The 144,179-nt window shown below is 35.6% G+C and overlaps 1 protein-coding gene across 1 annotated transcript; it reads left to right on the forward strand.

Moving 5' to 3' along the window:
• Positions 1–29,301: 29,301 nt before the first annotated feature.
• Positions 29,302–53,012, forward strand: LOC149779701 (metalloprotease mig-17-like). The gene is made up of 4 exons (XM_089938667.1): positions 29,302–29,384; positions 51,128–51,238; positions 51,562–51,603; positions 52,921–53,012. The coding sequence occupies exons 1-3, from the start codon at positions 29,307–29,309 to the stop codon at positions 51,598–51,600; spliced, it is 228 nt and encodes a 75-aa protein (XP_089794793.1). The 5' UTR covers positions 29,302–29,306; the 3' UTR covers positions 51,601–51,603; positions 52,921–53,012.
• The last annotated feature ends 91,167 nt before the right edge of the window (positions 53,013–144,179 follow it).

Genomic DNA, 144,179 nt, shown 5'->3' on the forward strand with positions numbered 1-144,179 from the left:
AGGTTAGTGTTAAGGAAATATGACTGGGTGGGTCATCATGATACGTATCTTCGGCATGATGCCCCAGTGCTAGACATCACAATAAACTGTCAAACTGCAAACATTGTAGCGATATGACTGAAAAATTGTTATAGCTACGTTGAAAATCTAAATCACAGACACCTATATATTCCTACTCACCTGCATATGTACCTCTACCTATACATCTATTTATCTATTACAGACAGAGCTGCAATATAAATTATGTTGAAATAATTACGCAGCTAGGAGCTAAAACCGAAAACATGGCAATAGCACTATGATTGCTTGACACCAATATCGTTACACACGACGACTCAGATATGAAATATTATTAACGGCCTAGTCAGCAAGGAGGACACCATGTTCAAGTGTGTATCAATGTGACGGCCTAATCAGTAATAAGGATATCATATTCAAGTAGGTGTCTACATGACGGCTTTGTCAGTAATTAGGACACCGTGTTCAAGTAGGTGTCGACTTGACGGCTTTGTCAGTAATTAGGACACGATGTTCAAGTAGGTGTCGACATGATGGCTTTGTCAGTAATGAGGACACCATGTTCAAGTAGGTGTCTACACGACGGCTTTGTCAGTACTGAAGATACCATATTCAAGTAGGTGTCTACCTGACGGCTTTGTCAATAATGAGGACACTAAGTTCAAGTAGGTGTCTACATGACGGCTTTGTCAGTAATGAGGACACCATGTTCAGGTAGGTGTCGACATGACGGCTTTGTCAGTAATGAGGACACCATGTTCAGGTAGGTGTCTACATGAGGGCTTTGTCAAGAATGAGGACACCAAGTAGGTGTCTACATGACGGCATAGTCAGCGAGGATGATATGACCATATACAGTGATATTTCTAACATCGAAATTTTGGTTCTGGAACTTCAAATTTTATTTCCTATTTTGCAAATTAGTAGATTGACTGGAATATGTAAATAATAATAAATCCAATGTGAAATTTAAAGCGCTCTACTTTCCTTAAAATTCACATCCGCATAAAACACTTTGCTTTGCTCACACAAAGAAAAAACCACACACACACACACACACACAACAGAAACACACACACAACAGAAACACACACACACACACACACACACACACACACACACACACACATATATATATATATATATATATATATATATATATATATATAGAGAGAGAGAGAGAGAGAGAGAGAGAGAGAGTGCTATCCCTGGATTGTACAGAATGACGAATGATAAATATGAAGAGAGTTTATTATTATGGACAAAACATTATCGCGCAGACTAGAGGCTTTTTCACTCCACTGATAGTCAAACACGGGTGCTTACTTCACGGCAATCATCGCATCGCATAACCGCGCCAAACCCCATGGCTCTTTGGCCAAGAACTCATACCCCCAAGATGATAAAGAGGCTAAACATTCTGGAACCTTTCCATCCGATCTTCCCAATGTATTTATATAGAAAAGGTACAGAAATAATTACAGAGGATTACAAATATACATCAAATCGGACCGAAAGAGTTATCCCTGGATTTTATAGAATGATTGATATTAATAACATAATTTTTATAAATACTATTTAAAAAAACATAAATACGAATAAATATTATTATCATACAGGTTAAAGAATGTATAATTATGTTAATAAGATTATAAAATATAACGTGGACAGAGTCAGGTACACCAGGTTAATTAAACAAATAAAAACATCGAACAAACAAACAATGGACTTTTTCTATCTATCTATCTATCTATCTATCTATCTATCTATCTATCTATCAGTATATCTATCTATCTATCTATCTATACATACATACATACATATATACATAGTGCTTAGTCGTGAGGGAATATGGGCTCATGTATACAGGCAAGGCGATGGCTGCCGTTTACCCGCGGACCTGGGTTCGAATCTGCGTAGAGTACGAATTAAAATTCTCTAACCTCTATGACAGTATTATTTGTTACACATTTTTATTTGGGTCTGGGTCTAGGTTATGGGAATTCCCCTACAAATTGCCTGGTGTACCTGAGATAGTCGAGTATTATTGTTGTTGTTGTAGGGTTTAACGCCATTTTTCAGCACACGATAGGCTATGCATGGCGGCCAGTATTAATGGTGGAGGATGAACCCAGGGGAAAACTCCGGAAAGAACCACCGACCCACGAGAAGCTACTGGCAAGCTTTCTCACATACCCACATTAGCCGAATTCGAGAATCGAACCCACGCAGACAGAAGTGAGATGGCAGTCATCCGTAACGGAGAGCGCTTTAGAACACTAGGCCACTCGGGGCCCCGATAGTCTAGTATACTTTCAAACTAACATTTTAACTGGTAAACATTGAATACTTTATAGAAGGTTATTTCCGTTAGGCAATGTGTTGTTGTTTTCTAAATGTCAATTGTGACTTAAGGCTAACTGGAAGACTGTTTAATCTTGGCAAGATTATTCATTCGTACTTTAAGATCTAGCTGATTTAATTTTGTATTTGTTTGTGTGTCCAGAAGTTCATTTGGAATATAGTTTATTTCTTCCAACTATTTAATTACCGCTCCGGTTGTCTAGTGGTTAGAACATCCACCTCAGATGCGGGAGGTCGTGGGTTCGATCCCCGCAAGAGACATATCAAAGGCTTATAAAAGTGGTACTAACAGCTACCTCGCTCGGCGCGCAGCTTTAAGAGGTTAGTGTTAGGACTGGTCGGTCTGTTGTCAGGATAATGTGACTGGGTGAGACATCATACTACATGGCTTCATGCCACAGTGCTAGACATCACTATAAACTGCCACACTGCAGACGTCATAGTGATATGACTCAAAAATTGTTAAAGCTACATTAATAATCCAAATCACACACACACACAGACACACACACACAAATTTAATTCATCGGTTAGTTTCTCTGGAATATTATATTTTATGATTTCCTTTCTTTTAAATAGTTGAAGATCGAGATTTGTGTGTGTGTGTGTGTGTATATATATATATATATATATATATATATATATATATATATATATATAATATTTTTTTCTCTGTTTTCTTGCAGATTTTCATCGAAGACTCAAACACAAACATATTTAAGCCCATCCGAGGAGGAAAAAATGAAAATCAAACTACGAGAATTTTTCTCACACATTATTAACGGAGTAAGTGATGAATCGTTACTATGAAATACATTTTCGTTCCGTTTATTTACATACTGCATCTTTTGAGGAAAGCAGTAAGAATGATTTGGAACATTTCGTAATCCAGCATTTTTTTTTTCATCACCTAAACAAGAAATACTTTTCGTGTTATTTCCATCTGATTAAACATCTTAGAAATAAGAATCTGCTATTTGGCGTTGCTGTAACGTTTCTACATGCAATTACAGTGAAAATTGGCCAAATGCGTCACTGTGCAACCTGGTCTACTCTGTCAACAGGACTATTTTTTAGCCCGGGCTCTGGTAAGACAGATTCACTGTAATCCAGACTCATCTGTAAAACATGTCCATTTTGGAACACAGCATAAGCTTAAAGCAGATTCCTGTGAAACTCTTGAACAAAATAGCAGTACCCTTACCTTAATCCCCAAAAGCCTTATCTAATACTCTGCAGACCTGCATATACTGGCCACCTCGTTAAGCGACAAATTTGATGATATAGATAGTGTCCGCTTTAGAGAATGTTTAGTTTTTGTCTTTGAACGGTCACTTGATGGCATACGTATGTAATTATGTATCCTATCCCTTTTGTATGTACATGTCTTCTTAAGTTATCCACCAATCATGTCATGGTTGTACATGTCTTATGTTATCAATAAATCATGTCATGGTTGTACATGTCTTCTTAAGTTATTCACCAATCATGTCATGGTTGTACATGTCTTCTTATGTTATCTATAAGTCATGTCATGGTTGTAAATCTCTTCTTACGATATCCACCAATAATGTCATGGTTGTACATGTCTTCTTACCTAATCACCAATAATGTCATGGTTGTACATGTCTTCTCACGTTATCCACCAATCATGTCATGGTTGTACATGTCTTCTTACGTTATCCATAAATCATGTCATGGTTGTACGTGTATTCTTATGTGATCCATAAATCATGTCATGGTTGTACATGTCTTCTTATGTTATCCATAAATCATGTCATGGCGGTACATGTCTTCTAACGATATCCACCAAGAATGTCATGGTTGTACATGTCTTCTTACGTAATCACCAATAATGTCATGGTTGTACATGTCTTCTTACGTTATCCACCAATCATGTCATGGTTGTACATGTCTTCTTACGTTATCCATAAATCATGTCATGGTTGTACATGTCTTCTTACCTAATCACCAATAATGTCATGGTTGTACATGTCTTCTCACGTTATCCACCAATCATGTCATGGTTGTGCATGTCTTCTTACGTTATCCATAAATCATGTCATTGTTGTGCATGTCTTCTTATGTTATCCATAAATGATGTCATGGTTGTACATGTCTTCTTATGTTATCCATAAATCATGTCATGGTTGTACATGTCTTCTTATGTTATCCACCAATAATGTTATGGTTGTACATGTCTTCTTACGTTATCCACCAATCATGTCATGGTTGTACATGTCTTCTTACGTTATCCATAAATCATGTTATGGTTGTACATGTCTTCTTACCTAATCATCAATAATGTCATGGTTGTACATGTCTTCTTACGTTATTCACCAATTATATCATGATTGTACATGTCTTCTTACGTTATCCATAAATCCTGTCATGGTTGTACATGTCTTCTTACGTTATCCACCAATCTTGTCATGGTTGTACATGTCTTCTTACATTATCCATTAATCATGTCATGGTTGTACATGTCTTCTTACGTTATCCATAAATCATGTCATGATTGTACATGTCTTCTTACGTTATCCACCAATCATGTCATGGTTGTACATGTCTTCTTACGTTATCGATAAATAATGTCATGGTTGTACATATCGGTTTATGCGAGCCATAAATCATGTCATAATTGGAAATTTTATGAGAATAATCTGAAGACAAGAAATTGAAGCAAACATTGGTACATGTTGCTCTCAAAATCGTAAATTATAATAACTTTTAGAGATTTTGTTTATTTCATCCCAGGCAGACCTGCTCTACAGTGACATACAAGATAGTAGTATAGAGATCAAAGTAATCCTTCGTGCATTTTACATTTTCAAGGTAAGAAATTTTGTTCTACATCCCTGAAAACGTATGGTATAATGTACATTGTGTTTGTGAATACACTATTTAATGTAAATTCGCCATCACAGCAACTTTAAGAAATGATGCACAGTCTAAGTATGGGGTGGTTGTGGGTCGGATAATGATGGTAAAAACTGATTTTCAGTCTAAATCTTTGGTGATGGTTGCAGTGGTTGGGGTGTCTGATAACTGTTATAAAAGTTGATTTAAAGAAAAGAAGTAAGTCGGGAGTCGATGTAAAGAATGATGATTATTGAAAAGCTGACTTAGAGCCTATGTTTAGGGCATGGCGTGCGGTAGTGTGGTTGGCAACAATCTGATGAATTGTCTATGTTTGGGGTATGGCGTGGGCTAGTGCGGTTGGCAACAGTCTGATGTACTGTCTATGCTTGGGAGTAGTATATGGGGGCGATTCAGCGACAAGGGGACTTTAATGTTAACATAGTGTCCTGGCCCTTTGGCGACAATGGGAATTTAACATGGGGAAATTTTTTATGGTTTTTGGCGACAAGAGGAATTTAACATGGGGAATACAAGACCGGCACTATAACGACAAGGGGAATTTAACATGGGGAGCACATGATATGCGTTATAGCGACAAGGGGACTTTAACGTTAAAATAGGGTCCCGACACTTTGGCATCAAGGGGAATTTAACATGGGAAATTGGACATGGGAAACACAGGACCGGTTCTTTAGCGTCAGTGGGACTTTAACGTTAAAATATGGGGTTTGCACTTTGGCGTCAATGGGAATTGAACATGGGAATGTCACCTGGGAATCAATGGGAATTAAACATTGGTGACGTCATGAGTTTATAGGGTCAAAACCTTTTATAGGGTGAAATGTATTTCTAGGGACAAGGGATTGATAGGGACAAACATAGACATACAGAAACAAACAAATACACATCCAAACACACAGAAAGAGGACAGAAATATTCTAAAGAAAGACTCACAGATAGAATAGAGACTCGAAAAAGAAAAGTCTGTTGTATGGGTTCAAAACATTTATTCAAGTATATACACGGGCACTCTGGCCTGTGCTTTGATCTAAGCACTATCCATTTAATACATAAGCATTTGGACATAAAACAAACCTATTTACGAGTTGTTTAGTTATTGACTCTAGTAAACTAATGTTTAAAATTAACGTTCACTCCTTTCTAAATACACTTCATATGCAACTAATTTACATTAAATGTTCGTTTATAAGATAAAGCTAAAACAAAACAAGTAACAAATAATCAAATAAGAGAAAGTTCATGTTTGTCTCTCTACCCGTCACACACGTTGTTTAAAATCTGGTCAGCTACCACTTGTGTCCCAGCATAGATGTTTCCCATCAAGTACTCCCTTTCAGTCGTAAATCTGATGTTACGTCCATCGTGCTAGGTACACTTATCGGTAAGCAGATCAAGATCAGTCATCGTCTTCTTCCCATGGAGGTACAACATATGCCATATGAATAGTCACTTTTCCATCGGTGATGTCAAATTTTTCTCTCATCGACTGCACGTCTTCAATAGCCCTCAAAAGTTTGGAAGAAGTTATTTCTGCAGGTGTGCTAAATCCGAGACATACAGGCGAGTTCAAACTGTCGTGATATATAGATAGGCTCAAACGACCTCGATCTTTGACTTGGAATGATATTTGAGTTCGTCTAACAGTGAGTCAAGTAGATCCGTAATGAAACCTGATACTTCCTCGGCTGGAACGTCAGACGCGAAGTCTTTAAATTTCACCGTGTAGGTGTAAGTTGTCGTTCTAAATTTTCTCGAGGTCGCTGTCTGAGTCATTTGGATGCTAAAATACTCCTTTAGGTCTATTGAATTCTTTCCCTTCTTGAACTCACTTTGCTGTGACGGTATGGTGGTGAAAGAGGTCAATGATGTTTGTTCCTTCTCTTTTTTCATCTGCGTACTTTCTTGTTGCTTGTCCTCGCAATGAAGTGTCGTTCTTGGAAGTCGTCCCTTTTTATACTGGGTGATATCAGCATGTCCATAAGGTAAAGTTTTGTGGTCTGGAAGTTTCACTGGTTGCACGTAGTTTGTCACGACATTAGTACATAAACAACTAAGATGTGGTACTGCATTGGTGATGTGATCGTGAGGCATAGAATCACACCCGAGTTTCTCGTTGGACTTGAGTCTTACGCTCTATACTTGCTGTTTGAAAGGATTCATTTTTCTCGATTGGTCTTGGTAGTGACAATGAACTATTGGTCTTGGACGTTGTCCCTTTTTATATGCTGACCAATATCGACGTGACCGTACGGCAACGTAAAAGTGATTGGGAAGTCTCACACGCTTCTGGTACACGATTTGACAGACTTTTTCCAAGGGTCGACTGATGATTTGGTGAGTGGGTAAACGTACAATCTTATGCGGTTCACGGGTGGTCACTTTAAAGTTTTCATCCTCTCCAGAGTGCAAGGCTTCTTGCAATACCCCAAAGTTGACCACACGACTGGTGCGATAATTCAGAGTCAATCCTTCACTTTACACCCAGTGTGCACTTCTCCTTGTGGGTTCCGGTATTCGTAGCCGTAATGTTTAGGACCGCCACTCGCGAAACTTAGAATCTTGTCGTCGGGGTGCTCGCCTGTCCAGGCACCTAAACGGTCTCCTTCGATGTTAGGGTGCTGTTGACCCGGGCGATCGATGTAGATACAACTGTCTGTGTCAAAGTACAGGACGCGATCCCCTAACAGTTCTAAAGCTTCGTACAATTTTAAGTGAGCATGGGCTGTCACGTAAGCCGCAATGATGACATTTCCAAATGTGTCGGCTTGTACAAAATCCAGATCTTCTTCGTAATTGACTTAGATAAAATCCTCACGAACGACGTCTACGTGTTTCATGTATTTGGTTTTGTCGTGAATCATCTGGAAGTAGCGGGAAGGTTCTGTCAAATATTCTGTCTTGGGTAAACACGGTCGTTGTGCCATTTTTCCCCACAAACAATTTAACATCACTTTGGCAAATGTTTGGGGGCATGGCGTGGGCTAGTGCGGTTGGCAACAATCTGATGTATTGTCTATGTTTGGGGCATGGCGTGGGCTAGTGCGGTTGGCAACAATCTGGTGCATTGTCTATGTTTAGGGCATGGCGTGCGGTAGTGTGCTGGCAACAATCTGATATACTGTCTATACTTGGGGCATGGCGTGCGCTAGTGTGGTTGGCAACAATCTGGTTTGCCGCTTGTGTGTAGGTGTGTGTGATGAATGTCACACATTAATTTAGTCTTTGTTGATGTGTGGGTGTTATGCTTATCTATATTGTGACATTACTTCTAGTACCTAAATATTCCAGTCTCTTTCATTTCAGATACGTGTGTTGGTACTAATATAAATTATTACATAGAATATTACCTGCAAGTTCTTACTTGGCTAAATTAGGTATATTGAATAATATAAAGTCCCTCTTTTTTCAAATCAGTCTTCGAAGACTCTCTCTATATATTTGTATATGACCAAGGAATAAATGTGTTGGCAAGGGATTCAAATATGTGTACGTATTACTTGATTAAATTTAACCGAGAGAAAATTGTTAGTCTTATTGACCCAGAAAAAATGCCGAATCTGTATTAGATACCATGTTATTAACACAAAACTGAGATTATTAAAGAGATGTAAGACAAATACACCTTGTTTAGAATCATATAAAGTATCTTATATTGCCATAAAGGGTTGGAAAAAGCGTTGCATAAAAACGTAACAAGTTCGAATATATTCTCGATTTAATTCAATTATACGAAAACTCTTCATGAAAAGTATACTTAGACCATATTGTACATGCACTGGCTAATTAATACTATGCAATGTAACATTTAGGTTTTTTTCCGATCTGCAACCACCAGTTTATTGGGAAAATGGAAAAAAGATATACCGTTTTTCCTTCCTATCCTTCCCATTCTCGTCCGCATTTTATTACTAAATTCATATCTGTTCCGAAATAATTTCTACATTGTTTCTCAATTGTTTCTACTCATGCTTACATGGGAAACTAACTTTCACAGCTACGAGATTGATTCTAATTAGTTTCATATTTTCCTTAAAGACTGTAGATGAATTCCCACATATCAATTCTAAAGTACGCTTATATCGAGGAAAGAAGTACGTGGATGCCATCAAGTATGCAGATGATATGCAAATCTGGGACAAGTCTGTCGGCTCAAAATCTGGAATAGACTACGACCACGCAATGCTCTTCACAAGGCCAGTGTGTATACACATGATATAATCGTACACGAGGAGAATACTATGACTACACGAGGAATATATCTAAATAATAAACCAAGGGTATTTACTATTTCTTTAAGTACATATAATAATGTAATACACTAAATGCACTTGCTATTTGTATTATTACATACAGTAATTTAATATACTAAGGGTATTTGCTATTTGTTTTATTACATACAATACTGTAATAAACAAGGGTATTTGCTATTTGCATTATTACATACAATAATGTAATAAACTAATGGTATTTGCTATTTGTATTATTACACACACTAATGTAATAAACCAAGGGTGTTTGCTGTTTGAATTTACGATAGCTTGGAGTAGTTTCGTAGAAGGGCCTCTCCTTAATTTAACATAGGGAATATTCTGGATATTTTTAGGTATACGATTTTAGTAAGATGATATAGGAATAATTGTTTTATATTGAGTGTTTGGATCGTGTTTTTTATTGCATAGCGCGAGTTACTAACATTCGATCGGAAAGACTTGCTAATAAGTCAAACCAATGTTAAAGAAGAAAAACCATGCAAGTGTGAAATTAGAATTTCGTGCTGTTTGGTCGTTTGGTGATTAAAAAAAAAATAAAAAAATAAAAAAACCTATTTGCAGTGTGTCTGCGTTGAAAAACCAGTCATAGTGGTCCAAGCGGGCCGAATGTGGATTGCGATGCATTTTATTTGGTTTGTTTAGATGTTACGCACTCATACAAAAAGTCATTTATATAATTATATTAGTATTACTATAATATATCATATATGATAAATGCATTGGTCTACGTGGCCCACGGTGTTGAAGATGTTGGAACACCCTGAAATAGCATATTATCCGAAGAGTTTTTAATGGTTAATAACACGGTTGCAATGTTCCTTGGACTACATGTTTTCCATACAAGTTTAAAGCCTAAACGAAAAATTTGACAAAAATGTATCGTAGGCATATATACACGCAATTTGATCGTATTCCGCGTGTTGGCAATGTATCTGCAACCTTCGGTTACCCATAGTGATGTAACTATCAACATAGCTCGCTCATCACTCCAGTGGTGTACTAGGGCAAATTTCGCCCGATGCCAGTGACGTAAATGGCGCCCAGAGCGATAATGCAAGCCCAAAGAACAGAACACAGGACTCAATGGACGAAGCAGGGGATGATTTTTGAGAAGGGGCTAGTGTAATGTTTATGCAATTTAATGACATTTGGAAGCTTTTTTTTTTTACTTTTTATCAGCCGCTTTGGCTCAGCAAGAGAACAGGCCCCCGGGGCAGCCGCCCTGCCCGTCCCAACCCACCACCGCGTTAGTACGGTATTGTACCACTATTAAAAGTCTCTAGATTGTACCGGTGAGCATAGGGATTGATTTTATGCCTTCCGTTTCTTTTTAGAAAGCTTGACTGAAAACTAGCATTTCGTAGACATGGGACCGAAAAGTCTTTAGCCCACTTGGACTTAGTAAACAATTAATTTTCCCAATATATTCTCTAAGAAAAGATCAGATAAGATTTATTTAAGGTCGTCATGATTTAAAACAACAATTCACCCTTAGTTGAAATGAGATTTTACTGACATCACATGAAACATTCGAGTTAGAACATGCATGACTTGCAAGATGTACAAACACACCATGATACATACAACTGAATAAAACCATAAAGCATAACTTGAAACACGAGCAAGGAAAATATTTTAGAATACACTGAATTTAGTATTTGGAAAATCTAGAACAACAATTTATGATAATTTACAAAAGCAACAAACAAATCATTATTGGAAAATAATTAAAATATAAAATAAACAGTATGGCACTTGGCAATACATAAGACGAGGACAGATGAAACAAAAATTTCATTACAGACACATTAACTATAGTCATCGTGGCAGAAGGTAGGGGGGGTATTTGCAGATATTGTTTTTACGATCTCTACCATTCCAAGAGAAAATGAATGATCTAAATGAATACATATTTGATTGTATTCAAAAGTGATTTAAAAGCTGATTCCATAGAAAGGCAAATGCATTTTTAATGATATTTTGGCAGATATCGAGGTTTTGAATACTTTTTATGTTCCAAGAAGGAAAACCACATATTAAGAAGCACACTCACACACACACACACACACACACACACACACACACACACATATATATATATATATATATATATATATATATATATATATATATATATATATATATGTATATACCTGTGTCCTTTTGTTCTCTGCTGGTTTTTGCCAAAATGTCTAATAACAGTACTGTTATGATACTATGAGGTGAATTAGATCACGTCTCATTTTGCAAACTATTGTTTTAAAAATTTAGCACCACTTTATATATTATTAAGCTAGTAGATCAGTCTAACAGTAATCCTGTCTAGGATTAATATCAGTCTAATATTTATATCAATTTAAGATTAGTATCAGTCTAAGATTAATATCAGTCTAATATTTATATCAGTCTAACATTTATATCAATTTAAGATTTCCATCAGCCCAAGATCTCTAGCAGTCTAAGATTTCTATCAGTTTAAGATTTCTATCAGCAAAAGATTAATATCAGTCGGAGATTTATATCAGTTTAAGATTTATATCAATTTAAGATTAATATCAGTCGAAGATTGATGTTAGTCTTAAGATTAATATCAGGATAATATTAATGTTAGTCTTAAGATTAAGATCAGTCTAAGATTAATATCAGTCTAAGATTAATATCAGTCTAAGGTTAATGTCAGTCAAAGATTTATATCAGTCTAAGATTTCTATCAGTTTAAGGTTAATATCAGTCAAAGATTTCTATCAGTCAAAGATTTCTATCAGTCTAAGATTTCTATCAGTCTAAGATTTCTATCAGTCAAAGATTTCTATCAGTTTAAGGTTAATATCAGCTTAAGATTAATATCAGTCAAAGATTAATGTCGTTCTAAGATTAATATCAATCTAAGATTAATGTTTGTTTCGGCCTAATATCAGTCAGAGATTAATGTCATGAAAAACAGATTTAAAGGTCTAGAGCAATACGACAATATATTAGAAGGAAAGTTAATTTATCTGAAACACTAAAAAAACCCACTATAGAATAAATACCATTAGATAACATTATCTCTGTCTCTGTCTGTCTATGTGTCTCTCTGTATATCTATCTGTATATCTATCTATCTATCTATCTATCTGTACTTCTCTCCTCAAGTATTGAAATATACTATTTTAGCAAATGACGTAAACAAAAGAGGATAACAATGTTTTGAACATTTCAAAATAATAATGGCTGCCAACCTTTTATGCAGACGCCATACCATGGTCTGCTCCTTCCTTTCGTAAAGAAAGGTTTATAGTTTATTTTCGGTGTGCCAGATTCATGAAAATCATATTACAGTGTACGCGCTTTTGTGAAGTTTTCATAATTAATTCCAACACCAGTGACATACGATCTTTCTCTTTTCTCGATCAAACAATGTCGAGCAATTCTTAAAATGCACGACAATTTTTGGTAAAAAATTAGAAGAGGTTCCTATATAACACAGGCTTATCAATGAGTTTATATTATGAATGCATGGATTTAGTCTGAAATGAAGATGAAACATTTTTCACACTACGTAAAACAGAATATTGTAGAAGTACACAGAATGGCTTTTTTTTCTTTTCTTCAGACATGAACTGTATCAAGTTATTTTTAGAAATGACACTATTGAGGGTATGTACACACACACACACACACACACACACACACACACACACACATCTTTCTCTCTCTTCCACTCTCCTTTAGCGTGATTAGAAATAATGTATCAAGAATCAATTTGTTTTTCAATATTATAATATATGAGAAAAACATTCCAGGGATAGATTTTTTGTTTTGAGTCCTTCTGAAGTTCACTACCAGATGATTTGGTCGTTATGCAGACCCCCATGAACTACATAGTTCAAATATTCACTATTGCTGTTAAGCAATGATGGTGGTTAAAACCCATGGCGTCATCTTTCTGGGAAAATCTCTCCGTCTCTGTCTGTTTGTTTGTTTGCCTATCTGTGTGTGTTTCTTTCTCGTCAATATATATATATATATATATATATATATATATATATATATATATATATATATATATATATCGCCTATCTATCATGAATAGGTGCATAAGTCAGACCTAATCATTGCGGCTTTAGGTTTTAATTCTTACCCCGAAAGGAGTTAGAGCCAGGTTGAAGGAAAGTGCTCAAGGCCCATGAAAGAACCTTTTATTATCCACACAATATAATTTGCTGTTACTTCGGGAACCTGATAGGTCAAATAGGCTATTATTAAAAAGTATGTCAGCATAAACGTCGTCACTTTGAATCCAATAACCTTGAGTATCTTTGTCAGAAACGAGCAGTTCAGCAATTGATATAATTGTACTTGATGAGATTACAGTGAAAGTCGTACTTCAACGCCTTTGACACATTCATCACAGGAGCCCAAACGTTGATTGACTTGTCAAGCTTCAAATGTGTTTTTCTAGCCTGAAAATAAAATATTCTACAGTGTCATGACCAGTTTTGTCGGTCTCCGACAAAAACTAATCGGTCGAAATCCACTAATATCCACTAAGCGGCATTGGCTGTCACATATCCCACCATAGAGATTGTTGATGACGTAGTAAACAATGTACGATGACTATACCGATGAGTCGTAGTCCGGGTTGTATCTGTTGATTTGCCATCGCATGTTTTTTTCTACTGATAATAAAGCTTCCACCGCAGATACCCTTTTCGTTCAAATAAAGTGCATCCGGGTCCGTGTGCAGATCTAGCTCAACCCCACTGAATTGTGGGGGCTCGTCCCACGACGAACCCGAGCTGGAGAAGTACTACGCCGGATTAAGCTTATAATTACTTTTGGCATACTGACCTGGACTTCTTAAATACGTCTGCGAATAGTAACACGTCGGTTTCAGGTACAGGTCATGGTAGTCACCGAGCGTTTTTCAGCCAAACTTGCTCCATATTTACATCATGCACTCGTATTCAGCATCAGAAGCTGGTCAAGTACCTCAACAATCTCGTTGTTGATCTCCACACCGGTATTACTAGCTTCCTTTGTGGAGATCAGCAGCAACAGGAGGTCACTCGTCTTCTTCGTTGACATAAAGAGCTATAAACCCAAGCCTGAGGTTTCGTGGTCTGTGTCGGTGTCTTAGCGTAATGTATCATTACGAAACATCAGTCCGAGACGATACCCGTTTGCAGATTTCTCTCTTATATTGATATTAAAAAACTGGAAAATAATGTTGTATTGCCGTCCTTCTGTTTCCTCCCTGTACTTTTGTGCAACCTTTAACACCGCAGAGACAATTAGACTATCACGAACTGATGCACAAAAAGTCAAACTAGAAATCATGTGTCACCGTCCTTCTACCTCAGCTCTTACACCGTTTTTGATTATCCTCATGAGATCATTCTGAAATACTTCAAATCGTTCATCAGTCCATTGTGTTATTTTTTTAATTCATTGTCGGCGATAATTATTTGGCAATAAACTCACCAACCTAAGCCGTCCAATGATGCCTTTAAACAGTTTTTAAATTATGCTCAATGCTATCTTTTCCTGTTAGTGCAATATCACCGGATTCCCCTTGTGGTTTTGCATGCTTGTCAAGTTTTGCAATTAGCTCATCTTATTTAATACTTTTTTTCTGCAATATTGGCCATCACCTCATCCTACTACTGGTCGATAATCACTTTTAAACCTTTTTGTTCTTAGCTCATCTTGTGTAAGCGGTTTTGAGTCCCGTTGTTTACTTAAAACAGCTTTGGTTAACGGTCTAACCAATTTTTCAGTTGCCGCCTCAATACGCAGAATGCCAAGTCAGCCAAAGTAAACAACGTTTGTCTTAGATCGTCCCGCAAGAGGCAAAAAAAAAAAAAAAAGGATAAATCATCCAGCATCACAGAGAATTAATCTATCGATACTGTAAAAGTCCCGTGCAAGAAATACGCATTTATTCTGTTTATATTAGCATCCTCTACCGGAATTTCATATAAGACGATAATTTTAACATCGTCAGTCCCGGTAATCACAAATGTGTCTCCGAGCGAACGCAAGCGTTTGCCGACGGTTCTGCCGTTTCCTGTGCTGTCCATTGATAGATTATAAATCTCCTCGACAAGATCGCTGGGGATCTCCACATGCAAAATAGTAAGATATCCGGGCTTCCAAGTAATTAAACGGCGCCATTTGACTAATCGTAGGCGTGTAACATCGGAATGATGCAGGGTATGCTTGCATTTAAAGTTGAAAACAACTGGCCACACGATGACAGGCGACCTTAATATGAGCGGCCATAAGATAATAAACTTGGACACAATAGGCTGTGATCCATCTCAAGCAGTAATATTTTCAGCAGCTAACAGCATCAGTAGCACAAACGTGAGCAAAATTGGAGGCATAATTGCTTGGGATCGCAACATGAGCGATAATAAAATCATTAACTTAGACACAACATTTCCATTACTGGCTGCTAATCCATTGCAAGCATAAGCTTTCAGCATCTAAATCCGGTCCAGAATACAAAAGTAAGCAAATCCTTAGACAGAGTCAGCGAGATTCTCCTCGTCGCGGAGTAACAATGCAGGGAAGCATTAGCATGGGTAATAATACTGCGTCAGTCTCGCTAAGCGACGACAGCTTCACGGCTCTAGTAAAGTATGTGCGAGATAACTTTGTTAATAAAGGTGGTTACATCATCGACAACACCATCAGGTGTAAACGATCTCAGCAATAAAGCTTATGTTGATGCTGTGTATATTTCTACGTCAACGGCGGTAGCCTCAACTGCGTAGGCTAATACTGCTATTTTAGGCAAGCGAGTTAAAAACAATGTTCGGTTTATTTCACATCTGGTTGCTGCTGTAAAAAATCGTCTTGGTTTGTGGCTACAGCATCTTCATAGTATCCAGGCAACACACCAAATCATACTTTCATATACGACATCTTTGGAACGTTTGGAGGGCTCGAGTGGACGACCAACGGTGTTAACACTAATTTTTGGATTAAGATTCAACTGCCGCTGAAAATCTCCATTTGGAAATTTTAGCTGTATGAAAGACTGGCAGGCGTTGAGCGATTATACAATTGAGGATTAAAGGATTTTATGGACAACACAACATTTATGACCATATACAAGGTGGTCGGTTTCTATATTTCGTCCACACTGCGCGAGTTTACCATCGACGTCAACGAAACGTACACCAAGTACAAATGGCACACGATTTTCTACACGAATGCTGGGAGATTTAATACGTTTCAAAGTTTCTCACTCGACGATCTAATTTAGAGCGTAGACGATCCGCGTAGCGGATCTCAAAGGCGATTTACTCTAAATACATTGGATAATGCCAAACATTACGCAGGTCGCCAAAGACTTCTACAGCAACTTTTTTGACAGGTCTACTAAAATTTATACAATTATTCTTCTGGCCAACACTACGCAGGCCGACTGGTTTAAAAAGATGCTGCGGACATCATAATAAGACACAAGACAGCACAACAGAGAAAACCGACTGAGAAAACAACATTGTTTCTGTATTTGGAATGCGTGCAGATATTAGTAAACTATGATACTCTTGTAAAATATTACACGAGAAAAGCACAGCAAGAAATGAAACAGGGAACTGAGTGCCTGCTGCATGACACAATAATGGAGCATAAAAGGAAAAGGTAATGATGTTGGAGAGAGCAGTGATCTGATCAAGGTTCTTGATTGTGGTAATATCAAGGAGGACCGTGAAGCTCCCAAAATGCATCATACTGCGCTGACGCAATGGCAAGGGAAAAAGATGTTTTCTCGATGGGCATGCTCGGCTTCGTGAGCAGTTTGCAAAATGAAGACTGTTTAGGGAAGTCGACGTTGACAACATTGATTTTGAAACAATACTCTGAGTAGATAGAGGAGAACCGAATGCGCAGGTGCTACCAATTGCCAACTGCGTCCTCTTTAGGAGCTTACTTCACAATGGCCCAAAATATTTCTTTCTGGAAATCCATGCTGATATTGGCACAGTTGAAAAAAAAATAGAACGCGAAGCAGCTGGGATTGATAGAAATCAGCTGTACAAGGAAATTGAAGAACCAAAAGAAGTTGAAAAGACAATAGATACCAGAGTGTATGAACATTTTCCAGTAGGCGAGAACAAAATAAGATCTAAATAATACAGACCTATGGTAGTGCAAATACTAGCAAAAAAAACAAATATGAAAACATAAGGATCATTATCGCAGGCAACTACGGCCTGTATGTTAATCACTAGAGCGCAAATGCCGCCAAAACCATAAAATGCTTTTTGGTTGGGCGAAGAAGGCTCAAGAAAAATGATTATGAGAAAATGCGTGCCGGCCTATTATATCTTGTACCAATACCGTGATAAAGAAGAAATGTGTCGTATCTAAGGTAGTGAGGAATCCGGGATAGCAAGCGTCTTCGCAAAATTTATAGAAAAAAACAGTGCAGAGCTAGCAGACCTGGCTAATGATTATGACGAAAACGAAGACAGTCACATGAGCAAGAAGTTAATACAAAATGTTTAAGAAGTAAAATATATAAGGTGGAACATATATAACAAGAATTCAAAAGGTACGAATGTATTAATGGTTTTGTTTCATTGATATATTCATTGATATATGTATTATGTCACCAATTATTTTCAGTGAATATATTATATAAGTAAATATATAAATAAACTCTCAAATGAATCAACGAAAGAAACAATGCAGCAAATAATTAAATTAATTTATTAGTACACTCGCGCATATACAATTTTAAAACGAACTTAACACTTACAACCTATAAACTATTTTTCAATAAAAAGATTTAGGTTAGACAAATGTTAATGCAGCATGAAATAAATCAAGACTAAATACATGCATTAAACGATTTTCATCCTGACTGACTTGTAGAATTTTTAAACATAATCAGTTCAGAAGCTGCCGTTTGTTTAATAACGAAGTGTGTATTCCTCCAACATGAAAGAGCGTGCAATAAAAAAAAATAGCTGACGATCAAACAAATTGTGAGACAAACGTCTAAATGGTCTTTGCTTTATGGTAAATCGAATTCATGTAACACGTTTGTAATCATATTCTTATTATTCACGTAATACGATAGAATTTATTTCTTTTCCAAATTACTTATTGTCACCAGTTACAATCTTTATTCCTAATCATGTTTATCTTTTCGGAACTTCTTAGATCATTTCTCTCTACAATCGCATCAACCATATGTCACCAAATCCTTTTTATAAAGTCACACATACACCAGCCTAGCAATATTGCTATCACCAACGACTGTGCTCATAATATTTATTGTTGTATTGATTTAATGTGATCCAAACATATAGGAAAAGTCAACTCATGCAATTTCAAATAATGTATAATTGTACACATTTCCTGCCAGTGGACTTTGTTCGCGCGTGATGAACTAATGCCCTCAAAAATGACACCGGTTATGAACCCAGGCCCTAAAAAATGACACTGGATGATGAACTAAGGGCTTCAAAGATGACATCAAGTGATGAGCTTTTGTTGTTGTTGTTCTATGGTTTAACGTCAGTTTTCAGCACAAGATAGGCTATACATGGCGGCCAGTATAACATGCGGAGGAAGAACCCTGTAAAACCCAGGAAAGAACCACCGACCCACGAGAAGCTATTGGCAGGCTTTCCCACGTATCCACGCTAACAGAGTCTTGGACTCGAACCCACGCAGACAGAGGTGAGATGACAGTGATCCGGAACGGTAAGCGCTTTAGACCACTCGGCCACTAGGTGATGAACTAAGGCCCTTAAAGATGACATTGCGTTAACGGGTAACAACTCATACAAATATGCCATGAGGTCAATCATTTCTTTTCCAGTATCTTGATATTTCGGGTCGGGCAAGAGTCACTAAATCCACTTGCAAAGACACATATTCGGTGAACAAATATCGATATGGCCATTGAGTGCAGTCGTTTTATTTATATTATATTTTTTGCTTTGATACTGGATTTGAAGTGTATATTATTAGTTCAGCTCCTTCTACGATGATTGTATTCAGTGATCACAATCAGCTTAATTTCATTAGCAAGATGTAAAAACCCGGAGAGAATAAGGTCCAGTTTTGATGTTGCAGGAATACAAGAATGCCATCATGTACATCAGGGGAAAAGGTAATCTAATAATCAGATGTATAGAAGTATTGTTTTCCTGCATGTCTATTTTGTTTCATTCATACTACTTCATCTTATTCACTTTTTAATGACGTCTTTCTTTTTTCTTTGTGATGGGAGGTGTTATGTATATTTGAATTTTTTCTTTGTTAGTCTTCCTTAATGATGATATGTTATGTATTTCTGTATGATTGTATTTGAGGTTGTCAAAAATTAAGTCATTGGTGTACCTGATCATGAACATTTATTTTGTTAACAAAGTAATTCGCAGGTAATATTTCGCTTTAATCATGAACTAATTATTCAGATCACTGTCAGTAGTAATCATGTTTACATCAATTTGAGTTAAATATACAACTTTGGTTCTGATCTTAGAAACTTCCAGCATGGAAATTTTCTATTAGTTGACAGTGAATACAGAAAATGGTAATTGCGTCCCAGCTTAAGTAGAGGGGTACGTAATCCTGTCTACCTAAGAATTATTCTTCATAGCTTTAACATCTGAAGCATAATCAGTCATATTGTCTTGTTGAGTTTTTAATTTGGCTGGATTTATTTATTCAAATTATTATTCCCTGGATTACAAAGTGTTCAATAGTATTCTTTGTTAAACAATAATTTCGATATATTAGAAAATGTAGACAAGAACATTTTGGATTATACTGTTGTCATGTATCAAAAGACTGTTAACACGGTAACACAGCCCAGGCCATTGGCACATTTACACATTGGAGACTACTGGCACATCAACGCATTCCATATCGACATTTATTTCTAATACTACAGGAATTCAATTGGAACTTCATACATTTGGTCTTGTGAATAAACACTAAGACTGTCTGTGACTTATTTCACACTACTCTAAATTCTTTTTGTATTTTGTATTTAAGGGAAATACATTATTTGTTGAATGTTACAATACCTCTTGGTTTTCGCTCTTTTCTGTTACCTAAGTTTAGAACATGGACTCGTAACTATATATGTTTAGCATGGAAGCATGTTTTCAATCAGAATATTTTATTCATCCATCTCTAGCTATTAAAGTTAACCTTGAATAATATGTTTATGATGTCTTATCTCCTTACATCGTTTCATTTTAGGTATTTCCTACATAGGGTATGTATGTGACAAGGCAAAAAGAGTTTCGGTCGTTCAGACGAGGGATTATTACAAAACGACTTCCACAGCAGCACATGAACTTGGACACAAGTAAGTTGACTTTTGGGGCGTTATTATCCCCAGTATTTGCATTTACTTGCTTAACACCTCTGGTGCCCCGTTGTTGGCTTCCTGTTATTAGTGTTAGTGACCGCCTACGTATTATTTATACCTTAATAACCAGTTCATGTTGTCATCTTGGCCCTCGAGAATAAATACTTTGTGACAGTCGTAAGATATAGAAAGTTAAATAATCAACTGACCTCATGGATTTGCGAAAAATCTTCAAACCTCTTGTTAGCGATGATATTTTCATAAAACCGGTTGTTTGTTATATTGTTGTTTTTATTCTTGGTGGTTTTTATTCTGTTTTGAAAAATGTAATTTTTATTAGCAAAGAACAATGGTTTAAGCTGCCAGATGTTAAGTTATAAAGACTGTAAATTGCATGTGTTATTTAGGATAAGTATCTGTGACCTACTGAGGCTCACAACAAATCTCCTGCTCTAAATATTATGACTATATTATAAACCCCGTAAATGACCTACTGGCGCTTCTTACATTGTGTAACCCACAGAAGTGAACTAAGGAGACATATGACAAACTTTTACACAACCCTATTGTATAGTACAAGACGCATAATTGATCTACATAGACTACTGAAAGACCATTGGAGCAGCCCTGCTTTATATTATTAGCTGCAGAAATGACCAACTGCGGTCTTTGTCAGACCGCTTGCCTGACACTAATCAAGGAAGTAGGCGAACATTTCCACCTAACGGAATTACTAGATTGTCAGCTGTCCTTTCAACCCATGAGCCTCGTTTTGAAACATGATGAAGATTGATGGTAATATGATACCTACTTTAATAGGAGTATATGGCATACGACATTGAAGTATTGTTATCACAGTATTATATGGATTCGTGGCAAAAGGATAATTTATATAACAAGCCTAAATCGCATATGACAATAACCTAATTTTTGAACAGGAATATATGGCATAGGACAATAGCATAATTACTGTACAGGACAATATGGCATATGCCACTAGCATAGTTTTTGTACAGGACTATATGGCATAGGACACTAGCATAATTTATGTACAGGACAATATGGCATATGACAATAGCATAATTAATATACATCCCTTTATGAATGTGACAATAGCATAATTACAGTACATGAAAATATGGTAAATAACAATAACATACTTTCTGTACAGGAGTATATGGCATATGAAAATAGCATAATTACTGTACAGGACTATATGGCATATGACCATTGCATAATTACTGTAAATGACTATATGGCAAATGACAAAAGCATAATTTCTGTATATGTCTATATGGCATATGACAATAGCTAAATTAATGTACAGGACTATATGGCAAACGATAATAGCATACTGTCTGTACATGACTATATGCCATATAACAATGGTATACTTACTGAACAGGACTATATGGCATATGGCAATATCATAGTTACTGTACAAGATTATATGGCAAATGACAATAGTATACTTTTTGTTTTGCGCTATATGTTTTAATAAAATGAAAAGAGCATATTTTCAGTGCAAGACAGTATGGCCTAGTCATTGCTTACTGTACAGGACTATAAAACATATGACAATAACATAATTACTGTAAAGGACTATATGGCATAAGACAATAGCATAATTTCAGTACATGACTATATGGAATATGACAATAGCATAATTGCAGTTCATAATTATCTGGCAAATGACAAAAGTATACATTCTGTACAGCACTATATGGTTTATGACAATAGCATAATTTCTGTGTAGGACTATATGGCCTAGTCAGATGAAAGTAGCATAATTACTGCACAGGAATATTTGGCAAACGACAATAGTATAATTGCTGTACAGGACTATAAAGCAAATGACAATAGCATAATTTCAGCACGGGACTATATGGCATAGTCGGATGGCAGTAACATAATTATTGTACTGAACTAAATATCCTAGTCGGATGGCAGTAACATAACTATTGTACATGACTAAATGGTCTAGTCTGATGGCAGTAACACAATTATTGTACAGGACGAAATGGCCTAGTCGGATGGCAGTAACGTAATTATTGTACAGGACTAAATGGCCTAGTCGGATGGCAGTAACATAATAATTGCACATGACTAAATGGCCTAGTCGGATGGCAGTGACATAACTATTGCACATGACTAAATGGCCTAGTCTGATGGCAGTAACACAATTATTGTACAGGACGAAATGGCCTAGTCGGATGGCAGTAACATAATTGTTGTACAGGACGAAATGGCCTAGTCGGATGACAGTAACATATTTATTGGACATGACTATATGGCCTAGTCGGATGGCAGTAACATAATTATTGTACAGGGCTAAATGGCCTAGTCAGATGGCAGTAATACAGTTACTGTACAGGACTATACGGGATATGGTACACATATTTTAAATCTGAGACAGTATCTCCTTGAGTTTAGAACTAAAAAATAACGAACGTTTTGATACTACTTAAAAGTTTCATGCTAGTGTTTGCTAATAACAATACATACCATTAGGTGTTCTAAGAGCAAAGTATCTACTGAAACTTGTGAACACTTGAATATTCCTTGATAGGAAAGGTTTTACGTCCTTTGTATAATAATATTATTGGAAAATATTGCCATTTCCTTGTTGGCTGTCTGTATATTACTTGTTTCTATATGTAATTTACTTGTAATTTTAACAGGTTATTGGCTATAGCACATACATGAAAGCTAAGTGCCTTTGCCAAGGACACAGAGATAGCCAACATCTATAGTTACTCCTACACTTTACGACTTAAGCTACTGTGCCTCCTTCCATATCTAGGCAATATTGTAGCTGCATGAATGTATGTATATCGTAAACCTTTGGACCCTACATGCATCCAACTCTAACAAGTCTCTCTAAGAAGTTGTAACATGAGCACCGGCCACATCCCGGTAAACCGATTTGATTGGAGGGCTAAACAAGGTGAGGGTAGCTGAAGGGTCTTAAAACCTGGATATGCTAGGGCTTGAATACCCAAACATGAAAAGACTAGATTAAGCGGAATGCGCAATTGAAACCTGTAGATAATTCAACGGGCAGGGATGCGATTCCCACCAATGCGTTGTGGAGCACATAGAGAACTACGAGGCACGTTGATATCCATGGTCATCAATTAGATCCTATTCCATCTCCATTCGTCTTGATTTTGTCTTGCCACTGGAACCAGATTTTCCTAGACGAAAAAGCGAGGTCGTCGACGCGCAACTTTTTCTAATTTTAAAACAAGTCTTTGCGAAGTCACTTGGCCATCCTTTTCTCAAAAGCTCTGTCACGATGGACAAGCGAAGAAGCGGCAGGTGTGGTTACACTGGCAGTAGTAAAGGCAAACTTACACGCACGCGGTCCAGGCCATATGGTGGTTCTACACTGACACCGAGCAGCAGTAGCGTTTGTCAGTCCCCGGGGCTCTGCGCATTCATGTTTAGGTTTTGCACTACTCACCTCCATGGCTTTAGGAAGGGGCCAGAGCATGTGACCTAAACATTTGCCGTTCCATCTTTTCATAGCCAGCTAACCGCGGCTTTCGTGGACCCTATATCAGCAGTCGAAACACACACACACACAAAAATGATAATCATTCCTCTCATTGTCGACGCATGGAACATAATCACACTTTTGGACAGAAGCGATGTTGATAGACCTCAGATGATAATTACTATGATTGGTAGAGAAATAACCAAACACAATATCGACATTGCAGCCTTGAATGAAACCCGGCTTGCAGGAGAGGGCTAACGTTGTGAAAGGCTATACCTTATTTTGGAGCGGAAGAGGAAGTGAGGATCACAGTGAGATCGGAGTTCGCTTTGTAGTGAAGTCTGTGACCACGAAACTCCCCTTGCCGAACGGATGAAATCATTTCACAGTCGTCAGTACCTACTCTCCAACCATGACCAAACCTGAAGAAGTAAAGTACTAATTATTCTATGAAGAAATTTACACTATCATAACATCTGTTCCCAAATCTAACAAGCTGATTATCCTTCGTGACCTAGGTGCAGGAGTAGGTTCTGACCTCTCCTGGGAAGGGGTCATTGAAAAGATAGGCGTCGGCTATTGCAACATCAATGGTCTTCTATTGTTTCTGGCCTTCGCAGAGAATCACCTGCTCATCACCAACACTGTTCCCCCTCTCTCCCCACAAGAGGAAGTCATGGATGCATCCCCAATCTAAGCACTGGCATCTCAGCGAATACGTGATAGTCAGGATGTGGGGCAGACAGGATGTACGGGTGACCAAGTCAATGTGTGAGGCAGAATGTTAGACTGACTACTGTCCTAGTCTCCAAACTAAACATCCGTATCCAGCCAGAGATATGGCCGCAAGACAAGTAGAATTCCAAACGGCTAACCGTCGCCAAGTTGAAGAACTCCAGCTCCAAACAGTGCTTTGTCAGCACTCTGGAAAACCGTCTTCAATCCACCCCGCTGGACACCAAGACTATGTAGTAAGACTGGGCGACAGCAACGGTTTCCTTCTCCAGAAAACACAGGGACTCGCTTTACGAGAATTGCGACCACATCAGTCAGTGGTTGGCTGAAAAACATTACCCTACAAAGGAAACCTATATTGTCCAATGTCCACCTAACAAAATATACATTCAATAACATTCGTAAGATTGTTCGAAACAAACTAAGGCAAATGCAGGATTTTTGGCTGAGTAACAAAGCTGATGAGATCCAAAGCGACACTGAAAAGTGTGATATGAAGACGTTTCACGACGCTCTCAATGAAGTCTATAGCCTCTCATCATCAGGAGCATCTCTTCTCCTCAGTGCAAACAAAATCATGCTTATCACTATGAGAAGATTAACGAATGGTGAGCAGGGCACTTCAGTATCCATCAGTGATAAAGCCATTGGTCATTTGTACTACGTGCTAGTCTGTGAATCACTGCCTGACCCACCAACGCTGTTTAAGACATAGAAAGCGTTAATCTGCCGTCTATCAGCAAGGACGTTGGTTCAGTTCATGTGGCAGAAAGAGACCGTAACACAGGAATTCAAGGATGCTTCTATCATACACACGAATAAGCACAGAGGGAAACCTCAGGCATGTTACAATATATTTACTCTCCATAACAGACAAGATATTCGCCAGGGTACCCCTGAATCGGGTCACATCACACCTTGACCAAAGATTCCTGATAGAGAGCCATTGTGAATTCCTGAAGGATAGCTGAGTCATCGAGATTGTGTTTGCTGATAGGCAGTTGCAAAACATGTACCAGGAGAAGAACGTTGATCTATAGTCTACATATGGCGACCTGACAAAGGCCTTCTAAACTGTTAGTAGAGTGGGCCATTGGAACAGCAAGGCCAAATACTAATGCCCAGAAAAAGGTATCCGCATGGTGCAGCAATTCCACAATGGCATGGAAATTAGAGTCAGGGACAATGGTTATGCGTCTGAACCCTTTCTGGTCTCGAGCGGGGTGAAACAAGGCTGTCTAATAGCGCTAACACATTGTAGTCTCATTTTCTATGTCACGCTTACTGTTGGCAGCAGAGATGGTGACGTGGGAATCACCATCAGATACCGAACCGATGGCAAACGGTTCATCTTTAGAATTCTTCAAGTAAAATCTAAGGTCACGACATACATCGATCGAGACTTGCTATTTGCTAAAGAATTTACCCTCAATGATGACATGCAACACAGAGTCGACAATTCCCTGATGATTGCACAAGTTTGTTCTAACGGTGTGCGCAAAAATTTATGTAATGTATCAGCCAGCAGATGGGAAACCGTATGTTCAGCCAAAAAATCACAATCAATGGTAACAAACTGAGTGCAGTGAGCAGGATCATCTATCGTGGCAGCACTCTGTCCCAGAACGTCTTTATCCATAGCGAGTTTAATGCCAGGATTACAAAGGCCAGGACAGTCTTGGCAGACTACACGCCAATGTCTTGAACAGAAGAGGCATTTGTCTACAGACAAAAATAAAGGTATACAGAACAGTACTAGTCCCTACGCTACTATACGTCTGCGCAACCTCGACAATGTACCAGTGCCACGTAAAGAAGCTGAACAAATTCCACACAACTTTCCTCAGAAGACTCATCAACATCATGTAGCAAGACAAAATCCCGGATAATGAGGTCCGTGCCTAAGCATGCACATAATTCACACCATCCAGTCACAGTTGCGATGGGCACGCCATGCAGCCCGCATGTCACACCACTGGCTTTTGAAAAGACTATTTTACGCCAGGCATGAGCAAGGAAAACGCTCTAAACGAAGCCAGAGGAAACGATACAAGGACATCTTAACGACGTGATTGAATTATTTTGGCATAAGGACTGTCACGTGAGAGCAGACCGCTCAGAACAGGTGCGTGTGGCGATCCTTCACTAGTAAAGGAGATGCAGATTGTGAGGCCAGAAGAACAACTTAGGCAAGTCAGGAAAGCCCGACTCGGTGACCACATATCCGCGTTGCTACCATCTTCTGTTCATACTGCCATGGAACATTTATGGTGTACATCGGCCTCTACAACCTGCGTACCCACATATTTATCGATTCTCCTCAAGTAATGGATAACTAAAGTGTTCCTCATCGTCTTGAAAGACAGACTCATGAAGTATGTATGTATGTATGTATGTATGTATGTACGCGTATATATATATATATATATATATATATATATATATATATATATATATATATATATATATATATATATATATATATATATATATCCTAGTCAGGGCGACGCCAACGCTAATGACTAATAAAGACTAACCTAGTCAATCTGGCCCCTGTGGTGATAAAAGGTGCAAAACCTGTCAACATATGATAGAGACCAGGATATTCCTAGCACAGTGACTAGAGAAAGGCTAAACATACATGTTCCCAAAAAAAAACAAAAACGTGCAAAACAGGGAATGTAATATATCTCATCACATGTAAGATATGTAGCCTTCAGTGTGTCGTAGAAAGTGAAAAATTACAAAGAAGGATCAACCTTCATAGATCAATAACAATGAAATATCCGGGGAAAAAATTGCGCTTGCATAAATGTTCATAAAACAACGTATGTCGTTATGGCTCATCGATTTATACGTCAGTAAGAGTGTTCTCCGCAACGGGTTGAAATACACTAGTTGAATCATAGTGGATTTAAAGGTTTAATTCCTGTAGAAACAGCCATGTAAAGTTTTGTACTTGCTTTTGAAAAACACTCATTAAGACTCGAAAGCACTCAGGCTAGTTAGATATTAGTTTTACACTGTTCGATGTCAATTTATTGCATATATATATATATATATATATATATATATATATATATATATATATATATATATATATATATAATTTTGAAGCTCTGGAATTGACTGGTTCTATTTGCTTCCTGTTAGATACCACCTGACGTAATCTGATGAATAACCTCCAGTTTTAAATATGTGACGTGCTTGTTAACATGTCTTTTTTCCTGCTTTCTGTTGGGGAAACACTATTAGGCGATAGTGGATTGACACTCAACGCGTTTGGTATAGTCATGAGCATTTCTTGCTTGCTATTTTTAGTCTTGGAGCAGTCCACGACGGTGAATGGAATGCTACAGCTTGTAAGGCCGAGGACTCCTTCATTATGGCTCCCAATTATGTAGATTTCGACCCAGCCCAGCCATACTCCAGAAATCCATGGATATTCTCTAATTGCTCAGTGGAACTATTCAAGGAGACATTGAAACACAAGTATGTTCAATTAATGTGTATGTTTGTGATTTGGATTTTTAACGTAGCTTAACAAAAATCAGTATTATCGCTGCTATGTCTTCAGTGTGACATTTTGTAGTGATGTCTAGCACTGGGACATTATGCCGCAGACATGTAGCATGATGTCCCACCCAGTCACATTATCCTGACACCAGGCCGACCAGTCCTGATACCAACCTCTTAATGCTGGGCGCCAAGCGAGGCAGCTGTTAGTATTGTCCAATAAATATCGACGCTGATAGGATTATACATTTTGAATTCGTTTCATAAATCCATCGATACGAATGACTGAACTGATCAATAGCCGCTTATGAGGAACCTAATTTTACGTACCGACTTGGGGAGAACCGGTCGGATTGGAAACTCAGCGAATTTAATGTAATGTTGGAATAATGAATACAATTGATATCGTTGTCTCGTGAAAAGGGAATAACTCCTGACATATCTGTCTGAGTGTACAAGCATCCATTTTGGTTCATTTGTATTTTAGTGAAACTGTGCAGTTGTAGGTAGATATGAAGGTGTGTGAGTAGGTAGATAGGATTGGTATATACAATGGTGTGTGCGTAGGTCCCCTTCATATCTATCTACTATCATTGTTATCAGTACTTTTTCCTATTTCAGAACGTGTCTGAATAATATAGGTGATGTTTTCAACTCCACGGAATGGAGAAAATATACCATGAGACTGCCAGGAGAGGTATATACCCTGGATGAGCAGTGTGAGTTCATTAATGGCCACGGTTCTGCTTTCTGTGGGGTACGTAAACTTTGTGTTTGTATATGTGTGCGAGTGAGAGCATAGCCCCATTTTCCTGCATGATTACAACTGCCCAACTGACTTAAATTCGCTTTCTTTCTCAAATATAGCCTAAGTGAAAATTACTTGAGATGATTGCATTTTTGTTTAAACTACGTCAGTATAATTATGGCTATATAGTACAGAATCCAAATTTTCTACAGTGAAAACTTGCTGCTGAAAGTTTAATTAAAGATAAAAGGTATACAAAGGTATACAATGTACAAAAAATGTACAGTATTGCCGTTAGTGTTCACTTTGTATATATATATATATATATATATATATATATATATATATATATATATATATATATATATAATTCTAAAAATAAACTGAAAACTGTTCGTCGTCACTACTATATATATATATATATATATATATATATATATATATATATATGTATATATATATGGCATGGAACCGTTTTCAGTAACGGTCTATGTTGTTTCTTCTTCATCGGGCTGAAAGAATGACACTGAATATGTTGTGGAACCAGTGTGTTTCAAACTGTTTAGCATTTGTAACAGTAATGTTTCGATGATAACAGTTTTTCAACGCCAAAGAACGGATAACACAGGATCAACAAGCTCAACCCATAGTGAGGAAATTACTATTCGCGACATTCTGAGCTCAACTCATTAGATAGACCCTATTACTTGGAATCTAAAGCTTGTATAATGACGGCATGTTAATTGATGTGTTAGGCATTAAGAAGTACCTAATAACTGAACAAAACACCAGATGACCGTCATATTTCACGATCCTTGGTGACACTAAACTGACGTAAGTGACTCTATGAGTAACTGCCGATAGACGTTTGTTATGCAGATTTATGCCCTGAGATAACGTTTCCGTGCTGATGTCAATATTCGTGTAACCTCAGGGTCATACAACCACCACTAATATACTCTGATCACCATCCGTTATTGCATTCTAGTGTAGTCACATTACAATTATTCATAAATTTGTCTTAATATTTTCATACATGTGGTTAAACAGAAAAGAACGTTTCTTGCTTTCAATAGAAATCGTCAGTAGTAAGGTGGGATACATTACCGTCAATGGGAATTAGCATTACAGAGACCCCTGGGTCAGATTAGCGTCAAGGGAAATTTAACATGGAGAAAAATCGTGGGTCAGATTAGCGTCAAGGGAAATTAACATGGAGAAAAATCGTGGGACTGTTGAACTACAAGGGAAATGAACATGGAGAAAAATCGTGGGACTGTTGAGCGACAAGGGAAATGAACATAGAGAAAAATCGTGGGACTGTTGAGCGTCAAGGGGAATTGAACATGGGAATAGAGTGTGGGTCTGTCTAGGGACTAGGGGAATTTAACATATGGAAATTGAACATGGTGGGTCTGTATAGCGTCAAGGGGAATTGAACATGGTGGGATTGTCTAGGGACAATGATGGTAGAGGGTCGAACACAACAGAGACAGAAACATACATACACTAGTACAAGCGTGAGATTTATATATAAAGCATTACCAAGACCTGAAATCTTGCTGGGGTGTTCAAAAATTTGCATAATTGTAATGATGCTATAAATAGCTATAATCAAGGAAATGCTCAACGACAAAATGGATGTGACTAAAAGTAACGTTAAAATGACGAAATTGTCCCAGAATTTAAAGGAAAATAAACATATCCCCGAAAATTAAGTTACAATGGTTTAGACTAAAATGGATAAAATTAGTAACTACTTACTATATCAACTTCTGTGACGATCATGGATAAATACCTATGTATCTATAATCAGCTGAAATTCCTATGAAATTCCACTATCTATTTATAGCTCCAACTTGTGGGTTTTTCCTTTGGAAAATCCCACTATCTTTTTATAGCCTCAGCTTGAGTGACGTTCCTGTTTATGAATTCTAGTATATATGTATAGCTACAAAATGTGGAAATCCCCAAGTCGATATTTATAGTCTCAAAATTTCCAGCGTCAGTGACGTCACTGCACTGAACACTAGGGGATAAATGGCAACAGTGTTGCAAGTGGCTGACCTGAATACGCGCTACTGTAGGTAGGTAGGTAGAGTGTATCTGATAGGGATAAAGTGAGTTTTATAGGGACAAACAGAGACCAATACACACACACACACACACACACACACACACAACATACGCGCGCAGACTCACACACACACACACACACACACACACACAGAGGGAAGAGGAAAAAACAAACCCCAAAATATACTATCCACACTCGGGAGGAAGAAAAAAAACAACCAAATATACGATCTACACAACGTAAGCGAACAAACACACACACACACACACAAAACATACGCGCGCAGACTCACACACACACACACACACACACACAGGGAAGAGGAAAAAACAAACCCCAAATATACTATCCACACTCGGGAGGAAGAAAAAAAACAACCAAATATACGATCTACACAACGTACGCGAACACACACACATACACACACACACACACACACACACACACACACACACACACACACACAGAGGGAAGAGGAAAAAACAAACCCCAAAGATACTATCAACACAGAAGGGAGATAATACAAACCCCAAATAAACTATCCACACAAACGTACGCGAACGCATACAAACCCCAAATACACTATCAACACAGAAGGGAGATAATGCAAACCCCAAATAAACTATCCACACAAACGTACGCGAACGCATACAAACCCCAAATACACTATCAACACAGAAGGGAAATAATACAAACCCCAAATAAACTATCCACACAAACGTACGCGAACGCATACAAACCCCAAATATACTATCCACACAACGTCGCTAACGCATACAAACCGCGAATATACTATCCACACTCGGGAGGAAGAAGAAGAAAAACAACCAAATATGCGAACTACACAACGTACGCGAACACACACACACACACACGCACACCACAGAGGGAAGAAGAAGAAAACCATTATACACTATCCAGACGCAGTGAAGAAATAACCCTTTATATATATGCTATCAACAGAGAGTGAAGAAAATAACCCATTATATTCCATCAACACAGAGTGAAGAAGAAAAAATTTTTTGAAAGCACCTAAGCCCTCACCTGCAATGACCAACTCTGCCGAACACCTACACCCCACCCACCCCCACTCCCAACACTAAAAACCCATTTAACCCGTTATTTTATGGCATCAGTGTGTGATTTAGGAAACATCAAGACACAAGATGATGGACGAATAGACTGACTATTGTTTACGGACTTGCATGCCTAAAGAGCGTGCGTGAAGGAAAACATCCTTCCATTTCAATTCTAACTAAAACATGATCCAGACGGATAGAGAGAGGTGAAAGAGCACAATTTCATAAAGTGTGAGTAAAAACAAAACACGCCATCCTTATTATACAATGTCAAGACCAAGAGACACTTACGTTTTCTTTCTGGTCTATTCTCTTTTAGAAGGTAGTATGAAATTTCACATCAGGGCCAACGCATCGGCTCACATTGTCAATTTTTCCATTTCCATGTCTTTACTGGCACAAGTTCTTCATCATCTTCAATTTCTTCTTCTTCTGAATCCCTCTTCTCTGTTTCGTCTTGTTTTTGTTTCTTCTCTTTTCTCGTAGGGCACTCTGAATTCCAGTGTCCTTTCTCCTGACAACGATATTAGGTATCTTGACTTTTGTCTCTCTTTCTTAGACGAAGCAGGTATTCTGGAGACAAATACCCATTTACCTTTGCAGATATAGCAAACTTCATTAGCACTTACACACTTTCGTATGACTCTCATCAAATCAACGACCAAAAGAGTAAGTTTTCTTGGCACTTTCGCATGTGAATTATGCTTTCGTATGACTTTTAGCAAATATTTGACCAGCAGGTCGATATGTGCTGACTCTTCCATCTTCTTGATCGTTTGAGAGCGGAATGAATACTCTGACGCTAAGACACTCTCCTTATATACATGGACCTGCTGCGTATGAAACCTAGTCAAATGTAATTTTGCAATAAGATGAAACGATTTCATTGAGGAAGTAAAAAGCAATGATGTACCGTATCGCCTCACACAAAACCTGAAGTTTTAGTTCAAATCCGTGTCAGCGATTTCGAAGACGACATAACTGAGCTTTAATCAATGCTCTCCAATTATGCCACAAAACCACGAGTCCTGATTCACGCCAAAAGAAATTTCGTTCGGTCCATAAAAAATAGTATCACATCTGAGAAACGCAAAAATGAACTTCCAGAAAACTGAGAACGACGGCTTACACCTACAACGTAAATGTGTGAGTTCAAGTAGTGCGTAAAACTTAGTCAAATTAGATTTTTATAGTCAAGACGAAACGATCTCTTTTCGAACAAGAAAGCAGACACCAAGCGACAATGGCGATCCGTGTCACACAACACTTTTCAAAATGTATATTATCAGAGGTTTGTTCTAGCGATCTGCACGGTTAAATTAAATGTTGATGTATTTTGCAATAAGACGGACACAATTTCCATGGGATCGCCCATGGTACGATTGTTCGTGCATTAGTTTAATTTTTAAAAATATTTTTTTATATAAATCGCCTATAGGATAGACCCAGTAAAGCATGGCCATTCTCGTCACTGTCTGAATAGCTACTCAAGTCAATTCGAAGCGAACGCGGTAAGAAAATAAGTATAGCCAATGAAATGGCTTACAACGGGTGATGCATTGTTTTGTTCTAGGGCTGTGTGGCATAATAATCCCTATGTTCTTGCGTTGTTACCATTACAGTGCAGACAGACTGAAATGTAAACTTACAAGCCCTCTTTGTGTGTGTTGTACCATTTCCTCTTACCACATCAAAATACTGAGCGTCACAGTATTGGTTCGCGTTTTCAAGCTGACCATTTTTTTATATCTCACTTAAACATTTCGACATAAACACTCACATCGGTAGAGTCAGAACAGACGTGTTACAGTATTGAGGGGCATGTTATCTTTTCTTTTTCAAACTAATAAATTTGGGGTTTGTATGAAGTAAAGAACCGAAAGTACAGTGAAACTCAAGGATGATGACCCAATCTGTCTGTCTATTGATGCGTGTATTTACTTAAGAAGAAATATGACCTCTAAAACACAAAAAGATACGGCAAGCATGATTAGATTAAACACAACGATGTTTTCCTTCACGCCCGTGTAATTTAGAGTTTCAATCGTCTTTGAAGACAAACTTGGTCTCCTTTTGTAGGGCTTGAAATAATAAAAAAACTGAAAAATCTTAAGCACTTTGCTATAGATAATTTCATCAACAGACCAAACAACATAAATACCGTTACAACAATAGAAAGCTTTAAATCTTCTATCAAAAAGAAATGCATGAAAAAAATTAAAGATTAACGATAACTAACCAATGAAACCGAATTTAACAAAGGCAATGACATGTGAAGAAATGCCTCTCACTTTGGAAAGGTAGGCGAATGTACTCTGTCATGCACCGTCAACTTGAAAAAAATTATAAACAGAGAGAAACCTGAATTCAAAATTCAGTTGTTTCTTTTTCTTCAAAATTATTTCGTTTCTTTTTTCTTTTTTTTTTTGGAACAAATCTAAGCACTAATGTAGAGTGGAAAAGGGAAAATGCACATACAAGCTTTGATATTTCTGAAAAAAGGAGGGGATATTCCTAACGTTCATAACCACCTATATATGCTTGGACTTGTCTGTGACTTATCCACAAAACAAGATATACATATTTCTGGTCAAGCTGCAAGTGTGTGCGTGTTTTTGAAAATGGTAAAAATTGGATATACAATTTTCTCGTGACACTTATAAAGTGAAGAGTCTGTGCAAGTGTCAAAAGCCAAAGTCATATAAGTTTTGTATTTTGTACGGCTTGTAAAGATTTCTACCTTAGAAAATGTGAAGTATCATAAGTTATTATCACAAACAGAAGTGGAACATAGGGGCTTGCAAGAAAGAAAATAACCCAGACAGTTGGTGTCATCAAGAGTGCTAGAGACGGTACCCGAACTTGCTTGCCTGCTTACTTGAATTAAAGTGATTTTCGCTCTAATGGAGCATGTATCACTGGTTTAATAACGCACCGCGTGATTTTTAATTACTCCTGGGGAAGGAAAGAGAGCCTCATCCCCCAGGCTTTTATGTACTCACAGACTATTTTTAAATTTAGCCACTCAGGTGTAGGACTAACTAGTCCTTAACAACCTGACTGAAAGACTTTAAACATGAGTGGGAATTGTCTCACCACACACTCATTTTTCTGTCCGAGCGTGGTAAAGGAGGAAAAAGGTGCTCAGCAAGACAGCCATGGATGTTAAGTACTCACCAAAACGCTAGCCCTTACTTATTTCAAATCAAGTCCCGTTTTTGCTAATGGACAATAAAAGGTACCAATAATGTGTTAACCACCTGTGCAATTAGTTCAAATCTAACGAGTCTGTTAAATTTCCTACTTCCTAACATATCTGTCTAATATTAGTACTTAGTGCACATAAAAATAGCCATACTGATCTTATTTTAAATTATTATGTCTAAGCGACATATACCAGTTTGGTCACTGTTAGGTTTAAAAAGTTAAGTTTGTTGTGGTGTTCCAATGGGTCAAGTTCGTTTCGAGAATAGTTTAGTCAAGGAGGGATACCAAGCCAAATATGGTTCCCTATTTAATAAAAAGCAATCTTTTGGAGCCCTAAAAAAAGTCTGTTTTTTTCTGTTAGAAGGTAACACGTCTCTCTTTTGCTTTCACGTTCTTTCCCGCACTCCTAGTCTCATGATTCTTGATATCAGGAAATGCGTAGCCATGATGGGCGGTAATGTAAGCAGCGATTTCTACCAGTTGACTGAGGGGGTATCCAGTGTAGCTTGTCTGTAGAATTGGGGAAGAACTCTGACCCCTAATCCCCATTGAGAAGGTCTTGGTTTAAAGGTGTCTAGAGATTTTTGAATTAAAAAATGTTGTGTTGTGTTGTGTCTCCAGTCTGTTCGTCCATTGTCGACTCATCTTCCTCCGAAGATGTGCTCAAGATAAGCCAAGTTGAACGAAGCCTATGTGAATTTGCATAGGGTCATGACAAGTCTGATACCGAGACCTGAAGAGATAGACAATATCATAATGTTGAAAGTCACTGAAGACCTGAAAGAAGAGCTCTTCAAGGAGGAATTCAAGAAGGAGAAAGAAGAATGGACGGAGAAGTACAGACTTCATAAACAGCAGAGAGAGAGAGCAGCAACAGCAGCAGCAGCATGGACCTGGCAGAGGCTTTGTTAACAGTTTTATCGACACCAAAGCGTTCTTCTTCTCTTTCCGAAGAAGCAGACCTTATCCTGTGAGAAAGCCTGTCGTCAGAGGAGGCCGTCATCTTATAACCTAAGCGATCGCCATAGCTTCAACTTCCCAAAAAAAAATTTCAGGGCTACCCCATACTCTCGAAAAGAATCACATTCCATTGCCTATGATACGTTAGTCAGTTAGAAGAAAAATACAGAAGTGAGTCTATCAGCACATGATTTCTTTATCTTGGTTAGAAAGTGTGACTCTAAGTTGTTCGTTTCCGTCGCTTATCAAAATTTTAAAAATAGTAATGTTCTGTAAAAAGTGAATGAGTGTTTCTTTTAGGTCTGTGCGTTTTGTTTTCTTTTGTTGGTGATAATATGGATTAGCAAAAACTATTACATTAGCAAAAACGGGACTTGATTTGAAATAAGTACGGGCTAGCGTTTTGGTGAGTACTTAACATCCATGGCTGTCTTGCTGAGCACCTTTTTCCTCCTTTACCACGCTCGGACAGAAAAATGAGTGTGTGGCGAGACAATTCCCACTCATGTTTAAAGTCTTTCAGTCAGGTTGTTAAGGACTAGTTAGTCCTACACCTGAGTGGCTAAATTTAAAAATAGTCTGTGAGTACATAAAAGCCTGGGGGATGAGGCTCTCTTTCCTTCCCCAGGAGTAATTAAAAATCACGCGGTGCGTTATTAAACCAGTGATACATGCTCCATTAGAGCGAAAATCACTTTAATTCAAGTAAGCAGGCAAGCAAGTTCGGGTACCGTCTCTAGCACTCTTGATGACACCAACTGTCTGGGTTATTTTCTTTCTTGCAAGCCCCTATGTTCCACTTCTGTTTATGATAATAACTTGTGATACTTCACATTTTCTAAGGTAGAAATCTTTACAAGCCGTACAAAATACAAAACTTATATGACTTTGGCTTTTGACACTTGCACAGACTCTTCACTTTATAAGTGTCACGAGAAAATTGTATATCCAATTTTTACCATTTTCAAAAACACGCACACACTTGCAGCTTGACCAGAAATATGTATATCTTGTTTTGTGGATAAGTCACAGACAAGTCCAAGCATATATAGGTGGTTATGAACGTTAGGAATATCCCCTCCTTTTTTCAGAAATATCAAAGCTTGTATGTGCATTTTCCCTTTTCCACTCTACATTAGTGCTTAGATTTGTTCCAAAAAAAAAAAAAGAAAAAAGAAACGAAATAATTTTGAAGAAAAAGAAACAACTGAATTTTGAATTCAGGTTTCTCTCTGTTTATAATTTTTTTCAAGTTGACGGTGCATGACAGAGTACATTCGCCTACCTTTCCAAAGTGAGAGGCATTTCTTCACATGTCATTGCCTTTGTTAAATTCGGTTTCATTGGTTAGTTATCGTTAATCTTTAATTTTTTTCATGCATTTCTTTTTGATAGAAGATTTAAAGCTTTCTATTGTTGTAACGGTATTTATGTTGTTTGGTCTGTTGATGAAATTATCTATAGCAAAGTGCTTAAGATTTTTCAGTTTTTTTATTATTTCAAGCCCTACAAAAGGAGACCAAGTTTGTCTTCAAAGACGATTGAAACTCTAAATTACACGGGCGTGAAGGAAAACATCATTGTGTTTAATCTAATCATGCTTGCCGTATCTTTTTGTGTTTTAGAGGTCATATTTCTTCTTAAGTAAATACACGCGTCAATAGACAGACAGATTGGGTCATCATCCTTGAGTTTCACTGTACTTTCGGTTCTTTACTTCATACAAACCCTAAATTTATTAGTTTGAAAAAGAAAAGATAACATGCCCCTCAATACTGTAACACGTCTGTTCTGACTCTACCGATGTGAGTGTTTATGTCGAAATGTTTAAGTGAGATATAAAAAAATGGTCAGCTTGAAAACGCGAACCAATACTGTGACGCTCAGTATTTTGATGTGGTAAGAGGAAATGGTACAACACACACAAAGAGGGCTTGTAAGTTCACATTTCAGTCTGTCTGCACTGTAATGGTAACAACGCAAGAACATAGGGATTATTATGCCACACAGCCCTAGAACAAAACAATGCATCACCCGTTGTAAGCCATTTCATTGGCTATACTTATTTTCTTACCGCGTTCGCTTCGAATTGACTTGAGTAGCTATTCAGACAGTGACGAGAATGGCCATGCTTTACTGGGTCTATCCTATAGGCGATTTATATAAAAAAATATTTTTAAAAATTAAACTAATGCACGAACAATCGTACCATGGGCGATCCCATGAAAATTGTGTCCGTCTTATTGCAAAATACATCAACATTTAATTTAACCGTGCAGATCGCTAGAACAAACCTCTGATAATATACATTTTGAAAAGTGTTGTGTGACACGGATCGCCATTGTCGCTTGGTGTCTGCTTTCTTGTTCGAAAAGAGATCGTTTCGTCTTGACTATAAAAATCTAATTTGACTAAGTTTTACGCACTACTTGAACTCACACATTTACGTTGTAGGTGTAAGCCGTCGTTCTCAGTTTTCTGGAAGTTCGTTTTTGCGTTTCTCAGATGTGATACTATTTTTTATGGACCGAACGAAATTTCTTTTGGCGTGAATCAGGACTCGTGGTTTTGTGGCATAATTGGAGAGCATTGATTAAAGCTCAGTTATGTCGTCTTCGAAATCGCTGACACGGATTTGAACTAAAACTTCAGGTTTTGTGTGAGGCGATACGGTACATCATTGCTTTTTACTTCCTCAATGAAATCGTTTCATCTTATTGCAAAATTACATTTGACTAGGTTTCATACGCAGCAGGTCCATGTATATAAGGAGAGTGTCTTAGCGTCAGAGTATTCATTCCGCTCTCAAACGATCAAGAAGATGGAAGAGTCAGCACAGATCGACCTGCTGGTCAAATATTTGCTAAAAGTCATACGAAAGCATAATTCACAGGCGAAAGTGCCAAGAAAACTTACTCTTTTGGTCGTTGATTTGATGAGAGTCATACGAAAGTGTGTAAGTGCTAATGAAGTTTGCTATATCTGCAAAGGTAAATGGGTATTTGTCTCCAGAATACCTGCTTCGTCTAAGAAAGAGAGACAAAAGTCAAGATACCTAATATCGTTGTCAGGAGAAAGGACACTGGAATTCAGAGTGCCCTACGAGAAAAGAGAAGAAACAAAAACAAGACGAAACAGAGAAGAGGGATTCAGAAGAAGAAGAAATTGAAGATGATGAAGAACTTGTGCCAGTAAAGACATGGAAATGGAAAAATTGACAATGTGAGCCGATGCGTTGGCCCTGATGTGAAATTTCATACTACCTTCTAAAAGAGAATAGACCAGAAAGAAAACGTAAGTGTCTCTTGGTCTTGACATTGTATAATAAGGATGGCGTGTTTTGTTTTTACTCACACTTTATGAAATTGTGCTCTTTCACCTCTCTCTATCCCTCTGGATCATGTTTTAGTTAGAATTGAAATGAAAGGATGTTTTCCTTCACGCACGCTCTTTAGGCATGCAAGTCCGTAAACAATAGTCAGTCTATTCGTCCATCATCTTGTGTCTTGATGTTTCCTAAATCACACACTGATGCCATAAAATAACGGGTTAAATGGGTTTTGTAGTGTTGGGAGTGGGGGTGGGTGGGGTGTAGGTGTTTGGCAGAGTTGGTCATTGCAGGTGAGGGCTTAGGTGCTTTCAAAAAACTTTTTCTTCTTCACTCTGTGTTGATGGAATATAATGGGTTATTTTCTTCACTCTCTGTTGATAGCATATATATAAAGGGTTATTTCTTCACTGCGTCTGGATAGTGTATAATGGTTTCCTTCTTCTTCCCTCTGTGGTGTGCGTGTGTGTGTGTGTGTTCGCGTACGTTGTGTAGTTCGCATATTTGGTTGTTTTTCTTCTTCTTCCTCCCGAGTATGGATAGTATATTTGCGGTTTGTATGCGTTAGCGACGTTGTGTGGATAGTATATTTGGGGTTTGTATGCGTTCGCGTACGTTTGTGTGGATAGTTTATTTGGGGTTTGTATTATCTCCCTTCTGTGTTGATAGTGTATTTGGGGTTTGTATGCGTTCGCGTACGTTTGTGTGGATAGTTTATTTGGGGTTTGTATTATCTCCCTTCTGTTTTGATAGTGTATTTGGGGTTTGTATGCGTTCGCGTACGTTTGTGTGGATAGTTTATTTGGGGTTTGTATTATCTCCCTTCTGTGTTGATAGTATATTTGGGGTTTGTTTTTTCCTTTTCCCTCTGTGTGTGTGTGTGTGTGTGTATGTGTGTGTGTTCGCGTACGTTGTGTAGATGGTATATTTGGTTGTTTTTTTTCTTCCTCCCGAGTGTGGATTGTATATTTGGGGTTTGTTTTTTCCTCTTCCCTGTGTGTGTGTGTGTGTGTTTGTGTGTGTGTGTGAGTCTGCGCGCGTATGTTGTGTGTGTGTGTGTGTGTTTGTTCGCGTACGTTGTGTAGATCGTATATTTGGTTGTTTTTTTTCTTCCTCCCGAGTGTGGATAGTATATTTGGGGTTTGTTTTTTCCTCTTCCCTCTGTGTGTGTGTGTGTGTGTGTGTGAGTCTGCGCGCGTATGTTGTGTGTGTGTGTGTGTGTGTGTTTGTTCGCGTACGTTGTGTAGATCGTATATTTGGTTGTTTCTTTTTCTTCCTCCCGAGTGTGGATATTATATTTTGGGGTTTGTTTTTTCCTCTTCCCTCTGTGTGTGTGTGTGTGAGTCTGCGCGCGTATGTTGTGTGTGTGTGTGTGTGTGTGTGTATTGGTCTCTGTTTGTCCCTATAAAACTCACTTTATCCCTATCAGATATACTCTACCTACCTACCTACAGTAGCGCGTATTCAGGTCAGCCACTTGCAACACTGTTGCCATTTATCCCCTAGTGTTCAGTACAGTGACGTCACTGACGCTGGAAATTTTGAGACTATAAATATCGACTTGGGGATTTCCACATTTTGTAGCTATACATATGTACTAGAATTCATAAACAGGAATGTCAATCAAGCTGAGGCTATAAAAAGGTAGTGGGATTTTCCAAAGGAAAAACCCACAAGTTGGGGCTATAAATAGATAGTGGAATTTCATAGGAATTTCAGCTGATTATAGATACATAGGTATTTATCCATGATCGTCACAGAAGTTGATATTGTAAGTAGTTACTAATTTTATCCATTTTAGTCTAAACCATTGTAACTTAATTTTCGGGGATATGTTTATTTTCCTTTAAATTCTGGGACAATTTCGTCAATTTAACATTACTTTTAGTCACATCCATTTTGTCGTTGAGCATTTCCTTGATTATAGCTATTTATAGCATCATTACAATTATGCAAATTTTTGAACACCCCAGCAAGATTTCAGGTCTTGGTAATGCTTTATGTATAAATCTCAGGCTTGTACTAGTGTATGTATGTTTCTGTCTCTGTTGTGTTTGACCCTCTACCATCATTGTCCCTAGACAATCCCACCATGTTCAATTCCCCTTGACGCTATACAGACCCACCATGTTCAATTTCCATATGTTAAATTCCCCTAGTCCCTAGATAGACCCACACTCTATTCCCATGTTCAATTCCCCTTGACGCTCAACAGTCCCACGATTTTTCTCTATGTTCATTTCCCTTGTCGCTCAACAGTCCCACGATTTTTCTCCATGTTCATTTCCCTTGTAGTTCAACAGTCCCACGATTTTTCTCCATGTTAATTTCCCTTGACGCTAATCTGACCCACGATTTTTCTACATGTTAAATTTCCCTTGACGCTAATCTGACCCAGGGGTCTCTGTAATGCTAATTCCCATTGACGCTAATGTATCCCACCTTACTACTATCGTCATTAAAGCCTTGTTGAAAAAAATATTGTGTGTCGAATATAAATAACATAAGCTGTACAGATTTGTTGTGCTTAAGTTAGGGTCTAATGTAAGTAACGACACATGTGCTGATATGATGTGTTCAAGTTTGTGGGTAACATAACTAACATAATCCGTGTTGATTTGTCACATTCAATATAGTATCTAACATAACTTGCACAACATGTGCTAATATGTTGTGTTCTAGGTAGTCTCTAACATAACTTACTTAACCTGTGCTAATATGCTGTGTTCAATGTAGTCTCTAACGGAACTAACTTAACCTGTGCTAATATGCTGTGTTCAAGGTAGTCTCTAACATAACTAACTTAACCTGTGCTAATATGCTGTGTTCAAGGTAGTCTCTAACATAACTAACTTAAACTGTGCTAATATGCTGTGTTTAAGGTAGTGTGTAACGTAAGTAAAATAAACAATACTTTTTTTCTATATACAGTAGGATTATTTATTCGTACAGACTCTTTGTAATTAATACGCATTTGTATTGGTGAAGTTTCTATGAGCACAGTTTTCTGAGCCATTCAAAAGTATCTTGAGGTATATAGAAGAGACAACCTTTGTTTTTTATTTGATAAGCTGTGTGTTATTTATTACATTTTGAGCGGCCCCTCAATTCCTTAGATATAGTATTAATACATGGAATCTAAACCAGATATAATCATTCCATGGCATGTTATTTAATGTTTAAGACATTTAGAAGTACCTAATAACCATATATCAGCATGGCATGACGTGTTAGTTGATGCCTTAGACTTTAAGATTTGGCTGGCGTTATCAAGGGAATGACCTCCATCAATTTTAAAGTCCGGTGGGAGTGGCTAGATAGATTATCAACAGAGAGCTGACCAAGACTATTGGGAATAAATAATGCAATACCAGCCCCCTTACAAAAGAAAAATAACAATATGTAATCAATAGCAATTACTAGCGGCAACTCCAATTCAACCTAAGTTATGTCGACAGAATTTAAAGCAGTGTCTAATTTGGATTTATGTCATCATAATAACGATTGTTGAAAAGAGCACAATGACCACGACTGATTGCATAATCTTCCTCTCTTGACCCGTGTATCACGTCTTCCTATTCTCTAGTCTCCATATTCTGAACGCTTAATCTCTGATGGACTTCTTGGTCTTTTATTATGATTACATCATCTTCCGGACTTCTGAATTCCATCTTTGGACTGTCATGTCTTTCCCAGAAAGCTGTTTCCTTAAAAGACGAAATTACCCCTAAATCTCTATACGTATCACTTTCGATGCGTACATAAAATGTCCTCACTTAGGTTACTCAGAGCATAACTAACTATCCAAAAACTGCATAAATCGTGACCTAATTCGATAGATTATCACTCTCTTCACAGCGACTGGCCATTAATTAACATATGAGCGGTGTATCTAACATTACTGTGTCTCGTAACCTACACTACCACATGATTGACTACTATTGCATTAAATTCCACAAAATTGTAGCTCACAGCAATCCCTAACCTACAAGATTGTTTAAATATTACAAAGTTAGTTATAACATGGGATTATCGTTAACTCACGATAAGCAGTATAGTCCTAACAGGCAAAGGAAATTATTTCATACAATCCCATGAAATCCTACACGTATGAAAATTTGGATGCCATGCAATCCATCAAGTCTATCAATGAACTAGTAACTGTAAAATTAAAGAGATAAATTGCATAACAGCTCTAGCATCAACAGATTTCCATGAAATTGAATAAACAATACATAATAGTCACATCAACACATTTGCATAAAACAAACGATCAAAAATAAAAAAACTTTGTAAGTAAAACTTAAAATTGCGTGCCTTAACTCTGTTCTCGTTCAGAAATTGTGCGTTCTAGTTCTAAAACCTGTCTTCTCCTACAAGACAGCCACCGTGTCCCCTTTTCTTGTTTAACATTAACATTAATTCAAAATTGCATACCTTAATGCTGGGGGCCCCGAGTGTCCGAGTGGTCTAAAGCGCTTACCGTAACGGATCACTGATATCTCACCTCTGTCTGCGTGGGTTCGAGTCTCGAGTTCGGCCAATGTGGATATGTGAGAAAGCTTGCCGTAGCTTCTCGTGGGTCGGTGGTTCTTTCTGGGGATTTCCCGGTTTCTTCCTCCACCATTATTACTGGCTACCGTGTATAGTCTACCTTGTGCTGAAAATGGCGTTAAACTCTACTATAACAACTACAACAACCACAACCTTAATGCTGTTCTCTTTCAGAAATTGTGTGTCATAACACTACAAGCTGTCATTTCTTATAAGACAGCCACCTTGTCCCCTTTTCTTGTTTAACGAGGAAAGCACTATTCATTTTAGTGTTCCTCGGCCCCAACGTTATCCTCTCTCAGTATTTTCAAACTAAAGAATTTCGACCCAGGTCGTCATTTTATAATCACGTTACTTCCAAAGTGTATGCCTTAATTTATTCTTACCAATCGTACGCAACGGTTCCTACATTTTCCACAACATAATCATTTATTGCGTGAGATTTTGGAAAGCCTAGAATCTCTGAGCTACGTTGCATATCAATTTCCCTTTTAGAAATGATTTTTGCCCTATTAAGCGGTTATGGTTGGTGTCCCAAATGTTGACTTTCTCAGGACAACGTTGCAATGCCCTGGTCAAATTTCAATGAGTAGTAGATGTTGGCCTTTCAAGTTTAACACTGACATGTGTGGGGGGGGGGAAGCAGAAAGGTCGAAGTGACTCATCACAAAGACTTTTCTGGCTTAAATATGATAACAGTTTAATGCTCAATGCATTCAACCTTTAGGTTCAAATCTATGGAAAATTCGACACTTTACATATGCATTACGAAGTAGCTGCATAGTAACCGAATTAAACACCAGAGTACCACCATTTTGCACGAAGCACAGTGACACTAAACTGGAGTAAGTGGCGCTATGAGTAACTGCCAATAGACGTTTGTTATGTAGATTTGTGCCCTGAGATAACATTTGGTAGGAAGCCAATACTCGCTTAACCCGCGTGGTCCTTAGTAATTGATAAATTCCATATTACCCTGAATAAACCTATAACATGTTATTGCATACTGAACATATTTACTTGATGTTCTTAATTTTCTCATACATGCGAGTATACAGCTAAGAACATTGTTTGAATTCAGTAGAAACCATCAAGAAAAGCTAAACACTTGCCGCGATACTGCAGGTTTCTAAGACAAATCCAATAGTTGGTATTCCGCAGGTGTCTGATAGGTTACATTCCTATAGCATTTAAACATGTTCATTATGATGCAGCTATTAACTATAGAAAGTGTTGTGTTTCCAACATAAATAGCATAACCAGTGCTGGTATGCTGTTTTCAAGGTAGTTTCTAACATAACTAACATAACCTGTGCTGATATACTGTGTTTAAGGTATTGTGGAACAAAAGTAATATAACCAATGCTGATAAACTATTTTCAAGTTAGTGTCTAACATACTGATCATACGTGCTGATATTATATGATCCAGTTAGTGTCTAACTAACATAGCCTGTGTTGATATGCGTATTCAAGGTAGTGTCGAACACAATTAATATAACCCCTTGAGCTGATTTTTGTTTGCAAGGTAGTGTCCAACATAAAAGCAAACCTATTCTGATATAGTGTGTTCAAGTTACCGTCTAACGTAACTAACGGTCTCGACTGATTTGTTTGTTCAATGTAGTGTCAAACATAATTAACATAACCTTTGCTGATATGCTGTGTTTAATTTTATGTCTAATACAACTAACATCCTGTGCTAATGTGCTGTATTCAAGTTAGTCTGAAGGATAACCAACATAACCTATACTATTTTGTTGTGTTGAAGTTAGCGTTTAACATGACTACAATAACCAGTTCTGATATGATGTGTTCAAGGTAGTGTCTGATAAAACTAACATACGCATATCTATATTTTTTTAACTCCAGGATCATGATTTTATTTAGCTTTTGTAATTTGTCTTCATGGTTGTAAATTGTCAATTGTACGGAATATGATTAGTTATGTTTCGCCTTCATTGCATAGGGTCTGTTAAGATCTTACAATTATGTAGGATCTATAAATAGATGATTACGTACGTGTTGACAATTACTGCTCCTTTCTAGTACTTAATTTGTGAACGTAGCCTTTCAGAATCGTAACATAAATTTGGGTTTATGATTTGGTTCCTGAGTCATATCGATAGAGGATGTGGAACGAAACTGCAGAAAAGCAAAAGACCGAACCAGTATATAAAAAGCACGAAAATTTGAGAAATTGTGCATATCTATAAAGATTAATAAAACTAATAAAAAATAGAAAAAAAACTGAGGCAACTCATATTAGTCGAAGAGTTCAAGAACTGCGACCAATGTGACGTCAAACTTTACCATGATGAACAAAGGAGAGATACTTCACAAAATGTTGCTCGTACAGTTGATAAATGCGCTTTGGCTCAAAAATTTTAAGTTTCAATAAACTTTCCTCTCAGCAGATGGTTAGTAAGAAATCAAATCAGTCTGAAGCGAGTACCTGCAAATTTCAATCTGGTACAACAAAAAGAAATCAAAGTTTAATATGACTGATTAGAAATCCTTATGTCTTCCTACATGCACTTCATGCAATAAAATAGGGAATGTTAGTTCTGATTGCTTTAAGCTAAAATAATAACCAGCATGAAATGACGGATCAGTTCCAATTGTTCTAGTTCCTCATATTTTAAAGGCATGGTCGTGTATTGGAAAATACATTTGTATGGTTAAACAGACCTGAGTCTGATTCTGTTATGGAGAAGTATGAACCCTTAATGTCGAAATCTTGTATATCACTTATTGGTGATTCGCCCAATCCTATCCTAATTAAAATATTAAGGGACAAGTAAGCTTCTCAGTGGCCTTTATTTTAAAGTAATTTGCCTTTGTCTGAGAAGTCCTCTTCACCTCAAAGTGTTGTTTAATTCAAACTCCTTTTAAGCATGTTAATTTAACATAAAACTTAGTTTCATGTCCATTGAATATCGTTACTGTAAATCCTTGGTGCATTGAGGGTGGTCATTAATTGCTAGACAATGACCGAGACGAAAATAAGTTTTTTTCTATAGTTGTGTTGATCAAAAGAATACTCCTATTGAAAATACAGTCCATGTTTTATATCCGGCTCGTGCAGTCAACAGTATGCGAAAAAGAGCTTTTGATAATGAACTTGATCAGGAAATTATTATTTTGGTTGACACATGTATTGGTAAGTCTTTTGATGAAGTCACTTTTGGTCCTGTTACTGAAACATCAAAAGGTATTGCTTATTGTGATCGTCTTTTAACAACCCATTCACGTATTTCTTATCAGGGTGATAAACGACAATCACTTGTCGTCGAGGACGAAAAATATCCCGAGATTTATTTTGTTTCAGAGGGCTATTATAGAAGCTGACGCAGAGGTGCCAAGTTGCTAATCGTTTTGATAAATTGGGTCCTTATGATAAAATGAAGACCACCTGATGTATCCGTTGGTGATGCGTTTTCAGCGAGCTTTCAAATTGTGGTTCCTAAATCATATTGATAGGAAATTCATATCATATCTAACGAAACTCCCTTGGCTGGTCATAATAGTCACTAAAATAAGTCATATTGGTAGGAAATTGAAAGTGATGTTTCCAAGTATTGTACATCTCGTTTTATTTGTCAATTAGCAAATTTTAGTTCGTTTGAGTTATTTTTGGGAGCATTGTGTCCACGGACCTGTGGATTCCCTTCAAGAAAAACTTCTTTCATTAGAGGATTTGAACATTAACCTTTCAGATCATATCTTTGATTGTGAATTAGTAAGACATTATCTTTTGTCCAATCACGCTAAATCACAATTGAGACAGTTCAAAGCTACAATTGTATGAACTTTTCAACCTGATGATAAAGTTCTGTTATCTCTTGTCATTACTTCAAAATCTTCTTTGTGTTAAATAGTATGGTCATTATACAGTTACAAAAGCGATTTAGATTATATCAACACTCCTAGGATACTGAAACAGAAATAACTCAGTCCCGAGTTATGTAAATATGTTTAGGGAATATATTGATTGAGATAGCTCTCTAAATCATTCAATAAATTTAGACACTCCTGTCACTCAGCGAAACTTTAAATGTTGACATACAGCTGGAAGGTACTGATTTTATTTCGCAGTGTGTGTGTGATATGGATTATTAACGGAACTTTAAAATATTTCAGTCATATTGCTACGATATATGCCGTGTGGCAGTTTATAATGATGTCTGGTGTTGGGTCATCATGCTGCAGACATGTAGCATGATGTTCCACCCAGTCACACTATTCTGACACTACGTCGACCAGCCCTAACACTAACTCTAAATGCCGAGCGCATAGCCAGGCAGCTGTCAATTTTTGTAAGGCTTTGGTATGATTCGGCCGGGATTCGAATCCGCGACATATCGCATCCAAGCCTGACGTTCTAACCACCAGGACACCGTAGCGGTCTTTAGTTATTTCTGCTACTTAGATTGTTGCCATATAATTGTATCACATAACCAGTATATATATATATATATATATATATATATATATATATATATATATATATATATATATATATATATGCTGTAATTATGGTTATGCTTACATAACTAACATAACCAGTACTGATATGTTGTGTTCAAGTTAATGTCTATGATGACGTATACCTAATGTGTTAGATATGATGTGCGTGAGAGGGTGAGGATGGACAGTCAGTGAGTCTGCAGCTCCCTCAGGAAATATGCAAGATCTGGTACCATTTAGCACGTTAGAAATATTGTCCTCTATCCGAGTTTGTGGATTTTACAATGTATTAATTTAAAGGTGCTTTAGTCGAAAATAATAATGAGCAACCTTTTGTGACTGGATTAAAAGCTCACTCAACCTTATCTTTACTTTACATTTTTAAAACAAAAGCTTAGCTCGTACAATTCTGAAATATGGGCATGTAGCATACACGGTACATGATCTTCACTCTGCCCTGTAATCAGTAGAATCGATATTAAAACGGCAAAACCATTTAATTCTTGTGGGTATCTCTGATCATTCTTTCTCCCATGATATATCCGACCTTAATCGCATTGTTTGCCCTCGATATTAGTAGATTTTAGTCTTTTGCAAGGCAAGTGAATTATTATTGCGAAGGCAGTTAAATTATAATTACAAGTTCAAGTAATGTTTTAGTACAGAGGCAAGTAAAGTATCATAAAGAAATATGTCAACGTACCTAGTTCAGAATTAATAATGTATGTAAATCGATGCACAAAATGAACACATACTAAATGTGTTGGAAATCATATTCGATTTTAAAGCCATTCATTACTAACGGGGATGACGGTGAACATCGGTGAAATTAACTAAGGAAAACTATTGTTCTGTACCGCACTATAACCGTATCACTCTCCCCGCACCTCAGGCTTGAGTAATTGTTACAAATAAATCACTCAATGAACGAGAATGACCTTTAATGAGAAAATAGTCTAGTCTGACCAAAGCATCAATTTATTATAGTACTTACGAGTTTAACTTCGCTTTTGTAAGTCGTCGCTCCCTAAACTTTAATCTCTCTTAAGTTGTACTCATGCCGTTCTATGCAATGCAAAGTGAATATTTTAAGGGATCCTAAAACTGTGGTGGCAAATACAAAAGAATCAGGTGTTTCGGATGAATTGCAGTGGTGCTCCAAATACATTTCAATCTTAAATCTGCTGATGTGCAAACAGTTTGAAATGTGCTATCGTCCCAACAGTTTCGATGTATCACATTAAATTGGGTTAACTAAGGCATCACAGAAGGATACGGTTTTGGGTGAACTGTGTTGACTGGTAAAAGGCATGAAAGAAGGATGGTATTGGGTTAACTAAGGCATCACAGAAGGATACGGTGTAGGATGAACTGTGTTGACTAGTAAAAGGCATGAAAGAAGGATGGTATTGGGTTAACTAAGGCATCACAGAAGGATACGGTGTAGGGTGAACTGTGTTGACTAGTACAAGGCATGAAAGAAGGATGGTATTGGGTTGATTAAGACAGCACAGAACGATACGGTGTTGGGTGAACTTTGTTGACTAGTAAAAGGCATGAAAGAAGGATGATATCGGGTTAACTAAGGCATCACAGAAGTATACCGTGTAGGGTGAACTGTGTTGACTAGTAAAGGGCATGAAAGAAGGATGGTATTGGGTTAACTAAGGCATCACAGAAAGATACTGTGTGGGGTGAACTGTGTTGACTAAATTGAATTAACCATGGAGTATCTAATAACTATTTGATTTCTACCTGAAACGAGTTTTCTCTTATAATAATGCAAACATTTACAATGCATTTGAAGTTATGCTGCTTTTATATCATTTATCTCAAAAAATGGAATGTCCTTCAAATACAATTATGTGGAAATAATGCAGCATATTGTGAGTGTTTTACATGGTTTTTATTTCAAGTAAAATTCGTATAACTGACATGATGGAGTTTGGGGCGTTTTATTAATGCGCTATCGTTAGTTGAAAGATGCACACGTACCCACACGAAGAGAATATTTGGACTAGCTTGTAGGGTTAGTGAATCCTGAAGCATTCCAAGCTGTTCGTCTTTTTTCTTTTAAGGTTGTAAACGCCAATATATGTCTCTTCATGAAATGTACAGACCCAGCAAAGAAGGAATGTATGACGACATATTTCAGTGCACATAGAGGAACAACGTGTGGAACACATAAGGTAATCTCTTACTCCGTCTCTTTCTCTCCCATACTGCCTTTCAAGGTTGTAACAAGCTCATTACACAGGTCGTTGTGTCTGAAAAAGTATTTGCCATAATCAATAGTATTAATTACTGTGTACTATGAATACTATTAAGTTTTGCTAATAACACTGTCCAGTGTTCTTTACCACGATTTATATTTAAACATGGTTATTTAGTCAGCTTAATGTGCTTCCTTGTAAATCAGTCAAATTAAGAACAGGTATGTTGCTATTGGTGCAAAAAATATTCATTAATGCTTTCTTTTCTTCAAATATAGATAAACATTTTTTTATTGCAGTGGTGCAAGGAAGGACAGTGTGTTTCGAAACCTTCGTAATAGGTGAGTACATACTCAGTAATAGGTGAGCACATACTCAGTAATAGGTGAGTACATCCTCAGTGTCAGAGCCACTGTGCCATAAAAACATTCCTACAAGACTCGGTATCATATGAATGCAAGTTTGAACCCTGATTATCCAAAGTCAGGCAACCATGGTGGTTCACACTGCAAAGCACTTCCGTTATTCCTTCTGCTTGTGCATGTTATAACCCGTCATGTATTGTTTCTCTAAACACCATATAAATAAAATACACCTTTATGAATTATTTAGGAATGAAACTATAACTATAATTATGTTTTGAATCTATGGTCTTAAACTATATAACAGAAAAGATGAAAAATCAACAAGTTTGTTACCTTTCAACAAAAAAATTATTTCCGTTGAATACGAAGAGAAAATTAAAAGAGAAGAACTTACAGTATGGTGAATTATATACCAAATAGTAATAAAGTTGTAAAACAATTCAAAAAGTATATTGTATTTTGAATGAATTCCCGTGGTGTTCTGAGCGAATTCTAATCTTGATTGTGCTTATGTACCAATAGCTTGGAGTATTGCTCATTTACTATCAGTCTTGATGCATTATAATGTTATAGTTTAAAATGTTTTGAAATAAATTCACAATAATCCCAAAATAGTGACTTAGTCCTAACATGTTAATGAGATCTTTGTAATTCCAATGAATAAGTTAATTAATTACAACTAATCTTAAATTAAAACCAAAATATCACTTAAAGACTGACATCACTTCAGATTTTAGGATAGGAATAAATAAATCTAATGTCAACAGCCTTAATATAAATTTTTAGACAGAATAAAATGTCTAAGATAAGGATCAAAAGTTCATTTACATCAACAAGATCAGGTCTGTTATTAAAGATTCATTAACAAATATGACAAACATCAGGTAGACTATGAATTCACGAGGGGACAGCAATGACATAAATTCAGATATCAGGTTAACATGTTTAACTACAGGTAATAATTATCTTAAAATATATAGAATAATATACAAAAAATAGCTTTGAAACATGTTGTTAAGTCATGTAGATCTAAACTACTGTCCTCGATTATGTGCAAAGGCCAATCACACAAGACAAATTAAATATACATAACATTAGTCAAACATTAGAATTCTATGTCTTTTGATTGTAGTTATGAGCATTGATGTGATGACGGTGAAAATGACGACGATGATCATGACGTGATGATTATTTTTCATTGTATGCTCTTAGTTCATTACAAGATTTGGAATGAGTCTTTCCCCAAAAGGCAAATTGGGTAATTGTTATTAAAACAAACCTTGTATTTTACAGGTTCATACTGCAATGTGTCACAAAAGTCAAGTAGAGAATCAGCAACATTACTACACTCCCGAGCTCAATGAGATACTCTGAAAACTGCCTATGTATTATATATATATATATATATATATATATATATATATATATATATATATATATATATATATATATATATATATATATATATATATATATATATATATATATATATTATGTTTTGAAACGGTTTTACTAGTAATGATTTGCAATCAACAATGTATAATGCATTCTTAAAAAGTCTCGAAAAAGTATGCATTCTTATGTACTCACCAGATTAAATGTTTACAAAGCATACCTTGCTTGTTACCCTTGCTTTTTGTCTGTTTGACTTGACATTCTTTGTCAGTCTCTCCCATACTGGTTTAACTTTGTATTAATTTACAACAGTTTTTGAAACAGTCCAATTAACAAATGCGATTTGTCATGTCTAATGAATAAATGTCTGAGATTTCTTTGCAATCTCACCCAATATAGATGGCTTATTTTAGGTCCTACTGGACAAGTTCAAACCTAAATTGGCTTTTTGCCTTGAAGGTCAAGGTGGACTTTAAATGATATTTGTCCTTGAAGGACAAGGTCGAACTGAGTTGGAGGTATTCTTTAAGGACAGTGTAAACGTGCATTGGTCCTGAAGAGGCTAGTATGTTTGATACCGAACATTTACTTTGAAGAATACCAAATATGCTAGGATAGCTCCATCAATTGCTTCCGGATTTCGAAAAATGACAAGATATTGAGAAGACATCTTTAATCTTACATAAAACAATCAGTTTGTTACATTTGGTCTTTTACGTCAGATTCCTTGAATATAATGTCATATTCTATACAAAAGGCAAGTGACAAGTCCATTACTCCGAAGAAATATAAAAGTCTGTTAGTTTAAAGATAAACTAAGGATGCCTTTGGCTGTATTCCATATGTAAAAATACTTAAAAATAATTAAACTTCCATTTTCAAAGAAAAGTGCTTTTTGATGATTTATAATTTCTTCACACTGTAGTGTATGTTCAGATAGCTCAGTGTCAAAAGCAAGTGCAAATGTTAGTCAGAGATATCGAGTTCTGTTCCCATTGTAGTGTCTTGTCGATTGACGTGTGTTACAGCTATAAAAAAAAGCGTATAATTAAATGGTTAATGACTAGTTAAAGAAGGATGGACCCAACGCAGTCACAAATAACCTGAGCGACGTGACCACTGGCCCAATATATTAAAATACTCAGTTAATAAATTAAATTTATAAAGTGGCAATTCAAATAACAGTACACATCTTCTGAACACATGATTTTGCCTTTCCCGTGGTACATATATTAATGTTCGTGGGAGTCCTTCTGATACGCAGAATCCGCCAGAGATGCAACAACAGCCGTATATACCGTCCATGTGACCACCGTTACATATCGGCACATGAGTCAGTTCTGGGCCCCACACGAACAGCTTTGTGTGTAAGGTCAATGTTGTGATGACGTAACTAGATATCATCCATGACATAGGACAGAGAAGGAGAACGAGAAAACTGTAAAACTTGAGAAAAGATAAAACTCTTCTGTATTGATACGAAGGTAAACAACACTTCGGTCATTGTACTGGCAAATAAATACATACTTCGTTAGGATCTCGTTTCATTTAAGCACAAAACGTTTAAAATCCTGGAGCTAATCACATTCAGAAGAACTCGTCATCTCTATTGTAAACTTGCTTTTCTAGTTGTTAACTTTATCGCAGCTTGCTGACAGAATCAGAAACTGGGTGGTTAAATTCATGCTAAAATTTTCGCTTTTTGTATTTAGAGCATATGTATTGGGTGCGTTGTCTGATTAGGTGGAATTTTAGTTTGTGTAACGATGTTTAATAGAAGTGTTTTCCTGTAGCTACAATATAACGAAATACAAACAGCTAAATAAATGTGTAGCACACTTATGGGTTAAGAAACCTCAGCCGAATACGTGGTATTTCATTCAGTGGCATTGTCTAATTACAAGACTTCACGATAAAACATTGACCACTGTCATTCAGTGTTAGCAAAAAAGATAAACAGTGAATGAAGAAGGTAGGTCCTAATTTTATAGTACTGCAGGAAAGCGAATTTACAGATAATATTTTTTTCTTATGCTCGTTCATGCGGAAACACAAAAATCAGTATTTAAATATCCAATCAGGAGACATAGCTGAAAGTGTAATGGGTTGGATACATATATATACCTGAAATTAAACAAATTTCATCCAAATGTTTGGTATAGATTAAAATCATCTGTTTAAAGGAATACGAAACATTAATTCTAACTTTCTGTGCTACTTTTGCTGTAAAATGAATCAATAAAACGAATGAGTTTCCTTTACAAAATAACAATTCGTACACAAGCAAATTATTTAAAAATCAACTAATCCCATTGACAAGATATGCATATACACTTATAAAACGATATGAAAATGAACTAAGCCCATTGACATCATTTTACAAGTCCATAGACTTTGTTGAAACATATAAAGGTAGGGAAAGTCATTTTGCTCATGCGTAAACATTTTGCATAGCCGAAACACAAAACATGTTCCTATCTAAGAGTTTGTTCCTAAGTAAATTTTAGATAGCCTTAAAAGAAAAAACAGGATGGTTATATACGGCCGACATGAGAAAATATATCACCTATTATACATATGAGCACCACTCTCTGGTAGAAATATATGTATGTCTTGTCCAAAACAATTTCAATTTGTCGATATGAAGTTGCGGAAAAAGGCAACCTTTCAACAGCCAACATAAAATTAGGTGTTTAATGACTTCATACTATTCTTTAATAATTCTTTTATATAGTATTGAACGATTCTTTGTTAATCCGTTTGTATAGTATTGTGGAATCGTTTAGTAATCTGTTGATATAGTATTGTGGAATCCATTAGTAATACGTTTTTATAGTATTGTGGAATCGTTATTTAATCCGTTGATATTGTATTATGTAATCCTTTAGAAATCCGTTTAGGAGTCACGGTACTAATTCAACTCCCATAGTAAACATATGGAAACACCATCATATTCAAAATTCAATAACTTAAAATTTCTGGTTGCTGATGATCAGACTAATATTTCTCCATGCAAAACTATCCTTGGATGCAAGCTTCTGTGTGGAGAACACCACATGACCCGCGGCATGTTTTTAATCTACATGTGCGTGAAACACATTCTGCACCAAATGAATCAAGTGCTACTTTCATTATTGAGTAGTCGAAGTCAAGCCTGTAAAAATACTAAAATTGCATCAATATAATCTTGTCTATATTTTAAAAAATTACAGATAGGATACGCTCTCAAAAGATATTTTTACTAAAATTTCAATTTTCATTATTAACCAATTATGGACCACCAACCCCGTATATACTCTATTATTTGTTCACCCATTTCTAGAAAGGTTCGTAGTTCTTCCGTATAATGAGTACCGTGTGTCCTTTAAATAGTGTTATGGAATCATAACGTACACCACTTATATAGTGTTGTCGAATCCTTTAGTAATCCGTTTATATAGTATTGTGGAATCATAATGTAATCCGTTTATATAGTGTAGTGGAATCCTTATGTAATATGTTTATATAGTATTGCAAGATCCTTTAGTAATTCGTTTTGTATACAAATGTGAAAAAAGCCGTATTAACAAGGTTATATAACTGATTATATATTTATTTGGATATTGTGCACTTAAAATTTTGGAGCTCTTTTAAGACTTGGGGGTAACAATATACAGATTCGTAATCCTTGTCCAAAGTTTTCTGCGTCCTCCACTTTCGACATAGATACACCAAAACGCTAATTATATAGCTAGAAGTCTTTTAATAGGATTTTAATTGTTTGGGTTTTTTGTATATTGGTGTTGTTCACACAACTGGAAGACCTCGTGTAGTAAATCAAATCAATATGGGCTTATTAGAACAATTTGTGATGCAAAGAAATAGATATAACTATTAAAAATATTCTCCTAGGTCCCAAACTGACTCAGTTAAAGAGACTAATAATTGACCTAGGGAAACTGGTTTCTTGGCAACATGGAATTACGGATCAGGCGTTTGTAATTTGAGAAAATGAAAAATAGCAATATACTGGTTAATGTCATCTTGCAGGAAGTTTCAATAACAATGCTGTTTATGCTCCCGATTACACACAACAAAGGAAAATCTATAGAAAGATCAGATGTTGTTTATGCTTACGATTACCCACACCCACAACAAAGGAAAATCTTTAGAAAGATCAGCTGTTGTTTATGCTTACGATTACCCACACCCACAACAAAGGAAAATCTACAGAAAGATCAGATGTTGTTCATGCTTACGATTCCCCACACCCACAACAAAGGAAAATCTATAGAAAGATCAGATGTTGTTTATGCTTACGATTACCCACACCCACAACAAAGGAAAATCTATAGAAAGATCAAATGTTGTTGATGCTTACGATTACCCACACCCACAACAAAGGAAAATCTATAGAAAGATCAGATGTTGTTTATGCTTACGATTACCCACACCCACAACAAAGGAAAATCTATAGAAAGATCAGATGTTGTTTATGCTTACGATTACCCGCACTCACAACAAAGGAAAATCTACAGAAAGATCAGATATTGTTTATGCTTACGATTACCCACACTCACAGCTAAAGATCATCTTTTAAAACATCAGGTGTTGTTTGCCGTCCCGATTACCTACACCCACAACAGAGGAAAATCTATAGAAAGATCAGGTGTTATGCCCCCAATTACCACCATCCACTGCAAAAGATCATCTATGGCAAGATCAAGAGTTGTTTATGCTCCCGAATATCCACACACACAACAAAGGAAAATATAGAAATATCAGGTATTGTTTATGGTTCCGATTACCCACTCCTACAACAAAGGAAAATATAGAAAGTTCAGAAGAGTGGTGTCGATGAACAATATGAAACTAAAACATTCACAAAGTAAGACGACACACATTTATATTGATTATATCTGGTTCAACTTTACTTATCACATTTACTGATAAGGATGGATTCTTACCCTCACCATCGTAATCACATTCTCCAGTGACTAAGGATAATATTAGTATCATCAGCAAAACAACATAGTCGGTATTAATGACATGAAAATAGTAATATAATACATTCCTTTACCACTGCACACTATACATTCAGAAAATGAAGGCGCAAAAGAGTCTAGTGTAGCAGCTTCAGCTACTACCACTTGTTAGATCATAACCAAAAGAGAGCCAAATGCGTATATCTCTCCTGATCAGTTCGTAACATTTTCACACTAAAGCCTCATGCAGTGTCTCCTCGCGGCCACAATGAAAAATGCGTTGCTAAGATCCCAGGATCAACTAAGGGGATCTCTGACGAGGTTTCCTTTATACAGATCAGTGCCTGTGAAAAAGTCTTATCAGATTCCAGATTATGGCCATCATGTCTAGGACACCACGGTGTCAGCATAATTAATGAGCCATATGTTTTTCATGCTGTGCCCTCAGAGGCAGTATTGCATAACCAACACATTATTCAACCGCCGCAGGACTTTCAATATGGTCAGCAGTGAATGATGCCCTCGTAAACTCTACGTCCTGTTCCTTTCATTTCACAATAACATGCACTGTTTGACTGAGTTGAACTGTTCCTAATTGAATCACTACTTACGCGTACGGAAACAAGCAGACCAAAAATAAATCTCGGTAGATCCAGCGGAAATCCCTCTGGCATAAATTCTCTCCTAGGAAGTTTTACCTCCATGTTTAGATCAGTTTGAAACGATAAACAGTTGGTTGTCCATGAAAATCAGTCAGTTGGAGATTGTAAGTGCATCGACAGATGATACAGGGTAAAATCAGTCAGTTGGAGATTGTAAGTGCATCGACAGATGATACAGGGTAAGAAGCACAACTTTGCCCACATTTCGGTACTCCCGGTTCATACAGATACCAAACGAAATAGTATCTGAGTGGGATTAATGGGTGCCTACGTGATTAATGTGTTGCGAAACAGCTGTATCATATTGATGGTATTTCGTGGTGTTGATGGGTATGTTCACAGAAACATTCATTATTATCTGATTTGTTTCCTACCACTCGTAAGATAAGTTTCAGAATATATTTCCTGAAACCACCTAGGACCACTATAATTTTCTCACAATCGACGTCAGTAGTGACCTGCGTAATATTGTGCTGGTATGAACACAGCTATTTAAACGACTATGCTATAATGTAAAAGCCGCAGTAATATCATAACAGAGTATGTTAACAAACAACTTTAAGGTTCCGGCGAACACTATGAAATAAAGCGTACTGTTATAACCGGCTGCAACGTCTCAAATGTATGTTGCAGTCTCGACAGACTGCATGGGAAAACCATACAAAAGGTTTTAAAAGAACGCTTGAAACGCTCATAAAGACAAAACATGAGACCGCGGAACAAGTAAAGAAAGACTCGGAAACCAACAGTGCAATGATTTACAGGACATCACAATTCATTGAACACTTATCAAACTGAAAGAAGATATCAAGAATTTGGATAGACTGTTAGTATGATCTCAAAGGCACCAGTGGGAACGATTTAAGTGCGGCATTTGAGAATATTCCATGAACACTACCACCCGTGTACTAGTCAATGCTGATAATCCCGAAAGCAATTATTTAATGAACTAGGTCGCCAGACGAATTTCGAAAATTCCTCTCTTACCATACCCATCCCCAGTTGAAAACTATGTCAAAAGTACAATCGGAAGCATTGTACGACACAAACCACATGTGGTTATATAGGTTGATTACTTGGTTTAAATAATACATTTCAAAATATCCACTTGTCCAAAGCACCGCAATCTTTGCATACTTTATGTGGCTTGTACATAATGTAAGACCCCTGAAAAGAGGTCGCAAGTGGCAGGTACATGTAGCCGTGCAACTCGTCAGAAGTCAACAATGATTCGCATCGATTTGTCCGCGATTGTTCACCAGCGACATTGATTGTGTATATAAATGGTTCATTGGAAAATCACTGATTTACTATGTCGTCTCTCACGCCAGAATTTAATGTACCTATTCCCAAAAGGTCGCACACTTAAGATGGTGCTTGGGACGTTGTGCGTGTATTACAGTCGCTTGTAATATCCGATCTCGGTCATTTTGGGGACTTTCATGTTAGATTTCCGCTTGAAGCCGTTAACAATAAAATGCCTTGTTGGGGATCGTCCTGGTTATCTCACTTGGCGCTAATGGGGAGGGAGTTGCGGTGAGTGGGTGGGTCGTGGGCGCTCGCGCCGGGGTCAACGCATTGCCGTTTGATGCCGGTGGCAATGTCATGAGGGATTGGATTTGTTAGTCACAAGAAGTAATGCAGGAAATTAAAAATCATTACCAACGACTATTGTTTAATTCAGATCGATGGCGAAACATCACACATTTTTCAATGAAAATAAGCAAATGCCACGCTGGAAAAATGGGTATTACTTATATTTCCTAACATTTCTGCATGTAGCTTTGAACTAATTTTGCCTTTAAAATTATAAGTTTCGATGTTCTTCTTCTTGACTTTTGTTTTCGTTTTTGTCTATTTTTGTTTCTCATAAAAGTGTGTCTATAAGCACTTCTTTTCCCTAGCTTGTAAAATTGTGTGTTTTGTTTCATGGATAAGTGATAATAGTGTTTATAGGTAAAATTTGCATGTGAGTTTTTCGTTTAGGTCCGCTTGTTCCATGTTTTGACGGTGGTGTGGGTTCTGTAAGTTTTTGTGTAATGGGTGTTTAATAATGGAACTCCAGATGCACCTGGAAAATGCTCATCGCCTCCTACATGAGCTATGCTATGGAGATTTTGGCTGAGGAAGAAGAAGTTGGCTTAGAGGAGAAGAGGGAGAATGAAAATGGCATCATCGTTATGATGCGGCCCATTTGCCATGTGAAACGTGTGGTGAGGTCACACTTACAGAAACCACGCAAGTGTTTGCAATGCCTTAAACAGGGAATAGGGACTTGGAGGTACACCAAGTAGAATGCGGAATCTAAGCGGCCAGAGCAATATACCCAGACAGGTCGCAGAATCTTGAGGGAGATAGAGTTCAGAACTCCTCGAACTGAGTATTGGGAGTGTCAAGCGAATCAACCCTCTTCATCACTCCCCATTTTCACCATTTCGTGGGACAATGACTGGAGCCGCCGTTGCGTGTGTATTGCCCTGCCTGGGAAGTGTTAGCATTAAACAGGTGCAACTGATATTAGAACGAGCAACCCTGTTTATGGCTAACCAGATCTCTAGGACAGAGATACTGTTCAATTGCCAATTTGTGTGAATGTGGAACATTGTGACTATAAATACTAACTCCTGTACTGCTCTGTTTGTATGGGTGTGAATGTGTATGCGTGCACTCGTACTTTTGTGTGTTTGTTTGTATGTGTATGTGTGTTTCTTTGTATGTGAATGTGTGCGTGAGTACGTTTCTGTATGTGTGATTGCGTAACCTTGTGAGTGTGTGAGTGTGTGTTTTATTTTTCCTTTACCAAAAGGCACTCATCAATAAACACAACAAGTTTATTATTAGTGTGTTGCTTTGTAAACAATATATTTTAGGTTAGCACTACTATCTCTGTTAATTGATTTGCATGTGATATGGGTATTTGGTGAGAGAGGATATTTTCAATCACGTCAGTGCCGTAGACACATAAAGCGAAGTGTGTGTCAGTCTTGTTACCCTCGTTGACCAGTCAACACCTTGAAAAATGAATTTATTTAATGACAGATGACAGATGGTACTGGATGATGAATGCAGCATATGTTGTAGAAAGGATTGCAGAATAATGAGGGTATCCAGTTACCCTAGATTTGCGACAAGTCAAGTCACGAGACTAAAGGCAGCCAGAAATCTGTTTAAAGATGTGATAGAGGAGGACGTGGAGAAGTTAAGAGGATTTATTAAGCCAAAGTATGATAAAGTGGGAAAATTGAAGGAGGCACTTGATGGTGTGACAGAAGTAAGGTATCTTTTACAAGAAATAGAAAATTTAACGGATTGGTCTTTTGTGAAATAGAGGTCAGACCAACTAAAAATGCAAAACAAATTGTTAGAAAACTGATGAAGAGAAGGTGAAGAAGATGACATGTGCTAAATAGAGAAAGGTGAAAGAAATACACAGAAAAAATAGCCTTTTGACAATCGCAATGAAATTTGGATGAAGGTGCATCCTGACTGGATAACCGAGGATAAAAAGAAGAAAGGAATAATATAGAAAGTGAGGTATATATATATATATATATATATATATATATATATATATATATATATATATATATATATATATATATATATATATATATATATAATCTCTTTGCCATTGTTTGCTTGATCACGTCTCTGTCTGTGTCTCTAACCTAGGGACATATACATCGGGATATTATAAGGACACATTTAGGAACATTGTAGGGAGACTATAGAGACACAAAATAGTGATGGTGTGTTTGTGTGTGTGTGTGTGTGTGTGCACGTACGATTGTGTTTTTGTATTTGTTTGTGTGTGTATATATGTGATCGCGTACATTCATATTTGTGTATGTGTTTGTCTATATCTCAGTATATGTCTCCAACCAGGTCTCGATGTCAGTGTCTCTACTTTTCCCAAGAGTGACGCGTATTCAGGTTAGCCCCTTGCGACATTGTTGCCAGTGTCCAAATCCATGACGTTACCCTTGTTCAATTCATATTGTCCGTTTACAGGTCCACCTATATTAATTTCCCTTGTCCGCATACATACCCAATCCATTGAATTTCCCTTGTTTGTATACAGACCCAACCTTTTGTCCGTATAATTCTTTTCTGTATAGTGCCGGGACCCTTTTTGAACATATAAGTCCCATTGTCCGTATATTGCACCCAGTCACTACTGATGTCCTTGAGATCTTTTTGGTCTCCGATAGGCTACTACACGTTTTTACGGGAGGATTAACTTTAGTACGTCACACGATTCCATGATGGGCCAGTGTTTCCCGATTATTTTGCCTACTTTGTGGTTGTAGTTGTCTGGATGGTAGGTCAGGATAAATGGTATCCTATCAACCTTTTCCTTCTCTCCATATTTTAGAAGTTCATTGCGGTTTGTTTGTTTAGCCCTTTGGGCTGCGTCCAGAATCTGGTCTTTGTCGTAGCCTCGTAAATCAAATGCCTAGATAACTCTCCTCAGTGCCTGGCTAAATGGGTTGTTCCTAATGCAGTGTTTTGGATGACAACTGGTTGACAGGAGACACTGGTGTTTTTGTCGTTTGGTTTCGAGTAGATTTCTTTATGGAGTTTGTTTCTTTACCAGTCTGGTTGTTGTGTCCAGGAATGCTTGTTTTCAGTTGGAGACTTCTGCTGTGAATTGTATTGAAGGATGGAAGTTGTTTGCCTTCGATATTAAATCATTTATCTGTTCCGTCTATTAGGAACATACGTATTTTGGATTCACATTTGAACAACAAAAGCATTTCTGCATACCCAGTTCAAATTAAGACTGATTTAATGGCAAGGCGAATTAAACAAGTGACGGAACCAGATGGATTCTCATTTAAATAAAACCGTTGTTAAAACTGAAACCCATACAAGTATATTTGCCTGATAGTCAGGAAAAATTACCGACGCCCTACCATTTTACAGAATGTATAGAATAATAAGATTTGCAATAAATAGAAAATGTGCAACAACAATACAAGTTTTCGGTCCCAATTACGAGTGTACTGAGACTATTTTCTATTTGAATTTCAACTATTTATATGCCATTGTCAATATGGTCAGTTTTTTTTATTATTATCGTAACACCGTCTATATCATATCAGACATATAAGTAAAGAATCGTGATAATTCGAAACATTTGATTTCATTACTATTTTATGCAATAGCTTACTAAAGCCACACTTGTATGTTTCTTGTTTATAATTTGTTGTAGTTGTTGTTGTTTTAGGGTTTAGCGCAATTTTTCAGCAGAAGATAGGCCTTACATGGCGGCCAGTATAATTGGTGGTGGAAGAACACTGGAAAACCCCGGGAAGAACCATGAGAAGCTACTGGCAAGCTTTCTCGCTTAGCAACTTTAGCCGAGCCCGAGACTCGAACTCAGGCAGACCGTGGTGAGATGGCAGTGATCTGTAACGGTGAGCGCTTTAGACCAGTCGGCCACTCGGGGCACCCTGTTTATAATTTGAATCAAGGAAAATTCAAAATTCATTGACGTTTTGTGTGAACATGTGCTTTTCGATATACATATCGCAGCAGCCCATGGAATCACATTCTTTGTCCATGTCTTCAACTTCTGAAATAATTGTTCTCCACGTCAGGAAAGTATTTAATTTCGCATGTAAGAAGATTTTGCAAGATTTCCTAAACGCCGTGATACCAGCATGGAAGGGATTTGAACTTCTGCAGTCTGAGTTTAACGAGTCTTTCAGACAAACATGTATTGCAACTCAGTACAGTGTTGTTACATTAGGCTAAGAAAAATTGTACCTTCATTTATTAAACGGTTTTTATTTGTCTTGTTTTATTTTTCTTGCAAGGAAATGGCTCAGGCTTTTAAGACGAATGTGCTCTTTTTATTGCTGTTTTAATAAAATATATTTAAATGCAATATATTCTGATAATAATAATAATAATAATAATAATAATAATAATAATGATAATAATAATGATAATAAAATAATAATAATAATAATAATAATAATAATAATAATAATAATAGTAATAATAATATTAATTGTTATTATTATTATTATTATTATTATTATTATTATTGGATTACCAGTTGTAAGAAGATGACTGATAAGTGTAATTGTTTGTCCAGAATGCAAAGTTGTTCAAATTTATTTTTTGTTCTTAAATCGACAAACGGGAAATCTTTGATGGTCGAGTATTCTTCTGTCTCGCCTTTTTGACTATTGTTCATTTTTCAGCATCTACCGACTTGGAATGGTATGGCTGCATATGACCAGTACCTCTGAGGCAAGTAAACGGACACTCAGTGATCCTGTTCTTCTTAAAGAGTTTACCATTCGGGTCAGTTGCGGTTCACATGTTCTAACCTTAAACTTGAAGAGGAATTATGGGATAGATCCAAAGGCCGACGCCCACGGGCGTCCGCAGCATAGGTCAAAGGGGTCACGTGACCCTCTGATCAGTAAATATTAGATTTAGTTTCATACAGCTTGCGAACGAAGCTACTCAAGTAACTCTCCCGGCCGTGACTGACTCCCACACCTGCAAAAACTCCTGAGGCACCCATGCTGACGTCTATGTTGTGCGAAAAGTGCAAGACGGCCGCTTACTTCCAACGAAAACACTAAATACGGAAAAGGTGGTCAACTTTCTAATACACCCGCAAAACATTTCTTATGAAAGAGCATTATGAAAGAGCAATACAATGGAAGTGGTATAACCAAGTGGAGAGTATCAATTCAAAAATGTTCTCCATGGTATAGCAGTGTTAGGGACCAGCTTCGCACTGCAAAAAGAGACCGCCGTAAAGCTGAGAGGCTTTCGCTTTCCACCAGACTCCCTATTCATAAGCAAATCTATGAAGCCGCTAAGAATGTCACAAATATAGTCCATGCAGAGAAATCAGCCCACTACACTACTAAGATGATGGAAAGTTCCAGCTGCAAAGACCTCTTCGAGATTACTGACAAGCTAATGTCAAGGAACAAATCTACACCACTTCCAATTACCTTCTCTCCAGTCGACCTTCCGGACATGTTTGCAAATTTCTTCCGTGAAAAAGTACAAACCATTAGAGATAAGCTTGACACCACAATTTCAATTGATTCGTCGTCACCATACAGGTGGGATACAGAATTTGAGCAGCAACCATTAGCAGCATTTGAACCTGTCTCTATGGATTTCGTACGTACAATTGTGATGAAGAGTGCATCGAAGTCATGTGAACTTGATCCAATTCCAACATCACTGCTGCTTGAGTGCTTAAATCCAGTATTGCCTTCACTAACTGATGTTATTAATACCTCGCTCTCATCTGGGGAATTCCCATAATTTTTCAAAACTGCCATTGTAAAGCCTCTGCTGAAGAAACCAACACTAGACCATAACGATTTAAAGAACTACCGCCCAGTTTCTAATCTCCCATTCATATAAAAATTCTTAGAAAAGGTTGTTCTATCCCAGCTTGTATCTCATCTAAATTCAAACAGTCTTTTTAGCAATGTACAATCTGCATATCGCCTTGCTACAGTACTGAAACTACACTTCTACAAGTAGTTAGTGACATTCTCTCTGTGCTGGATAGCGGAAAAATTAAAGTCCTCACCCTCCTTGATTTGTATGAAGCATTTGACACAATAGACCATGATATATTACTTCACCGTCTCCAGCATGTATTTAGCGTTCATGATACAGCCTTACTGTGGTTCAAGTCCTACTTGGTCAACAGGACACAAACTGTATCTGCAAATGGAATACACCCCAGTCCAGTTGATCTATGTTGTGGTTGTACAAATCTAGCCACCCAACTGAAGTTAACGCTACCATCCAAGGTATAGAGAGATGCATTTCTGATGTGAAATCATGGATGACATGTAACAAGCTACAGATGAATGATGATAAAACTGAGGCAATTCTGATCTCAGCACAAAGACTTTCTCATTCACATCCTTTACCTCAAACAATAAATATCAGCAACGCCAACATTAAATTCACAATCAGTACGAAACCTAGGTGTTACTCTGAACAATACTCTCACACTGCACCAACATGTCATGAACATATGCAAGGCTGCATATTTTGAGCTGAGACACATCAGCTCAATTCGCAAATATCTTTCAGTTGATGCCACTAAAACACTTATGTGTTCATTAGTACTTTCAAGACTGGACTATTGTAACTCAATTCTGTCTGGTTCATCTCAATATCTGCTCCAGAAACTTCAAAAAGTTCAAAACACTGCTGCTCAGATCATGCTTAGAGTACCACGATCACAGCACACCTCCCCGCTGCTCTGTACCCTACACTGGCTATCCATTCGATCCAGAATCAAACACAAAATTTGTTCTCTGTGCTACGTGTCACTTTCGGACCCTAGTCCAACATGCCTATCCGGTAGTTTGTTTTTGTAATCATATCATTATGCGTTTTTTCTCTTATAGGTGTAGTCTAATGTTGTAAAGAGCTTAGAACTTCTATAGCTTAGGTGCTATACAAAGTTCTCATTATTATTATTATTATTATTATTAATGTTATCATTATCATTATCATTATTATTATTATTATTATTATTATTATATTATCATTATTATTATTATTATTATTATTATTGTTATTATATATTGTGTCACAAATTCGTCTACACTCAGCCATATACTTGAAATAGTGGAGGGTGCATACTTAGGAGGACGACAATCACTCAAAGAACGAAGATTAAATAAGACGAACATAGCAAACTTCACAAATAATGTAACATGTATTAAAATGTAACACTAATATATTATACACTATCATTGGATGCCGGTCAATCTCCAGCCAGGTCATCACTAGGAGCCTCAGGGCAACTCCAATCAACATCACTATAATAATGGCATACGCGTAACATCAGACTATGATGGCGAGGATGTAGAAGACCTCTGTGACCAGCTTTAAGAAGATTTGGATAAAACACCAAAGAAAGACATTCTGGTTGTGCAAAGCAATTAGAGTGCAAAGATTTTCCAGGACGCTAGGATGAACTGGAGAGGAACATGTGGGCGCAGCTGCAATGCACAGACTAACGAGAGACTAAGTCTCCTTGAAATTTGCTAATTACAACGTCCTTATGCTGGCAAACATCTTTGGCCAATACAAAATATCCAGAAGATGGACATGTCACACTCCAAGCGGAGACCATCACAGTCAGACTGACTACATCATAGTGAAGAGGTGCGTACAGTCAAGCGAAAACATTGCCAAGACTCGAAGATTTCCCGGAGCGGATGTAGGAAGTGACCATAATCTGGTGATGATGACCTTCAGGCTACATCTAAAGAAGGTCAAGAAAGAGAACCACACAAGAAATAAAGTTTGATCTCGAGAAACGGAATGATTCCGAAGTTGCAAAAGCCTTCCGGGCAGTGATCAGTGGGGAATTTGCACCGCTTTCCATCTTTGACGCTAACAATACCGACATGAACACGTTGATCACCAACTTCAAGACAGCAAAGACCGAAACATCCAGCGAGATCCTGCGGTAGACGTCGCCAAGTCAAGGAGCCCTGGGTCACAGCTGAGGTTCTGAACCTGTGTGACAAGAGAAGGGAACTGAAGAAGAAAAAAATAACGATACAGAAGGAGAAGAGCAGTACAATACATTCAACCCGGAAGTCAAGGAAAGCATAAGAGGATCAAAAGAGAACTGGATAGAAGAACAGTCCATAAGACATGACGCAAACTTGAAAAACAAAACTATAGCAAGAAAGCATACGAACTGGTACGAGATCTAACAAGCACGAAACAACGGTGAATTACCTCCTTACAGGACAAAACCTGAAACTGCCTCACACAAGAAAAAGACATTCTGAAAAGATGGACAGAGTACTGCACAGAACTCTAAAACACCGATCCACAATAGATCCAAATGTACTGAACGTCACTTCAGAAGCAAACAACGATAACCACCCTATCCTACGTGAAGAAGTAGAAGCCGCAGTGAGATCGCCGAAAAAGAGGAAGTCAGCAGGAGTGGACAATTTCTCAGCAGAATTGATCCAAGCTGGGGTATAAACAATGATTTGCGCCCTCATAAACATCTGCATCAAGATCTGGCAAACGGAGTATGGCCATAACGGAGGGCCAAATCACTGATCATCACCCTTTCCAAGAAAGGCAATTATCAACAGTGTCAAAACCACGTACAGTCAGTCTTATAAACCATTCAAGCAAAGTCATATTCAGGGTACTGCTAAACAGACTAAAGCCACGGGCTGAAAAGATTATTGCCCAGGAGTAGGAAGATTTCAGAGCAGGGTACATTATAACACAGCAGATCATCAACCTCTTGATATTGTTTGAAGACTACCTTCAATACTAGCAAGATCTGTGCCACGTCTTTGTGAATTTCAAGAAGGCATTTGACAGAGTATGGCAAGCAGCCTTGTGGGCGACCATGAGACTGTAAAACATCAATGCCAACCTTATCACAATAACAGAGCACCTCTATGATAGTGCCACCAGTGCAGTATACTTCAACGGCAGCATTGGGAACTGGTTCAGAGCGACAGTCGGAGTCAGACAAGGATGTGTGCTCCCACAGTGGTCACAATCTGTCTGGCGAGCATCATGTCTGACGCACTTGAAAAGCATGAAGGGACAGTCAGCATCGGAGGCAGAACATGCAACAGTGTACGTTTCGGGTTATATCCTTGGTAATCTTGTAATTTGACGATCGCGTTTTTGCAAACATGGACTTGTTGTTTATCACTCTTAAATGTATTTTCAGCAATAGTACGTGCTATACGAAGACAATTTTTGTCATCATCAACCATGCCTATGATTTCGGCCCTAATGATCCTAACAGTTCTGTCACAAGTTCCAATAATTCAAAACAGGAATCCGCTTGTTGCGTCTTGGTCTTAGTAACCAGGGAATACCAAGACTACCCTTCACTCTGACGGCTAGAATATCACCATGAACATTATTCTTCACAATGACAGCCAGAACACCATTCTAGGTTGCACAATCCATATTAACCATCTTTATTGCAGACCCATGACTGCACGATTACAACTTTGTAACTTCAGTGTTATTAGTCCATTATTATCTACCGCGCAGAACGTATCCACGTCATTATCCCGTCAACGAAGTGGTCCTTGCAGATTACGAGGAAGGCAATAGAACTTAATTTAAGCAGGGTTTGTGTTCTCATCTACCATCATCAGAAGATTTAGCGATCGGGGTAAAAAATAATGGACATTCTTTATTGATACATATTTACCTGAAAATTCTAATTACTGATCTTACAGCTACTAAACAAGTATTTGCAATAATAGTAGTAGTATTATTAGTGGTAGTAGTAGTAGTTTCATCTTCACTATTAAAGACAAAAACAAGATTATTATTATTATTATTAATATTAAGATTATTATTAGCATCATCATCATCATCATTATTATTATTATTATTATTATTATTATTGTTGTTGTTGTTGTTGTTGTTGTTCTTATTACAAATGAAAGATAAGATATCATACCCCAGACTACTATAACTTTCTTTCGAATGAAAACCTAATTTAAACTATTTTTTATCTTTATTCCATCAAAAAAATTTCATTTATAGAAAACCTCTCTCAACTCCGAACTATTTTTTCTGGCATTGCCAATTCACTGCTAATTAAGTGTACATTACAGATCATATGTACCGAGTTTTGTCTATTGCCTGGGTGTCTTTACACTACGCCACACAATAAATTACACGATAGTTAAATTATTCAAATGAGCTCAGAGACATGCGTATCCTTACATTGACCTATACATTACATGATAAGTAAAACATACACGGCTTCAGTGGCATGGGTATCTTGACACTACATTATGAATAAGATCAGTTTAAAAAACTCACATATTTTCATTTATTCCTTAACACTACACTATACATTATAAGCAAATGTATATAATTTTAGTGACCCTGGTCTCTGAACATTTCATTATAAATTACATTTTACATTTTATATCTGTCTCTTTACAATATTGAAAATTATAAGTACAGCATGTAGATGACGTAAGCAGCATAGGTCCCTTTATAAATAACCTACAAGTAGTTTGTCAAATGTACAGTATGATTTTACTTATTGTTAAATTAGTTTCTTCTGGTAATCGTGCATTTTCATTGGTGATTATAAAACCTAATTCCGTTTATCTGTGATTGAAGTTCACAACTGTGCATGATATCAAATGAGGCTTCTTGTGTAAATCTGCCAATAAATGTTCGGCCCATATCTTTTGCGAATGCTATTTTGCTTCTTTTATCGCACCATCTTGAATAGATTCGTTATAAGCGTCGCGGATTTATTCGTATAATTTTAAATCATAAGGTGTTTGTGGACGTCATTTCATGGGTACTAATGCTGCTCTGTCAAAATTGAACCTTGTGTTGTCCTTATCTGGTTTAGATTTAATTATGTCTAGCATTACAATCTCCTCATCCGTTAGTTCATTGGCTCGATTGCTTCTTTAAATCATTATATAAATAACATGAATGCATCTCTTTTAATTACATTGTTTTATTTATAAATGATATTCCTACATAATGTCATACTAAATAAGCCATTGTATAAGGTTGTTAATGGGTCAACTCAAAAATGTAATTACTGCTGATTTCATATCGCCCAAATACGACAAGGCAAAACCCTTTTTAATATGTTAGAAAGGTCTTCGTGTTGAACTCAAATTACGTGATAATTGTGGATGCTCTATTTATCGCAATCTTAAATGGTATTATAAGAAAACGGACGAGACAAGGAATCAAATGCCAACTGTTGAGGAGTATTTAGCGAAGAGGTGTGGAAAAAATGTGCTTTTGACTCCAACTAAAATTTGTATGTAAAACTGTTTAGTTAAATAAAATTTAGAAAATTATTATTATATAATGAACGACCTCATCGTCCAGTCAAATTATGAAAGGAAACCAGCCTGTGTGTGAATAACAAGTACACTCACAGGAAAGGCTAATTTCATTTTAGCTGGTAAGGACTGATAATAAAAGCCAAACAAGGTCTAAAAGATCTCATAATAAAAGCCGGGCAAGGAATTAAACACCTGATAGTTGGACAACTATAACAAACTCATAATTGTGCCAGTGCGATCTAAAGTGACTAACCATTAGGCACGTTTATCAGAGCGGGAAAACTAATATCAAATTCAGGTTAAGTTGACATCACTGATATCATTGTAGTCGTCGATTTCGTTGTGTTAGCAATAATGCGTTAGCTATTTCCGCGATCTAAATATGGCGTCGACATCACAGTCACGGTCATAGTTGATGACCACAATGACTTACATGCGGTATAAGCACTAGCACTGATTGCAACAAATTCACCATGTGATATTTCAGCGTCCTTAAGCCCGGATGATATCAATGACGATATGGCTATATGTGCATTCGTTGCAATCATCACTGAATCTTTGTGTTCATCAAACTCGCGCACGTTGGCAATAATATTAAGACTCTCAGCAGCCATGACAGCAACGGCAACGCCGATTCCAATTGCTGGTGCGTTGCTGATAATATTCCAATTAACTCCGTTCCTTCAGCAAGCACAGCGGACACCACACATACAACGTTGTTGATGATGATGGCTCGCCTTCTATATTGTTTTATCATATGCTCGTCGATGATATTTTTCTTCAATACCTGCCTCTCACATACTTGATTATATATGTAGGTCGCAAGCAAATTCATTATACAGTGCAAAGTGCTAAATTGTCAATTTAGGTGTTAGTGCGACAAATTCCAGATACCACCAATACATCACCGAATTCATTCAATGTTTTGTCTTCGGGATCTAGCATGAATGTTTATTCCATGTTTTGATTTTGAACGACTGACACTGTTCCAAAAAGGTATAAGTTGAATGACGCCATATATATATATATATATATATATATATATATATATATATATATATATATATATATATATATATATATATATATATATATATATATATATATATGTCATAAATATACTAAATCGTGAAAAGCTGAACACTGAGGGCCTGTACATGCCGACGATTTCAGCGGTATGCTCGATCATTTATTTCTTCTTGACCATGCTGATAATCCAGGCATCAATGTTGGTGATTTAGGCCGTATGAGTTATACCTGCTTCAATCCTTTTGAAGCTCTCAGCGACGTGGAGAATTCCACTGCGTATATCTGCGAGCGTTCTGTTAGTCGCTGTGATAGACATTTTAATGTTGTCTAGATCGCCGAGTTTTGTACTAATTTCAGCGAGCTTTACATCGACGACCATTGGATTTCCAAAGATATCATCAGCTATTTTATAAAGATACTGAAATTTTTGCGACGATTTGTAAACATGTTTAAATGATCATCATATTCTCAAATTCTCAATATGATCAATGGTGGAGTAAATATTGTCCACGTATGTTTTCGTTGAGGCTTGATCTTCAAACGCTGGTTATCTCAGAATAACAATTCTATTTCAGTTCATGTTGAGTTCACCAGTCATTGTATCGTCGGTTTTAGCAATATCTTTATTGATCTATTTTCTGATAGCTGCGATTGATATGCTCGATTATCTGATATCTTCTCCATCAGTAAAAACACAATGTTATCTTCGGTCGCACCTAAAACGCTCTTGATAGTTTCGGTAAACATAATATTGATCAACGTTTACTTTCCATACTGATACTGAAAAACATCAGCTTCATCTCTGTCATCACTCCCATATTTAGTTTCATACACCGATAAATAAACGTCGCTGAGACCATGATTAGCTTATCTTCGTAAAACATTTCATTCTTAATTATCAATCATTATTTAGAAATAGTTGTTTACAGATTGTTGTTTAAATATGTTATACTGTCGACTAATATATTCAGGCACGACTTTATTTTGAGATTTTGATGATTTTGACACAGAAGTAAGTATACCAAGTGCTTCTGTGGAACATGTAGGCGGACCTGTCAATGTCTGTGTTGTTAATTTTAAATACCGGATATTAACAGCAGCGAATTTACCAATAAATACGTCAATGTATTTTAAACATTCTTTTGAATCAAAATACCACAACACCAAGTGCGTCAACAGTATATGCAACCAGCGTGTACCTGGACCAGAACTTCCATCGAGGTTAACAATACCAGTTTTAGCATGGTTCGGTTCATTTGGTAACTGAGCACGCATCAATACTCCTCTAAGCTGATCAGCTGCAAGTAAATCAAAATAGGACATCGAGAGCTTAATTTGATTTAGTAAAATATTCCTACTAGTCCTAGACCCTTCCTTTTCTGAGTATTTAAACCGTGTCTCATTGCTTTGAACAAGACCGGCAGCGGTTCCAACGGTACAAAGCACAGTTGCTTTTTCAGCTGCAATCAATGCTGTGCCATAGTTGCATAAAATGTGAATATACCACTAATTTTTATTGTATCGTTGACCGCGCTTGCAGAAAGATCAAGTCTAATGCCAGTTTCTGATTTCTTGGCGAAATTAAAATGTTTCATCTGACGTTTAGTCTATGCCAACTTATTTAGGCAACGCCGTTGATTTCAGTAATAGTTTTGTTCCACAGTTCGTTTTTGATGTCGATTGCAACTTTACAGTCTGACCATGCGTCAGGGTAACATTGACTTGGTGATATGAAATTTTATACAATATCATGAATTAATGAATTACGAGTTTTCTACAGATCCATCATCCACCCTCATTCTGCCACCAACACGTTTGAACTGCATTGTTTTGTCTGATAACATTACAGAAATTGCTCTGTAAGCACCAGGAGCAGCTGGTGGTCGTGCTACACGAGGTGGAAAATGTATGTCAAGGACAAATTTTCTTAAGAAATCCAAATGTTCCAGCGATAAATAATAGATCGGATATAATGTTATGAAATCACGTTGATATATTTTCAAACCAGACTCAACATTTGTATTAATCGCATAAATGTCATAAAACGATGGTATGCACGTGCAGCATCATTGTTCTCAAAACCCAATAACACTTCTTCGAATGGTTCTTTCTGTCAATTTATTTTCAGAGAAACATCATTAACACCGAACGGGGGTTGCGCTCCTGTGAATCTACTCGGGCATTATTCTAAAGCGCTATGTCGTGGTGCTATCTGCTATGTGAATAACCCGACAAGATTACTTTGAATATTGTCTATGGTCATTGCCAACTATGACAATGTTGATGTGTCGCCGCTGTCCATAAAAGAGAGCAGCCGTTGTTCTACAGTCAACGTTGTCGGCATTCTTGTCATTATCACTTTACATTACCAACCTCAGAGGCTTGCCAGATTGCAGCACTGTCGGTGGATTTTAGAACAAGTACGACTGTTTCCAATCTCTGGTTGAAATTTTAATTTATCGATGCTACTTCATTTCCTGTTTCATTCATTATTACGGCACGATTCTCGGGGTGACCAGTGCTATTTTTGGAGAACATTATTGACGAACCAGCGGACCGTGAATACTCATCGGAATATCTAACCAGACCCAGCATTGTCGCGGTAACTTCAACATTGTGTGTGATAGCTGTACGGTCAGCTGGATCAGCTGGACGCTTAAACATTACGTTATATTTGCTAAAGCCACAGTTCAGTTAGGCCATTACCCACTATCAGATAAGCGGTTGTATTTGTTTTCTCGCGGATGGTTTTTATTTTGTCAGTGGCACACCAGCTAATTATTTTAGTCGTTAATCTGCAGTTTGATTTTTTTATTTTACTGACACTTGTTGGCATCATATCAATGCTGGATAAGTGCATTGGCTGCGGATTTCTACGCATGAATCGTGATAGACTATACCGAAACACTTTCATGTTTCATATCTAACTTTGATAATTCAATTACAAGCAGAATCGCCAATGGCATGAATGTCTCTGTCGCGAACAATTTCGATGGCTTAAATTCCTAATTGCTTTGAAATCGGGATCACTTTTGGGGCTGAACGTTCTAAACATACCTGAAAGAATATTACCAAATCCATCTCCGCTGATAATTTTATATGTTTTCAATCGTGAACGTATCACCTAACGATTACGGGTCCCAGGTGAGCGTTGTGTATAGTCATATTAGTTTGTTATCACCAATCTAATTGTGTTGAGCAGCACTTCAATCGCAGTATTCATCAATAATATCATATATAAGTGACCGATAGACGTGTCTCTCCATAATACCACCTGCGTACAAACGCTAACAAATCATTGATGATTTCGGGAGGATTATTACCAGCTCGTCTTCAACCAATCAGAATTTCTAGTCGACCAAGAGCACGAGGACTTTGTTAGGACAAAGTGTATTATGACTCTACGGTGATTCAGGGATTACACTTTTTTGACGTCCACGAGCTAGCTCGCGAGAAACCAATTTCTTTCCGGTTGCTTCTTTTTCGTCAATGCAAATTAGTTCGAATTGTGATATTTTGGACAATAATCTATCCCCAGGTATTGGCGCTCTAGCTATTTATTAGACTCGTCTCTTAAATTGTTCAAGGTCATCATTACGTCTACCCGTGATTTGACTGATACCATGGTACGTTCGATACAGACAAGGAACCCAATTGTATTCTGTAATACTTGCGGTTTCTGGATTTTTCAAACTATTACGAACTGGATATCCTGTTGAAATATCCGCTAAGGGGTTATCCTGAAGTTATTTAAGAGCTTATTTGATAAATTGGGCTGTTGTATTTTTTAAACGGGTTCTGGTTCTGGTTCAGCAAGACCTATTACCTTCTCGATTCTAGCTTGAGCTCGATTGATACCCTCGATTACTTCTTGTATTTGGGGCCCCGAGTGGCCGAGTGGTCTAAAGCGCTCTCCGTTACGGATCACTGCCATCTCATCTCTGTCTGCGTGGGTTCGAGTCCAAGGCTCGGCTAACGTTGGTACGTGGGAAAGCCTGCCGGTAGCTTCTCGTGTGTCGGTGGTTCTTCCCTGGGTTTTCCAGGGTTCTTCTTCCACCAGTTATACTGGCCGCCATGTATAGCCTATCTTGTGCTGAAAAATGGCGTTAAACCATAGAACAACAACTTCTTGTATTTCTTGCTTTAATCGTGGTTGAGAGGCAACTAGGTCATCTGGAAGTTTCTCAGAATCTTTATGGGTGTTTTAGTTCTTTGTTCTATTTTTCTTGTTTTAGTTTTTGTTTGTTCCAGGGATGGAAGACGATCTTTAGTAGTCTTTGTGATCGGTTCGAACAATTCTAACGCACCTTCTGTACATTTCTTTTTGAAGATTAGTTTTTGATACTACGCAAGTCTTTGACCATTTTTATTTGAAATCAGATACATAGCCAAGAAAGTTCATTTATTAATCTTCGGTTGAAAAATGTTTCTAGTTTGATTAATGTTTCCGTCCATGGACGGTTTGTCCAAAGATTATTTTTGGTCGCACCCTCTCTGCTAAGTGTGTGAGTAATTAAATCATTATCATATCAATCTCTCAACCAAATATTTTATCAAGACCTATATGGTATCGCGATCGAGGATCATGTACATTTATTGTTATGAATCAGTTTGGAGTAGATTGTGCTTTTGAAAAGAAGTTTTTGAACGTATGCATATCCATGTCCCCACCACACCAAGTCTGATGAATATTTCGCAGAGTATATGTATTGACTCCATTAAACACAACTAAAATATTACAGTTATCTCTGATCCCTTTAGGTATTTGTGTATAACGCGGATTAACATAAATCACGTCTGTATTTTTTTGCCTGCCTCGAGAAAATATTCTAGCTGGATTTGACAGTTTTTCAATGCAGTACATCATCTTATATTACGAGATTATCAACTGGCGGACCTACTAAATACAACTTATCCCATTTGAGCCATCTCATTATCAGATTAAGTAATAATTCCGTTTTACTATACCATGATGGACCTATGATAGTTGCACGGATAAAATTCGGTAGCACTGGATGATTTTTTACTGGCTCTTGTTGTCGTGTCGCTGAGAATTCATTGACGTCCATGTTATGCAAATATAACACATAATATGGACGTATATTGTGTTCGATGTAGAACATCCACTCCCACCATTGGATTAACATAAAAAATAAAAATAAAACAAAAAGCGTGCACTTACATGTAAATATGTGAAATGTAGTACAAATAAATATAAATTTGTTTCGTCTCGTATGAAACCAGGTGGTGATATCGTTGCTTCATTAAAATCCCGGGAGAAAACTATCTTCCAGGATATAATTATTGTGGTCCTTGCACCCGACATGATATCCGACTAGACGAGTGAGATCAACCAAGACTTGGAGAGTATCCAATACATGCGATTCATCAAGCATGTCACGTTCATGATGTAGCTTATAAAAATAAGGATTTACAACTACGACATATTGCAGATGTGAAGTTCATTCGCTCGTTAAATTCCATTAAAAAATGAATCTTTCAGACACTCATTGGCTAAATGGTTGGTAAGATATGCGATGAAAGGTCAACTAGCATTTGGAGTTAGTAATTAATCAACCAATTATTATAAAATAATGGAATCGATTTATTATAGCCCAAGAGGATACTAGAGGGGTAGTGCAGCGATTAGTAAGCTTGTTGATGCGGCAAATGTTACATGTTCTGTTGCTGAAAATTGGTAAGCACGACAGGCAATATGGCAAATTTATCTATCACCGCCTAGACAAATTATGTATGCACATTTTGATGCCAGCCCTTCTAATCAGGTTCATCCAGTAGATTGTTTAGGTTTTTACCGCACAATACTGTTAAACTTGGTAGACGTCAATCACGTGCATACAAATACTCTTTGACTGTCGCTGACGTTACAAGTAGATGTATGGAAGCAGAACCACTATCAACTAAAACATCAGCTAAAGTTGTATCTGCTTTTGAACGAATTTATCAACGAGTACACTTGCGATGACCACAGTTACTAAAGGTTGATCGTGGCAAGGAATTTCTTGGTGCAGTATTATCTCTGATGAAAAAACATAACGTCAAAGTCAGCAGAGGACATTCTGCAATTCATCGTGATCAGTCATTTGTTGAACAGTTTAATCGAACACTTGCTGAGCGGTTATTTGGATATGAATGTGCGAAGAAAGTAATTCAGAAAAATATGAGATCTCGTGAATGTTTTGCAAGATTATCAAGTGTGATAGCTGCGTTAAATAATGAAATTACTAGTGCAATTTCTATGAAACCCATTAATGCAATTACAAAATAACATTGCTAATACAACCACATGACTTTTCAAAAGAACCAGTATTAGGTAATGTGACTGATATATTTATATGAACCTGGTGAACTTGAAGGTGGTAAAAAAAGAACAACTGAACCTTTTTGCAGTGTGACGACACATACAATTTCTAGTGTGGTATGAGCCACGTGTAGACCTGCAATCTACAGATTAGATTTAACTACTTCTCAACGTGGATTTGTGCGCGAACAATTACAACTTACTCCTTAAGAAACACCGCATTCACTTTTGTAAACTAGCACCTCGAAGTCGATTGCATTCAAGACAGGGCATGATCACATTTTCGCGTGTATGATCAAGGTAACTATTAATTCTGTCTACGGTAAATTCTCTTGGATTATTATTTGAATACTGCCACAACATTACTGTGTTACAGCTTGCACAATGATTATTTTACAGTTGTTTCAATGTCATGATATATTCAGCATTGAGATCAAAGTCGCGATTGTATTTTTCTGTCACACTGTATATCATCGTTAGTTTCCTGAATTTGGTTAGTATTTTGTGTCAAGTCTACGACAATTCTCCGCAACTGAGATCTTCTTCTGACTGGAGACACTGCGAGATAAACAAAGTTTGAACATTGGATTCGATCATCGACGATCCAGACATTTGTATCAGAGATGGCTAATCCTCATGATTAATGAATTGTCACTGTGTATTCTAGTGTATATGTTTGTCCATAGTCAACGCGCTCATAGCAACACTAACTAAAACAATATCATTTAATTCAAGTTTTTTTTTTCTGACGATCCTGGTATATCAACGTCGATATTTTGTCGTCGCGTATCTGCTGGTTGATAGCACAATATTACGGGTAGATTTGAAAATATTTATTGATGTAATGAAAATAATTGTTGTTGAAGTGTATCACGAACTATCTTTCTACTTGTCACTATCCAATCATTAGGTCTCCATAAATTGCAAATTCTCAATGATCATCAGTTCTCTATGATCATCAGTTATTTTTTTCATAATAATCCACAAGAGTTTCCATCCATTTATATGGATTCAATCCAACAAAGGTGGTGATTGGCTATGATCACCACACATTATCGCAGCAGTAGGTTTATAACCAATCAAGAATTTTTTTTTTAACGTCCCTAATGAAACGGTGCATATTCCATTCCATACAACAATCCTTGGAATATATTTCTCTCCCACTCGATCAGGAGTCCATTTATCTCCCTTCCATCGAAAGAATTTGTGATAAGTGCATAATTTATTATTCTTGTCTGTCATTTCTCTTGCGAGTCTTTGTGTAATGTGTAAATACAACTATATCAGAATTCCGAAATAATTCAATCACACAAGTTGTTTTACCAGAACTACCATAACCATTGAGATAATCAGTCTTATTTCTGGTCACAGGATCTTATACCGATGCCGCAGATGAAAATTGTGATATTTTATATTTTTTGTTAATAAATATCATTAATTTCAACGTCGGCGGATTCATAATAGTTAAGTATATTTTCTTGTTTATTCTCGATTCACCCCATAATGCCTAGTTGTTCTAGCAATCATGTATTTATTATTGACATAAAATGAAACCATAGCGACTTTGACAGCAAACTCAGAAACTCTATTTTTCATCGATAATAGATTTATCGAAACGAACGCGAGTATTGAAGATTTTAAATTAGTAAACTGCGGTGACTCACCATCAATATAAGTCACAATTGTACCTAATTTAGTTTCGTCTGATAAATTAACATTACTTCGACTTATAAATGTGTTTCTCTTCGTTGAATCGGTAATTATGAAATCGAGTTTAGTATCATCTATAATTAATATTGTACAATGTCGTTTATGATCATATGATCCTCCTTGGTTGAATTTACCAATTAATTTTCAGCCAAGATCTTCTGAAATTATATTCTCAAAATCAGTTATATCAGGATTTTCATCATCAGAATATTTCTTTTGCTGTGGTAACCAAACTTGTTTTTATAATTGCTTCAATTGCAATCAACTATATCAGTATTTCTACATTAAGTATATATCGTACTAATACTGTTGGCGCTCACATTTTTTCTGAAAAATGTTTGCCAAACCAGAAAACAAATCGGATGAAGATCTTCGGAAAACTTAAATGACTCGATACAAGCGAATCTAGTCAGGTCAAAATATTGTAATGGTATATGTATCGATACTTTGGTCATCTTGTGGGCTTGATGTCCAAATCGCTCAAAATACTTAGAACAATTTCCCATTATAAGAAAACATACTACCATATCAACCGAGATGACATCCGTATAATCGTATCTAATATTCCATAATCCACCGTGTCCGTTTTCGACAGAACTCAATAATATATCATTGAGAATATTAAAACCTCGTAGGCTTCCATGAATTTTTCTCTTTTGCAAAATTAGACGCGACTAATAGAATCGTTAAACAAATTCTGAGCAACTTTTCGTGCATGACATCGTCATTGGTCTATTTTGACGCAATATCTTTCATTTCTTCGTGGATATAATATGTGCGATAAATATATCCATTAGTTATAGTTTCCATGATCGGAACTCTGAATAACCATACTGATACAGGATCCTTTTTACTTATTTTGTTAATAAAATCAAATATTTCTCCTTGGTAAAATTTAACAATTCTATTTAGTGGAAATATTGTAACTGCCTTAGTCCACGAATGCGCATTATGATCAATAATTTCAATCGAAGCTCTTTTTGATTTATACTTTGATTAGTAAAAGATCTCTCCGATTATCGTTTATACCATCATTGAAACTTTTATTTTCTTCTCCTAGCTCAGTGAGGTCTTTGATAGACGCTTTAACTGCCCAATCATTTGTTATTTTACCTCTTTTATCCACGAGTCGAAATTGTAAAATGTTCTCTTACTCGTTCGGCTACACAGTTTAATCTATTTTAGATCCTTAACGTTGAGTTTAGTATGATATTGATACATTGCATAGATAACTACGGTTACCGGATACGCTCTTTCTTAATATAGTTTGTCCATACCAGTCAGCATTCATGGTTAGGAATTTTTATATAATACGGCGGTATGTTTATTATGAAAAACAGGGTCACCTTTGTCATTGATACTCTCAAAAAATATCTTTAATTGTAGAGATAATTAATAATCGTCGCCGCTGGTTGGTCGTTCATTGTAACATCTATAACGTCGGTGTTGCGCATGATTTAGAATGTTGACCATAGTCGACTTCGTGGGAAAGTGATTCTGCTCTTTAGATGGAATCTATGTTCAGAGGGGTTAACCTTAATCGCTTATAATATCTTAAATTTATCTATATTACAATTAAGACAAATATATATTTAAATTGAACCATTATATATATGCCATATATATATATGCATATTTGTATGCATATATATATGCATATATATGCATATATATATATATATATATATATATATATATATATATATATATATATATATATATATATATATATATATATATATATATATATATATATATATATATATATATATATATATATATATATATATATATAAATCATGATTCAAACAAAGAATGAATGCAAATAGCTTATGATATGGTGTTGGGTTCGATGAAAAACATAGCTGAGTGTGCAATGTGTTGGTAAAAAATACAGAGAACTGAAATGTTATTTGATAAAAAAGAACAATGATAATAATAACAACGTCATAAAATGCGCCGAACATTTTCTCGGGAGATTTTCATAGTGGCCATTTAGACAAATAATATTGATCAATAAAGTGCAGCAAAATGAGTTGTGAAACATCCTTTCATCAAACATTTTGAAGCATCTCGTGATGGTATTATTAGACACTGTTGATTAAGAGAACCAGTTGGTAATATCAACTATAATGGTTATCTCAAATTCAATGCATGAGGAATAAAATGTATCGCTGTCACAAGGTTGTGTACGAAAGCTGTCACGGAGTAATTTCTAAAGTTCTTGTGATCGAACATATTGATTCAGATAAGAAAAATAATTCTTTAATTAATTTGCGAGCCATAACACAAGGTCAAAATTGTAATTTTGGTAAGACTGGCTGTAATGATAAGATCGCAAGATCGACCAGTTTTGTCCTTAAATTTACAGACTTGCGAAGAAATAATATTTCAATCCATGAGCTCAGCTGGCAAATATTTTGATCTGTGCGGGCCATCGGTTCAGCACGTCGCGGTTAATATTTCCAAATCGGCTTTTTCGAAGAAATATAGACGAAACAATAACTTGTTATTATTTTTGAAGGAGATAACTCTGCCAAATTAAGCTCGCTCTTCAGTAGAGTAATTACGTAGTTATCTTGCATGTTGCTGCGTAACTGACCGCATTTTTTTGTCATGGTAACTAATTATATACAAATATGCACTGATTTAAAAATCTGTTAAATTTACGCTGTAGTTATTATTATGATCATTTGTAGATATCCAGCATATATAACATTATCATAACTTCTGAAACATATATCTGTAAGTTTGGAACATAGCGCAGTGGAATAGTGGCATATTCTGAAACTCGATATTTGGCGTTCCAACCCCGTGACTGACAAACTGTTGACGTGGCGATATTAAGTGATTTTTCATGAAAAAGTGATGGCTCAAAGCCCTGAAAGAATTTCATGTTCAACTTTTGCGTTTCCACTCTCCCTGGGGTTTGATATTGGGGGTTGTGTGCATACAGTTGAAGGGCCTAGACAACCCTCTGAATGCTAAAATTTATTTTTGTTTACTGATTCGATGGGGTGTTTGTGGATATGTAGTTGGAACCTCCAAAAATAAACCGTAGCGTAATGTGAGCTCTAAATCTCACTGAAGGGTACCGCACATAAAAACATTCAGAAAGATTGTCAGCAAAACGAAACGTCTCGTGGGGCGCCAAGAAGACCATAATAAAGATCTCACAAAAAGACCCTATGGAAAGGCACACAGGCAGATATGAAGGGACCCTATGTATGATAATCTCTCATCATGCTACGGTTTACGTTATGATAAAAAATACATTTAAATATACATTTATTATATAATGAACTACGAAAATATTAATTTTAATATATCTGCAATAAAAAATAAAAATATAAAAATTCAACTTGTTCCCGAAAAACTTATTTGTGTTTTGAATCATTACAAACACGAAAATTCGAAGATATATATACATTACCAGCATAGTACAGATTTATTAAGCTCATCCAGCAGTTTATGTTTCATTCCATGGCTACATAATTTAAACAATTCGTATCTCTCTCAGGGGTGATTGAAAACATTAAACCAGAATTAGCTGTTAAATACGAGAACAAAAAGATTATTTACACGCGCGTGAGACAGTAAAAAAACCTATTTCATAGTGAAAATGACATTGATTGTGAAAGTGAAAGTAATGTCACTGACTGTAGTAACAACGTCACTGAGAGGGTTTGTGAAAGTGAATGTAGTGACAACGGAAGTTATGGCAACTGGGGTCCCTGTCTTGGCTAGTGATTGCGATAGTTAATATTTATTCCAGATTCTGTCAAAATATATTTGTTCTGCTATTATGTAATTTTTTAATTTTTTCTGTATTTGAAGAGATTTTCTTTATGTCGAGTAGCTATTACCCCATCAATTTACGAAATCTGACTGATTTTCATTATTTGAGTACATATTACTTTATCAAATTACAAAATCTGACTGATTTTCGTTATTTTATATACTGTTCATCTGAAATATAAACGAGAATCAGTAGAAAATAACTTCTCCTATAATCTCTGATTAAAATGAATCACGACCGTGAAGATCTATGATCTCACATATAAATTAATATTAATATTGTCTTGTCTCAAATCAATAAGGTGTCCGGCTTGGTCTGTAAATTTGAAATGTATTCTTGTTAATAACGAATTATGACAGCGTCGATAAACCGGATTAATGGGTGTAAATGTATACAGAATATATCCTTGTTGAGCCTGACTAGATTTTTCAAAATCTATTTGATTGCTACAGGATTGATTGCGAATTTTGATGTTATAATTACAATTCTTCATGAACTATGATGGCTCCACCGTACGGATCATTGATATGTTTGAGAATATTTGACTTTGGGAATATTTTTCTCCATGACTCAAGAATTTTAGCAAAGTTTCATTGATAAGATCGTTGACTGATTGTTTTAGTTTCGTTGATTTTATATTCTGGTATTATAAATGCTGCTAGATTTGCTACGGTCATTTTATGATGATCAATACATTTTTCGTTATGAATAATATTTCGATTATTTTCTTGTGGTAATGTACTAATTATAACATTTGTGTCATCAATAGTATCTTTGTTAATAAATTAAGGTCTGATGTAATTTGTTTTAAATATTTTTATTGTTTCAATGATTTTATATTTTTAGATTATCATAAGGATACTCCAGAATATAAATTTTAAATAACTGTTATATTGCTGCAAACATAATTGCATGTTCATCTTTCATTTGATTAGAAAATAATTTGAATATATCTTCGTTCACAACATATGGATTACCTTTCATATTTCCTACGATTATAAGAGAAGAATATAATAAATACCGAGTAGGGTGTAATGAAGATCTTATTTCTTCTCGATATTTTGGAGTTGTTATATATTTATTTTCATCTTTGATAATTCATTTAAGTTTGGTTCTGGCGGTTTATAATATTCTGTCTGGATTTCTGGCCAGCATAATAGAGATCCGATCGATGACTGATAAATATCTACAGCGTAATCTTGCGAATTTGTTTCTGTCGCAGCTGATTATGTTGGTTCGTGATCAGTAATAGCTATATTTGATTCTCTTTTGATTTATATTCTTAATTATGCGCTGTCATTCATCGTTGATTTGCTGATTTTGATAATTACCTCTAGGAATTTCGACCATGTGCTAGTCGGGATATCCATCATCTTTATTTTTATATGAAAATACAAACGACTCATTTGCTGGCAATCCACCGGACGATTTTGATCTGATATTTGTTCAGCAGCAATATACTCATAATTGTGCTAGCGCTATTTCTTTAGCTGGATTTGCAGACAGCTGGAAAGTTAACGCTAAATTCAGGATTAGTTGAGCTTACCGATATCATTAAAGTTTTTGATGGAGTTGTATTAACGACAATTTCCTGAATTAGTTCAGTCTGTGTTGACATTATTATTATTATCATTTTCTAAATCCTATCATTTCATTTCATTATTAACTAAAACTAATGAGTTCATCATTGCAAGAACGAATCTTTTCGTTTCAGCGTCATTGTCTGATTCTGGTTCTCCAAGATCAGTAACTTTATTATTAAAGTTATTATTAGACATATTGAACGGCCCAGTCATTGTATCACTGAATTTTTATACTCGACCAAGAATATTATTTGATATCGTTGACATAATAACACCAGGCATAATTGTTCCATTACTATCAAACACAGCTCTGGTATTTTCAGCTACTCTGTTAATTCAAACGAGAATATCTTGCAATTAAAGATCGCTTGTTTGGATTTACATTGTCAAGATTTAATAATTCAGATATGTCATCACTTATGTGTTTAGTTACATTTTCATGAGTTATTTCGTCGGTTCTTTGTTTTTGTTTACAGGAAGAACTTTTGTAAATATCAACCATACTTCAAGATACTTTTGGAACGAGGCGTCTACTTGTATAATCGTGCACGACTTTATGAGGCGGTACTGTTGATGATGAAACAGCGTCGAGTACAGAAATTACTTCACGGCCATATATTGGCGGATCGTTTATTGTTTGTGTTGGTAATGTTGAATACCAAATTTGAGTTTTTGTTGTGTGTATGTAATTTATAAATACTTTTGGTGGAGCCAACTTTCACGAATCAAAATAAATAATTCGAATTGTTCCTGGAAGTCTGCCCATTGGTAAGGAGTTCATGTAAGTCTTAAACCTATCATCATGTTTTAAAATCCTTTTCCTGTTGCTTTATCTGTTGCTAAGTTAGCAAGTTTAAGAGCAGCTGCCCCAGCAGCACCAAGTGCAAGTGCTTTTGCAACAGTTGGGGCGGCAGCGGCTCTTAAACTTGGTATAGCTGCAAACAGTGGAAATACACCACCAGCTTTGATTGACTATTTAATAGCGCTCGCAGCAAGATTGAGTTTGACGCCTGTTTTTGATTGTTTGGCATCACTGAAATGCCGGAGTTGACGTTCTGACAATGACTGTTTAATTTGACCACATGTGATCTGATCTTTATTTAGTGATAGTTTTATTCCACAGTACTTTGTTGAACTTGATTGAAGGTTTTTAATCTGACCAGGAGTGAAACTGACACTAATATGATGATATGACATTATACATATCGTTAGCGATTTAATTACATATTTTCTACTGGAGCGTCAATAACACGCATTCGTCCACCAGTACCTTCCAGTAAACTTGTTTTATCACTGAGTATAATTGCACTTGCTCTGTAATCAGCATGACCTAGTGGGTTTACACAAACTCGAAAGTGAATATCAACGACAGATTTTTGAAAGAACTCTATATGCTCCAGCGAAAAGTGATCTAACTGTGATTATTGTAAACCGATATCTATATTTTGATCACGTCCCATAAACCTCATGAAACGGTGATATGCACGTGATACATGATTCAGATTAAAATGTAACAATGCATCTTCAGATGGTTCTTGATGTCAGTTTATCCATAAAAAAACTTCTCTAACATTAAAATTGTCAAATATCATATGACTACATTCTTCATTGTTTAATCGTTCAACATTTTGTAAAGCAACACAAATATGCCTTGGTGCAGAAACTCCTTTTTGCAATGCTATATGCCATGTAAATAAACCAGCAATATTACCTTGAATGATATCCGTTTTAATCGTCAACTATGATAATGTTGAGCCTGAATTCATAAGAGTAATTAATCTTTCTTTTCAGCAATTGATAGAGTCATTATTGGCATCAACAGTGAATAGTTTGTTAATATTACTTTAACAGCACCAGCAACAACATCACCTTCACTCCAGATTGCATGATTATCGTTACCATTTCTCGCAAGTAAAACTGTATGTTTAGCTCCAAAGATAACGTTTCAGACATTTCTACAAAATACAAATTTATGAGACAGTGGAATAGCGCACGAAAATCTACGATTACCTTTTATTATTGATTACGTGCGGCAAATCCTAAGTTAAAATTTTGTTGGGATTCAGTAATATCAAAAAATCATCGCCGTGTCTATCTATTCCAGCTGGTTGTGTCGCAGTTGAAATATCTCGTTTCACATATACTTTAAGATATTGTCTGTCAGCAGGATGATCAGAATTAAGTTTAACAAACATTATTGACGGACTAGCTGATTTTGTATATTCATCTTAATATCTTGCTAAAGTTGATATCGTTGTGGCAACATCGACGTATTTTTGAATTGTTTCAATATTTCTTCCGTCAATCATGTGCGTAGCGATGTCAAACAACGCCATAATACCATTGTTAACAATACCAACTAGATCATTAGCCCCATATAGTGTATTAGCGATGACATCTGTTATAATTTCACCTTCGAATTCAATAAACCTTTCAGTAGGTAAGACATATCTATTTGTATCTTGAACTTGCAGTTCTATTCGACCATGCCGATTTGGTACACGTGCTTCATAAGAATAATATTGATACTCACGTATAGATTTGTCTTTAAGTTCTAGTGTGTCCATATCAAACGATGAGTCCGATATATGCTTAAACACATTTATTATAATTGTCGTCATCTAACATGAAGACCACTTCCTGAAATAAAACTTGTATTTACCGGCATAATTTCATTAGTCAACTTTCCAGGAACGACTTCATTAACATCCAACTCTGCTAGTGTTTAATTAGCAGCTTGATGATTTTTTTTATACTGATATTTGACAGATGAAAATCCTTTACCAGCAAGATCACCAACATAACCTAATGTTTTATCTCGAACAGCTTCAATAGCTTTCATCCCTAATTATTTTGCAATCTGTATTGCTTTTGGTGCCATCCTTCTAAATAAGACCATATCTACATCACCAAGTCCGTTTCCGTAAATCGCTTTGTACGTTGGTAATCGTGGATTTACTACCCTAACTATTACAAGTCCACGTTGAGCGTTATGTATGATCATTTTTTAATTACAAGTTTTTAATTAATTGATTCAATTTCAGTAGCTGTAATAATCATCAACACTTTCATTAATGAGAGAGAGATACATATTAGTATCCATGACACCGCCTGTAAATAATCTTCGGTAAACATCAGATACTTCATTAATAATTTCTAGAGAATTATTTCCTGCAGAATTTCTAATCAATTAAAATCAGCAAGAACACTGTCAGGAGCTCCAAGCACTAAGAACATTTTCATGTTGTGGGTCATAAAATTATTCTTGTTTTTCCTTTTGTAATTGTTCTTTTTGTTCTTTTATTTTATATACATATGTTTTAAATGTAAGTTCATCATTAATAGTTTGGTAACCATATTTGGCGATAAGTAAACCTGTAATCCAATCATTTTCTGGCAAACATTTATGTGTAGCTTTTAATTATTTATCTTTTTCATTATATTTTGCAACCATATCTACTAAATCAGAAACATTGTTTATACCCTCAAAAGTTTTGTAAACCATAAGCTGTAAATCTATTTTCAATATCAGCTTCAATTTTGTCTTTTAAAACGTTCTTCCATTTGTTTAGGTTTAGAAGATTGTGGTTATTCTCTCTTTTCCTACTTCTTCTTCAAATTTTGAGAGAACATTGATTACTAAAGAAGAAATATACATTTTTAATCTAGTCATCTTTTGTCAAAGGTCCAGCATATTCCGGTTTTTAATAATTATAAATTTATTATAAGTTGAAGCAATATCACAAACTTGTTATTCTCTTGTACTTACGATATCATTAAAACCCATAGTAGTGAATGTATCTTTAAGAGTAACTTCAACAATTATTTATTTTTGTTATATATTGTTGATATTTTAGATCATTATTTCTAGCTTGTTTTTTGTTGTAATATATACGATATACCCATTTGAAAATAATTATCAGCGGTTACACAAAGATACTCAGGTTTTAAAATTTTAGACTTTTTGAGAAAACCTGTCATTGCAGCATGATGTAAATTTTCCTCCTTAACACTTTTAAGTTCTTTAATAGCACCGTCTCTAAATATTTTAATGAATTCAATATTTCCTTTTTTACTTTAGGTTTTGGTCCTTTCTTATTTCAATTATGCCTTCAAGTATCTCTTCCTCTTTGCCAGGAGACTGAGCTGCAGCTAGATCAGTTGGAAGATCTTTTAAAATCTGTTTTGTATGTTTGGTTCTTCTTGCTATCTTTTAAGTTTGCTCAGAAGTTTGTTTTATCGTTGGAAGAAAACCTTCAGTAGCTTCTGCAACTCTTTCAGTGTCCTTCGTAACCGGTTTAAAAAAATGTTCTTTAACGTCTGAATATTCAACTTGTGCTTCTTGACGCTCTTGCAGTTTGTATTCGAGATCATCACGAATAGGAAGATATCTTCTAATAGCTTCTAATCTTTATCGAGCTCATATACTAGTGTAAGATTCCATTATTGATAAAATAATGATTTAATTACGCACACTTTAATAGCAGCAGAGAGGGTGCGACCACAATGAAACGTCTGGCGGGTTAACAAAGGCACATACAAATTTAGAAAAACACGAACGATAAAGATAAAAATAACAAAATAAACTAACCCACTCAGAGAAACTCGATTTTAGTTTGATGTTTCGGTATAACGTTGTTGACCTTTTATTTTCATTTTTGGTAGAAAGCTTTATTTTTTTCAAAAATGGACAATCCGGCATGTGGTATGTTCACCCTCTCTGCTGCTAGTGGTGTTAGTAATCTGACAGACATAGTCTACCATTATCCTATTAGATTGTTCGTTAAGTACAGCGATATGTTGCAGGTGATCCGTAGGTATCTTTAGAATGGATTTTGCTACCACTTGACAAGTTGGACAAAATCTACAGTATTTAGAAACATCAACTTTAATTTTCGGACAACAAAACTGATAAGTGTTACTAACTGCTAAATGACCACACAACGGGCTAGGCTAAGAAAGTTCCTGTCGATATGACTTAGGAAAAACAATTTGATAGCACACTGACCACTTGTTACTAGCGTCTCCATTTTCTCATTAGGACCCAATTTTCACTCAATAAGAAATTGCGCGCGTATATTAGAACACAGACAGCACATACCCGAATTGTATTACAATATGTATGTATGTATGTATGTATGTATGTATATATATATATATATATATATATATATATATATATATATATATATATATATATATATATGTATGTATGTATGTATATATATATATATATATATATATATATATATATATATATATATATATATATATATATATATATATATATATAATAAGTACATGCCCTAAATGTACTTTTAATATTACCACCAGGATATATCTTAAACAGATCCGATTTACGGACAATCACATGACTCTAGATTACAATCTGTTAGTACAAGGGAATCCCTTGATTTTCACAGATAGGAAGGTAGTCATATCAGAGCAAAGTGGATCAGTGCATACACAAGTCAACAGTTAAATATGGCCAGCGTTACAGGTTTCTCCTGTTTAGTATCCTGGAGGTTTATTGGTTATCTCTAAACTAAAATACATTGTGATGTGAGTGCGGAGCTCTGCTCCCTCCCTTTTTGGTACACTAGCTCAACATCTTTATTATCAAGACATATTAATTCCACAGTGAGATGCATAACTACATATGTAATCGATATAGCGTTCTAGGTGTTATCCCAGGTGGTTAGCGATAGATTGTTATTGATATATCGGGTCTCACACAAATTGTTTAGGCGGAAAACATTTAGAAGCATACATTGCTAAGACTAGCCCAAGTCAATACCAAATACTGTAGCAATAATATAAATAGTAGCGTCAATATCTGCAGTAGCATTTTTAGCATGTGCATCTGCAGTACTATTATAAGCATCAACAGCTGCTATGATATTAATAGTATTAACATCTGCAGTAATATTACTAGTAGAAACACCTGCATTTGTATTTGGTAGTATGTGCATCTGGAGTATTATTATTAACATCAACAGCTGCAGTTGTGTAAGTAGTATCAACATCTGCAGTAGTATTAGTAGTATCAACACCTGCAGTAGTATTAGTAGTATCAACACCTGCAGTATTATTAGTAGTATCAACACCTGCAGTATTATTAGTAGTATCAACACATGCAGTATTATTAGTAGTATCAACACATGCAGTATTATTAGTAGTATCAACACATGCAGTATTATTAGTAGTATCAACACATGCAGTATTATTAGTAGTATCAACACATGCAGTATTATTAGTAGTATCAACACATGCAGTATTATTAGTAGTATCAACATCTGCAGTAGTATTAGTAGTATCAACACATGCAGTATTATTAGTAGTATCAACACATGCAGTATTATTAGTAGTATCAACACATGCAGTATTATTAGTAGTATCAACACATGCAGTATTATTAGTAGTATCAACATCTGCAGTAGTATTAGTAGTATCAACACATGCAGTATTATTAGTAGTATCAACACATGCAGTATTATTAGTAGTATCAACACATGCAGTATTATTAGTAGTATCAACATCTGCAGTAGTATTAGTAGTATCAACACATGCAGTATTATTAGTAGTATCAACATCTGCAGTAGTATTAGTAGTATCAACATCTGCAGTAGTATTAGTAGTATCAACACCTGCAGTATTATTAGTAGTATCAACACATGCAGTATTATTAGTAGTATCAACACATGCAGTATTATTAGTAGTATCAACAGCTGCAGTAGTATTAGTAGTATCAACACATGCAGTATTATTAGTAGTATCAACACATGCAGTATTATTAGTAGTATCAACACATGCAGTATTATTAGTAGTATCAACACATGCAGTATTATTAGTAGTATCAACACATGCAGTAGTATTAGTAGTATCAACACATGCAGTATTATTAGTAGTATCAACACATGCAGTATTATTAGTAGTATCAACACCTGCAGTAGTATTAGTAGTATCAACACATGCAGTAGTATTAGTAGTATCAACACATGCAGTATTATTAGTAGTATCAACACATGCAGTATTATTAGTAGTATCAACAGCTGAAATAGTGTTGTAAGTATTACCATCTGTAGTTGTGTAAGTAGTATCAACATCTGCAGTAGTATTAGTAAAATTATAAGTAACAGCTGTAGTTTATAATTATCACTGTTATGAAAATAACACAAACTATAACTTGAGCTACGACGTAGTTAATAAGATCCTTGCCATTTTTTATGCAAACGGTGGTAAATGCTTTATGGTAAATATATGAGTACGTTATATTCATTACTTAAAATGCTATTATCAAGTCATTTTAGAGCTATAATCAATGTATTCTGGTGCATCAAACGTCCTTTTATATATGCCTAAAGATCTCCATCATGGGCTGATATCAAGATGCCTCTTGATCCAGTCATTTGCTTTTGTGTCTCGCCACTTGTCACAAACAAGATGAAACGTTAGCAGTAACCTTGATAGACTTAAGGAACTTGAAGTCCAATATGACAACATTTAAATTTAAAGATAGGTTTAGCAATAACATTTGTGGCTGAAGGGGCTTACAGTCAGCCGCTGATTTGTTTTAGCATTAACGATCTGGAATTACGGAGCCTAATGTCCAGTGATATTATTAGCTGTAAAAAGAAGTTACGGAGCATATATTACATGTACACAAGTAGTTTCAAATTCAAGGAATTTAACGTCCACGGATTTGCAAACATAATCAATATTATTATATAAATAGTGAGAAGAAAACTATAAAATGTCAAAGAAGCTTCTAAAGAGATGTTGAAACTATTCGTAAAAATATGTCAAGGAATCGTTGTATTTATTCCTGTGGAATGTAGATGTTGTACTCCAGTTTCTGAAGAAAATGGAAATATATCCATAAATTAAATACATTCATGACTTAAATATATCCTTAACTTACAAATAATGTTAATTGTCCTTTTGAATTGCCTTCCTGAAGAAAATCATGACGACCTTGCAGACATGTGCAAATTAGTAGAAATTATCTTTACTGAATGAAGCTATAAGTTCATACGGGGAAATTTCTCAAATACTCATAATAAATGCGAATTTTGGAAAGAAAAGCCTACATTATAGATCTTGACACAACAAAGCATGACTATACCTAAACAAATGCATAAGGAAAAGCAAAGCGTTTGTGCAAAGTTATCAACTATGAGAAAGGTCTTACGGAACAAAGGTTCGACAGACAGCTTCCTTCATAAATATAAAAATATGGGCAAAAATTTAAAGACTTCATTATCATTAGAGCTTCATAATATAACAGTTATATAATTAAATTCGCTCAAGTAAATAAGCTATGTGAACTTTTGAAAAATAAAGTAGATGTTTGAAAATGTGAAAAATGGACAATCATTGTGATAACTTGTCTGATGTTTTGAAAACCTTTTCTTGTAAATGATTACTTAAACAAAAAACTAGATTTTATTTTCAAGACTATTTGCAGCCTTTTGCAATCTTGTTTATACGAAAAGCGGTAAATTTTATGACACTAAATGGCCGCAATTACTACTGGCTTTTTGTGTAATCCTTCCTAATAGCTTTTTGAGTAATCCTCCAAACTGGCTTTTTGTGTAATTCTCCCTAATGTCTTTTTGTGTAATCCTCCCTGATGGGTTTGTGCTGAAACATGTGCAGATCGTTTGTTAGTTTCAAAGCATTTAAATTTGCTCTTTATCAAGGGAAGTAATTGATTGTGTTTAAAAGTGTAATGGACAGTTATGTGTGCATTCTTACAGAAATTTCCTATAGAGCCAAACAATGGGATGGATGGAACGATTTTCATTGTTGTCCTTTTATGGGGGCTTATCCTAAGAACTTTTATCACAATAGGTTTTTACTGAACAGATTATTTCTGCTGGCAACTATAAACAAGAACTTTATTGTCAGAGTGTGCTTCTTTTTTATTCTGTTGTAAACCTTCAATCATTGCATGATGTGAACTATTGAAAAACGTGTTCCATTATGCAGTTATTATCGTTGTTGCACTGTGACTAAGTATGCGTTCTTAGATACTTTCTTTTCATTATAGCAGGATGGCAACAAATTGATTTGCAGTATGTGTGCCTACGTGCTCAAGTCCAAATCGTCGCTGAGGCACCACCACTTACAGACCCATGCTCTCTGATGGTATGAATGGTGCTAAACACACGAACATTGTAATTCCTCTCTGGCAAATGGAAACCATCTAAGCCTTAGCGTTGATATTTGTAATTATAACTTCTCTTAATCGTACTGGAGACCATTTACGTACATGATTTGTAATTGTAATTAACTGAAGTCATTTCTGTTTTGTAGATGTTTTCGTATCAGCAATGGCAACATTGTTTGTTTGAAAGCAGGTATGCCTGTCATTTTCTGATATCCACCATTCACAATTATCCCTACAGAGGTCAGATGATTCGGTATTAAAATTCTTACGCATGCCATCCTCAACTTGTTTACTAACATGCGTGTGTGTCGTAGATACTGACATTAGATCAACGACTTCTTCAATCACAAAACAGAAAAAAACTATTTATTTCTTATGCCAACTTTCTCCAAGTAATATTACCTACTTCATTACTATGTCCTTTGCAGGTGTTTCTTAATCTAGTAGATATGTATGTTGCGTCGATTCATGTGCCTTCAAGCGTTTGCTAAAAATCACTATATTCTAGTAAAAAAATCAAACGTCGGGTGCATATTGTTGCAATAAGTTGCACTTAGTCTATGGGGCCATACATATTCTGCATATGAAACATTTGGGACAGATTTAGGAACTTTTCACATAAACACGTCCCTTGACACATCGGATAAACGATACACTGTATTATTAGTCTTTATTACTTCAGTTTTCTCTTTATGTTCCTGGTAAGCTTTTGTTTTTAAAAAACCCAAGTAAACCTACGTCTCCCTCTGTAAACCCTTGTTTAATTATTTCCGTAAAATGATAGACATTCCAATGTGTCCTTTAATATTTTATATGCATGATTACTTACATCATTAAACGTGACATCATTTAATGGAACGGGAAAATATAAGTCATAGTTGTCTAGTCTACACAATCATGGTTCAGTTTCACTTGATGCTGCATACCGCTCATGAAGCGGATAAGTCTGCCACCAAAGTGTCTCCAGCCTAATTTTCACGAAAGTTGTATGGTTTTCATGTAACTGGTTGTTGATTTTATAGATTACTTGTACCATTTAACAACTTCAATCCAGAACTATTGACTAATTTTGGTTAACATTTCGGAAACGTTTTTGTCAATGTGTTTATCAAATTCTTCTATTTCAGCTACTCCCACAAGTAACCGGAACACCTTAAATACGTCATCCTAGTCCATAAGTATATCGCCATTATACGATTTTGATTCTTCCTTGTTTGGTTGAAATAATGGCTTCGCAAGCTTTGATGATTTTCTAATGTTCATATAATTGTTGATTTAGGTGGGAATTTATTTTCGATTTCCAATTGTATTCTGTTTTTGTTGTATCAAATACACTTCCGATATGAGGGTGTTAGAAACTTTATTTGTTCCGGAAAGCTGAACGAAATGGCAAATGTCTTGTTATCAAGGACTGCTTTTCTGAGTGATATAGTTCTTGACACATTAATCGACTTTACAGTCTTTGAAGTCTTAGACTGGCATCTTTTCTTTCCTGCCTTTGCATGCAACTTGTTTACAACGACCAAAGACAGCCTGGAGTCTGCACAAATTCAATTTTTACATTCTGTCTGAAACAAACAAAAAAACATACAATAAGAGTAGGAACACATTTACCACATTATGAATATTTTTATCAGATAAAATAAAAATGTAAGTTAAACGTGTATTTCTAATTTAAATGATCACTACTTAAATAATGTTTTGTAAATATAACTTGAATGAATAAACACCGCCATAAGTACTGACGACGTATGATATATATGAAATGCCATTATGACAGCCATCAATGATATGTTGATCTTTGTTTTTGCATTACAACACAGATTTAATAGGTCTGTCCATAACACATTTTGTTTTGTACTAAAATAAGAATAAACACAGCATCTGACGCTTTGGAGCGGTATTTAAAGCAAAGTTTCAAACAAATAGATCCAGAAAATGCCACGAAAATCCAGTTTTCTCTACAGAGAAGCTATCATCTATACTGATAAATATAAATTTTATCATGAGCACTGAGAAATTTAAATTTATTGAATATTTTTTTATAGTCTGGGCCCAATATTTTGATTATTTGAGAAACGACAATGTTTCAATGACATGGAGAGATGATGCTGTTTATAAATTGGGAAAGTGAACATTGCCATGATCGGTCTTCGAAACTGGAAAAGGAGAGCAGCGTAGAGACTGAACAGAGACCTTTTCTAGAACGTCATTTTTGAAAACTAAAGCTTCCTACGAAAATGTAAATAAAAAAGCCAATAACGCCAAGCCATGCCCCTAACTTGCCGAGAGATTTTCTGATTGGTTTAGTTTAATTTTATTACTTTTTCGCTGTCGTCTGTGTTTTCTAAGATGTATGCGAGTTTTCGTTTACCCGCCAAACGTTTCATTGAGGTGACCCTCTCTGCTGCTTTAAACATATGAGTAATTTAATTAGTCCCTCAACCAAATATTTTATCAAGTCCTATACGATATCGCGATCGACTGATAAAACATTGGCACCAGCTAAGGAAGCTTATAAAGCTAGATTAGCCCGAGAACGACTAGAACCAATAAAGAAATTTCTTCCTGTTCGTGATTCTGTCAGACAAAAACTAGAAGAACGACAGTAATCGCTCGTTGAATATGCAGACGGTACAGAGCGGTTATTCAAACCTGTTACGAAAACAACTGAAAGAGTTCCAGAAGCTACTGAAGGTCCTCTTTCACCAGTAAGACAATCTGCTGAGCAAACTGAAATGATAGCGAGAAGAACTAAACAAACAAAAACGATTTTACGAGATCTTCTAGCTGAGATAGCTGCAGTACAACCTCGTTCTGTAGGTGAGGAAATACTTGAAACAGAAGATGTAAAAATGAATCTTGCACCGAAACATAAAGTAAGGAAAGAGAATGTTGAATTGATTAAAAAATTTAGATATAAATTTAATGAATAACTGAAAAATACAAAAGAAGAATAAAAATTACATGAAGAAATATGCATTGTTATGTAAAATAAATCTAATATTTTGAAACCCTGTTATGAAAATGTAACTGATGATAATGTTATTAAATGGATATATCGCATATTTCACAACAAAGAAAAAGCCTGAGGTGAGGACCTAAGATGCACAATACTTGTTGATGATATAATGACACTTTAAGACAAGTCACTGGAACAAACTCCTCCACAAAAACGCCTCGACTTTCTAGGCAAGAACCCTTATATCATCTTCCTTCACCGCACCAAAAAATAGAGCGACAGCAACAGCTACAAACACCAGCAAATAATCATCGATATTTATAAATGTCTTTACCTGAATTGATCGAAGAGGTTAGAAATGATCCGAACATATTATTAGATATTGCTGCTTTGGATATACAAAATTGAAACATATATAAATAATAATTTTGTTAAAATCCAAAAAACCTTTAGATTGGGTTAAAGAAATATATCTCGTTGCTAAGATAAAGATCCTCTCAGACGGAACGATCCAGATTTTATTGAATTTCAACCAAATAAAGATCCCTTTAGAACATTAACAATTTTACCTACTAAAGAAGAAGAAGAATTTAAGAAGAAGAATAATTTTACGATGCACTTGGCGCCTGACTACAAGAGGAAGTTGTTTTACTGCTTGTCCTAACAATGTTTTTCTGACGTAGATAGATTAGAAATTTTGATTGGAGGAAAACGTGCTGGAAATAATTCTCCAGAAATATTTAATAAAATATCTGATATTTGTCGCCGATTATTTACAGGCGGTTATCATGGATATTAATGTTTATCGATCTCTTAAATTACAGTGATTAGATAAATAAATAACAAATAAGATTAAAGCTCAACGTGGTCAGTGTTGCAAATTCACGAGTACCAACTTACGGAGCGATGTTGTTAAGGGTCTATTTAAAGGGACGGCTCCCAAAGTTATACCATTTATAAAATAACAGCGTATTAAAGCTGTTGATGTTGTTCGTGAACAAATTCCTGGCGCAATTGATAAAGTTTCCGGTAAAGCGTTCTCGGCAACCAAAGAAAGATTAGCTCGAATGGTACGAAAAAACCAACAACAACCAGTAGAATTACCCAACACTGAAGTTATGTCTGCAGATGACAGTAAAATACTCAATCAAGCTACAAATGAAAAACTATCAGAGTTGGCTGGTGAAGCAGAAAAAAACTATAGTTTCAAGTCTGATATCAGGAAGTGGTCATCGTGTTAGACGATAGAATTATAATAAAACTTTTAAGCGTATATCCGATCCAGCGTTTGATATGGATGCGCCAATTTTCAAGGACGAATATTTACGCGATTATCAGTATTGTTCTTATGACACAACAACCAAGTCAGCATGGATCAATAGACTTACAAGTTGAATATATAAGCATATATTTCGTACCTGCTGAATCATTTATTGAAGTAGAAGGTGAAATTATAAAACGGATGATACTGAATATGCAGCTGAAATTAGAGTTGGTTTTATTAATAACGGCATCATGACGTTGTTTGACAGTGTTACGTATATTACCGACGGGAGAAATATTGAATCAATTCAGAAGGACGTCGACGTTGCCACTACGATAATAGGTCTAGCAAGATATTTAGATGATTATACAAGGTCAGCTTTCCGTTTATGATGTTCCTCAAAGACGATACTGACCACCCTGACAGCAGACAGTATAATACAAGACGACCAAGAAATATTGCCGACGACGATGATGTGTCGCCGGTGATCCATGGTGTTAATCCCGATTACAACTTAGGATTTACATCACGACGATCAATGTTGAAGGATGTTTGTAGAAGATTGTCATGCGCAATTCCACTATCCCACATATTTGGAATTTGTAGAAACGTTAGAAAAGTTATCTTTGGGGCTAGACATACAGTTTCACTTGTAAGAAGAGATACCGACAATGATTCAATTTGGTGACCTGCTGGTGATGCTGGTAAAGTAATGTTAACAAAACTTTCACTGTGGATGCAGTTAATGACTCTAACTATTGCCCAATAACAAAAACTACTTTCTTTTTTATGGATTCAGGTGGTAAATCATTGTTATCATGGTTAACAGTAACCACAAACAGTGTTCAAACTAGTGTTAATGATTTATTTACATGGCATATAGCATCAGAGCAGGGTGTAACCGCACCACGACATATATTTAATGCTTTTCAAGATTATGTGTGAGTAAATTCACAAACACGTAATCATATATTGTTTGACAAACTTGGTACTAGTGAAGTTTCCTTCAGAATAAAGGGACATCAAGAACCACCTGAAGATCTATTATTAAATGTTGATCAAAATCATGTAGCACGTGCATATCATCGGTTAATAACATGTAAGGGACGCTATTAGAATGTAGATACCGGTTTGCAAATATCACACCACGCTGTATCCGATTTATTACGTTTTGCTGGATCATCTTGATTTATCTAGACAATCTGTCGTTCATATTCAATTTCGAGCTCAAGTAACACAACCTCCTGTAGCTTTAGCTGGTCCACCAATTATTCATGGTGCTTACAGAGCAATCGCTGTTATACTTGGCGACAAGGAAATGTTACTTGAAGGTGTTACTGAACGAATGAGAATTATTGATGCCCCCGTCGAAAACATGCAATTAAATCGCTCACGATATTTATAACGTCATATCATCACATTACCTTGAGTCTGACTCCTTGTCAAATTAAAAAGATTCAATCAAGTTCAGCGAAAAACTGCGGAATTAAAAACGATCAGTAAAAAAGATCAGACCACATGTGGTCAAAATAAACTTTTATTGTCAGAAAATCAACTTAAACATTTCAAAACGCCAAACAATTAAAAACAGGCTTTAAGCTCAATCTTTTGGTTGGTGCGGTGAAAGACTCATTTAAAATAGGTGGTTTATTTACACTTCTTGCGACTATACCAACGCTAATAGCCGCTGAAGCTACAGCTGTAGCAAAGGCTGCTGCACCTGGTACTGTTGGAACTGCTGCTGGTATGGCATTAAAAAACGTTAGAGGACAAGGATTTATAAAGAAAGGAAGCGGGCTAAAATTAACAGAAACGCTTTATTGATATTGCCGCGGTCTGAGACTTCCAGGAAAAATTCCTTAATCTTTCAAATGTGAAATTTTGATTTACTTGATGCGGCTATATATCTATATCTATCTATCTATCTATCTATCTATCTATCTATCTATCTATCTATCTATCTATATATATATATATATATATATATATATATATATATATATATATATATATATATATATATATATATATATATATATATATATATATATATATGTATATATATGTATATATATGTATGTATGTATATATATATATATATATATATATATATATATATATATATGTATCTATATATATATCTATATATATATCTATCTATCTATCTATATATATATATATATAATATATATATATATATATATATATATATATATATATATATATATATATATATATATATATATATATATATATATATATATATATATATATATATATATATACACATATATGTATTTCAGACGTGTTGTTTTGCGCGATCAATTTACCATACCGACCAAACAACGTTTAAACAGGAATCATTAATCGTGATAACACCTGGTACTCACTGGGTTGCATACGTGATTGATCCGTGTGGAATTATTTATTTTGATTCGTATGGGTTGGCTCCACCGAAAGAATTTATCAATCACGTAAGCACAATGACAACTCCGGTCTGGTGTTCAACATTACCAACACAAACAATAACCGATCAGCCACTATGTGACCGTGAAGCAAATGCTATACTCCACGTTATATCGAGGTCAACATTACCACCTTATACAATAGTGTACGATTAAAGAAGTAGCCGTTAATTGTTTTAAGCAGAGCTTAAAGTATAATGGTAGGTATTTACGGAAGATCTTCTATCGAAGACAAGAAAAAAACATGATATCGGTCTATTATTGATTTTAGTACCTATATTGATGAAGCGCCATCAGTAGATAATCTTGAGGGATTTATTAATAATTTAGTCGCTTTTGATGTCGTAATTCTGGACAAACAATCAGACCTTATATAATATTTTCCAAGGCAGACATAAAAACACAGACTTGGTTTATGTTACTCAGCGATATACATAAATACCAAAAGTGATCAGAGATAACTGCAATATTTTAGCTGTGTTTAATGGAGCTGATACTTTGAGAAACATTCATCAAGTGTAAGTGGAGATGGACATGATTAGGTTCAAAAACTTCTTTTCAATAGCACCATCTGCTCCACATGAATTCATAACAATAAATTTACATGATCCTCGATCACGAATTCGTATAGAACTTGAAAAAATATTTGGTTAATTACTCATACATACATAGCAGAAGAGACGGTGCTACCTCAAAGAAACTTCCGGCGGATTAACGAAAACGCGCATACATCTTAAAAAACAAAACGATAATAACAAAAATAACTAAACCAATTATAGAAGTGTGGGTAAGTTAGAGGCTTGGTTTGGCATTATTGAAGTTTTTATTTTATTTTGGTCGGAAGCTTTATTTTTCGAAAATGACTTTTTAGCAAAGGTCACTATTCACATTCTCTCTGGTAGGAGAAAAAACCGACAGTGTTCCCTTTAATCACATAGCTCTGAGATATAATATAACACCTGCTTAAAAAAGAGACCGGTACTTTATTGCAAATTGACACTTTCAGATTTTAATAATGGCAGAGTCTTGTTCATATACAGCAATTAAGTTATTTAATTGATGTATTTGTATCGTATTTAATAGGATTCGTGAATCATTTATGGGTGGGATTTTTGTCTGCTTCCCGATTATTAAATGAATTGTTTGAACACAAGACACAATAACAATAAAAATATTGAGTAAGTCACTTAACACAACACATCTGAGCTTATGACATCACGATTGCTCCAATTGCTTAAATACAAATTGCTTTAGGGATGAACAGGAAGATCAGTCATTGTTGGCAGGTGTCGAGTATTTGCAAAATAATCAATAAATGGAGACGTTAAGTCATGGTTGTGATATCACAGTGCACAGGTGCTATTGTAAAAATATTTTCTTAATCTTGTTAGTAAAAGACAGAAATAAATAAAGGATTTCATATACAATCCAGTTTATACTTATGGACAATTTTTGAAGCAAACTATAGTCAGTCTGAGCTTTTATGGACAATTTGCAATGCAAACAGAGAACTTTATAAACTAGTAAGCCAGACATTGGATCTGTTAAGCAAATTTAGTCTAAGTTAAAAACAGATTGTGTTGTCAATATTGACTTATGGATCAGAATAGTAAGTTTAGGGGCAAATGTATATGCAATGGAGAATGTCATCTTGCATAAATCTTAGTTCTGCTTATGATTTTTGTTCCCCTTCCCAATTCAAGGCGGGATACCAACCAAGGAAACATTGAACAAAGATCAGAATGATCTAAACGTGAACGTCTTCCTCAGAAAGACGGGAGCAATTTATCAAAACAATCATATAGAATAATATCTGGTTGAGCTTTATTTATCAGATACGATGACAGGATGATTTCGTACCATTGAGGAAAATAGAATCGTAGCATATATTTAGGTAATAGTTTATTTGCTTCAAAATTTTTCATTTGTAATATAGAGGTGACATTATACAGAGTTGTGTTGCTTTTGTTCGGTTTTCTCCATCCACTACTTTTTTAACATATAATCACAAACATGTAAAGTATATAGTTTAAAATCAGGTTGTACAATTTAATTCTCTGTTTTTTAATATAATGTTATTCTTTATAGAAATAGAAGATCATTTGAAGCAGCATATGACCAGTTTTATCTTATGTGGGCAATTTGCAATACAAAGAAAGAGCTTTAACAGTTACGAAATATGCTAGTAAGCCAGACACTGGCTCTCTTCAGCAAATATTGTATAAGTAAAAAAGGCAGATTACACAGGCTGATATTGAGTAACCGATCAGAATTGTAGGGTTTTCGGGAAATGTAAAAGGAATAAAGTCGTCTTGCAGATATATCCAATATCAGTTCTACCTATGTTTTTGGTTCCAACCATTCAAGGCTTGATACCAACCAAGCAAACATTGAACAAAGACAAGACACATGATCTCTAAGAATGATCTAAAACTAATATTCTACATCAGTAAGACGGGACTACTTTATCAAAAGCATCACGTATAAGTAATTATATGTAGTTCAACGTTATTCATCAAATAAACTGATTAGGACGGTTCTTTATCCTCGCAAATGTAATCACAACTGATAATCGACACAAAAGATGCTATTGCCATGAAATATTGCCAGAATACATTTGTTTACCATCGTGTTACGTCTCTAGGTCTTAAAATATGTAGTACATATATATTACTACCTAAATCATATCCAAATTTAGTTAAGCAAAAAATCCATTCATAGCCCTCAATCACAATCATGACAAAAGTTATGATTGCAAAAACTATATCCATAACCATCATTCACGGACAAAAGTCAAACGGTCAATGAAAATTAAATACACATAACAATCATAAACTCTATGCTTGTATCATATGTATGCACATATATGTTTGAATGAACAGCTGAGGAAAAAATCATTGTCTTTCATATATATTAATGATATGTTCCTGGTGAGAAATGTTAACGTTTCTCCATTTATTATTGAGATCCAAAATCCAATCACACGCAGTTTCATATAAGTTTCAATTGGCTTTCTCGCAAACCTATGAAGACATAAAATAATATTGGGAGTTTAAATTGAACATTGGCAATATACTGAGTACATTCGAACCACCAAACCTTATAGCAGGATAGCAAATATGTAAAACTGTGTAAACGAACATTTGTAACTGCAAATCGACTAGAATGTGCTGAGTGTTTATTCTTTTGGGCTTTTTCTACTTGTTCAACATTGTGATTTATGGATTTGTTTTACATAGTCGAATGAGACCATCCCCCACAAGGATATTTAAAGTCATCACAAATACGACTGGTGTTTACAGCCAGTTTACTCTCAAAATAAATATAATTAAATGATTCAATTTTTTCATTTTTTTTTTTGCATTTGTATAATTTACCTTTAGTTTGACAAGTTTTGTGCAACGTGACACTACATAGGTATTTTTGTCTATCCCTTTGTGAGTAACATCTACACATATTAATGAGTTTTATTGTAGCAAGTTGAGACAGATCAAGCCCATAAATGGGGGAGGGGAACCTTTCTAGAATTCCACTTACACGAATAATATATTGTTTTTTTTCTTCTTCTGTTTTTGCTGATTATATTTACACGATGGAAACAACTTTTGGAAGAGAAAGGAATTGTAACATTCACAGATGATGGGTCAGACTAAAGATCATTCATGATTGGATTATCTTCCGCGATGGTTGAGACAGGAGGAAGCACTACTATGACGCCATTTTTTGTGTTATATCTACAAGGTGAAATCGTATTTTATAAACCTAAATTGGTTTAACATATTCCAACAGACAGTGACCTTATATCCATTAGCTCCACCCATACTATCCAATAGCCTAACCCACACATTTTCTTGACTGGTCAGTACTTATCGCCACTTATGAACACATTATGTCAATATGTAATTTCTAAGTGTAAGCTGGGGCAGAAAATACAGAACAATCTACAACATAAACTGGTAAACATTAGAAAAGCATAAACAATGGAATCAGACTCTGATAGACAGTTGTCCTAAGAAAGGGAATCTGCATGAGCTAGTGAACCATCAGCCTCATCAGTCACCCAAGCAATGTTATGCTTAAGATCATCCTCAACAAGTAGAGCACATCACTGCTGAAGCAAATGCTGGTTTCAGACCAGGATGTAACACTGTAGAACAGATCTTCAAGCTTAGACTTCTGTGTGCAAAGTATATGCATCATCAACATGACGTCTATCGACAAGGTATGGCATGAAACCTTATGGACCACTGTACGGATACACAACATAAACGAAATAATAATCAGCACCATAGAAGACCTGTATGGCAAGGCGACCTTCGCAGTTCTCATCAATGGGAATATACGATGATTGGAGTGCCTCCTCTCATACGATCTCTTCAGCATCTGCCTGAAATGGACTGTCCGATACCTTGGAAGACCATGAGACAGTGTTATTATTGGAGGCAGAACAATCACCAATCTGCTGATGATATCAATGGCTTACCAGGAGATAAACATGAATTGGAAACCTTAATGAACCGTCTCAAGCAATCATCCTTGATATATGGGACGGAAATCAACTCTGAGAAGACCAAGTTCATGAAATGCAGCCCGAGTGGCATTCAAAAGGAAATAAAAGTGAATAGACATTATCCGGACACAGTGACAAACAACAAGTACATAGGTGTTATCGCCTCAAATGAAGGTTCAAAACCGGTGGTTCTCTCCAGGATGAAAACAGCTTCACTGGTTATGATTGATCCCATGTGGAAGGATAGAATATTACGCTGGGGTCCAATCTCAAGCTTGTGCGCTGCCTCTTCATGTCCATATTTCTATAAGTTAGTGAGACATGGGGCCCTTTTGGCAGAATTAGACGAATCCATGCCTTAGGTATGAAATATTATTGAAGGATCCTGAACATATCATAGTTAGACCACATCTCTGATGAGGAGGTGCACATTAGAAAATAGGTTCCACTGGACCGTATGAAGATCTGCTTACCACTGTAAAGAAATGCAAACTATTATGGTATGGTAATGTCTCACGCTGCTCACTTAAATACCAAAGATCATCTTGCATGGCACATTGAGAGGAAACTGACATTGAATAATAGAGAAGAAGAGATGGGAAGATCACATCAAAAAGTGGACATTGAGAAGTCACAAATAGCAATGGATAACATGGCAAAATGGAGAGATATTGTTACAAAGTTGCCAGTGCCGCCCCTACGACCAGCCAGGTTTCTGGAGATATAAAAATGCCTCTGCTCATGGTCTTTAGATGAGCAACGAACAACAGACGTGAACATTTGTTTCAAATCTGACGGAAACATATTTTATTCTTTTTATCTTTAAATGAATGCAGTGGATGAAAACAAATCTGGCGATGGGCGGATATCCGTTTCCTTGAAATATACCACTATGTGTGACGACGTCAAGCCGTATTTTCTAATTGTGGCCGCAGCTTTTTTACCCAATGCATTTATGACTTTCTCAATGTTACATTGGAGTAAAACTATAAATCTTATAACGTGTGTCATGGTTCGGCCATAAATGCTGTGTGCATTTGAGCCAAATGATTGTGTCTACTTCTGATGGGTTCTGGCAGCTTTGATTGCTTTACTGAAATAGTGCGAATAGATCCAAATGATTTATCTTATGTCAATGTATAAACGATATAGATATTTTTGCATTTTTCGGACGATGATATTCAACATTTCACATGACGTTGGGAGCGTAATGTCGATGTACAATCATCTAGCCTTCTGTCTGTATAGTATAGTCGATAAAACTCTTTCTGAATTATGTTTTTTTAATAGTTTATTTATATGGTTCGAAATTTTGCATTGGTAATATTGAATTAATGTGAAGACTAGATATGTGACAATGTAACAATTTGTGGTGCTTGTTTTAAGTTTTCTCAATCCATTAGTTGTCAAAATAAATACTCAGACATGTGGGGTTATGGTTTAAGATCAGGTTGTATGTAACCGAATTCTTGCTTTTTAATATATTGGCAATGTTATACAGGTGTACTATCTTTTCTTGCAACACGTAGCCAGTCTGAGCTCATTTGTCAATTTACGAAGTAAACAAAGAGCTTTAACAATTAAGACGTATGCTAGTAAGCCAAACACTGACCCTATTCAGCAAATGTAGTCTCAGTAAAGGACAAGTTACTCGTGATAATATTGATTTACGGATTAGAAATGTCGGGTTGTAAAAGCAATGTACTGTAGAATGACATCATGCTTGATTACTCACTAGCATTTATGTTACCCGTCTCAACATCCATCATGCAATTTGAGACCGGATGCCAGTACCAACCAAGTATACACTATACAAAATTCATACGCATGAACTCAGAGTATGATCTAAAACTGAAAGTATGCATCAGTTAGACAATATACGTTTATAAAATCAGTCATATATTAATTATATCTGGTTACGTGTTTTTTAATCAAATGAACTGATAACGATGGTTACATACCTTCGTCATCGTTATCAGTATCGACCATTGACGAAATAGGTGCTAATGTAATGACATAGTGAGACACTTCATTGGCTCACCATCGTATTGTGACTCTAGGTCTTAAACTATGCAGGGGAAGAAAGTGAAACCGACAAGTTTAATAAAACCAAGAAATAATTATTTCTCTAATTTAAAAAATCGAAAATTTAAAAGACACTTACAATATTATGAATTAAATCCTCAATCCTAAATATCATTTAACTAATCCAAAACTATCCTGATGTACAAGAATGATACAATCCAGAATGTGTTTGAATGAGTTCTCACTAATCCTTAAGTAGTGTTTTAGTCCAAATTTCAATGAGCACATTACAATGCCAGTAAATGATTTAAATAAAGAAGTCGTCTCAGATTAGTTCTGAAGACAACTGCAAATGATTCCATATACTTAAACAGGAATGAATAGTTGTTTCTCAAGTCCCCTTTACATATATATTTCACTTGATCTACATCGCAAGTGAATGTTCTGGAAAACTAGAATTATGTTATTAAAAAAATCATACATTTTGCATTTGACAAACTGATCGTAACGTTTCATATTTTAGTGTATTATTAAGATACATGGATGTTTTCTTGGAAAGAGTCTTCATCACTTCCTTATATTAGGGTCACACTTGCATAAAGTAAATTCAACAGTTTCTGGTACACTGAAGTATCCGATCCTTTTCGTTGTAGTGCAATATATGTACAATTATTCTCTTGGAGAAAATATTCCAAGTCGTTTAGGAACAATGAACATAGTTTCGAGAGAATTTCACCGGCATAATACTACAACACATGGAATGTTCAGGGTGTTAAAATTACTCTACACTGAGTCTTAATCTCAACAAAGTATGTTCCTCTGCTCATATCAATGAGTACGCAAAACACATTAGGATAAAATCATAGCCACATTTTGCAGATTTATCAAATGAAGACTTATTCTCTTTTCTTATAAACTTCTAATGTATGGATATAAGTTGTGTGTTAGCTATGCTCAAAGTATACATGTTGTGTGTCTGCTATGCTCAAGGTGTACATGTTGTGTGTTAGCTATGCTCAAGGTGTATATGTTGTGTGGCAGCTATGCTCAACGTGTACAAGTTGTGTGGCAGCTACGCTCAACGTGCACATGTTAAGCTTCTTAAGGCACCTGTTAAGATGATATTAACAATGAGCGTTCAATCCGAATGCAAATTATGACATACAAAGTAAAATTTTCGAATATGAGGGCAAAATACTGTATATATAAATGGCAAATATTTAATATAATATAATATAATATAATATAATATAATATAATATAATATAATATAATATAATATAATATATTCAATATTTAATATAATTGTAAAATATTGAATACGAATGCAATTGTAGTGGATTAATGAAAAATAACCGATGCGAATTAAATCTCATGAGCATCATGGATGATTCTTATAATAAAAAAAATTCTACATATATTAATAACTTTTTATTAGAGCAAATTGAGAGATCGGAGGAAAAAAATGTCCTGGGGACCCTTCTCGATTTTCACTCACTTTCATAATTATTTGTATTTTTTCTTTGTCTATACACCTTTTGGGAAACTTGGTATTTGTGTCTTCCAACTGTGAGTAGATTTGTGAGACAAATTGGGGTTTATTGCAATCCTATGGTAAATGCATTTCTGCAGATTATGTAGACACGATGGAAACAAAAACATTGGGAAGCATTGTTTTTGGTTGGGAATTGTGACATTATCAGATGATGTGTCTGACTACAGTGATGTTCTAACGTTCTTCCATCTTGCGAGGTCGACGGAGAGAAAACTTCAAGAACGCCTCATTTGTGTGTTATAACAATAAGGGCAATCTTAGTCCCTACTTTCATTTCCTTAAGTTCAATTTTGTAATCTCCTCATAGTCCTGAGAGAAGCAATGAACAAACATTCTGTACGTTTTATTTGCTGTTTTTCAAATCGTTTTAAATATTTGGGTTTTATCAATGCCCCGGAATTTTTGCCGTGGACTATTTTGTTGTAACAATATAATGGTTGTCACTTACTTTGAAACAAGCAATCAGGTTATCCCCACTTACTTTGAAATATAACAATCAGATCATCCCCACTTACTTTGAAACATACCCTTAGCAATCAGGTTATCCCCACTTACTTTGAAACATAAACTTAGCAACCAGGTTATCCCCACCTTTTTTGAAACATACCCTTAGCAATCAGGTTATCCCCACTTACTTTGAAACACACCCTTAGAAACCAGGCTAACCCCACTTACTTTGAAACATACCCTTAGCTACCGGGTTATCTCCACTTAAAAAGTTAAGTTCCTCACATATTGCTCCATCTACGACAAAATAAACCTAACAGAGAAATTCGTGGGTTTATAGCCTTAGTAAGCATTTCTTTCTCCCGTTCCACTCATAAATATTTGCGTCAGCTGGGTATAGATTCTTCATCCTAGCTGCTTATTACTTTCGGAGTTTTTGGTACAAACCAAATTTTATAATTTCAGACATGCAGACAGATTCAGATAATTAGATATATTAATAGGTAAAGAGATACAGCGATAGACGCGTGGTAGACGAGTAACTGAGTTGATAGAAGGACGGATGGACAGAGGATATGTATGTATGTATGTATGTATGTATGTATGTATATATGTATGCGTCTAGAGGCCTCTTTTGCAGATTTGAATTACATTGTTTACACTTATTCACGTGAGTTAGTAATCTACCATTCTGAACATGTGACACGTATCGTATTGCATAATACCATTACTCAATATTAATTCTGAAGATTGACTATAACGTTCCATAAAAAAGCAAAACGTGGCAGGAAAAAAACTGGTTCTCAATGACACAATCAATACCCGAGACATTTGATATATAAGCTATGTATTGGCTAAGTCGATCAGAGTTTATTTTGGTGCCAGCCAGAGGTTGAGCTACGAATGATGAAAATTGTCTTTCTTGTCACTTGTATCCTATTGTATGTTCAGTCAGGTATATCGTTAACGTCAGGATCGTCTGTTCCTCTGTCCATCTCACTGCATTTGTTCTCTCTCTCTCTGTATATATATATATATATATATATATATATATATATATATATATATATATATATATATATATATATATATAATTCTAGAGAGCGAGAAAGAGAATTAGAAATATACACCAAAAACAGACCAGAAATGTCTATCTTTGGATTCTACAGAATCCGGGATGTCTGTGTATATAGATGTTAATGAATTACTAGGTCATCATTATAGTGTGTCTTCGACGCACGACTGTTGATAACACCGACTCGATAGCATCAAGTTGATTATGTGTGTTTAGTCGTGATGGAATATGTGCTGATACCTACAGGCAAGGCGATGGTTGCCGTTTACTAGCGATTTAAAAATACTTTAACCTGTATGATAGTTATATAGCTGTTGAAAATGTTGACAATAACTCATATTTTAAGCACGCTTAATCAAAATGGGAAAGTTTTATTGTGCAAAGATTGGACCATTTTAAAAGAAAGGCCAGGATGAAAAATACAGTAGCGCCCTGATACCCTTCAAGAAGTAAGATTTGACAGCCATCAAGTGTAAGCTAAGACTGAATTAATAACAAAGGTCAATACGACTATTGACATCTTGTTTTGTTATAGAATTTTTAGAATAAGGAAAATTTATTTAAAATATCGGCAAATAAGATATTTATGTATCTATTACCAATGTAATACATCTGATCATATCGTGGCGTATTTGCAAAATCTATTTATTTGACATTCTCTCAGGCTTATGTTTTGAAAATATGTCTCTCTCGTTCGTTCATTTGTTCATTAGTTTTCTTTGGTTTGATTTGTATTCTCAAGCTATGTCTGATCTTCGTTATCGCAGTATCTTCCGATTGGGAACTGGTCTGGCTGAAAGATGAGACCACAATTTTAAAGGCACATAAAAGAACATTAATCGACGTTGACCTCCCTAATGAGCTGACCTTTAACCTTAGACGTGGATCACATGAAGTAAAGAAATCCTTGAAATGTCGAGATTTATAACTTGCCACGAGAAAACTTACTCAAGATAACTTCAGGCTAATTAAAAAAGTAACTAAACATATTCAACAGACCTAAATATCATGAGTTTTAAAGTTTTGTACTATTTAAAAATATTTTGTCCTATTTACAACAAATACGAAACTTTTTATGACAAATTCAGATTATTTATATTTCTCTGTTGACGCAGAAAACGTTTAGAGTGATATAAAGGATGTCATAAAGTTTACGATCTATTTAAGGGCAATATTAAAGGCATCTCTTGTAGTTTTAGTTAACTAAGGATGCAACAAATGGTATATCAGTAAGAGTGCTTTCTGACAGTACTATTCATTTATGACTGATAGGGAATCCAAACCCACATGCTAAAGCTGAGTTGAAAATCGGAACCGTGCCTGTAATACTTGTCCCTGACTGTACAATCATGATTTATAGAAAATGAACAATGAGCCTTACATGTTTGAATGTAAAGGCGATTTACCGAGTACCATAAACACGTAATCTTGAATTGAAATATAAACTTTAATCTCATACAAATTTGTTCTTATTTTTGATTTAGCTTAAAGTATCGACCTTCTCATATTTTATTATTCGTCTGGAGGAGCGATCAATTTTTTCCATTGCTTTTATCCTTTTTAAAACAAAAACACAGAAAAACCCCCAAAACAAATAAATATGAATATTTTCCCTTACGCCTTTGATTCCAGACTATACGTTTTATACGATCAACCATACTCATACTTAAAAATATCTACCAATAAAAGTTATCACAGGTATATTGCTATATTTTCCTTTCTGATAATAATTGGTGCATTAGTAGAACATGATGAACTCTTTTTCAATTTTCTTTAGCTACACTTGGTATTATTCCTGTTTGTTCCAACCGAAATATTTAACACAAGCGAGGTAAAATCTATAAAATTGCTGTAGCCATTAAGCTTGCAAGTATCATGTTTTGTAGGATGTAATTCTGTCTTTCATAAGCATCTCACCAAAACTTTGTGAGGCATCATTTTTAGCGTCACCCTCATCTTGATTTCAAAACACATTAATTAATTCCTAGGTATAATCAACGTCTTTGGACTTAACTTTATTAATGATACCTGTAATGTTTGTTCGGGCTATTGCTACAACTCAAGGTATTATTAAATTAACAATTATTTTTATTTCTCTAAGCTATAAAGGAAAAATTTGAGGTACACAGTATTGTGAATTAAATCCCAAATAATCATAAATGACATATCACAATTACAAAATTGTAAAATGTACTAAATAAATTCCAATAGTCTTGAGTGTCCTGATGTACAAGAATTATACAATCCATCATATCTTTGGGAGATTAAGCAATGAGTAAGTGTTTACATTTCTCTCTGCCTACTCTCTGTCTCTGTCTGTCTGTCTCGATACATACATACATATATATATATATATATATATATGTCCCTTGGCCTACGTCACAATAGAATGAACTTATTGTCTTCATAGATAATCATTCCGCTAACCCTGGAACTCAAATATGCATCTTATTTACCACTTACAAGCATGACCAAATTCAGGAGGGCAAAAAAATCTAAATTCAAAAGCTACAATCACAATGATGATGAATGAGAGGTATGCAAAATCAGCATCCAAATCCTTAATCACGGAAAAAATATTGAGTACACAATATAAATTAAATATTCATAACAGACAATAAGATTCAAAGATGTGGTGGATTTAATCGGACGTAGTTATCATTGTGACTTACTTTGCACTGCAAATTTCGCTATTTCAGTGCTACACAAGTTCGTAAGTGGCATGAACAATATCATGAAAAAAGGGTGGTACATGTTATTACCTTTCGGTCGCCATTTATTTTCATTTTTCTTTTGAATTATTTATAGCTTTGATTTAAACACCATCGGAAAAGAACATCATACAAGTTGATTAAATACAGAGCAATCAAACCTCGTTCTCTCAATTTTGATTTCATGTGTCTTTGTTCTGTTGTCATTAAACTCTGATTGAATCTATTATTGTTTAATTACATTTAATTCTTTCTCCAAATAATCGAGTATGATCATACTACTGGAATATGTATTTACCTTTTATCAATGCTAGACGACTTTGTATCGCTTCTCCAACCACAACTGCTGTTTGTTTTTTTTATCAATGCTGGACTTCTTGATATTGCTTCTGCAAACACAACTGCTATTTGATACATATAAATGCTAGACCTTTGGGTATTACTTCTCCAACCGCAACTGCTATTTGCTTTCTATGAATGCTAGACCTCCTGGTATTGCTTCTCCAACCACAATAGCTCTTCGACCAGTGACACTAGTATACATGGGAAACACAATGCTGAAATACCAACATCGACTGCATATGTTTCACTCATGCCTAAACCAAATTAAAACATTTACAAACACTTTTAATGTTATTATCTTAACTTTCTGCTTGTTTGATCTTCTTGATCATTTGTTCTTGTGCTGGTGTCTAATCTTCTAGACCGCTCTATTTATTGGGTAAATATTGTTTTCCGGTTCCTTTCCGCTTGCTATAATGTGGTCGCTTGAGAAACTCGTGAATGTAACTGAAATGACTAGCTAGAAAATCTTATTAAATATCCATTCATGGAAAAGGGAGTATTGTTTTAGTTTCTATTGACTGTATTTATCTACCTAGCGTAAATGTTATCAATACAAATGTTGTGTCTTTACAATTTTGAACTTAAAGTTCTATTTTCAATCAAGTAGACAATTCAGAACAACGGCAAAAAGGTATCATTAGCTTTTAAACGTTTTAAATTTCCGTTGGTGATGGTGAATTTATTGATATATTGAACAGATTCTTGAAAAGAATGCTAAATAAGTCTAAGAGAAGACATTTATTTTCCTTTCTAAAATATTTTGGTCATAGGTTTAGTTTCATTAAAGATTTTGTCATTTATATGTGAGAAAGAAGCAAATGTTGATACAGACTTGATTGATGCAGACTTGAATGATGCAGACTTGAAATCATTTCTACTATCGGGTAATATGTATCCGTTCAGCTGTTGTTACCTTCAGAGAATTATCAATTTCTTAAGTGCAGCAAAATGTTTCATATCACCTTTAAGCTAGTTGCATACGGTTAAGAACTTGTCAAAGAAAAGTCTGGAATTTTGACACGATGAAAAGAGGTCGTAAAAGTGCTATAACACCTAAAATTAGATATAAAACTGTGCATTTTCAGTTTGTTTCATTACTTTCGCGTAGTGTGGTATCAACTTTATATAATATTTTTTGCGTAGTCTCCTCTTTGTAGAGTCTTCCTCTAGTTATTTTATTAGATCCACGTTGGGTTGTTTTAAAATTCAGGTGCAAACGTTCCAAAATTGTCTATGTAGTTTAGCTGTATGTGGATGTTATTTCGTATGTTCAGTTATTTTTTGTGGTTCGTTTATTTGCTTTTATTCATAAATATATTTGTTTCTTGTTTGGCTCAACATGTTCATGATATTATAAAGGGAAAGCCATAAAATATTATAATTGGAAAGGTTGTGAAAAGGTGTACCACAAATAGAGACCAAGAACATAAAGATAATGTAAAAAATGGAATAGCGAAAACAAAGATGATAAAAAAATTGAATAATTGAAATAGAAGTTATTCTAACGAATATATTAGATAAAGGTATCAGAATGATCAAACTTATTATCAAATAATAAACAAGAAACCGAATTTTAGAAACTTAGAAATAATATTAAATATTATGTAATTACCATAAATTAATTTATATAAAATATGCTCACTTTACATCGATTACAGCATACCTTGTTCCTCTTATGATTGTCTAATTCTGAATAATAAAATTAATATTTTCATTTGTCTCATATAATATATGTGATAAAAAAGCAAAAGCAGACATAACGTGATATAACTCTTTCCTTGCAGTATATCAACGACCACTAAGAAATGATCGAATCATTCATTGAGACAATTGGCTAATCTTTTTCCATTGCTCTACTTTACAATATACATCAATTTATGTAATGAAGATGGCACAATATTAATTAAGTCATGCAATGATGACCACTCAATATAAAATAATCAATATAATGGTTACCAGACAGAATACATTAATTCATATTATGATGACCGCACAATATATATCAAGTCACATAATTCATATTATAATGACCGCACAATATATATCAAGTCACATAATTCATATTATAATGACCGCACAATATACAATAATTCATGTACTGGGTACCGCATAATACACTATAATTCATATAATGATGAATTCACAATATACATATATTCATGTAATGATTTTTATTGTAACAAGTGTTGATAAAGGCAATAATGCATCAGCAACGAAGAAATCCGTACACACTCTAGCACCGAAGGAACCCGTACTCGTTCTAGTAACTAAGCAAACTGTACACATTCTAGCAGCAAAGCAACCTCTGTACATTTTATTTCGCAAGCAATTTTTCAACATTTTCATATCGTTGTTTTTAAATATCTCTATAAAGTCAATATATTTGAAACTTTTTGAACTATGGCAAATACAGGTAAACCTAGGATAAAGGAAGGATTCTGGCGACATAAATAATACCCTTAGATGCCATGGATTCATTTTTGTTTAGACTATAAACGGCCCAGGATATTTAGTGGAATACTTTTTCCGTAGTATTGATAAAACAGTATAAATTATTGCATCTCTGAATGATTCATAATTTATAGTATCTCTAGCATATATAAGTAGTGAATACAGCTGTAGATTCTGTTTCTCATTAATTTTTCTTTCGTTTGTCTTGTACTTTTCCCAGTTATCTCTTTCTATTTTCTTCACACAATAGATCAGAATGTTCAGGGTCGTTTTCTTAGAATTCTCTCCGAATTCGGTTATCTTAAATCGGGTAATTTGCTAAGTACAAATTAAAGTTTATCTTAATTCATTGTATCTATCGCTTATCCATTTCTTTGCTATTTAAATAATTGTATCGTCGTGAAGAATTTGAAATTAAAGAAATTAAAATTGCCAATATTGTTGAATGACAAGTCAATACATAATTTGATGATACTGATGATTTTTGCCGTTGTGTCTGACTACTTCAAAAATAATTGTGCGAGAATGAGCAGCAGAGTTAATTCATTTGGAAAGAGTTTTGTAAAATAGAGAAAGCACAACATCAGCTAATTAAAAGGTATTTAAGATTAAAGGTAACAAATTAAAATTTTTACCAAGTCGATCGAAACAACGTTAAACTATCAATATCCAACAATGAACAAAACACTCGTGCCAAAACAAACAAGGTACATGTAGAAAGATGTACATTAGTTGCTAGACGATTATTCCCAACTGCCGGTTCTAGACCATTTGCCAAACCTGCATACGAAAGTGATGATTTTATTACGTTATAATTGACAGAAGAAACTTCACATACATTCCCGAGTGTCTCTAAATGATCATAAAGCGTTTTTGATTGAACTTACTACTGTCCAAGGGCAACAAAACTTATTTAAGGAGAGAGAGAGAGAGAGAGAGAGAGAGAGAGAGAGACAGAGAATACTACTAGCGCAATACGAGGAAAATATAAAGAACTTCTCACCTACTATGCAGTATCTAAACGTCCAAGTACTTTAAACCTAATCAACAACATAAATAATTAATCCAAAACTGTATTATCTTTACAGCTATTTATTTACTCGTTTACCCACACTAGTTACTTAAGTAACAAAAGAACTGCAATCAACTTGCAAATCTTTTTGCCTGCCTTCTAACTTATATATCGACCATCTACCCTTTTAGCCACACAACTAGTTACTTAAATAACAAAAGAACTGCAACCAACATACATATCTATTTCCTTGCCTCCTTGCTTATATATAAAAAAATAACTATCTGCCTTCTGCCTACATACATTCTAATTTAAATGTACACATACTTATTTCCATAGGATTTGGCGTATTACCAAGACAAGGAGAATGGGGCATTCCTGACTATCCGATGTGTAAGGAGATCAAACGGAAAGTGTGACAGAGTCATGGTAAGTATATTATGAAATTAATGAGTGGAAAATCTACGACTGTGCAGCACCTGTAACCTCAATTAGAAATCAGAATTCCTTTCATGTACATCATACGATTTATTCGCCTAGTGAGTTGCATCAGTTTTCGTTTCGTGCCCACACGTAGGTGCGGTTTATTTCAAGCCTTACATATGTAACTAGTAAAAACGGATTGATATTACACACAGACACACACATGTTTGACACATATGCCAACTGACAACGTATCTTATTCAAAGGTTTTCAAAATGCACGGATTGAGTCTCGAAATACAACTTTGGATCTATTCATTCAAATGCCTTTTGAATGTCTAAGTACTTTAATAATTGTTCCATGTTTTGAATTCAAGTTTGAAAGTCTTTGTATGCCCACATAGACACACTTAATGTCGAGTTTTAGTCTTAAGGATAGAGCTATGCTTTCTAAAAAATGACGTTTGGGTCATCCTTCCCAACGAGCAAAAATACACAACGAGATCATATCCGAATTTTTGTTTTGCATCTCTTGGTTACACAAATTAATGTAATCTCTTATTTCGGACGCAGAAACGTTCATTGTGCAGAAAGTTGTGAATATCAGTAATACAGACTTACATTGGATGCAGTCAGGGGTATTTTATGATCGTGGTACAGGTTATAGCATTCATAAATATTTGGATTCAACAATCTTTGGCTTTGCTATGTTAGGAAATAACCGTGTCAGCAGCACCAGCCCAAGGCATGTTTGACGTTATAGCCAGAAATATAATTGGTTTATTTATATATAACTCGTTTTGATATTCGTATAGTACTCTCAAGTAGAAATTGTTTTATTTGTTATACCGTTACATTTGTACCTGATTAGGAGGGAATTGAGGCGCTGTGGTTCAGCTGGAAATCTAATAATCCAAGTATTTAGGGAATTCACAAATAGTTTGCATTCGCATTTCACGCGGTTTCGCAATTTGTTTGAAATGGTACACAGTTGTCATTTTTCTATATACGAATAATGCGTTCATTCGTTGTATAAGTATGGGTTCTAATATACGTGCGTCGGCTTGTCACATATGGCTTAATTTAATACTATCTTCCATGCTATTTTGCAAATTGATTTAGTTGAATTATGGTCGGTGTATATATATATATATATATATATATATATATATATATATATATATATATATATATATGTGTGTGTGTGTGTGTGTGTGTAAAATAATTATTGCCTAATTTTACATTTTATTAATGAATTATTTGTTTACCTCGACCAGGACCATAAACTGCAATTCAACAGTTCTGGTTTATTATTTCATCAAGATTGTCATCATTGCTTAATATTTGTTTCAAAGGTGTTAACGTCATCAAACATTAAGATAGGTTCTATATTTTGACGGCGTGTCCAATAATACTTGCGAACAGATCGACATGGTCGGCAAAACTAATTAAGTGATTTAACTCCGATCTCAATATTAAAGCAATAAACAAATGGCCCGTACCAATATGTAACATATGCAATTGTGATTTACACTATTCACCATAGCATTTTCTACCACAAAGTTATTTTTTTCCATACACACGTATTTAATATTGTTACCTTCAAATGCCAGTGAACTTTAAATATATTTACAAATTATATATCTTTATTAGAAATATAAGAAATAATCATCCGTGTTTTCATCATATCCATTTTAAACCACAACTATTATTCGTAACCTCCGCAATAGATATAAAGGGTCTTACAACTACTTGCAGTGGAGAGAATTTCATAGTACGGCCATTTGTGGCAAAATACTTGTAAACTTTGAAATTATTTTTCAAGCAAGAAAAGTTGCAACCAGTAAAAGCTCAGTCACCAGTTATCATCACTGAAAGATAAGCGCCAAATGATTTTTTTAAAGTGTTTTTATATAATTTTCTTACATTCCGTATTTGGGCAAATCATTGCATACCGATCATTCATTCTTTTAACTAGAAATTGTATATTAAAGCATAGATATTCACAGCTTGTTCAATGAAATCTGATGAACACAAACAATTTGTATTTATAGTATATTTACTCCACAGTTTCTGTTTCTTTGCAAGAAAATATATTTCATTCCAACTCACACAAATGTGCTATTCGCTTACTCATTTCATCATATTCTTCCGCTGCTAAAATTTCCTAACAATTTTTCACAATTGTCTTTGGTAATTCCTTATACCAAAATATTTATCTAATATATGTACCCTTGGTCATCTTTGTTACTGAACCATATTCATTCGACATTTCAATCTTGTTGTCGCCATCAACGTCATCATTCGCTTCATTTCCTGTATTTAATTTTATCACCTTTATATTTTCCTGCACAATATCGAAGATTATTTGTTCTGGGTATATTCATAAACATATTGACCGAAATTATATCATTCCTATTCGGAAATGATCCCTAAATTGGCTACATTATCAATACGGTCATGATTCGTATTCAAACATTTATATAACACCTCCAGGTCCTCTTGGATTAATTTGTATGTTACATTTAAACGAATCAGCGATTTAATATTTACTGTAACATTTCTTACTGTCCAATCATTTGACAATATCAAAACCTAATCTGTTGTTTTCATAAATTCTTTCAAAATACTATGTACGATTATCTGTACTTTTTTCGTCATTAACATGTTCATGTCCCAGCTGACATACCTATCTCATTATCTCATGCAAGTATAAAATGTATTCTCTATCAGCGTAGAACAGATATATGCCACAATATTGTAGCGGCGATCACTATCTTATTTTAGAGGAGATAACATTGCTTGTAGTAGAGTTGCCATTAATAAACTGAAGGCTGTATGATAATAGCGGTCTTCATGATTACAGACTTAATCAAGTTAGTGATGTTCTATAAACTGATTTTCTCTTTGATTTATTTTTCGTCTTGGAATAATTTTATATTGTTTATTATCGCATTGCGCGTGCACGTACACATGACAGTGACATTTTCAATAATATGTTCTCGAAGGCCATGGCTTTGCCAGTAACCAAAACTCAAAGAACCATTATTAAACCTCTGAACTTGACCCTTAATGTATTTCCATCAAATTATGGTACGAAATATCGTCCAACAGTTCTCAGAATTTTAGCAAACGGCCTAGTACTCTGGCCGTCAACATCTAATTAAAACGAAAATATGACCCACTCTGTTTGATATTAAAGAAGCTCCCTCTGCAGCTCATGCAATGAATGTAAACTCATAAACTTTGCTAGTGGCAGTCACAACTAAATGCATGAGAAATTGTAATTCAGTCATGGCTAAAGTATTATTTTATAAAATCCTGGACCACTTGTATTCAATTTAGTTTTATTTTGTTTGGATTAAAAAAGGTATAAAATTATTTGCTATTGTTCATCACATTGTGGGAAAACATCATGTGAAACTGTCAAATGTTTTTTAACTTATGGAACTTATTATAAGAATATCTTTTAGAAATTAATACAATATTCCTGACATGGCTTGGCTAGGCCACCATAACCGTACGACAGTTTATTAAGGAAGAACAAAATAGGGAGAGAGAGAGAGCGACGCGCCGAAGAGCGACAGCCCAAAAAGGAAAGGCTTCAAGCCGAGGAAGAGAATTAGAGCTAAGCGCGCATATTGAAAAGGAGAGACTTCAGGAAGAGCGCGATAAATTAGAGTTGAGTGCGCGTATTGAAAAGGAGAGGAATGAATTGGTTACTTGCGCAGAGAGGGAAACTGAGCGCAAGAAATTAGAGCTAAGTGCGCGTATTGAAAAGTAGAGGATGGATATCGAGAAGGAGAAAATAACGCGAATGGAAACTTTGGAGAGGGAGAAGTTAGATTAAGAACGATTACGACTGGAGAACGTTAGGGAATCGCAACTTAGTAATTTCAAAGAACCACAGCTTCCAGCATTCCAAGAAAATAAGGATAATTTCGATAGTTACCTATTAAGATGCAGAAGATATGCTACTGCGCAGAAAATTAAAACGGAAGATTGGGCATTACACCTCAGCACTTTGCTGACAGGTAAGGCTTCAGTGTAGATGCAATGAATTACAATTCGTTGAAGGATACTTTACTGAAAAGGTTTAAGCTCACAGAAAAGGGTTTTAAGGAAAAGTTCCGATTTAGTAAACCAGAAAAAGGGGAAAGCTTCGACCAGTTTGTATATAGGTAATATCATTTCCGTTGGTTAGATTGGGGGGGGGGTCGCATAGACTTATGATGTGACATGTGATTTTCTCATCAGAGATCAATTGCTAGCAGTATGTAGTATGAAATAACTAAAGGAGAAAAACTATCAATAGTGCAAGTGAGATGGCTAAGCAAGCATGTATATTTGCTGGAGCACGTGGAGGGGTTTTGAATGTGGTGTCCCGGGATATGAGAGGTCCTAGGGATAGTAAACAGATGAATTCAGATAGGAATAGTTTAGGCAGGATATTTCAACAAAAACAAAAGGGTGAAATGGGTAGGTCAGATCTAAAAGTCAGGATTGACAGAAAAAAAAAACAGTGTTTCAGTTGCGGAGAGTGGGGACACATTCTAGTGCATGTCCGAAGCGTAAGAAGGATTTATAAAAATAACAGTAGGGGTCTCGTACATGGTAGGTTAATCAACTTGTGTGGATAGCAATGAAAGTAACACCAATCAAAACATGCTAAATGTAGCGATAAGAGCTAGGGGTTAGTGGACGGGGTCAGAGCTTCAGTGCCTCGAGATTCTGGTTGTAATACGGTTGTTGATAAGCAGAGTCTGGTGAGGTCAGATCAATACCGGCGAAAAACTCTCGGTCAGAATAATGGACAATACTGCAGTACAGATGCCGACTGCATGCATCCATATCGAAACACCCTATTGGACAGGCGCGATGACAACGTGTTGCGTGAAACGACCTTTGTATGATTTATTCATAGGTAAATAGTAGGAGTAGTGAATCCCGTAGCTCCAGGGTAAATAATGGCCGATATCTCAACTTCCATGGCCATTGAGACTAGATTATAAGCAGCAGAATTTAAGAAACCTATGACGACACTAAAAGCACCCGACGCCATACCAAAGATAAATAAAGGGGCATTAATTGAGGAACAAACTAAAGATGAGTCGTTGTCGGTAATCACAAAGAAAACTGCGTCGGGGGAAGTCACGAAATGCAAAAGCGGTGTAGTCATATATTCAAATTTAATAATATTTTACATACTTGGCACACTTCTCGTGAAGGCAGACGATTTAAACAGAACTATAGACATCATGTGTTGAAATTAGCACACGAGTCAACAATGGGGGATTATCTGGGGTCTACGAAAGCCGATTATTTATTGAGATTTAATGGCCAGGGGCCCATGGAGATGTAAACATATATTGCAGATCATGTGACATTTTTCAAACACGTACCCATGGGTAAAATTCCCTTGATTTAATTCAAAGGCGTGGCGGTAGACGTTGTGGGTCTGTTATAACCCCGTACAGACTGGAGTCATTGTGAGTCCCGACTTGACTGAATGTCAAAGAAATGAAGCCCGAGATTTCGTTCAGAAATTCACTTACATCACTTGAGCTATTTCGGGTCAAGGGTAACCATATGCCTCATGCATCCACAGATATAATCGAAAAGAAAGTGGAAGAGACGCTACAGTTGGTGGTCATAGAGAATTCACGCTCCCCTTATGTGTCACATGCCATCCTATTTAAAAAGAAAGATGGTACGAACAGGTTCTGCGTCGACTTTCGCCAATTAAATAAGCGGACGGTTTTTTGACGCCGAACCCATACCAGACGTAGATAGCATCTTCGTACGTATGGCAAGGTACACATATATCATGCAGCTGGATCTGGCAAAGGGATATTGGAAAATACCACTGTCGTGGAAACAAAAGAAATGACGGTATTCGCTACTGGGAGTGGATTATATCAATTTCGAATTTTACCATTCAGTCTGGTAAACGCTGGGGCTAGCTGAGTAAAACAAAACAAGTCAGGTCACATATATCATGCAGCTGGATCTGGCAAAGGGATATTGGAAAATACCACTGTCGTGGAAACAAAAGAAATGACGGTATTCGCCACTGGGAGTGGATTATATCAATTTCGAATTTTACCATTCAGTCTGGTAAACGCTGGGGCTAGCTGAGTAAGGCTAATGCAAATAGTGATGCAAAGGCTGCAGCATGTTGATACTTTTATCACTATATCTTTATATACAGAAATACATGAGAAAAAAACATCTGTGCGATGTTGCTATGATTCTAGATAGATTACGTAAGGCTAGATTAACTGTAAAATCTATCAAGTGTAACATAGCGTATGTTTAGAAGTGTTTGGATCACGTAGTCGGGAGGTTAAATAAGTTGAAACCCGACCCTAAGAAACTTTCTGCCATCAGAGTAAAACAGAACAAGTCAGGTCATTCATTGGGTTAGCGGGGTTTCATCACAAAGTCATCCGTAATTGTGTGGCCTTTGCAAGTCCTTTAACAGACCTGACTAAAAAGGGACAATCAAACAAGGTTAAGTAGGTTCATAATCAGGATTGGGCTTATAATACTCTGAAGACGTTGCTAACAGAAGTTTCCATACTGAAATTGATAAAGAAAGAACCAACGATCCACCAGAAGCTACTAGCACCCGAGACTAGAACCCATGCAGACAGAGGTGAGATGGCAGTGATCCGTGACGGAGAGCGCTTTAGACCACTCGGCCACTCGGGGCACCCCGTTATTATTGTGTTTGACTATAAGATAAATGTCATTATAGAGTTTGACTATAGGGAGAAATGTCATTATATTGTTTGACTATAAGAGGAATGTCATTATAGTGTTTGACTATACAGATGAATGTCAATATAGTGGTTGGCTATAGGGAGAAATGTCATCATAGTGTTTGATTATAGGAAGAAATGTCATTATAGCCTTTGATTATAAGAGGAATGTCATTATAGTTTTTGACTATAAGAGGAATGTCATTATAGTGTTTGACTATAAAGAGGAATGTCAGTATAGTGGTTGACTATAGAGACAAGAGGCACGATAGTGTTCGACTAAGACAATATCATAATGTTATTGAATATTCCAAATAATTTTTTGTTCTTTGTCATTGTTTTTTTCTTATCGGGTCCATACTATGTACTCTTGTATTTATTTCGGTGAGCTGTGTCTTGATTTTACAATCATTAGTGCGAGAGGATAATACATTTTTTTCATTGTCACTCACATACGTGTTTATTATTTCTTAAACCCCGTTTTCTGTCTCAAAGGGCGATAGCTCGATTACGTTACAGAAATCATGTATGTCTGGAATTATGCTTCTTCTTTGCATATATGTTATGTATGACACTTGTTCTTAGCATACATTTAGAAATCATAGCTATTCGTAGCATAACTGTTATGTATCATACTAATTCATCTTTTGACTCCTGATTCAATTTAAATTTTTATCCGTGAAATATTCTGATTCTACAAATGTTCAAACTAGCATCAATGTGTAGCAATGGTGCCTTAAAACAAAGTGTTGTTTTTTAGTTGATGATTCTTTACAACTCCTGCCTGCAACAGTTTTGCAATGTATTAAGAAAATAATATTAACACGTTTGAATATTTGCAATGTTCTATTTTTAATGGAGAATATTTCCTTCAAAATTTAGCAAGCAGGGCTATACTGGAAGGAAATGACTTCCATTCCTTATCAACCCGTAGACGACGCTCCACCTTAATAAACTGCCTTTATCATTAAAATCTATTTGCAATTGCTTTGTTCTTAGCATTTAAATCAAGCTTTTTCTGGTACTTAAAAGCTGGTTTCTTGGCTGTGATTATTAGCGAGTACTTACGCATATTGTCAGAATAAACATTTTTAAGGGCAAAATTCAATAAACTTAAAACCTTTATTTTCATTTCCTTGTTGGTATTTGTAAATATGTAAAGTTGTAGTTAAATGCAAACAAGTCTGTATTGTTGGTTGTAACAGATAGTGAGATGTCATTAATCGAGATCAAAATTTACCTTGAGACTTAGGTTCATAATATATTAAAGACTTGATAATCGATGGTACTAAAGATTCAACGACTTTTGCCCAGTGTCATCTAGTTCCGTAGTGTAGTCTAGTTCCCCAGTGTCATCTAGTGTCATCTAGTTCCGCAGCTCTAATTCCATCCTGGCTAATTAATACTTCATACACATCGGGTTTGCCATATATATGGACACGGTTATGATTAAAAGTCTCATTCACTCAAAACAACCGAAACATCTTTCACTGATTTAACAGTGGGACGTTCAGGTTGTAGTTGATTGGATAGAATAATGTTTTCTTGGCATTTATATCTGTTTTCCCATGTGAACATTATCCATGATGTGTTTGTTTGCCTTATTGTTTTTATATTTCTTCCTTGCTGTTTTCTATTGCTTCCTTATTGTGTTTTATTGCTTGCTTGTATTAATTCTCAACTTTACTTATCTCTTTCGTGTTTACTTTGTTAATGTTTGTCCTGCTTCTTTTTTGTTAACCAATCGATGAATTGTATTTTTGCCATTGTTTTTACATACGCTATGGACCTTCTTTCCTTACAGCAAGCCATGCAACTCAACAGAGACAGTTACGAACTGGAGTGTTTTATTTCAACTCAACGGAGTCATTTAGTTATGAACGGAAATTACAAAGCCTCGACCTAAACCCTAATAAACATTTTTACTTCTATCATTAATAATTTTGATTATAACCACATACACATTGAGAATAGTTTATGTATGTATCAGCTGTTTATACATAATAAAATGAAAAAGTCGATTCGCGTCGTGCAGAAACTCAATTTTGAACAAGGTCACGTCCGACATATAGACACATTTCAATTGCATGTAATGAAATAAAAAAATAAAAAGATAAAAAGAGAACAATGTAAATTAAATATACATACCACTTCCCCTCATAAAGAAAAAAGATGATTTACGCAATACAGCTTTCTTTTTACTATTTGTCTAATATACATATGGTAATTATTGTTCCCATAAGATGAACTCTCAGGAATGACACAAATTGTACATGTATTTTCCCTTAACGTGCCTGATGTCAATATTATATTTCTGCAACATCAAACTCCATGGGCCCCGAGTGCCCAAATGGTCTAAAGCGCTCACCGTTACGGATCACTGCCATCTCACCTCTGTCTGCATGGGTTTGAGTCTCGGATTCGGCCAATGTGTGTATGTGAGAATGCTTGCCAGTAGGTTCTCGTGGGTCGGTGGTTCTTATCGGGGTTTTCTCTGAGTTCTTCCTCCACCGTTAATACTGGCCGCCTTGTATAGCCTATCTTGTGCTGAAAAATGGCTTTAAACCCTACACCACCACCAACAACAACATCAAACTCTACATTAATAATCACTGCGTTTTGTTTTTCATCTTGCCAATGAAATTAAGGGGTTTGTGATCACTAACACAATAATAGGAAAAGGAGCTGAACTAATATAGACTACAAAGTGTTGTAATGCCAATATCAAAGCTAAAGATTCCTTCTTCATTGTGGAATAATTTATGTCGTGTTTATTTTACCTCTTAGAAAAATAGCACACTGTGTGATCTACACCATTTTTGTCTTCTTGAATCAATACTGCTCCAACCACATCATTTGCATCAACAGACAGTTTAAATGATTGACTGAAATTTGGATTTGTAAGAACTCGTGCAATATTTATTATGGCCTTTAACTTACCAAAAGCATCCTGACATTTGTAGACAAAGAAACGTGGTGTTCTTGCTCAATACAATTGTCATTGGTTCAGAAATTATCGAAAAATTGAAAACAAAATTTCCGATAGTATTCACCCATAGCAAAATATTATATCAGTTACTTTTACTGATAGGCACAGGGAATTCAGAGATAGGCTTGACCTTAGCATTTGTAGGGTTAACTTGTCCATGTCCCACGATATGCCCTAGATATATTACACAGTTACGGTAAAACTCATCTTTAGATAATTGCGTGTGTCAAAGAATTTCCGAATCGTCTCGAAATGATCTTTCCAGGTGCCGTTGTAGATGATGACATCATCGATGTAAGCATCACATTTATGTAGATCTGATGTAAGCACATTCATCAAACATTGACAAATACTCGGCGAACCTTTCATCCTAAACGGCATCACTTTATATTGATAAAGACCATACGGAGTCACAAAAAGCCGAAAATTCCTTTGCCCTTTCCGTCAGTGGAATTTGCCAAAATGCTTGTGAATGTCAAATTTGGTGACATATATTGGATTTCCAATTTTATAAATGCAGTCGTCAATTCATGGCAATGGAAATGAATATGTTGTAGTCACATTGATCACCTCTCTATAATCAGTGCACATGCCGAAAGTATAATTTGGTTTCGGAACAAATTTACATGGTGAACTCCAGTCACTTTTACTCAGTTCAATGAAATTATTGTCTAGCAAATAATGTTGTTTAAAAGGTTTCATCGTCATGGCAGATTTTATTGTTTCTTGTACTGGATATAAGTGATCCTATGCAAGTAATAACTGTGAAGTTCATTTTCGTAACGTTGCTGCAACTGTGAAGTGTCAAGGTGGAGTCCAACATACAATGTTATATTACAATGCCATGTATTGAAATTGAAAAATGACTGAAATTGAAAAAACAATAAAAGCCTAACAAACAAACAATGCATATTAAATATAAATGTAATATATATATATATATATATATATATATATATATATATATATATATATATATATATATATATATATTCCCTTGTCTAAACCAGAACGGAAACATACGACTAGGAGACACCAATTACGACCTTAGACCAGTGGAGTCTGACGTCTCACAAAGAAACTTGTTCGATGCTCAGGATCTTCTTGGCGCAAGATATATTCTACAAGATCAAGCAAAAATCAAAAGAGACATTTCAATCGATAAAAGTTAGTAAACTTTTATTATGTTTGAAGTATAAACTATTTCGAAACATGTATTGTATTGCATCTCAACAACAGTAACAATAGATGTAGAATGCCTAGTTCATGGATGAAACTTGACTTCATATGACTAAATGATTTTATGTTCTTCATTTGTTTATTGTATTCTTGTATTTGTTCTTTTTTGTCTTTTTGGATGGTAGTTTTATTATTTTTCTTTGTGGGGGTAGTTTTTCTTCTTGCAATATTGTTTGTCTGTTACAAATTGACTTAGGTATTTGATAATTATATTCTCAATCCATCAATTACCATTTAATGACTATTTCCCCATCTTGATTTAATCAAAAACTAAGTCAAGAGAAAGTGGCAATCATAACTGTATATAAAACTTTATTTCCCTCAAGAAGGACATGTATTCAAAGTCCTGTTTGATTTTGTTTTTATTTGAAGGCAGGTGTTAGATACGAAATACAGAAAAATACATCTCAATTTACCTCAGGATGTTGTTTACTCGATAATCACATATCATTGCAGACACAGAATATGTCAATGAGAGAAACGTAGAACAAGGACTTATAGATCTGGTCAGACGTTCCCAGCATGGACAAGGAGGACAAAATCCTATTCTTATCCCAAATGCATATGAATTAGTCACAAATGTAGAAAGTTCATATAACAAAGGTGAGAACAGTTATAGTGAAATAAACAATCAAGCTGATACAATAGTACCACCTATTAGGATGGTACACTACTATCACATATAGTGATGGTACAATATTATTGCATATAAGTATTAGACAATATTATCGCATATAAGAATGGTACAACACGGCAATACATTTTGGGTATGCGCCATTTGTATATACGTTTCTCTTTTAAGGATTTCTCAGATTTTTGTGATAACATATTCGATTATGGGAAGTCAGTGATAGGGACATAGTCCTCAGCCCGAATAATTAGCCAATAACTAGGAGCAAGCGTCATGGATTGCAGTGTTGGTGTGATTTCATAATGGTATGGTTTAGTGGTAATTTTTTTTGATCAGAGCCGCATAAGTGTCCATATTGAAATCTAATTGTGTGGATTGATTGTGTGACTCCTTGTGCAGTAATTGTGATTGGGGGTCTGGTAAATCATATAATGGACTGTTCCGTCATCTGGAAGCGTCGTTTATTGTTGCTGTGATGATACATATGGCTTAGAGTTACATGCGAAATGAGGTTTAAAATCATGACTTGACTGACCTAAGATAGCATAAGGAAAGTAGTTCCCTGTATTTGATGGTTGAGTACTGTCTTTTTATGTCGTGAAGTACTGGCGCAATGTTACAGACTTATAATAAGGAGAAACTACGCAGTTGTGAGGTTAGCAATAATTGTAAAACTGTGAGACTTGTGCTCATGTATTAACTAGAGAAAAAGTATTGATAGTCTGGGTGGTTTGGAATGTCCAGTTTACAACAGTAGTTGTACAGAAGTCTTTGGAAATCCAAGGGAAATAAATAACTTCTATCGGGATTCGCGCCAGGGTTGAATTCGCTCGGTAAAGAAACCCCTTTAGCTTAATCCGATTTTATCGCATAAAAGAGTGATACAGTATTATCGAATATGAGAATGGCAAGATATTATGACATGAGAATGGCAAGATATTGTGACATATATGTATGTCAAGCTATCATTACATATGAGAATGGAAAGATATCATGACATGAGAATGGCAAGATATTTTCACATATACGAAAAGCAAGATATGATGACATATGAGAAAGGCAAGATATGATTCCATATGAGAATGTCAAGATATTATGACATATCAGAATGGCAAGATATTATGACATGAGAATGGCAAGATATTACGACATATGAGAATGACAAGATATTATGACATAGGAGAATGACAAGATATGATGACATAAGATAATGACAAGATATGATGACATATGAGAGAGGCAAGATATGATGACATATGAGAATGGTATGAAATTATGACATACAAGTATGGCTAGCAAGATATTATGCCATATGAGGACGGTACAATAATCCCGGATGAGTATGGTAAAACTGTCACAATTCAATGCCATTTTAGTTCATTGCATCCATATGATGTTTTTAAGCATTACATTGCAAAAGCAAGCATACCTTATTATGAAAGTATATCAAATTGTACAAGGTAACGATTGTTACCATAATTACAAGACTGTGTCCTAGATTAAAAAAAGAAAACGATATTTGTACTGGCTATAGCCATTCTAGACATAAACTACGCAAAATGGATATTTTCTCATTTCGATTTCAATCCACAGATAAAAAGAACAAGCTAAAGAAAGTCTACTGGGTTGAGACGGCTGTGTTGATCGATTCCGGAATATTCGACTTGTATGTGTTCTTTTTGCATAACATGCATGTTTGTATCAGCATATATCAACCCACATTCTTTCTCTCTCTCTCTCTCTCTCTCTCTCTCTCTCTCTCTCTCTCTATATATATATATATATATATATATATATATATATATCTATATATATGTATCTTTATCTCTCTCTTTTTCTCTTTCTCTCTCTCTCTCTCTTTATATATATATATATCGATATCTATATCTATCTATTTATCTCTCTCTCTCTCTTTATATATATATATATATATATATATATATATATATATATATATATATATATATATATATATATATATATATATATATATATATACAGACAGAGAGAGAGAGAATTAATATACACTAGACAGAAAGGTAAGTGCTTTCCCTCGATTCCTACAGAAGAATAACGTCATGCGAGTGTGTCTGCTACACACGAGTGTACATAACACCGATTGAGTAGGATCATATTTTGGTGATGTGTGTTTAGTTGTGAGCTAACATGGGCTCATGGGTGCAGGCAAGGCGATTGGTGACGTTTACGCGCAGACGTGGGTTCGAATCTCAGTAGAGTACGAATTCAGAAGCTCTGAGCTGTATGATAGTTTATATATATACATACATATATATATATATATATATATATATATATATATATATATATATATATATATATATATATATATATATATATAGTCGTGCTTTAAGAACTAGCAGATTTAATTATGTATTACTTTTGTGTCCAGAAGTTCATTTGAAATAGAGTTTATTTATTCCAATTATTTAATTACCGCTCCGGTGGCCTACTGGTTAGAACGTCAGCCTCAGATGCGGGAGGTCGTAGGTTCGATCCCCACAAGAGACATATCAAAGACTTATAAATATGGCACTAACAGCTACCTCTCTATGTGCGCAGCTTTAAGAGGTTAGTATTAGGACTGGTCGGCTTGATGTCAGAATAATGTGACTGAGTGGGACATCATACTAAATGGTTGCGGCATGATGCCCAAGTTCTAGTCATCACTATAAACTGCCACACTGCAGACATCGTAGCGATATGACTGAAAAATTGTTAAAGCGACATTAAAAATCCAAATCACACACACACACACAATTATTTAATTCATCAGTTAGTTTCTCTGGAAATACAGCGTGCAGAGATATTCACTGGGATTTATACTGAAATCAAACCTGAAATTATATTACCGTGTTTCGACAAAAGACTGTTCGCAATAACATAAGTTCATTTTGGTTTTCATTTTCACTCGGTATTGTAGAGAAAAAAAAATGATTTGTTGAATTTTACATAGCTTGATGTTTGTCGCTCTTTTGTGTTACTTATGTTAGGAGCATAAGGTCGTAAAAATATATATTGTGAATAAAGGTTTTCTCTATTTGTTGTAAAGGCTAGCCATGAATACAAATTGTCTTACCTTTTTCCAGAACATTCTTTTACGTGCTAGGTCAAGTGAAAATTTATATAAATGATGAGTAGGGTAAACAACAATTATCCCTGTTTTAGACCAGTTTCTGGGAATCTGCTGCGCTTACATTGTGCTGTTGAAATTAAAAGTAATTCGAGAAATATTATTTCTTTAAATTATTCATTGTAATTATTCAGTGACGTTTTGATTAAAAATATTATTATGTTCTTTATGAATTCATTCAAAGACATTCTGAATTGCATCATTAGTATATTACAATTTGGACTCGTCATGGGACATATGGAATTTACTTTGCACTCTAGGTGAATATACTTTTTTGAATTGTAATCAATTAGTTGGTTTTAATTCCTTTCTTTTAAATATTTGAAGATTGATAGTTGTATATATATATATATATATATATATATATATATATATATATATATATATATATATATATATATATCTATATATATATTCTTTCTTTTCAAACAGATTTGTATCGAGGACTCAAATACAAACAAATTTTGTCCCATTCGATGAAGAAAAAGTGAAAATGAAAATACGAGAATTTTTCTCACACATTATTAACGGAGTAAGTAATGAATCGTAACTATGAAATACATTTTCGTTCCGTTTGTTTACATGCTGCATGTTTTGACCAAAGCAGTTTGAATGATTTGAAAAGGAACAATTCGTAATCCAGAAGTTCATATCCAATATTTCTTCATCACCTAAAGAAGAAATACTTTTCGTGTCACATCCATCTGAATAAACATCTTAAAAATAATAATCTGCTATTTGGCGTTGCTGTAACTTTTCTACATGCAATTACAGTGAAAATTGGCCAAATACGTCACTGTGCAACCATATCTCTGTGGGAATAATGAGTATACGATTGTCAGAGGAGGAGCGTAAGTATCTTGCTGGTGTGTACACATGAGTGTGGTCAGATAGGTATGTTGGACTAGAGTCCAACAGTGAAATGTAGCACAGAGAACAAATTTTGTTTGATTCTGGATTGAATAGATAGCCAGTGTAGGGTACAGAGCAGCAGAGAGGTGTGCTCTGATCGTGGTACTCTAAGTATGATCCGAGCAGCTGTGTTTTGAACTTTTTGAAGTTTCTGGAGTAGATATTGAGATGAACCAGACAAAATTTAGTTACACTAGTCCAGTCTTGAAAGTACTAATGAACACACAAGTGTTTAAGTGGCATCAACTGCAAGATATTTGCGAATTGAGCTGGTGCGTCTCAGCTCAAGATATGCAGCCTTGCATATGTTCATGACACGTTGGTGCAATGTGAGAGTACTGTCCAGAGGAACACCTAGGTTTCGTACTGATTGTGTGAATTTAATGTTGGCGTTGCTGATATTTATTGTTTGAGGTATAGGATGTGAATGAGAAAGTCATGTAAATAATATGATGGTTGTACATATCGTCTTATGGGAGCCATCATTGATGTCATAGTTATACATATTTTCTTACGTTATCCACCAATCATGTCATGGTTGTACATATCGTCTTACGTTATCCATAAATAATAACATGGTTGTTAATATCGTCTGATGGAAGCCATCACTCATGTCATGGTTGTAAATATTTTCTTATGGGAGCCATAAATCATGCCATAACTGGAAATCTTATGAGAATAATCTGAAGACAAGAAATTGAAGCAAACTTTGGTACATGTTGCTCTCAAAATCTTAAATTATAATAACTTTTATAAATTTGTTTATTTCATCCCAGGTAGACCTGCTCTACAGTGGCATACAAGATAGTAGTATAGAGATCAAAGTAATCCTTCGTGCATTTTACATTTTCAAGGTAAGAAATTTTGTTCTACATCCCTGAAAACGTATGGCATAATGTGCATTGTGTTTGTGAATACACGATCTAATGTAAATTCGACATCAAAGCAACTTTAAGAAATGACGCACAGTCTAAGTATGGGGTGGTGGTGGATCAGATAATGATTGAAAAAAACCGATTTACAGTCTACGTCGTAGGTGGTGGTGGCGGTGGCTGTGGGTCGGATAATGATGGTAAAAACTGATTTTCAGTCTAACTCTTTGGTGGTTTTTGCAGTGGCTGGGCTGTCTGATAACTATTATAAAAATTGATTTTTAAAAAATAAGTCGGGAGTTGATGGGAATATGGATGATTATTATAAAAGCTGACTTAGAGCATATATTTAGGGCGTGGGTTGCGATAGTGTGGTTGGCAACAATCTGATGTACTGTCTATACTTGGGGCATGGCGTGGGCTAGAGCGGTTGGCAAGAAACTGCTGTATTGTCTATGTTTGGGTGGTAATGGCGAACGCTAGTGCGTTTGGCAATAATCTGATGTGTTGTATATGTTTGGGGCATGGCGTGCGCTAGTGTGGTTGGCAACAATCTGATGTACTGTCTATGTTTGGGGTATGGTATGCGCTGGTGTGGTTGGCAACAATCTGGTTTGCCGCTTGTGTGTAGGTGTGTGTGATGAATGTCACAAATTAAGTTAGTCTTTGTTGATGTGTGGGTGTTATGCTTATCTATATTGTGACTTTGCTTCTAGTACCTAAATATTCCAGCCTTTTTCATTTGGGAAATTAATTTTCATCACACACATGAAATTACTATAGATACGTGTGTTGGTACTAATCTAAATTATGACATAGAATATTACTTGCAAGTTCTTACTTGGCTAAATTAGGTATATTAAATAATATCAAGTTCCTCCTTTTTTCAAAACAGTCTTCAAAGACTCTCTGTATATATTTGTACATGACCAAAGAAGAAATATGTTGGCAATAGATTCCAATATGTGTACGCATTACGGGATTAAATTTAACCGACCGAAAATTGTTAGTGTTATTGATCCAGAAAATGCAGAATCTGTATATGATACAATATTATTAACACAAAACAGAGATTATTAAAGAGATGTGAGACAAATACACCTTGTTTAGAATCATATAAAGTATCTTATATTGCCGTAAGGGGTTGGAAAAAGCGTTGCATAAAAACGTAACAAGTTCGAAGATATTCTCGGTTTAATTCAATTATACGAAAACTCTTCATGAAAAGTATACTTAGAGCATATTGTACATACACTGGCTATCTATATAAATACTACCGCTATGCAATGTAGCATTTAGGTTTTTTTCCGATCTGCAACCGCCAGTTTATTGGGAAAATGGAAAAAAGATATACCATTTTTCCTTCCTATCCTTCCCATTCTTGTCCGCATTTTATTACTAAATTCATATCTGATCCGAAATAATTTCTGCATCGTTTCTCAATTGTTTCTACTCATGCTTACATGGAAAACTAACTTTCACATCTACGAGATTGATTCTAATTAGTTTCATATTTTCCTTAAAGACTGTAGATGAATTCCCACATATCAATTCTAAAGTACGCTTATATAGAGGAAAGAAGTACGTGGATGCCTACAAGTATGCAGATGATATGCAAGTCTGGGACAAGTCCGTCGGCTCAAAATCTGGAATAGACTACGACCACGCAATGCTCTTCACAAGGTAAGTGTGTATACACATGATATAATCGTACACGAGGAGAATACTATGACTACACGAGGAATATATCTAAATAATAAACCAAGGGTATTTGCTATTTATTTAAGTACATATAATAATGTAATAAACTAAGGGTACTTGCTATTTGTATTATTACATACAGTAATTTAATATACTAAGGGTATTTGCTATTTGTTTTATTACATACAATAATGCAATAAACTAAGTGTATTTGCTATTTATATTGTTGCATATAATAATGTAATATACCAAGGGTATTTGCTATTTGTATCATTACATACAATAATTTAATATACCAAGGGTATTTGCTATTTGTATTATTACATACAATAATGTAATAAACTAATGGTATTTGCTATTAGCATATTTACATATAATAATGTAATAAACCAAGGGCATTTGCTATTTGTATTATTACATACAATAATGTAATAAACCAAGGGTATTTGCTATTTGTATTATTACACACAATAATGTAATAAACCAAGGGTAATTGCTGTTTGCATTTACGTCTCCGTTTAAGGCTTTTGTTAGATTCTAATGATTCTTTCTTGATTATGATGAGTTGGCGTTGCGGAGACTATTTTTCATCCCGAATACTGAGCTAATTTCGAAAAGTAGACGTAATAATTCCAGTATTTCCGAGAATTTACGATAGCTTGGAGTATATTCGTAGAAGGGCCTCTCCCTAATTTAACATAGGGAATATTCTGGATATTTTTAGGTATACGTTTTTAGTAAGATGATATAGGAATATTGGTTTATATTGAGTGATTGGATCATGTGTTTTATTGCATAGCCTGAGTTACTAACATTCGATCGGAAAGACTTACTAATAAGTCAAACCAATGTGAATGAGGAAAAACCGTGCAAGTGTGAAATTAGAATTTTGTGCTGTTTGGTCGTTTGGTGATTACAAAAAAAAAAACAAATCAACAAACAACCTATTTCCAGTGTGTCTGCGTTGAAAAACCCTTCATAGTGGTCCAAGCGGGCCGAATGTGGATTGCGAGGCATTTTATTTGGTTTGTTTTGGATGGTACGCGCTCATACAACAAGTCATTTCTATAATTATAGTATTATTACTATAATATATCATATATGGTAAATGCATTGGTCTACGTGGCCCACGGTGTTGAAGATGTTGGAACACCCTGGCATAGCATATTGTCCGAAGAGTTTTTAATGGTTAATAACACGGTTGCAATGTTCCTTGGGCTACATGTTTTCCATACAAGTTTAAAGCCTAAACGAAAAATTTGACAAAAATGTATCGTTTGCATATATACACGCAATTTGATCGTATTCCGCGTGTTGGCAATGTATCTGCAACCTTCGGTTACCCATAGTGATGTAACTATCAATATAGCTCGCTCATCACTCCAGTGGCGTACTAGGGTAAATTTCGCCCGATGCCAGTGACGTAAATGGCGCCCAGAGCGACAATGCAAGCCCAAAGAACAGAACACAGGACTCAATGGACGAAGCAGGGATGATTTTTGAGAAGGGGCTAGTGTAATTTTTCTGCAATTTAATGCCATTTGGTAGTTTTTTCTGCTTTTTATCAGCCGTTTTGGCTCAGAAAGAGTACAGGCGCCCGGGGCAGCCGCCCTTCCCGTCCCAACCCACCACCGCGTTAGTACGGCACTGTACCACTATTAAGAGTCTCTAGATTGTACCGGTGAGCATTGGGATTGATTTTATGCCTGCCGTTTCTTTTTAGAAAGCTTTGCTCAAAACTAGCTTTTCATAGACATGGAACCAAAAAATCTTTAGCCCACTTGGACTTAGCAAACAATTAATTTTCCCAATATATTCTCTAAGAAAAGATAAGATAAAATTTATTTAAGGTCGGCATGATCTAAAACAACAATTCACCCTTAGTTGAAATGAGTTTTTACTGACATCACATGAAACATTAGAACATGCATGACTTGCAAGATGTACAAACTCACCATGATACATATAACTGAACAAAACCATTGCGCATAACTTGAAACACAAGCAAGGAAAATATTTTAGAATACACTGAATTTAGTATTTGGAAAATCTAAAACAAGAATATATGATAATTTACAAAAGCAACAAACAAATTATTATTGGAATATTGTTGAAATATAAATTAGGGCTAAAAAGCTTTACTTAGACAGAAAGGAGCTAACAGTATGGTACTTGGCAGTACATAAAACTAGGACAGATGAAACAAAAGTTTCAGTACACACACATTAACTATAGTCATCGTGGCAGAAGGGGTTGGGGTATTTGCAGATATTGTTTTCACGGTCTCTACCATTCCAAAAGAAAATGAATGATCTAAATGAATGCATATTTGATTGTATTCAAAAGTGATTTAGAAGCTGATTCCATAGAAAGGCAAATGCATTTTTAAATTACATTTTGGCAGATATCGAGGTTTTGAATACTTTTTATGTTCCAAGAATGAAAACCACATATTAAGAGGCACAACCACGCACACACTCACACACACACACACACACACACACACACACTCTCTCACACGCACAGACACAGACACACACACTCACACAGACACAGACACACACACACACACACACACATATATATATATATATATATATATATATATATATATATATATATATATATATATATATATATATATATAAATATTTGCCAACATTTCTAATAACAGTACTGTTAAGATACTATGAGGCGAATTATATCACGTCTCATTTTGCAAACTATTGTTTTAACAATTTAGTACCACTTTATATATTATTAAACTAGTAGATCAGTCTAACAGTAATCCTGTCTAGGATTTTGTATCAGTCTAATATTTATATCAATTTAAGATTAGCATCAGTCTAACATTTATATCAGTCTAAGATTAATATCAGTCTAATATTTATATCAGTCTAAGATTTATATCAGTCTAATATTTATATCAGTCTAAGATTTATGTCAGTGTAATTTGTATATCAATTTAAGATTAATATCAGCCCAAGATTTCTATCAGTCTAAGATTTCTATCAGTTTAAGATTTCTATCAGTCTAAGAATAATATCAGTCCAAGATTAATGTTAGTCTTAAGAGTAATATCATTCTAAGATTAATGTTAGTCTTAAGATTAATATCTGTCTAAGATTAATGTTAGTCTTAAGATTAATATCAGTCTAAGAATAATGTTAGTCTTAAGATTAATATCAGTCTAAGATTAATGCTATTCTTAAGATTAATATCTGTCTAAGATTAATGTTAGTCTTAAGATTAATTTCAGTCTAAGATTAATGTTAGTCTTAAGATTAATATCAGTCTAAGATTAATGTTAGTCTTAAGATTAATATCTGTCTAAGATTAATGTTAGTCTTAAGATTAATATCAGTCTAAGATTAATGTTAGTCTTAAGATTAATATCTGTCTAAGATTAATGTTAGTCTTAAGATTAATATCTGTCTAAGATTAATGTTAGTCTTAAGATTAATATCAGTCTAAGATTAAAGTTAGTCTTAAGATTATTATCAGTCTAAGATTAATGAAAGTCTTAAGACTAATATCAGTCTAAGATTAATGTTAATCTTAAGATTAATATCAGTCTAAGATTAATGTTAGTCTTACGATTAATATCAGGATGTGATTAACATCAGTTTACGATTACTATCAAAGATTTCTATCAGCCTAAGATTTCTATCAGTCTAAGATTAATATCAGTCTAAGGTTAATATCAGTCAAGTTTAATGTCATTCTATGATTAATGTCAATCTATGATTAATGTCATCAAAAACAGATTTGAAGGTCTAGAGCAATACGACAATATAGTACCATTAGATAACATTATCTCTGTCTGTCTGTCTGTCTATGTGTCTGTCCGTATCTATCTATCTGTCTATCTATCTATCTGCACTTCTCCTCAAGTATAGAAATATACTATTTTAGCAAATGACGTAAACAAAAGAGGATAACAATGTTTTGAATATTTCAAAACAATAACGGCTGCCAGAATTTAATGCAGACGGGATACCATGGTCTGCTCTCTTTTCTTTCGTATAGAAAGGTTTATACTTTATGCTCGGCATGCCTGATTCATGAAAAACATATTACAGTGTACGTGCTTTGGTGAAGTTTTCATAATTAATTCCAAAACCAGTGACATACGATCTTTCTCTCATTTCTCCATCAAACAATGTCGAGCAATTCTTAAAATGCACGTCACTTTTTGGTAAAGAAATGAGAAAAGGTTCCTATATATCAAAGGCTTATCAATGAGTTTATATTATGAATGCATGGATTTTGTCTGAAATGATGAAACAGTTTTCACACTACGTAAAACAGAATATTGTAGAAGTAAACAGAATGGCTGTTTTTTTTTTCAGACATGAACTATATCAAGTTATTTATAGAAATGACAGTATTGTGGGTAAGTACACACACACACACACACACACACACACACACACACACACACGGACGCACACACACACCTTTCTCTCACTCCCACTCTCCATTTGCGGGATTAGAAATAATGTATAATACAAGAAATTTGTTTTTCAATATTATAATATATGAGAAAAACATTCCAGGGATAGATTTCTTATTCTGAGTCCTTATGAAGTTCACTACCAGATGATTTGGTTGTTATGTAGTACATCAACGTCTTTGATACATTCATCACAGGAGCCCCAACGTAGATTGGCTTATCAAGCTTCAAATGTGTTTTTCTAGTATGATCCGCAACCAAGTTTTCGTTGAAAATTTTTACGCTCAAAAACCCGTCATCGGCGATGACCTGGTTTTGCCGTTTCACGTTGTTGATTGACTCGATATTTCTCTTTCGAAATTTATATAGGCGGCGCTTCGTACTAAATGTTAAACTCAACGTATCTTTTCGTCCACGGACTTTTTTTAAACTTCAGCACACGGTGGATAATTTTTAGCAAGGCAACGATTAACCGCCTGCTTACACTAAGTGATATGAACAACATAGCGCTCCTTGTCTCTGAGGTTAAGTATTAGCTCTGCAACTGCTCCAAACCCAGTTCGATACTGCTTGTTTAGCTTCAGCTATCTACGCGATATCATATCATTGGAGATCTTCATATGTTTAGGCAAAACGGTTAGTCGTTATGCAAATTATACAGTTCATCCGGGTGAGCCACATCGGCTTTAACAAAATAGCCTACAGTGCCATAACCAGTACGATGACTATACCGATGAGTCGTAATCCGGGATTTATCTGTTGTTTTGCCATCGCATGTTTTTTTCTTCTGATAATAAAGCTTCCACCGCAGATATCCATTTCGTTCAAATAAAGCGTATCCGGGTCCGTGTGCAGATCTAGCTCAACCCCACTGAATTTCAGCAGCTCGTTCCACGACGAACCCGAGCTGGAGAAGTACTACGCCGGATTAAGCTTATAACTACTTTTGGCATACTTACCTGGACTCCTTAAATACGTCTGCGAATAGTAACACGTCGGTTTCAGATACAGGTCATAGTAGTCACCCAGCGTTTTTCAACCAAACTTGCTCCAGATTTATATCATGTACTCGTATTGAGTATCGGAAGCTGGTCAAGTACCTCAACAATCTCGTTGTTGATCTCCACACCGGTATTAGTAGCTTAGTTTGTGGAGATCAGCAGCAACAGGCTGTCACTCGTCTATAAACCCAAGCCTGAGGTTTCGTGGTCTGGGTCGGTGTCTTAGCTTAATTTATCATTGCGAAACATCAGTCCGAGACGATACCCGTTTGCAGAGTTCTCTCTTTTATTGATATTAAAAAAATAAACTGGAAAAATAATTTTGTATTGCCGTCCTTCTGTTTCCTCCCTGTACTTTTGTGCAACCTTTAACACCGCAGAGACAATTAGACTATCACGAACTGATGCATAAAAAGTGAAACTGGAAATCATGTGTCATCGTCCTTCTACCTCAGCTCTAACACCGTTTTTGATTATCTTCATGAGATCTTTCTGAAATACTTCAACTCGTTCATCAGTCCATTGTGTTATTTTTTTAATTCATTGTCGGCGATAATTATTTGGCAATAAACTCACCAACCTAAGCTGTCCAATGATGCCTTTAAACAGTTTTTAAATTGTGCTCAGTACTATCTTTTCCTGTTAGTGCAATATCATCGGATTGGCCTTGTGCTTTTGCATGCTCGTCAAGTTTTGCAATTAACTCATCATATTTAATACTTTGTTCTGCAAGCTTGGCCATCACCTCATCGTACCACAGGTCGATAATCCCTTTTAAACCTTTTTGTTCTTAGCTCATCTTGTGTAAGCGGTTTTGAGTCCCGTTGTTTACTTAAAACAGCTTTGGTTAACGGTCTAACCAATTTTTCAGTTGCCGCCTCAAGACGCAGGATGCCAAGTCAGCCCTTGTAAAAACAGTTTGTCTTAGATCGTCCCGCAAGAACCAAAAAATAAAAAATAAAAAGGACAAATCATCAAGCATCACGGCGAATCTATCGATACTGTAAAAGTCTCGAGCAAGAAATACGCATTTATTTTGTTTATATTAGCATGCTCTAGCGGAATTTCATATAAGGCGATAAGTTTGTACTCGCGCACTGGAATAACATCGTTAGTCCCGGTAATCACAAATGTGTTTTCGAGCGAACGCAAGAAGTTTGCCGACGCTTCTGCCGTTTCCTGTGGGGTCCATTTATAGATTATAAAGCTCGTCGACAGGATGGCTGGGGATGTCCACATGCAAAATGGTAAGATATCCGGGCTTCCAAGTAATTAAACGGCGCCAGTTGACTAATCGTAGGCGTGTAACATCGGAATGATCCAGGGTGTGCTTGCATTTAAAGTTGAAACAACTGGCGACACGATGACAGGCGACCTTAATATGAGCGGACATAAGATAATAAACTTGGACACAATAGGCGGTGATCCATCTCAGGCAGTAATTTTATCAGCAGCTAACACCATCAGTAGCACAAACGTAAGCAAAATTTGAGACATAATTGCTTGAGATCGCAACATGAGCGATAATAAAATCATTAACTTAGACACATTTCCACTGATGGCTGCTAATCCATTGCAAGCATAAGCTTGCAGCGTCTAAATCCGGTCCAGAATACAAAAGTAAGCAAAACCTGACACACAGTCAGCGAGATTCTCCACATGGCGGAGTAACGATGCAGGGAAGCATTAGCATGGGCAATAATAATGCGTCGATCTCGCTAAGCGACGACAGCTTCACAACTCTGGTAAAGCATGTGCGAGTTAACTTTGTTAATAAAGCTGGCGATACAATGTCGGAGACTCTTGATTTGGCCGCCAGCAAGGCTACGTCATCGACAACAACATCAGGTGTAAACGATCTCACCAGTAAAGCTTATGTTGATGCTGCGTATGTTTCTACGTCAACGGCGGTAGCCTCAACTGTGCAGACTAATACTGATGTTGTAGGCAAACGAGTTAAAACAATGTTCGGTTTATGTCACATCTGGTTGATGCTGTACAAAATTCGTCTTGGTTTGTGGCCACAGCATTTTCATAGTATCCAGGCAACAAACCAAATGAAGCTTTCATGTAGGGCATTTTTGGGACGTTTAGAG

The sequence above is a fragment of the Sinohyriopsis cumingii genome, chromosome 17 (assembly GCF_028554795.1).
Source record: "Sinohyriopsis cumingii isolate HCF-2022 chromosome 17, ASM2855479v2, whole genome shotgun sequence".
Taxonomy (NCBI): Eukaryota; Metazoa; Mollusca; class Bivalvia; order Unionida; family Unionidae; genus Sinohyriopsis; species Sinohyriopsis cumingii.

What these genes read in the sequence shown, in the direction of transcription:
- LOC149779701 (XM_089938667.1), top strand. Translation starts at nt 29,307, where the DNA reads ATGAGACTGCCAGGAGAGGTATATACCCTGGATGAGCAGTGTGAGTTC. An exon ending in ACGGTTCTGCTTTCTGTGGG is followed by an intron (nt 29,385 to 51,127) that starts GTACGTAAACTT and finishes TTTTCTTTTAAG; the next exon opens with GTTGTAAACGCCAATATATG. An exon ending in CAACGTGTGGAACACATAAG is followed by an intron (nt 51,239 to 51,561) that starts GTAATCTCTTAC and finishes TTTTTATTGCAG; the next exon opens with TGGTGCAAGGAAGGACAGTG.